Source organism: Myxocyprinus asiaticus, chromosome 11 (genome assembly GCF_019703515.2).
Source record: "Myxocyprinus asiaticus isolate MX2 ecotype Aquarium Trade chromosome 11, UBuf_Myxa_2, whole genome shotgun sequence".
Taxonomy (NCBI): domain Eukaryota; kingdom Metazoa; phylum Chordata; class Actinopteri; order Cypriniformes; family Catostomidae; genus Myxocyprinus; species Myxocyprinus asiaticus.
Window position 1 is genome coordinate 16,192,387 of NC_059354.1, and position 144,179 is coordinate 16,336,565.

The window sequence follows — 144,179 nt, forward strand, 5'->3', positions numbered from 1 at the left end:
CCTCACAGAATACATAGAAATACTCACATTTTCCCTTTCTGGAGTCATCATGTTATGCCTTGACACTGTTACATCTACATTAATGATAAAAAAAAAATCTGCACTAATTATGAAAATAACACCTCTGTGATGCAACATATTGACCAACACCAAACATTACCAGAGTTTAAACTCTGATATACACAAACCTATGTTTAGAACCTATGTTCTACCATATGAAGGTGAAAACTATCACTCTAGTCACTCTAAAACATATAGTTTTGCATATTTTAAAGATTTACGCATTTCAATTTCATTTTTAACCAAATTAATCAATAAAGGTGTTTGTTAAAGGTGCACTCAGTAACGTTTTTTTCGTGTCATCTTGGACTTACAGTGACACCTAGTGGTGTGGATGCAGCATCATTCAAAATCAATAGTTTTCAGTGACAGATGCCATTGCAGAAATTCACTATTCACAATCAGCCATGATTCATTTAATCCAAGAGTGAAAGTGTCCAATAACAAGATGGTTATTGAGATAAAGTGAGTAGTATTCAGCTGGTCATGTGATTCTAAAATGGCAGCCCCCATGAGGGCGCCCCTGCCCCATGTAGAATAAAACAGCATTTATAAGGTTACTGATATGACTAGAGTTCTCATCTCATGTGAGTGGTCAAAATTTTATACATAAGTTTCAAAATTAAATTAATTTCTTTAGGAGTAAAACTTTTATAATGGGGAAAACATTACTGAGTGCACCTTTAAAGATTACTCAATTCAATTTGATGGAATTTTATGAAATTTAAATGAATAAACCTTGCAGTTATTTTGGTGGCACTTTATTTTACAGTATGTGTACTTTCAGTATACTTACAGTGTACTTACCCAAGAACGTACTGAGTAGTATTAATTAACCTCATGCACTTAAAAGGGGTTAAGGTTAGGGTTGGGGTTAGGTTTAGGGTTAGTACCTAGTAATTACTGTAGTTATTGTAATTATATAGTACATAAATGTAGAACAGTACTGTAAAATTAAGTGCTACCATAATTTTTTGTGTGCGTGTGTGTGTGTATATTAAAGCAATGATATTATTACATTGAGCTGTGTTAATATCATTTATTTCTCAAGTGTCAGAACTGCTTCCATCACAATTCTTTGTTCTTATTTGTAATAAAGTAGTTTAATATCACTTATTTCTCAAGTGTTAAAATTCCTTCCATAACACTTCTTGTATTTAATGAAATATTCCCAACTTGTCTTTTTCATTCTAAGTCTATTTATAGTACAGTTATTGTTGGCACATGTGTATGTGTGTTATACCAAACCACAGCATGCAGCCTACATCTGAAGCTGTCTGTGAGTCATGGAGGAAAATGTAAATAATATTACATAGGCCCTACTTGCGCTAAGGCACTAAATTATTGCCATCTGCTACTGAGACATTTTACTATCACATGTCTGGGTGACACAGCCTTTTCCCAGGTTTTAGAGCATTTTTATGGATTTATTTGTAGCCTACATTGTAGCACATCATATGTAGGCCTATCTGTATTTCCTTGAGTCCACATATTACAAGAAAAAAAAACAAATGTAGCCCATTTGTCATTGGTAAGGATTTGACTTATAGAGAACACATCACCTGATATGTAACCTATTCTTTTCTCGGATATATGTGAGACATCATTTTCTTTTTCACCTCAATCGCTTCATGGGAGAAGAAACTGTAAAACCAGAAGCATTCTCTTATCTTCTACTCATTCTGAAATCCAGAATTACAACTACACTTGCCCAGGCTTTCATTTCACTGGTAAACCAGTAACTACAGTATGGTACCACTCCACTTCCTCCTCTTTCTCTATTTACGGCTCTTCATAAATGTCTTGGTCTCGCTGTGACGTAATTGCGGGTCTCCGCCACAGGACGAGCGTTATTCCCGCTCCAGATCCGCACCAGAAATTCCGTACATTCGTAAGTGTCTCCGTATGTTTATGATTGCCTAAAACGAAAGCCCACAGTTAATTTACCTTACCTGCCGCGTCCATCACTTGTGCTACAACCGTTTAGCACAAGCCTGCGAAAACGACAGACAAAATGTGGGTTTAAATTCTTGACGTGCGACGATAAAATAACGCGTGCTGAATTCAGTCCCGTGGATAGTTAGAATGATGCATCCACCGCTATGGAGAGCCCTGTTTCTGATGACCGTATTCTACCAGCTTGGGATGGCAGGCAAATATGGTGGGTAACTATTAGTATTACTAACATAGAAAGTCATCGAGGAATAAAACGACAGATGCAAGAATCTATTCATAAAATTTCTGTTTCATTGCACAGCCTATTCAGGCAGACATTGTACACTGGTGCGGTTTTTAAGGCCTATGCATATTAGTTATGGTTGGGTGTTCCTAATTCTGTAATTGTTTTTTTTTTTTTTTTTTTTTTTTTTTTTTTTTTTTTGTCACTGTTACTTGAGCAAATACAGCAAATGCTTCCGCTCCTTGACATTTTAACTGCGTTGAGTGGTAAGATGCTTCATATCATGCCATTCTTATAAATCAGTTTGTGAGAAATCCGCATGCATTGTTCAGGTGTTTGTTCTCAACCTGAGATCTGATTTGCTAAAGAGTTGTGACCTCTTCTTTCCTTAACATGCATTAAAACTGTTATGATAAAGCGCATTGTTTTCAGCTCTATCATCGCGCAACTGGTGGGAATGCACATCCTCAACGGGTCGTTCGGTGAAGAGCAACATTTCAGCACCACGGAGAGGGACAATGTTGCTATTCGTTTATTTTCAAAGCATTTATCCACTTCAGCTGGAATTCCCGAATGTCTCATCCCCTTCAATCCAAGCCTTTTCTCGTTAACAATAAAATGAACCCTGTGCTCGTTCACACAGAACGTGTTTTTGCGTGCGTCTGCGCTGTTTTTCACTGTAAAGCGCCGCATATTTTAGACGCCGTGTCAACTTCAAAAAGAACTTGAACTTTTTTTAAAACGCATCTCGAGACACCTGCTTACTGTTTCATTCGTTGCGCTGCGTCTAGTCTTTCTCTCTTTCTCTCCAATACGCGTTCGGTGTGAACTGCCCCTTATTCTCCATCCCTGGTCTGACCATCATACACGTCTCAGTGTCCTTGGCGACACGCCGGCGAAACGGCAACAGTGATCCCTTTAATTTCTGAAACATCTATTAGGCTATGTTATCCACTAAGTCATATAGTAAGGTTGCAGGTAGCTTTTTTAAATTTATTCATGCGTTATTCATGCCTTTGCGTTTAGCTACTACTGACATTTGTGAAATGTTGCAGCTCGAGTTTCGACTTTTTCCGTCCATTGCCTCTGGTTGCCTTTATTTTTCCGAGGGCTGCTTCTGATGTAGTTAATGACAAATGACAAATATGGTCATTGCCATCCACCCTGCCTTTATTCACAGGTGCCTCATCCTGTCTCTCATGTTTTTGTGCTTTCCTGTTTGGCCTGCTTTTGTGGGCAATTACGACTCACTGTGTCAGACCACATGCAAGCCTACCACTGCAGGAAAGAGAAAGTGTCATACGAACATGCATACAGCTAATCGTGTAAATGGTTCAGGGTTAGAATATTGTGAATCGTTTAAGACTTGAAAGGTGTGTGTGTGTGTGTGTGTGTGTGTGTGTGTGTACCTGAGTTTAAAGGGGTAGTTCACCAAAATGAAAGTTCTCTCATCATTTACTCACCCTCATGCCATCTAAGATGTGTATGACTTTCTTTCTTCTGCTGAACACAAAGAAAGGTTTTAAGAAGAATATCGCAGCTCTGTTGGTCCTCACAATGCCAATGAATGGGTGCCAGAACTTTGAAGCTCCAGAAAGCACATAAATGCAGCATAAAAGTAATCCATACGACTCCACTGGTTTAATCTATATCTTCAGAAGTGATATGATGATAGGTGAGAAACAGATCAAAACTTAAGTCCTTTTTTACTATAAATTGTCCTTCCTGCCCAGTCAGTTGCGATATGCACGAAGAATCGCCGAAAACAAAAGAAGAAGAATGTGAAAGTGAAATAACAACAAACAGGTTTTTGTTGTTGTTGTACTTGTTGTTATTGTTGTTGTTGTTAAAGGAATATTCTAGGTTCAGTGAGGCACTAACAATGGAAGTGAATGGGGCCAATCCGTAAACATTAAAATACTCACTGTTTCAAAAGTATATACAGTAAGACATAAACAATATGCATGTTAACATGATTTTAGTTTTGTTTTTCACTTACTAACCTTTTCTGTGTAAAGTTATAGCCAACTTTACAACTTCATTGCCATGACGATGTAATGTCAACAAACCTTAAAACGACTGTAAGATGATGATTTAAACCACATTACAGCTCAAATAATACATGAGTTATAACAGAATAATTAATGTAAATGCTTTTATAAAATTATAAGCTTCACATTTCTGCCTTTAAACCTTCCAAAAATTGGTCACATTCACTTCCATTGTAAGTGCTTCACTGTAACCTTGATTTTTGCTTTTTTAAAGAAAAGGAGGGATGAGTATTAACTAACTAATGAGTATATAACTAGTATTGCTACTTGTTTTGATTTGATCATTCCATTTAGAGTGATTTCAACAAAACAGAACATTTACAATGCATCATACCCTTTAAACTGTCCACATCTGTTTTTATGCCAGTTCTGGCTTTATTCACATCTGGCTGTATCAGCCTGACTTTTTATTTGTGTTTGTCCCACTCTGTTCCTTTGACAGCAGTGCTGTTGGACAGCCTGGTGATTCCCACACACATACATCCAAGCACACAAACATAAATACACACCCATATGCACACTCAAGCATAGTCAGGTCATGATCACTGGCAGTTACAGCTTTTTTTTTTATTTTATTTGATCAGCTGCGTTCAGCACATGCCCAGAGCTTTTCTCCTCATTCTATCTGCCCACACAACAGCTCTGGATCTTAGGGGAAACAGAGTTATCTACTGCAACTATAGACCATCATGGATGAATGATCCGTGTCATTGATTCATCTTGTTTTAGTATTGTTTGGGGTTATAAGCTGTAACTCTTAAAACAGACAGAGTGTAAGGAGAGACAATTTTGACAAGTTTGTTTATATTCCCATGCTGAGATGAGTGTTGGTGGAGGAAAGGTCATTTAGACATCATGAGTCTGGTTCAGATTAAATGCTCAGTCTTTCCCTCAATACAAAAATACAGTTTCACATATCCCTCAATTAGCAAAGTATGATATCATTGTGTGATTTAATTTCAATTACTGTATTCGAACTTTAGTCAAAACCTGTTTAATTGTAACTGTTATGGTTCTCTTGCCTTTCCTCTCGCTTTCTTGCAGGCTGTTTATTTGAGAAGAGGCTGTGCCCCAGGGAGCAGTTCTGCTCTGATGGTGAGTATCAAACTATGGGTACAGTACTGCATGCCCCTCACAGATACAGTAAATCTCTGTGGTTCAGAAACAAGGATGAGGCTGGCTGATGTTAGCAGAGCACATGGTGCTAACTCTGGTGTCCTGCCTCTTTAAGTTCTGCTCATGATGATTTAATCGCAAGTTATTGATCATCGCTTGACATCACAGCTCTGCAACATCCTACTGCTCAGACAACAGGAGATGCATACATGCGGCTAAACAATTTACATTCCAGGAACTTTTACTTCACTCATTTCATACTAGTCAACAGTAACAAAGAAAATACAGCGGGGTCCAAAAGTCTGAGACCACTAGTGAAAATGCATCTATTTTGCATTATTTTCATTACAAATTATATTATCAGCCTAACAAATTGAGTGAACAGGACAAATTTACAGGAATTTTCCTAGTAGGGCTTGCATAGAAAACCCCTTTTACTTTAACAACAGCATGCACTCAAGCTGGCATGGACTCCACAAGTTTGTCCAAAACCTGGAGATCCATATTATACCAGCATGGTTTGACAGTGTTCGAAAAAGCATCTTTTGCTTCAATGGATGCAAGAAAATATGACCTTTTGTACAAAAATTAGTTAATAAGATCAATTTTAAAGGAAAAGTTCACCCAAAATGTACAATTCTCTAATTATTTACTCACCCTCATGCCATCACAGATTTGTATGACTTTCTTTCTTCTCCTGAACACAATCAAAGATTGTTAGAAGAATATCTCAGCTCTGTAGGTCCATACAATAGAAGTGAATGGTGACCAGAACTTTGAAGGCCCAAAAGACAGTATAAAAGTAATCCATATGACTCCAGTGGTTAAATCCATATCTTCTGAAGCAATACGATAGGTGTGGGTAACAAACAGATAAATATAAATAAAATGTAAGTCCTTTTTTACTATCATTCTCCACCTTTGACCATCCCCAACCAGTAGGTGGCTAAATGTGAAAGTAAAAGTCACTTCCACACAAGAATGTGGAGTGAAAGTGAAAGTGGAGATTTACATTTAAAAAAAAAAGGATTTAAATATATCATATCGCTTCTGAATATATGGATTTAAACACTGGAGTCTTATGGATTATTTTTATATACTTCAAAGTTCTGGTCTCCATTCACTTGCATTGTGAGGACCAAGAGAGCTGAGATATTCTTCTAAAAATCTTCATTTTTGTTCTGCAGAAGAAATAGAGTCATACACATCTGGGATGACATGAGGGTGAGTAAAAGATGAGAGAATTTTCATTTTTGGGTGAACTATCCCTTTAAGGTTAATAAGGCGACCTAATGCACAGTTCTAAATTCATATAATAACTTTTTTTCAAAAATCCTAAAACTTCCTGTTTATTTCCAGGTATAAATAAAAACAAATCCCACATTTTCAATATGGTCCCAGACTTGTGTACCCCACTTTAAAAAGACATTCTCATATTAGTTGTAATACTGTATGTCAACAACCCTACACTATCAGAACTGACTTCATATTGATATGTATTTTTTTTATGGTTTTGGTATGAACCCACATGACTGAATGTGTGTTAATGTAGTAATAAAAAAAAATCACTTCACATATCCAATTGATTTTTACTCCACTCAGGGATTAACCTGTGCATGTATTTCCACAACCCAGAGCCACTAGTACTCTATCACCTGCTCTTTTCTCTCTCCATCAAGTCCCTCCCACCTCTGCTCTATGTCCCCTTGGTAACGGTGACATCATCAAGCCGATGGAAGCTGGGTGTACGCCCCCACAATCAGTGATGACTCACTACTCGGTGCTTACGCACAGAAACACGTCTCTGCCGTGCATCCATACACATTAATACGCACATACGCTCACATTTATACCCACATGGATACCTGCACATTCAAATCTTAAATATGCAATGACGATGATATGGATCCTGGCTAGCTGTGCATGGTCAAGGTCTCTTTGTTCCCAGGCTCATAAAATGATGGAACAGATGCGTATACAGTAAATATCCTGTGTGCTCTCAGTCCTTTCTCTCTCACTTTGACACCTACATAGACATATTGAAAGGAGTTTTATGGCATATATGTCATATGGAGCATTTTAGTGGACCTTGTCTTCTCTGTTTTATGTCCAAAAGGGGATTAGAGACCACGATTAGACATCTTCGTCAAATAATAAGATTCCTAAAGCCTTTACTTCATCTTTCATTATGTCATTCCTTTCTTTTGTTTGGAATTAATTTATTCAGTTATTTGATTTTACTGGTTTTATGGCTCTCAAGTCAGCTATTTATAAAAATAAAAAAAAAAGAAATTTTATATATATATATATATATATATATATATATATATATATATATATATATATATATATACTGTGTGTGTGTGTGTGTGTGTGTGTGTGTGTGTGTGTGTATGTATTACTGTAATGTATGTGTAGGTCAGGGTCAGAAATTAACCAGAGCATGAGGCAAAATGACCCAGGTACTTAAACTGTGGGATTAAAAAATTTTTTTTTTATCTGTTTCTTGCATTTGATATATTTCATAATATTTTATCTAGATGAATCTGCAGTCCTGTGGTTGAGCTCCTGCATTATGGACATCACGCCAAATCTGTTTACCTTAATGCGCTCCAGGAATATATGAACTAATTCTGGGTTTAGTGCAGAAACCATGTAGGGACCTGAAGCTGTCATATATCTGTATTAGAAAATAATATATGTCCTCATAAGGTAAAATATGCCTCTGAAAATCAATTACAGGGGTCAGATATTTCCCTTTAATAATAATAATAATAATAATAAAAAGATTTGTTTGTGTGTCTGTTTGTGTTTATGGGTGAATGGTACACACACACACACACACACGCACAATGTTAGCAACCTGTGATTCTTCATGTTGTCTACTTTCTGAATAATAATAATAAAAAAAGTAGTTTTAGTGTGTATTTGTTACTCCTTCACTTTCTGTCATTCTTTTACTAAAGTGGTGGTGTGACATCAGTTCTCCTGGGTCACTTCTATTACGATGAAATACTCTACTATGTATTTCCATGCCCCAGAGCAACTGATCTATTTCCCCCATAGTGCTCTCACATCTCCATCTGTGCTATAAATAGCCGTGAGTCATATTCATGGACAGGCCATCTCTGAGATGTAGAAAATGGCTGGGTTCATGTTTGGAACTCATTTGCGATTGAGGATCAACTGAGCCCTTCAAGTCTTTTTTTAAATGACACAACTGGAGGTTTAGTCAGGGATGAGTCAATGGTATATGTGTGGGAAGTGAGTGCATGAGAGTGCGTGGGGTGGACTGAATATGCTATGCGTGTTTGTCAGTCAAGAAACTGGCTAATTATTTGTTAATGGCTTATTTTGGTTGCACCACCATATTTTCACACAGGTGTTTTAGATGATGTTTTATTGTTTTTTACATTTTTGACATTCATCAGTACCTTTTTGACACCATTTAGTTCATAGGCTCTTCACAGAATGTTTGTACAATATATATATACACTACCGTTCAAAAGTTTGGGGTCACTTGCCTGAAATGTTTCTCATGATCTTAAAAATCTTTTGATCTGAATGCGTATGCTTAAATGTTTGAAATTAGTTTTGTAGACAAAAATATAATTGTGCCAACATATTAATTTATTTAATTACAAAACTAAAATTTTATAAAAAATTAAAAAAAAGTTTTTGAAATGGATGACTTGGACCGAATAATTAAGAAAAGCAGCCAATAAGTGCCCAACATAGATGTAAACTCCTTCAATACTGTTTAAAAAGCATCCCAGGGTGATACCTCAAGAAGTTGGTTGAGAAAATGTCAAGAGTACATGTCTGCAAATTCTAGGCAAAGGGTGACTACTTTGAAGATGCTAAAATATAAAATAGTTTTGATTTATTTTGGATATTTTTAGTCACAACATAATTCCCATAGTTCCATTTATGTTATTCCATAGTTGTGATGACTTTATTATTATTCTAAAATGTGAAAAAATATAACAAATAAAGAATGAGTAAGTGACCCTAAACCTTTGAACGGTAGTGCATATACAATATATAAAACATTTTTTATAAAGAGATATATTTTCCAGCTGTTCTTTATTGTTTGATACTTGCCAAATCTAAACGGTGTGTGTATGCATTTATTACAGACCGCCTCTTCGGACAGTGTCGGAGCTCTAGGCAAGAACAGGTTCAGTACCAGGTCTCTGTTCCTGTTCTTCAAAGACTACAGGAAGTGCTCAAACAGTTGATGATTCAGGGTAACATACAGTACATGCACACACTCACACTCACATGTTTGTTCGGCTATCTGAATGGGGACATACCATAGACTTCTATTGTTTTCACATAAAGCTAACTATTATTAATATTAAATAATCTTTACCCCTAAACCTAACCCTAACATAAAACTTTTTGCATTATTAGAATTAAAAGGAAAAAATATATATATTTATGTATGGATCTTTTTTTCCAAATGAGGGTGTAAATATTTCCCCAAAGGGAGTGTTTTCTTACTAGTAACTAGCTCTAAATGAAATTTAGCCTACTCTCACAGTTGACATTCTGTGTAAACCTTGATTAAAGAGAGTAAATAGCTGGTGGCTGATTAAGAGTGTTTGTTACCAGTCTTCTTTTTACTCATTGATTCATGTTCATGAGATACAGTAAACATTCACTACTGCCAAATATTTTAAAACTCTTTACTAACAACATTCTCATTAAACTTGACACATTGTTTAAATTGAGATAAATAAGATACAGTAATCATGTAAAGTAGACAGCATGACAATGCTGTCATCATTGTATCCGAGAGATCAGGATCTTTGTTTAGTTGATGGCGGAGCATGGTACTGACAACAAAATATTACAGAGACTGCCACAAATATATGACACTTCACTGATGTTCTGAATCCTGACTTTTACAAAAGGGTCTATTCACGCAGTGTTTGTGCTTGTGTATGCATGTGAACAGGATTCTCCTGGCAGGATGACATCACCCAGCACATCATTGCTAAGGAACTGAGCCGTATTCCTCACACACGCACCCAGAAGACCCAGAATGCACTGTGAGTACCTGAGGTGTCGCAGGAGCATTGGAATCAAAATGTTCAAAATTATGAAACTGCACCCATATGATTTTCAATGAATGCTTTAAATTTAAGTGTATGCTATTGAGGCTGGGGAACTTGATTTCAGGGCTCTTGTCAGACCACAGACATTTGATTCCAATAAAATGAGCAGCTAGATCTTGTAGACGATTTAGTATTGATTGCATTTTTTTAGGCCTTCACAGCCTGCGGCTAAGAAAGTCTATTCCAGCTCTAACTCTGAGCCTGGACCAGCACAGAGCTATATGGATTATATGATCTTAGACCCCCGCCAGTCCTCCTCACTCCGGATGCAGGCCCTACCTATGGAATCATACTCATACCTACAGGTAAAAAGGCTGTAGATTAAAGAATGTACATGTGCATGTGTTTTTTAATCATTACCATGAAACACAAACATACATTTACTGAGAAAGAGAGGTCCCACTTTATATTAGGTGTCTTTAACTTCTACGTACAGTACTAACATTAAAATACATGCAATCAAATATATTTATTTAACAAAATTCTCACAAGATTCACATTTGCTGCTACTGAGGTTGAGGAACGGGTAGGGTTAGGGGTTAGGGTAAGGATTGGGTTAGGTTTAGATTTAGAGGAAACGTAATGAAATGCAGGTACTTTAAATATAAATGAGTCCCTCTTTTTCACTCATTGTCATCATCGTTCTCTAACAGGAAGACATGACCCATTCTCTCCATCCTCACACCAGTGTGGGATACCAGCAACCCTCCTCTCGAACTGGATCCCAGCAGAGAGGCAGAGACCGTCAGCTCCTGGAAGATGCTGTGTCTCTCTACCTCTCCTCTGCACAGCCCTCTTTTCGCCACAGGGGGGCAGCAGCCCTCCCTGCTGCCCCATACTATGAGGATCTCGACTTCCCATTGGACTACGGAGAGGACTACACTCTAAAGGGGCAACCAGGCACACCCCAGCGCACCAACAAGAAAGTCCCTCAGGACTACAGCTCTCTTGCTGAACTTGATGGTGAATGTCAATGTGGTGGCATCTGGCTTTTTTTGGAAGTTTCATTTGTAGTGCCTCTTCAGAACTATTGAAGCCTGTATGTGCATTATTTTTTTTTTTTTGCTATAGTTTTGTACTGGGATAAAATCAAATTGCAGGGCTATTTGTTGTCTCTTGCACAAATAAGGAACACATTCCAACAAGACATTTACTTTTATAAGACCCTTTAATCCAAAGAAACCTACAGCACATTCAAGCTATGCATTAATTGATATTTAGTACTTACTGGGAATTGAATCAATGATTTTGGCATTGCTAGCACCATGCTCAACCAGTTAAGCTATAGGAACAGTTGCATCTACCTAGAACTTGAGGGTAGAATTTCATTCAATATCTGTAAATCAGCATTTTTTTCCTATGTTGTCTGATTTTCAGTTGTTAGTGAGGATGTTTGCTGATGTTTTTATTGTGCAGTAGTAAGTTGAATGTGTGTGTTACAGGGGACACACTGGCACATCTGGCCACTCTGTTAGAAGGTTTTGGTATAAACCCACGAGACCTGAGCCCTCAGCAGATAAAAAGACTCACTCTACTGTTAAAGCTGTTACAAAACATGGAGAACACAGGTAAAGGATGACCCTGAAACACACACAGACATACAGGCATAAGCATTGAGACATACTGTATGCATTGCCACCTTGCATGAATGAAGTAGTCACTGCACCTAGTCTTAAAGTTATAGTTCACCCAAAAATGAAAATTCTCTCATTTACTCACCCTCATGCCATCCCATATGTGTATGGCTTCTTTTCTTCTGCTGAACATATACAATGATTTTTAGAAGAAAATTTCAGCTGGTCCTTACAATGCAAGTGAATGGTGACCAAAAATGTGAAGCTCCAAAAAGCACATAAAGGAAGCACAAAAGTAAGCCATACGACTCCAGTGGTTTAATCCACGTAATCAGAAGTGATATGATAGGTGTGGGTGAGAAATAGATCAATATTTAAGTCCTTTTATAGTATCAGTCTACAGTTTCACATTCTTCTTTTGCTTTTTGGGATTCACTTTATTTGTGCATCTAGACACCTACTGGACAGGAAGGAGAATTTATAGTAAAAAAAAAAAAGAATTAAATATTGATCTGTTTCTCACCTGCACCTATCATATCACTTCTTAAGATAAACATTTAACCACTGGAGTCATATGGATTACTTTATATGCTTTTTGGGGCTTCAAAGGTTTTTTTTTAAATTTTTTTTTTTTTTTTTACCATTCATTTGCATTATGAGGACCTACAGAACTGACATATTCTTCTAAAAATCTTTGTTTGTGTTCAGCAGAAGTGAGAAAGTCATACACATCTGGGATGGCATGAGAGTGAGTAAATGGGATGGCATGAGAGAATTTTCATTTTTGGGTGAACTATCCCTTTAGGCATGCAGACCTTATTTTTTATTTATTTATAGTTTCTTATCGAAAATAATACGTTTAGGTACAAAAAGCACTATGTGATGCTTTTGCTTCTTTTTTTTTTTTTTTTTGTCTTCCTCAGATCAATCCCCAGGGACAGTCACAGCAAAAGAGGTAGGCTCTGTTTGCCATGTTATTATTCATCTAATTGCAAAAAAACAATTAACTTACTTTTTGTACTTTTGTACTATTGCCCATATTAGTTTGTGTTTCCTTGACAGACAATTGTAGAAGGCAGTGATAAAGCGACACAAAAAGGAGCCAAACCCCTCTCACCTGTCGCAGCTTTGCCCTCTACCCCAACAAACCAGCTCTCACCTACTGAGCCCCCATCCACACCAGCCCCTGCAACTGTGCCTAAGAAAGACAGCGAGAGCACTATGAGCCCCACCCTGTCAGCAAAAGACTTGGATTTGAAAGAGAAAACAGCCAATATCCTAACAGTCTCTAAGGATGGGACAAATACCAGAGAAGAGTATGGCTACATTGTCACTAATCAGAGGTAGGAGTCAGTTGTGATTTGATTCAGTGGCACCAGCCTTTCATAAGTCAACCTCTGAAAACTTAGTTTTAATGCTGTACAGTTAACTTTGGGGTGGCACTCATGAAATCCACCCTGATCATTTTCAGAAACATTAATCCATGCTCAAACTCAATGAAAAAAAGGTGTGTATCTGTTGCCATGCACCCTTTGCCCTGCATCATTTTTCAGTATCAGCCTTTACAGATACTTTTTGTCTCAGAGTACAGTAGAACAGCATTCTGATCAAACATTGTTTTTCTTTCCTGCTAAAAAAGTAACAATTGTATTGAATCAGAATAATGAGCATTTGAATAGCATAGTAATTATTCACTCACCGAGCACTTTATTAGGAACACTCTGCTGTTGTAGCCCATCAGCCTCAAGGTTCGACATGTTGTGCATTCTGAGATGCTATTCTGCATGCTATAATTGTACAGAGGAGTTATCTGAGTTACTGTAGCATTTTTGTCAGCTCGAACCATTCTGGCCATTCTCCATTGACCTCTCTCATCAACAAGACGTTTTCGTCCACAGAACTAACGCTTACTAGATGTTTTTTCTTTATTGCACCATTCTGAGTAAATTCTAGAGACTACTGTGCGTGAAAATTCCAGGAGATCAGCAGTTACAGAAATACTCAAACCAGCCCGTCTGGCACCAACAATCATGCCACAGTCGAAATCACTGAGATTAAATTTTTTCCCCATTCTGATGGTTGATGTGAACAATAACTGAAGCTCCTGACCCGTATCTGAATGATTTTTTTGCATTGCACTGCTGCTGCACAATTGGCTCATTAGATAATTGCATGAATAAGTAGGTGTACAGGTGTTCCTTGTAAAGTGCTTGGTAAGTGTATAACGTGACTATAAAGTGTTATTACAGTAATAGTGTTATCATAGTCACAGAAACCCTGGAAATGTCAGGGAATTTAAAAATTGAGATTTCCAGGCCTGAAAAGTCATGGAAATATATATATATATTTTCTAGTTATTCTTAGCTTTAAAATATTGAATCAGCTACACATTGCTTTTTGTGAGTGCAGTCTGGAATGGACGACTGGAAAAGTCATGGAAATTCATTGCTGAAGAGATGTGGGAACCCTGTATTAAATATGTGTTTTAAAAAGGTTTATAGGGGATTCATTTAATTGATCACATCACGTATAATCAATATAATACTTTAATCTTTTTAATTAAAAATAGAATTGAAAGAATAGTTGCTCCAATTCATTATACTTCCTAAAAATCCCCCTTTTTTATATTATAGGTTTTCAGAGGATTTGAAAATCAAAAATGATTCTAGGTCAGCTTTTCCTCTTTGAGACATTTGAAAAATGTAGTCTAATGTGTGTGATGATTCTTTGAGGTGTGTTTCTGTTAATATGGCTGAATGTTTCCTGAATTATTTTTAATTTATTTGTGTATCTAAATACTCTGAATAAAATGAGTGTGATGTCTTCTTGTATTTTCCCGCCAGTCCTTTAAGTCTCTATGATGGGGTGAAACTCTTAGAGACCCTGGCAGAGAGAATTCATCTCTCCACAAGCAGTTTCATCAACATTAGGTACAGTGTGTGTGTGTGTGTGTGTGTGTGTGTGTGTGTGTGTGTGTGTTTGCTTTGAATAAAGAGTGAGAAAAAAGAAACAAGATCTATCGGCCATTTGTCTCTGCACATGTCTGCAGCGTGGTGGGTCCTGCCCTGACATTCAAGATCAGACAGAACTCTCTGAATCTCAGTGCAGAGGATGTGGCCAATAAAGCTGGTAAGTGACAAGCCCTCTCGTTTGGACCGTTAATTTTACATCCAGCAAAATGAGGAGAGGGAGAAGGGGAATTTGACAAGAAAAAAAGGTGTTTTTTGAGTCATATTTCTACCAAAGTAATTAAGCAGGTATTCATAGTAATTAATGTATTCATAGAACAGCACATATGCAAACATCGTTGCCTTTACATTGCAGTAGCTGAGAAGAATTTCCTCGAGGGCGAGACAGGTTTGAAAATCATCCAGACTGGAGTGGGAGAGGTAAGCATCTCTCTCTCTCTCTCATTTTTTTATGTGTCATCCCACCACAAACCGCAAAAGCCACACATTCACCCTGATCAGTAGGTTTATAGATGAGTGATTATGTTAATTGGTTGATAAAATGAGCCACTCTCTCCTTGTCAGTCAGCAACTGAATTGGCCACACAGGTCATTATTCTCTACCTAACAGCCCTTTCCAAGCAAACGGGGAACATTGTCATTGAAATTCATAGATTCTACAGTTTGTCCATCTATTATGTACAGATCACGTACCGAGATGTACTAATTCCCCATTCTCATGAATCACTTTGCCATTTAATACCGAACTGAACAAGGAGGGCATTTCAAATGAAATGTTTTTTTAAATCTTCACCATTCATCTCTAACTGTCCCCGCTGTACCGTTCCCCCATCTCAAATCCTCCTGCGTTTTTTCCTGCTGTGTCTCATTTCTCTCCCTGACTCATTCTTTCTCTTCTTGTCCCATGCCATTCTCCCCTCTGCCATTCTTTTGCCCCTTCTCTTTTTGTTACCTCTGTCTTTGACCCCTCCCCATCCCTTTCTCCCCTTGCTCCCCCACTTTCTTGGGTGGCTTTTGTGCTCAGTGCACATTGAGGCATTTTCCTCTCTCCCTCGCTTGCTCTCCTTTCACTTTGTACAGCTGTTGCAGGCCCTTGAATGCAGAATAATGTCTTTTGTTGCATCCGGCTGCTAATATTTTTATTTATTCTTTCTTGTTCTATTGTAGGCCGTGACACTTTCTTTGCTCTGAAGTGCAAGGTGTATGAGCGAGTGAGTGCATGTGTGTGTAAGAGTGTGTGTGTGTACACTCTCTCTCCTTTATCTTATAATTTCTCTCTCTGCCTCAGTAATGAGACCTGCTTGCACCTGACGGTTTTTGTCCGCCTTTTATTCGGGATAAATGCTTTTCTGCATAGGCTGTTCTTTCTCATGTTTTTTTCTCTCTGTCAGTCTCTTTCTTTACTTCTCTTCGTTAATGAATTACTGTTAAGAGATAGTTCACACAAAAATTAAAATGTTCTCATCATTTACTGCACTCACCCTCATGCCATGTCAGATGTGTATGACTTTCTTTCTTCTGCGGAACACAAACGAAGGTTTTTAGAAGAATATTTCAGCTCTGTTGCCCCATTCAATGCAAGTGAATGGTGATCAGACCTTTGAAGCTCCAAAAAACATATAAAGGCAGCATAAAAGTTATCCATACAACTACAGTGGTTAAATCCATATCTTCAGAAGCAATATGATATGTGTGGGTGAGAAACAGATAAATATTTAAGTCCTTTATTACTATAAATCTCCACTTTCAATTTCACTTTCTTCTTCTTCTGTTTTTGACACATTGTTCATGCATTTCGCCAACTACTGGGCAGGGAGGATAATTTATAATAAAAAAGGACTTAAATATTGATCTGTTTCTCACTCACATCTATCATATCACTTCTGAAGACATGGATTTAACCACTGGAGTCGTATGGATTACTTTTATGCTGCCTTATGTGCTTTTAAGAGCTTCAAAGTTCTGGCCACAATTCACTTGCATTGTATGGACCTACAGAGCTGAAATATTCTTCTAAAAATCTTCATTTGTGTTCAGCAGAAGAAATAAAGTCATACACATTTGGGATGGCATGAGGGTGAGTAAATGATGAGATCATTTTCATTCCTTTAACCCTCTGGGGTCTGAAGGTTTTTGGGCCCTGGAGAAGTTTTGACATGCCTTGACATTTGTGCTTTTTTCAGTTGCTTAAAAACATATTTATGGCTAAAGTCTGATAAAACTGTATTCAGCACAAACTGGGCTACAATAATATGTGAACTACATGTATGTACATGTTTGTATTTTTGAGAAAATAACGTTTATGCATGGTTTTTGAAAAAACAAAAAAGTCACTGAAATAAGGCCATATATCACATACTAAACATTTGTTCACAATACTTTTGAGAACTGGATCTTGTAGCCTAGAGTTTTTGCTACAAAAATAATGTGAAAACTATCCTGATCACTCATTCATACAAAACAATATAGTCATTTAACTTTTGTAAGGCACTTTTAGTGTTAGAAAGGCCATATACGAGGAGGCGTGGATGATCATGAATATTGATGTGATTCACACCTGAGGGGACAAAGACCCCTCCCCTGAGAGAGAATGAATGTGAGGAGACTTAATGATTGAATGTATTGTTTGTAACTTATTCACAAAATCAAGTTTAAGTTAAAAGAAGTAATCTGACTATACATTTTCTTTACATAAAGACTTTACTCAAAAACTTTAGACCTACACTACCATTTAAAAGTTTTTAGATCTGTAAGATATTTTAATGCTTTTAAAAGAAGTCTCTTCTGCTCAGCAAGGCTGCATTTATTTGATCCAAAACAGCAAAAACTGTGATATTGTGAAATATTTTTACAATTTAAAATAACTTTTCTATTTGAATATATTGTAAAATGCAATTTATTCCTGTGATCAAAGCTGAATTTTCAGCATCATTATCTTAATCTGCAGTCTTCAGTGTCACATGATCCTTCAGAAATCATTCTAATATGCTGATTTTCTAATATGGGCATATTTACAGCACATTTTACACATTTACACCCGAACAGATATTTGCAAGCACAAGCTTCGTTGATGATAATGAGGTAGCATAAACACTACTTAAAATATAATCTAAACATTCATATTATTTTTATATCATATTACATATCATATTTATATCATACAGCATACAGTTTAAATACCTACTTTAGCAGAAACAACATTTAAATGTAACAAAAACTTGCCTATTAGGACATATTTCAAATTTCAATACTCTGAATCCTGGCTGGCAAGTCTGGAAATAGTCCAACTAGTAAAATATGTACATGTTTATATAAAAAAGCATGTCAACTAATGTACGTAAAGACTTACTCATCCGAAATTGTATCCTTGGCTGGATTAAGTCGCTCTTCAATCCTTGTCGGATTCCCGCCCTTATTCTGAGGAAAATGTGAACTCTTCGTCACTATCCAGGAGCTTCCTCACCTGTGTAGAGTGCCATCTTCCAAACGCGCAGGAAAGTGAATGAATCTGATGATGAACTTGATATTTTTTAAGGCATTGTTGGGGGCGTTTACCATTTGCATTGATCGTCTCAGTACATTACCGTATGAATAGCGCGCTCTGCTGGTGGGTGTGATCTCATTAGGGATAATTAGCTGAGCCAGGAGAAACTGTACATTGCAGGAGAATATTTGTTTTAAATTTGAATTGTTTTATTTAAAAGTAGACATTTTAAGCTTTCTTTAGACATATATTTCATGTTTCTGTGATAAGTATTCGTGGAGTTTCAGTTCATTTTTGTGACGTGTTTCAGAAAAATGCTCGCGGAGACAGAGACGGTTGAAAGCGCACCCTGTTTATTTTCTTTATTTTACAAAAGCACAAAGTTTTGTTGTTATTGTGAGTGTACACAAATAAAAGTTCACTCTTTATAGTCTCTAATGATGTCTTAAACTTATCTGTATGCCCAAAAAAGAATATTATAAGTTGTTTCCACTGTTATGAGGAAAAAATCCAGCAGGACGCACCGGCGCGTCCGTCGACCCCAGAGGTTTAAAGGTGCAATATGTAACATTTTTCCTTTTTTGTAAGCCTTTTTTTTTTTTTTTTTTGCCAATGTGTGAATGGCTTTTAACGCAACTTAAAAAATGAGCCCTTCCCAGACTTCCTAGGTTGCCTATTAAAGCCTGTAGACTGATTTTCATGCGAAAGGAGCGGGTCGGTTTTGCCAGGAAAATCCAAAGGATGTGACGTTTATGCACGCTCCCGAGAGCCTTGCCTCAGACAGTAGCTTCTCATCCACTATTCAACAGTGACGACAAACTGCAACACTTGGTAACGTTATCTTAGAGATGGAATCCAGCAAATGTCCGGCTCCCAGCACAACACCTACACAAACTCCGAGGAAGCCAAAAAAACATTTATCTACTGAATCCCATCTGGCTAAGCGGGAATGTGATCGTGGTCGAGCGAAAACTAGAGTGAACATCGGCAGGGCATTTGATTCCTGGAGGGACCTTCGTTCGGTTTTGGGGATCAAAACCGACCCTGAATTGCCGTTCTTCTTATTGGACAAGTAAGCTTACATAACAGCAAAGCATGTGAAATACAGTGCCATAAGGATTGATCTGTGTAATTTTAGCTAACTTGATCTTGCCTGCTAACGCTGATGAATTGCAAGCTACCTTACTTCGTAACTTCCAAATAATTTCAACGATCTTCTCTTTATACTAAATGTCAGGTTAATGTCAATGTTAATCTGTAATTATTCAGCAAGGTAAACTACAATAACACATGAAATGAATGCTAGACAATGTTCAAGATAATGCAAAAAACTCCATTCATTAGTGTAACGTAACTTGGTTACACAGAAAATATATACAATCTATTATTATAAAACAATAGTGCATCGATGTATCAAAATGACAGTTGTGATGGAATCACATCAATACTGAATTGTGTCAACATATTTATAATGTACAGACTATTTTATAAACAGCTACTGACATCATTCACCAAATTTAGCTAACAGCTATTGCTAAAGCTGGCTAGCTAGCTAATGCCGACATAGGCTATCATATAAATGCAGTCAATGTATCATGCAAAGAAAAGTGATTACTTCAAACTACAGTCTCGCATAGTCAAACCTATATCCACACTTTGTTTTAGCACTGTTCCAGCACTGGAGGGTCAAATATAATATACAGTCTCAAAGTTTGTAGTAAAACAATCATAACTGTGTAAGTTTAATTGTGCTGCCTCATCTGTCAGCATGATGCCGGTGAATCACGTTCAGTCTCTTTGTACGTTACATCATTGTTTTGGCCGATGCTCGCGTCCCTATGGAGTGTGTGCACGAGTGCGAGCATGAGCGCCAGGTAGCTGGCTGCAGTTCACTTAACGGCCACAGGTGTCATTCATAACAAGGGTTTCTGAATCTTACATACTGCACCTTTAAGGTTTTTATCTCCCACAGTCACAAGCAAAGAAGTGCACTTTTTTTCTTTCATATTGATGACATTTATGCTTATTGGACAACATATCCAGAAAATGTTGATCATTTGTCTTTTTAGCATAAATGATCAATTTATTACCCAACACATTCAACTTAAATCACATGCCTATGTATTTCTCATATCAAACTAAACACTTGTTATTCTATAAATCATAGGGTGCATTTCCCATATTTTGCCCAACCTCTGAATTCTTGTATATCTTCTGTGGTATGATTATTCCAGATGTGAAGGCTGAATGTTTGTGTCCTTGCCAAACCATATTACTTACTCACCCTTTTTTGGGCCCATGGCGCTTTAGTTACACCCCGGTCGTTGTGCCCCCTGTAGCACTCTTTTTTTTTTTGTTTTTTTGTTGCCTTTGGCCTGTTTTTTCCCTGCCCTCTTTCTCTTTCTCTCACGGACGTCCTATCCAGAGCATCAATGCCACCCCCCTCCCTGCACCGTTTCACCATCAGCAACATGTGGAGCTGTCGCTACGGCAACGCCGTTTGATGTGACAAGTGGCGGCGATGGTTGAATGGGGCTGAGAGGCAGCGAGGACTTTGTACGATTCGGACACAGCTCTCGGGGAGGCACTTTCTCTCTCCCCCCTCCCTTTTCTAGTCCTCGCCGTTTATTTTCAGTCATTTACCTTTGCGCTCCGGCTACACTCGTATGGCACTCTTTCCCTCCGTTGTGGATTCTCACCGCCGGCTACTTTGAGGCGTTTGTTTGATGCAATAGCTTAAGCAAGTTGTCCGACCGGGACGCGTTAACTTCGCGGAGGCTTGGAAATGTGAGACGGTCCTGCTCGCGTTGTCCGCTGCGCGTCTGATGTAGTGAGGCATGCGTTCGGAGCGCGCGGGAAACACGCGAGATGTGTGCGGGTGAGTTCTGCTGTAAACGCTCTTCATCACTGATGCTGTAGGCCTTAATGGACTACATAAATGCTGAGATGACGAGTTAAAACCGATGTGTTCTTAAGTTATTGTTTTTAGCTGACGTCTGTTTGACACTTTTATGTGACCAGTCATTCCTGTCTAAAAGGCATGTTCCACGCCATTCAAATGCAATCTTCACATTGAGACAGGCCTGTAAAAATGCGCTATTGGCTATTATTACTCCATCGATATACTGATGCCACTCATCGTGCATCTTGGTTTGTCAATTTAGTCAACTCTTTTATAAACACAAACGGTTTTGCTTTGTTATAAGCACAATTAAAAAATAAAATAAAAATAAAAGCCATCTGATCAAAATCATTGGTGACAAGAAAACCTACGTTTTCACACTCATTGAATTGTTATATGTGTTAAATGCTGGGGCACTTAGTCATGAAAATCCTGTGTATTTTTCAGTGTAAGATTTTATGGATTTAATGTATTTAGTAGAATGTGTAGCGGGCTTTATCAGGTCTATATTTATTATTTTTATTTTCAAAAATCCTAGTAACTTCTAAAACGTAAAGTTCTCCAATTCCTCAACAAAATATTTACTAACTTATAAAATAAATATTAAAATAATTATTTCTCTCTCTCTCTTGAGTTTATAGGGGTCATAGTGAATTGTGATGAGTATAAATGTAATAGTTTACATTTATAAGCATTTTGATACACATTTGAAATATTTATGTGTGAAACTCAAAACGATACATGTCTGTTTTATCACATAACCGGATACCAAAACAACAAATCTTAAATATAAGTTATAACTACAGTAAAAGTGTTTCTTTTGCCAGCAATATTTGGAGAAGCAAAATGAGCAGATATTATAATGAGAGCTAAAATAACTATTAACCACATACATCTGACCACAGTTCACTTCTACAGTATTAAGCAGCTTGGCAGACACACAGTACTGTTTTATGTGTATGTGTGTGTGTATACAATGTTTGATGAAACATTTTTTTAAGAGTTGTGTGCTGTCTTGACTAGTGATGTCAGGTGGACTGGTTGCTGTGGTAACAAGGCAGAGCAGACTGGATGAGTGAGATGATGTAATTCGTTTGTAGCCGTTGCAGGTGCACTTAAGTTCACACTATTTATATTGGTTACATGTACAAAAAGGGATTATTGTAAGTTTTATCTCCTACTGCCAGTGCTGCTGAAATCACCCACTCAGTGACTAGAATCGACTGGACGTTATTTTTTACATTAGTGTAGAACATTTGAATTATAGTTTCAATATATTCTAGTTTCCATATAGGTAGTTTAAAATAATTTTAGCATTGTTTATGCCATTTTCTCTGTTAAATAACTCTATTGGTTATTTATTAAATAAAAACAACAGTTCCGCCTATGTACCTCATTTTATAAGTCACTATGGATAAAAGCATCTGCTAAATGTAAATGGTGTTAATGGTAGTTCACTGAAAAGTACAACAGGGAGAGAGAGAGAGAGAGAGAGAGAGAGAGAGAGAAATCCTTTATAAACAACTCTCCAAAGGTTAAAATTTACTGCACACCCTCTGCTGTGTAATATAAAGGCAGAGACACTACAGCGGCTGACAAGTCATAGTCTGAACGGTTCTATCAGATAACAGCTGAGTCTTGCTGAATTGTGAAATCAATTCACAGTGAGTGAATGGACCAGAAGACACATAATGTGAAAGACAGGCTGATGAAATCTTAGATCATGAGAGCCTCAGAGATGGTCGGCGCTCCATTTTTGACCCTGACATCTCGGCCTTGCCTGAATTGCTATTGTGATTCAGAGTGCGAAACTCTTGGTGATCTTTGCCCCTGAGATCGTCCAAAACAAACAAGCACACACACAGCCATGCGTGTGTGTTTGTGCGTGTGTGTATCTTCTCTTTCTGTGGTTGAGGTCAAAGGGCTCAGTAAAGGTCAGAGGGGTCATGGGGAATGACGGAGGGGTCCTGGGATCCTGAATCCTATTTTCCCGCTTCTTGAGGAGCAGATGTTTGAATTATGCTTCCACATCCAACAGCTTATTGTGATTCTAAAGCACATTTGTATTTGTTGGTATATGTTTAATAAAGAGTATTGCACTGTGTAATGCTTTTTATTTTGCAGAAATAGACCATGTAATTACATGACCTCTATTCTGAGGTTTTTCTCATATATATATCCACCTTCATCACCCTCTCTGGACCCCTTTTACCCCTCCTATGCAGAGTTTTACTCTCTCGTTCCCTGTTACCATGCTTTCTTTCCTTCCAACCCTCTGATCGGTTGCCTCCTCTCGCGCTTTCACTCCTCTCTCAACCTCCTCATTTCTCTGCCTGCCCCTCTCAGACCTTGGGGGGCCTTTGTCCTCTTGTCCTAAACCAGCTCATTTTTCCTGCCTGCTCCTGTGCTCCATTCTAAAAGCCTGTCACTCTTCCTTTCGGGGCCTCTCCAGAGTAGCAGGTGAGGCGCCCCACACCCCTTATCTCCTCCCCCATTGTCCTTCCGTCCAGCCGCTCACCCTTGCCTCAACACCGCCCCCTCCCTCCTTCCAATCTTCTCTCCGGAACATTCTTCCAGCTTTTTAGAAGAAAAGGCTGAATTTGAGTGGGAACAAGAGGGACAGAATGAAACATGTGAGGAATGAAGGGAGAGTGGGTGTGAGGAGAGCAGAAAGAGATGGGGAACGAATTTTGAGAAAGGATAGAAAAGTAGAGAAAGCGTCTTGACCTCTTTGTGGTCAACTCTTAAGTGCTCATTCACTCACTCTTCCCAGCTCTAACGGCTAGCTGTGTGCTGCAGAGCCTGTTTAGATGGTGGTGAGGTGTCAACCTGAAGATCTATTCCACTAACTGCACACAGTTCACAAAAACCAGGGGGTGCTTGAGTGAAAATTACATCCATTGTAAGAATAGGTTGTTAAAAGTTCATCCTGCTTTTTCTTTTTTTTTTTTTCTTTTTTTTTTTTATCGATTTGATCCACATACAGATAGTAGCCTTTGTTAAATTTATGTGGAAACAAAATAGTCAGTTATATGGAGCTCCATCGTACATAAAATCTCTCACAAAAGATTATAGTCAGTATAAGTCAATTTGTAGTTTATTACACTGTAAAAAATGTTTTGTCAGGTAACCTAAAAAATGTTCTTCATGTGGTAACATCTAAATTAACTGGTTTTATTGAGGTCAAAAATGTTATTTAATCTGAACAAATCTTTTTTCTTTATTTCTTTATTTTTTATTTATGGGTTATATCAAGTAGAAAGAGATTCCTACATGAATAGTTCAGGTTCAATACAAGTTAATAATAATCGACAGAATTTGTGGTATAATGTTGATTACCACAAAAATTAATTTTGACCTGCCCCTCCTTTTCTTTAAAAAAGCAAAAAACGAGGTTACAGAGAGGCACTTACAATGGAAGTGAATGGGGCCAATTTTTGGAGGGTTTAAAGTCAGAAATGTGAATCTCATAATTTTAGAAAAGCACTTACATTAATTCTTCTATTAAAACTCATGTATTATTTGAGCTGTAAAGTTGTTTAAATTGTCATTTTTATAGTCGTTTTAGGGTTTGTTGACATTACATCGTCATGGCAATGAAGTTGTAAAATTGGCTATAACTTTACACAGAAAAGGTTAGTAAGTGATTTCACACTAAAATTGTTTACGTCTTGTGGCTATACTTTTGAAAAAGTGAAAACTTTAACATAAAAAAATTGGCCCTCATTCGCTTCCATTGTAAGTGCCTCAATGTAACCTCGATTTTTTGCTTTAATTAAAGGAGGGATGACTCAAAATAAATTTTTGTGGTAATCAATATTATGCCACAAATGCTGTCGATTGACCTTAACCTGTATTGCATCCGGTATATTCCTTTACAGTAACAACTGCAGGTTATCACTTTTAACAACATTTTTCTAAACTTTAAGAATCTTCTATAAAATGTTAAATGTTCATGCTTGGGTTTTCTCCTTTTATATTGAGAATTATATGCTTTATTCAAAAAATGCTTTGATTGGCTTTGGTTGATGTGAGAGACAGTATATCATCCAGTTGAAATTAATATAATGTGAAGACATGGAAAAGTGTTTGTCATTTTAAGGATGACAATTAAGGATGATATTTCAGTGTTTAATTATTAATGACATAAAATAAGCATATTTTTACTTGAAGTGGTAGTTTATTTTGGTACAGCGATCCTTTCATTGCAATAAATTTGATCAAATTCATAGTATTTCCATGTAGTTTTCCATACATAAAATACAACAAAATAGTAAAACACTCAAATATGAATATAGAATATAGAATGAATATGGAATATAAAGGTGTGTCAGTAAGTAGGTTCTAAATACTAGGGAACTTTCTTCATATTACACCACATATTATTCAATTTAGGATTTAAGCATACTAACAATGGCATCTCTCCTCTCCTCTTCTGTCCTGTCCTCTCCTGTCCTGCCCTCTCCTCTTCTGTCTTGTCCTCTTCTCTCCACACCTCTCCTGTCCTGTCCTCTCATCTCCTCTTCTCCTCTCCTCTCCTGTCCTGTCCTCTCCTCTCCTCTGCTTTCCTCTCCTGTCCTGTCCTCTCATATCCTCATCTCCTCCTCTCCTCTCCTGTCCTCTCCTCTGCTCTTCTGCCCTCTCCTGTCCTGTCCTGGCCTCTCTTCTCTTCTCTTCTCTTCTCTTCTCTGTGATGGCCATGGATTACATTGAGCATTCTGTTGTTGCCATGGTAGCGCTATGGCCTGTTCTCCCCTGCTAAGGCTCCCAGACACCATGGCAACGCCAACAGGCAGGGGTTGGAGACACAGGGGCAGAGGATTGAAAAAGCATTTGCATGACATCAGCAATCATTGCCAATCACTGCTTTCATTCTCTTTTGTTGTTCTCTTGATGTCATATTCTAAAGTATAGATTATAAAAGAAAGAGTGAGAAATTCATTGATTGACTAAAGATAAATGAGAATGAGCAAGAGATCCCCTTGCCCATTGAGCATTTCCTTAGTTGTTTACTTGCTAGTAATTATTCAGAGGGGTGGGTGGGCCAGTGACTTCCTCTAATTATTTCAGGGAGTTGAGAAGGGCTGGCACGTGGCTGTGCGTGAGTGTATGAGATTGTGTACGGGTTGCCAGGGTAATTAGTAGCTGATGATGGCGGTGACATCCAACTTGTTTACACAAACAGAGTCGAGACAAAAGAGAGGACGAGAGAGAAAGAAAGACACTTGTGCCAAAGAGACCACACAAACACTGCACCTTCCACACTCTCTCCTTTTACGAACGTTGAACTCTTTCGACTGTGCAATAATATTATATTGACATGTACAGATTTATTGAAATAATATATAAGGAAATGTTATTTTTTTATCATTTTCTAGCGTTTTGATTTTTTCTAGCATTGCTTAATTAGTCTTTCGTTTGCATTGTGCTGTCTGACATTTACACTTTTTCTTTCTTTCTCTTTTTCTCCCTTCACCATAGAGGAGCGAAGGGCGTGGGTTGCCCCAGGCCACACGGGTAGGGGAGGGTTCACGTGGAGTCGTCCTGACAATGGTCGCCATGGCATGTGTGGGCACGGTGTTGTTGGTTGCCCTGGGAATTGCCTGTCTTCGCCACCACACCCGTCAGTTAGCCACAGGCAAATTGGGTCTGGGACCAGAAGCTGGCGTGGAAACCCACTTTGACTACCAGGTATACATAGACATACAGATACAGGGAGAAAAAGACAAATACAGAATCACAAAGATACTTGCTCTGTGATCTAGAAAGGAATGTTTTGTAGCCAAAAATGATGACAAATGTACAAAAAACATAAAAAAACACATCACAGTACTGACAACACAATAGCACATCTAATATTTTCATATAGTTTGACTAAGAAATCAGTTTGACTCTTACCACGTTTCCTGTATGAAGGACTTGGAATCCTTTGTAGCCCTGCAGTCTGAAATACCTTAATTAGAATCTAATGAATTATATAAAAGAAATAAAACATAATTCATTTTAATAAACATCTTTATCCCATGTATCAAGAAGTTTAAGTTCTGAGCTTGAGAGTAGCAATTGACATTTTCAGATGAACACAACAAACACTTAAAGGGATAGTTCACCCAAAAATGAAAATTCTCTCATTATTTACTCACCCTCATGATATTCCAGGTGTGTAAGACTTTCTTTCTTCAGCAGAACACATTTGAAGAAAAATAGAAAATATCTCTATAGCTCAGTAGGTCCTTAAAATGCAAGTGAATGGAGATTTCTCTTTTGAAGCTCCAAAAATCACAGACAATCAGCATAAATGTAATCCATACGACACCAGTCTTCTAAAGTGACACGATCACCTTTGGTGCAAAAAAGATAAACATTTAAGTACTTTTTAACTATAATCCAACACTTCCGAGAGGGTGGAGTTCAAGCAGTCTCTCTTGTGACATATTCGCGTTGCCATGATACGGATGTAATCTCAAATTCTCCACTCGGTTGAGACATCCAGGATTAGCACACAATCAAACCATTGTGAGTAAAGAAACATAAATACAGATATAAACCAAAATCAACTAAGCTACTGTACAGTGTTCCTCCTCCTCACTTGTAAACAGCGCTGCTCTTCCGGCTGTGACGCACATGCGTCAGTTCTCACGGGTTTCAAATGCAATTACGTCACACGTGCATACCACTCCTGACTGGAAGCATGACTTAGAGTTTAAAAAAAGTACTCTAAGTCACATATAAATCACATGATCGCTCATGCCACTTTAGAAGACATTCATTTAACAGCTGTCATATGGATGACGTTTATAATGACTGTGATTTCTTCAAAAGAGAAATCTCCATTCACTTGCATTTTAAGGACCTACTGAGCTAAGATATTTTTCTATTTTAGTTCAAATGTGTTCTGGTGAAGAAAGAAAGTCATACACACCTGGGATATCATGAGGGTGAGTAAATAATGAGAGAAATTTCATTTTTGGTGAACTATCACTTTAAATATGGTGTTAATATTCATGTGTAACTGGCATATAATTTGCTTTGACTTTGACAGCTGGTATTAGTGATATTGGTAATTGTATAGTACATGAGACAGTGATGATTATCAATCTGAAAATGTCATTTGAAATATTATTGAATGCTCTGTCAGTAATGATAAGTTACTCTGCGTCTCTCAGGAGCTGTGTCGCCAGCACATGGCAGCCAAGTCCTCATTCACCCGTCCGGAGGCAGGCGGTCGGCGGGGTACCAACACGTCTCGAGTCAGCAGCGTGTCGTCTCAGTTCAGCGACGGACCGCAGCACAGCCCCAGCTCTCACAGCAGCACACCGTCCTGGAGTGAAGAGCCCGCACAGTCCAACATGGACATCTCCACTGGACACATGATACTGGTACACACTAGCTCACTCCCACACCCACAAAAGCAGGCACAACAAATGTAATTCAGCCAACTTTACTGAGTCTGTGTCTTATAAAAGTGTCATTATCCATACTCTAATTATCACTTTAAACATCAGGTTTTCAGTACCAGTTTGTACAAAACAATTTCATATATTCAAGCATGCACAGCAGTAAATTAAACAACAGAAGTATTACAGACTAAGCATCAGCTCAGATCCTCAAATTGGTTCCTATACTCTAGTCTAGTATGCAGTCATTTTTTCCATGTCCAGTCCGTTTTTAATTATATAAAAAAAAGGATTAGACCAGTCATGGGTGACCAGCGGAATGTTTAAAGTTCACTTCTGTCATTTAGGCATATATGGAGGACCATCTGAAGAATAAGGACCGTTTGCAGAAAGAGTGGGAGGCACTGTGCTCGTACCAGGCTGAGCCGAGCTCTGTCTCTATTGCCCAGAATGAAAGCAACATGGAGAAGAACCGCTATGCTGACTTTGTGCCCTGTAAGAGCAATGTGCCTCTTTTTTTTAAAAGGAATATTTATTACTGTGATCTAATCCACATACTGTACACTGCTTTTGCAAAGGACTATTTTGACAGTGATAAATGCCCCAGATCATGCAACTGAAAAATAAACAAATAATAATGATAATAATAGCAAACCATAATCAGTAAAATATTTCAGTTTTCTTAATTATTCAAACTCAATTCCTGAACAACTGTTGGGGGCTTACCTCACAATCTATGTTTTAGATGACCATTCACGAGTGAAACTAAAGGCAGAGACCAACTCCTCCAAAGAAGACTACATAAATGCAAGCACTATAGTAAGAAACTGCCACAGTAATATATACAGAACACAGACATTTATATAAGTAATATTATGTATTGTAAATTTACTATTAAGAATTGCTTCTAGCAAAACATTTAACAAAAGTGATTGTGTCAGGAAAGGCTCTTTAATTATTCTGTTCTCTTTACCCATAGATTGATCATGATCCGCGCTTGCCTGCTTATATTGCCACTCAAGGACCATTGGCACACACTATTGCTGATTTCTGGCAGGTAAGGTGCACATGTTGAGTGATGATGAAATGGGCAGATTTTAAGAACTAGATTTAAACTAATAAGATGTTTGTATCTAGTTTTATTCTGATTAACTTCAAAAACTGCCCTAACACCTAAATATTTATGTACATGTCTACAACTGAATCAAAGCTTAATAAATAGAAAAATCGTATACTCTATGTATCTCAGTGATAAATTATTCTATAACGCTTTACAATAAGGTTCTAAACACATTTATTAATCTTGGTTTTAATGTCAATTTATAATTAGTCTATTGTTAGTTCATGTTAACTATTGCATTAACTAATGTTAACATATGCAACCTTATTGTGAAGTATTACCAATAATTATTTTTGTACTGCCACCGTGTTTCGATGTGTGTTAGATGGTATGGGAGAATGGGTGTACTGTTATAGTGATGATGACAGCTCTAGTGGAGGACGGAGAGAAACAGTGTGAACGCTACTGGCCCGATGAAGGATCGTCTCTGTACAACATCTATGAGGTGAAAAACATCATTCAGTCATTGCCCTAATGTCCCTTGTGGCTTTTAGTTTTTTGTCTTTACCACCTTACCTTCTTCACCTACATTTCTCAGGTGAATCTTGTGTCAGAACACATCTGGTGCAAAGACTTTTTGGTTCGTAGTTTCTACCTGAAGAACGTTCAGACTCAAGAGACCCGCACTCTGACCCAATTTCACTTGCTGAGCTGGCCCGCACAAGGCATTCCCTCCTCCACGCGCCCCCTGTTGGACTTCCGCAGGTACTGAACACCACTTCATTCCCTCACAGCCTTGTTTTCAATAGAAATAAAAAATATTGACTATGGTCAATGTTGCTGATCAATTAACATATTCACATTCTGATATGATTAGACACACATCACAGCTGTTTCCTCCAAGGAGGCAAGGGAGGCAGTGCCTCTGAAACATTCAGAGAAAGTATTTGACAGTACAGAAAAAAAAGCAAAACAAATATTACAAAATATTACCATTACTGACAGCTACACCAGTGGATACAAGCTAAAGTATACAGTGAATGTGAGGGGGTAACAGTGAAAAACAGGCGAAAAGTCACAGGAGAGGAGACATAAGAGTCCCCAGTGTATTTCAGGCTTGTTTATAGATAAAAGTCCCGTGTTATACACCAAATATGCATTTTGCACAATAAACTGCTTTTGGAATTTTAGTCATTTTGGAGCCTCAATGTCTGTGGCTTTCATTGTAAGGAAATACTAAGAATTCGTTTTCTTTTCTTTATTTTTTTTGCAGTCTATAAATAGATTTGAAAAAACTATCGGCCCTTTCCATCACCTTAGTTGATTGGTATTGGCAAAATCCACTATTGGTCGACCTCTACTTGAAATGATGATCTGTGAGTTCGCTGAATTTTAAGCACTCTGCTCAGTCAAAGTTCCTTTCAAGGCAAGTCAGTCCAATTGGCTGCCATCTTTGGAATACACCCGGGCAGCTATTTTCTATGGATATAAGCAGCATAAAAGTACAGCTCCTATCTACTTGAATGGGGAAAGACCAAAATCTCCAAAACTGTTGGTCAAGATTACCATCAAATTACAATCAGCAGTAATATCTGACAACAGTTGTATCATAAATAGTGCTTCTTTAGCTCAGATTACACCAGAAAATGCTATTTTCCTGGCTGGTCCAGTTAATGTTCTGGTGTGTTCTTGAGCTGACTGACAGGCTGTATCTAAAAGGTGATGGGCTCTTTTATCTGTAAGGTGGTATTTCCGTTTCTACATCCGCCATATTGGGTGTTCCAATTTTTCCCATTCATTTCAATACAAGTGGTCCATCTCAGGCTAAACAGTCTCTGGCTCAGTGAAATTAAAGGTACTTCTACACATTATTATACCTGTGATGTTTACACACGATTTGTTGACTGATGGTCTGATAAGGTGACTTTTAAAGGTGCACTCAGTAACTTTTTTTCGTGTCATCTTGGACTTACAGTGACACCTAGTGGTGTGGATGCAGCATCATTCAAAATCAATAGTTTTCAGTTACAGATGCCATTGCAGAAATTCACTATTTACAATCAGCCATGATTCATTTAATACAAGAGTGAAAGTGTATTTTGTGTTTATTTATTTATTTAATCAGGGACAATACACATTAAGAAGCATAATATCAATGTAAAATGTGCCAGATTTAACCAAGATAGCCAATTTTCATCTGTAGTCCCTGGGCAGGTTGATGTAATAAAGAAAGAAAAAAGAAAGAGAGAGATCAAAGGTCACATAAAAACAAATTTAAATTAATAAAAACCAAAAATATTACACTAAATACCTATAAATGTTGACAGTTTTGATTTGACCAACCAATTTTTTGTTTTGTTTTGAGAAACCACCATGACTTGTTTGTTCTTTTAATTCTATTGGAAGTCTATTCCAGTCATGGGTTGCTCTAAAAGCAAAGGATAATTGACTAAACATACTTTTTTTCAATGGTATGTTACAATCACCCCTTGTATTAGCTCTTGTGTACCTTCCTGTTATTTTATAAATATACTCCTATAATATGGGTGGAGCAAAACCATTCAAAATCTTAAAAACCAACACTAAATCAGCAAGTGTCCAATAACAAAATGGTTATTGAGATAAAGTGAGTAGTATTCAGCTGGTCATGTGATTCTAAAATGGCAGCCCCCATGAGGGCGCCCCTGCCCCATGTAGAATAAAACAGCATTTATAAGGTTACTGATATGACTAGAGTCCTCATCTCATGTGAGTGGTCAAGATTTTATACATATGTTTCAAAATTCAATTTATTTCTTTAGGAGTAAAACTTTTTTAATGGGGAAAAAATTACTTAGTGCACCTTTAATAATAGCCTAACAGCAGCTAGTAATAACAAATAAAAGATACAGGTAACATTGTTATTACTGTATTATTGTCGTCAATATTTTTGAAGCAATGTAAAAAAAAACAAATGTTAGAAAATGTATAAACTTGGTGTTTAATAAACATCACTCCCCACTGACACATACACAAATGGTTCATCCATATCTGACTATAACAAACCCTAACCCTGATACTGTATGAAGGTCTGCTTCATGCTATGGTTTCCTTAAATCTGTGGATGTTTTCACAACCTTGAAGATTCCTCACCCCTGAATGCCTCTGCACTTTGGACTTTCCCTGATTGTGCTCTACATGCTCCACTGGCCCTGCTTTGCCCTCACCCTCTCTCTCCTCATTCCAATAATCTCTCTGCCTGTGATGGAGATCGGTAGGTCCCTGGACGTAGCACACCTCCCAGTGTCATTTTTGTGATTTGCAGCTAGTAGTCTGGGTCCAGTTGCATAGTCACAAAAATGATCATTGGTAGGTGTGAGTGCAGCAGGAGTGAGGCTTAACGGATGCTCCATCGCCTCTCTCCCCTTCCTCCTTCCCCTGCCCTTGAAAACAGACTGATGTATCGTTCCTTTATCTCCTCTGTTGACAGAATAGTGAATCGTAGGGCATGACAAATTGAAAATTGTGCTCATTATGACATGCCCAGTTTCTTTAAATTTTTATTTCTCTCTGTCTTTCCTCCGTTTTTCAATGCTTATGCATCTTTTTTTTCTTCAGGAAAGTTAACAAGTGCTACAGAGGACGCTCCTGCCCAATCATTGTGCACTGCAGGTAAACAGCAGCAATATGTGTCTCAGACTCAGTCTGTTAGTGTGTTTTGTCATTACTGTTTTCATAGCAATTGAATCATTTACAGTAAATGAAAATTGCGTTTCCTGTTTCAAACAGTGATGGTACTGGCAGAACTGGCACCTACATTCTTATTGACATGGTACTTAACCGAATGGCGAAAGGTAAGCACCTCATTACTTGTTGCAAATGTAAACTCTAAACAGTCACTAGCTACTTTATTTCAGTACACCATGCATGCACTGTATGCTCACAGGCTGTTTGTATGTTTTCAGGCGTGAAGGAGATTGATATTGCTGCGACACTGGAGCATATTCGTGATCAGAGACCAAGTATGGTACGCACTAAGGTATGTGCAAAGTGTTATTTTAGATGATTTCAGCATGTGGGTAGCCTTATCATCATTAGTGAAAACTAAAATGAAAAATAAAAATAGAAAACATAATTGGAAAAACTATTGAAAAACCATCTTTGTGCCAACAATGGACAAAAATTCATTTTAGCTTTAGATACACAGTATATTATAAAATTGAAAGTACAGTAGAAATTAAAACTTAATTAAAAATTCAAAACTGTAATAACCTGGTGGTCGTGCATGTTTGTGTTTGTTTACAAGAGCCTCTTAAAGAGTGCGTGTTTGCTTGTTTCTCTCCTCAGGACCAGTTTGAGTTTGCCCTGACAGCTGTGGCAGAAGAGGTGAATGCCATTCTGAAAGCCCTTCCTCAGTGAGCCACATCCCACTGTGTCCCTATTACACTGCTTACATATTTCTGTTTTTGTGCACTTCACGTCAGAAATTTAAATTTAAAGAAATTTCTGTATACTGGAAATATTTTACAGGGGCCAAATTCTTCAGTCCTTACTGTGTTTCAGGGAGAACAGTTGCTTTATGTGACATTATCATTCTACACACTGCAGTAATTTAAAGTGACCTAATTCTTGATGATTGACAGTATAGTGTTGTCTTTTTTACAAGTAATGTTTGATGTTGCAAATGCAGTCTCTCTACATTTACTTTTATGTTCTCCAAATGCTTTCTCTACCTTGGAATGGCCAAAAATGCAATTCATATATCAAATGTGTAAAATAAAAAACACGTCTCATGCTGTCTTACATGAGCACATAGTATATGCACAGTCACGTCATCATGTTCCTGTAAAAACGTTCAGTGCTTTCACATTCTTAATGTCTAGTGCAGCTTTTATGTTGTGTGATCACTGTAAATAATTCACTAAGAGCTGTTTTTGTCTGTTCCTGTTGCAAATGTTTAGAAAATGATACAAAAAAAGAGAGAGAAATATATGACTATCGTTTATAAATGGTTCTGAATTAAACGTCAATCTGTGTAGCAGCACTGGTTGATGTGTGTGACTTTTCATACCATCCTCTCTCTGTCATAATGACAATGCAGACTGCTCCTATTCATTAACAATATGAAAAATGTTAAAGGTGAAGTGTGTAATTTTTTTAATGTTAAAATACTTTCTCCTGTCTAGGTCTTAATATGCAAAGATACTGTAGATCAGCCAGGCTCAACCAATGGTGTGAGTTAGGGAAAGGACTATTTGTTTGTGTTTGCCCGACTAACGGAAGATGGGGAGAGCGTTTTAAAACACTCATTATTTCTGCAATTCTGTTTTGTGCCTCTAGTGGCTTAAAAATGACATACTTCACCTTTAAATCACAAATGAAATACCCACCAAAGTATGCTTTGGTGGATTTATGTTATTAGAAGACTTGCAGAATAATGATCAAATTCAGATATTTTAAATAATACACAGGAAACCTTTCTGAAAATATAATAAACCTTTATCATGAAATGTTATGAAGATTTTAAATTCTCAAATATAGTGCTGCCAGACATTCATATTGTGATTGTTTCATTCATTATTATTAAAAATGTAACTAAAGAATTTTGTCCATAAGACACTGGAATTCTTTCATTAGCCACTTTTTCTGATCAGTGCAGGACAGCAATATAATCATGTAAGAAAAGAAAAAAAATCCAGTCTTCCCCAAGGCTGAACACACATTCATACACAAATACACATGCATACTCAGCACGTACATTATTGACCTTTATGTAGTGTTGCCTGGGGTTTTTCCAAATAACACTTTGAAAAGGGTCAGAGCAGCAGGAGTGCCAGGCAAAGAGAGAGACAGAGAGGCAAAAAGAAAGAGCAGAGCACCAGGGAACGCTTTACCTGTTGAGGGCAGATGGATGAATCAAGTATTATTATGAGGATTGTTCATAAGTTTGAGTCTAGAGTAGTGCCTGCTAATTTTTTATTTATTGCTTTTTTGCACAAATTAAAATAGATATGTAATCATGCAATGATATATGATTTCAGTGCATACAGCGAGACAAGCAGAAAACTGGATTGCAGCAATAAGTAAATCTCTTGCAGAGTTAAGAAAGGGATTCAATCTTTTGCATCTTGCAAATTACAACTCCCATGACAAAACTTCATTAGGTTTAGCCTTGCAAATAATAAATAAAAGCAATGTTATGATCTCGTGAAGGAGACAGGAGCAAAGCCTGTCAGCTTGTAAATTACATTTTACATGTTTTTTTTTTTTTGTTTTTTTTTTGTCAAATCACAATTAAAGACATAGTTTATTTAGAGCTACTACCCCTCATTACAAGTGGACAAAGATACAGTTGAGCTGAAGGAAGCAAATGGACAAACATAACAAAATCGTTATCAAAAATACTTTCTATGTTCTAAAAAATAAATGCTTATGGCCAAAACTGATTTATTAGAGTTTATTGTTTCTTACAGTAGTATCAACAGCTTCAGGTTGACAATGATTAAAACAGCATTTATTAACAATTTAGTCATTTAAATATCACTTTCTGAGCACCAAATTAGGATACTCCTGAATTGAGACAACCATGCCGTCTCGCATAACATTTTCAAACATAGAAGAGCAAAGATTTTTGTAAATAAACTGTTTTTGCTTTACAGTTTATATAATTACACAAAATAACTTGTTTCATTAACATTGGCATGGCAGAACATTCTAACGTTTTGTCCTTTGTCTAGTGTTTAAGCACAACAAATGTTCATTTATTAAAGTTTTGATAGTTCATTTCACATCACACACCTGCTGGCTTTTATGAAGGAAACTACACAGGCAAGCAACAATAATTAAAATGTGCTTTTTTGGCTAACCTGTACATGAGCTGACACATGAAATATGGCACTGGCAACCACAGTCATGCAATTGAACAATTTGATGCATATAAAACTAGAAATTAGGGTCGTTGTCAATCAGTTATTTGGCACATTCTAATGAACTGAAAAAAATTGGGATCTACAATCTTTTAAATGCCTAAGTTCGAAGAGTTTGAAATCTTTATGTACTGAATTAGCCCTCAGAGATTGTGACAATCTTGAAATATTTTTTGTGCAAAAGTTTATAACTCTTTTCAAATTAATCGGGGGGAAATTTCATATTGGTACGATTGCTTTTATAAAAAAAAAAAAAAAAAAAAAAACTTAATCTCAAAAAATACAACAGGAATGAGGCACTTGAAACAATTGAAGCAACTGAAAAACTCTCAACTTGCTCAGCTGCAATTTTATATATTTTATTTGAATGGAACTTTAAGGGCAGAGCATTCATCTTCATTTGGCAGCAAAATTTCATATTTAATACTGCATTTAAAGGTGCTTTAAGCAATTTCAGCTGTTCTGCTACCTTCAACTATTTTGCTAACTTCAAAGGTGCATTCAGTCTATTTTTTTTTTTTTTTTTTTTTTTTACGTCATCTTGGACATGCACATCTAGGGGCAAGGATGCAACATAATTCAAAACACAATAGTTTTTAGTCAATTCACAGTCAGCCATTATTAACTTAAACCATGAGTGAAAGTGTTCAATAACAGGACGGTTACTGAGATTAAGCGAGAAGTATTCAGCTGGTCAGGTGATCCTTACATGGCAGCCCCCATGAGAGGACCCACTCCAAGTAGAATAAAACAGCATTTATAAGGTTACAAATATGACTTAAGTCTTAATCTCATGTGAGTGCTCATGATATAAGGAGTGCACCTTTAATAACATGCCTGTTGCCTGACTGAGAAAAACGATTCATAGGCAGAGAGCATTTCTGACTGACTACCGTATGGCTGGCGTTTTTTTTTTATTTGCTAATACTGATACGAGCTAATATTGCTTTTTTTAGCTGTTTAAAGAGCCCATATTTGTCACAGAGATGTGTGTTTTTTAGAAAACCTATTTCAATGCAATGTGTCAGGTAGTAGGGTCATTTTATGCATGGTTCTAAAAAAAAAAAAAAAAACTCAAGTAGGTATAGCTGCAGCCTGGAGATCTCCAAATGGGGGTGGAATTAATCACCAAAAGAGGGCGGGGTAACTCCAGAAGGGGGTTGGTCCAACTCCAAAAGGGGGCGAGACATGGATAGAGTTAGGGAAAAGGACAGGTTGGAAGCTCTGTATGTCTTCGCTGTTGGTTTGGAGCTCCCGCCCCTATTTGGAGCATGGCTTGCAGCTGTATCCTTCTAAAAAAAACTGCTTACAACACCTTTAATTATTCAACATTTAGTATGTATTAAGCCGGTGCCATACTAGCCGATTTTTCCAGTGATTTTCAGCCGGCCAAGCGGAGGGAGACTAAATGTGCATTAGTGTCTCTCAACGGGAGGTCATTAATCACTCGACTGACGGGACTCCCTCCGAGTTAATGGCTTCAAAAACTGAAAAGGCACATCAAGCTTGCTTGAAAATATCAATGCTCTTGCATTCTCGTCAAGAGACCAATATGTTTCTTTTACTGAAGAACTGACAAGATGTGAAGCTGAGTTTTATCACACTCAGAAGCATATTATCACAAACGCAAGAGTAATCCATAGTGATTCTTTCAGAAAGCGTTTTTCCTGCCTTTTGTTTTTTTTCCCATTCAGAAAGCAGAGCCACAACACTCCTGTTGTTATTTCAGTGAGCTCCATGTGAAAGGGAATCAGAGAGAGAGTTGCAGTGAGTTGGCATGTTTGTCACCACTCTATTTTATATCAGCAAGTGTGTCATATCTCTGACTGAAGAAAGCTAGATATCAGCAAAACAGTCAGCAAGTGTAAAATCGAGTCTGCTAGTGTGGCACCGGCTTTACCTGTAGTCTGTGTATTAAGCAGATTTCTTTGTGGCGAGTAAACACATTTTGGCATCTGTTATTTATACCTCAAGGCAAGAATATACAAAATCAGCACAGTCATCCTTGCGCAATGCCATAAGCCCTGCCACAAGAAACAGAGATATATAAGTCAAGGCACAGTCCAACGCTTCAGGAAGTATCAAAAACACACCAGATGAACATAGGGCTAACACACTGCTAACATCACACAAGTTCAACAAGCAAGATTATTCCACACACGCTTACTAACAGACCACACAATGACACTTTCTCCTCTTTTTGATCATATTAGTCCCATTGGCCACTGTTTTTTCACTCTCCTTCACAACAACACTCTCTGGATGCAAATGTTTGGAACCCCTAGCCTGTCCCTTATCTGCTACTCTATCCTCTGGAGAACAGGGGGTGCTGGGTGCTGAATCATCTGTCCCGGCCCTCTCAGATTTGATTTTCTGAGTGACATTCCCACATTCACCGCTACCATCACCCCTTGTTTGCTTCACCATCCCTCCCCCAGCACCTGAGATCATGTCCTCTGCCCGCTCCTGGGCCTCCATCTCCGACAAGCTGTAGGCCAGTGCCATTTGCAGGTCTTCGTCATCCTCATCTTCGCTGGCATCAGGACATTTATAGAAAGGGGCAGCACTGAAGGAGCGCAGGGCAGGGTTTGGAGAGCTGTTGTTGGGGGGCCGGAGCAGTGGCTGTCTGGAAGGCTGACCCGGCTGCTCTCTACGTCTCAGTTCTAAAGCTAAGGCCATCTCATCCTCCACACCTGCACATACAAACACAGCTGAATGTCAGATCACTTCTACATGAACACATGACACGTGTGTTGTAGATATTAGGAAAATCAAGAGGCTAGTGTAAAATGTAATAAAGGGGAGGCTGGCGGCAATTGTAACATTTTTAGAAAACATATTTATGTGCCAACGGTTATACTGCCATTAAAATATTCACACTGGGAGACATCCATAATATTGATATAACACAAGACGCTGGTGTGTTGCAACTTGATGAAAAATAAATGAAAATTGCCCCCAGTCTCGCTTTCCTATATCTAGTTGCATATTATTATTATTAAAAGGTAAAATAAAATTACCATTGATTAGGATAGATTTCAGAACCCCGTCCTCCTCAACCTCTGTTCTCTCCTGTCCATTTTCTGTGACCCTGTTTAACACAGTGAATTTAAAATATATAAAAGAACTTGAATTACTGTGACTTTCTGTAGGTCTGGCTCTTGCTGTATGGCAAAGTATATAAAGTATCTAGTACTATTCTATATCAACTGCATTGAATTTCCCATTATTATCAAAATTAATAACAAAACAATATTATCTATAATTAAAAATGACAATGTAAAGTGCAGATTTTTTAAGTGGGTTGAGATTATTTCAAATAAAAGACAGCGTTTTACATTATTGGATTACATTGCATACGGAAAAAGGGTAACGGTAAACATAATCAGCATAAAAAGAAGCAAACTGACTTTTTTGTGGTGATCCGTTTTCCGTTGACAATACGAGTGGAAGTAGAAACAGACTTGAAGTTTGCCCCTCCCATGCTGCCCATCCCTCCCATTGAAGAAGAGAAGGAGGTGAAGTCAACTGTTGGTGTCAGAGATAAAACAAATGCAGCTCATAATGAATTTAAAATAATTGTCACAAAGTACTTCAGGCAACATTATCATATCAATATGTTCTAATCTAGCTGAGAATGATGTTCTTAGCAAATGTCTTTTTCATCTCCCTTTTGATTTCTTGGTGTTAACAAGATATAATACATTTAAAGCAAAGTTAACCTGAATTAAGTCTTAATTAAGATCCAGATATACATAATGCAGACCAGTGTGAAGACCAGTTTAAAAACAAACCATTTGCTGAGGGAAATGAGAAGAGGCGACTGGTCCCAAGCCTGGAGGAGCTGTGAAACCCACTGTGCATTCCACCAAATGGTAAATCATCTAATAGGAAAGTAGGAGGAGGTAGAGAATGAGAGAGAGTTAAAGTGGATAAGGCAAGTGAGACATTGAAGCAGAGATCAAGGGAGAATGTGATGAGCTTGTTGTGATAACAATGCTGCCATGCAAAGGTGAAACGTAGTAACTACACATTTAATCAAAATTGTGTTATGACCAACATCGGGTCTCTTAGTAGTCTAGATTGTGATCCATCATGTGACAGACAGCTCAGCTATTTTCAGATTCATGCTCTTATCTACTAATCAGTACAATACTAGGTGTGCATGTACAACACATTTGGCTGGACAATTAAAAATCTTTGTGGCTATTTTCTCCATTTTAGTGGTGTAGTTAATCAAGATAGATCAATATATAGTTTTTAGTGATTAATCAGTGCCAATAGTTGCTATGGAACAACCGGTTACTGGCAAAAACTATGCCGATAGTTGTCGATAGTTTTTTTTATTTTATTATTCCTCCGTGGCACTGGGGGATTCTACAGAGGTGAAATAAAAATGTAATTAAAAAAAATAATAATTTAAAAACAAAAAGACACCTCGTGGGGACTTTTTCCTATCTAAATATTCCATCATTGCCAATATTCATCTATATTTTTTATCCTCACTTCAATGCATATTTTGTTATGTTGATTAGATAATCAAGTGTTCTAATATAAGGTGAAGGCATACAAAGAAAAATGCAAGTGTAAGGAAACGTGCTCTTTCAGTACAAACATTGTGACTCCAACTTCATTATCTTTTGAAAAATATTCCTCATTAAACCTCATCTGGTAAAATATCTACATTGCATTAAGAAAGTATTCAGACCCCTTCATTTTTTTCATATTTCTTTTACGTTGCAGCTTTATGCTAAAATGCTTTAAATTATTTTTTAAAAAAAATTCACATCAATCTACACTCTATACCCCATAATGACAAAGCAAAAATACATATTTTTGATAACTGCAAATATATTAAAAAGAAAAAAACTGAAATATCACATTGACATAAGTATTCAGACCCTTTGCCATGACACTTGAAATTTAGCTCAGGTGCATCCCATTTCTCTGGATCATCTATGAGATGTTTCTACACTTTGATTGGAGTCCATCTGTGGCAAATTCCATTGATTGGACATTATTTGGAAAGGCACACACCTGTCTATATAAGGTCTCACAGCTGAAAATGCATATCAGAGCAAAAACTAAGCCATGAGGTCAAAGGAACTGCCTGCAGAGCACAGAGACAGGATTGTGTCGAAGGCACAGATCTGGGGAAGGCTACAATATATATATATATATGGCTGCATTGTAGGTTCCTAAGAGCACAGTGGCCTCCATAATTCTTAAATGGAAGAAGTTTGGAACAACCAGGACTCTTCCTAGAGCTGGCCGCCCAGCCAAACTGAGCAATCGGGGGAGGAGGGCCTTGGTAAGAGAGGTGACCAAAACTCGATGGTCACTCTGGTCGAGCTCCAGAGATCATGTGTGGAGATGAGAAACTTGCAGAAAGACAACCATCACTGCAACACTCCACAGATCTGGGTTTTATGGCAAACTCTGTGAATGTCCATGAGTGGCCCAGCCAGAGCCCAGACATGAACCCAATCGAACATCTCTGGAGAGACTGGCTGTCCACCAAGCCAATTTTCTTTCTTTTTTTTTATAGAAAGGTATGCAAAAAATCATACATTCAAAAGTCCCTGAAAGATATTAATGAAATAAGTGAAATATCTCACCGATCTCTGTAACAGCTCTAGACTCTTTAAACAACAAACAAAAATGTGTCCATGGGCCGCGGTCACTGACGCTTTCCGCCTGTCAATTATTTTGCACGTTCTTATAGTGTTGTAGTTACAGCGAATTATTGTGGCTTTTTGCCACTTTTATGCTATGTTGTTCATCACGGTTGTCAGTTAAGGGCACTATTTTTCTGCTGATGTTTTTAACAACTGTTATCTTTGGAGTGCAGGGTTTTGGAAAGAAAGGCATGGCTAATTCAAAACTCAGTCTTGGAAGTAGAACGGCTAAAATCGCTTAGCCAAATCTCTGACACTTTAAAATACAATTTTTCTCGATCGATTTGACACATTTCTCTAAACTATAGTCCATGCTCTCAAAACAATTCACACAGATGACGAAACAGACACTTAATTGTGCAAAACAATTCAATTTCACTGCATAATGACATTGACTTCTACCTCTTTTTTTTTTTTTTTTTTGTTGAGATTGAAGTCACTGTAGATTTGCTCACATTAGGCCGAACACTCAGAGAGACCGTGATTCATTACATGATCAATCAGAGGGACTCTCAGATCATTTGAGCCTCTTCTGTGTCTTCTTTACTTTACTCTTCCACCCTGCTGTCCTCTTTCTATCTGCTCACCATCATTATACCATCATATATATCTCCATTTGGTCTATCAAATCTTTCAAGGCTCACTCCTGAAAAAAAGTTGAGAAAACCTTCCCCTTTTCTCATCACTACTTCCTCCATTTTCCTCTTCCTTTATCCACTCTACCTCTTCTCAGTTTGCACCTTTTCTTCATCTTGTTCTTCCTCTTCTTCTTCTTCAATGTTTGTTTGCTCTGAATTTTCATATTTGACCCCTTTTATAGATAGCAAAGTCATGATAGTTGTGTGAAAAATTTTGTCAATTGCATTTTCTTTGCTGTATGTATTACTGACACAGCAGATATCAATATAAAAGGATTTGACAACTTGACGTGCATTTGAGAATATGACTAATTTAGTTGTCTCTGTTAACTGGGTTGAAAGCATTAATCTTGTGTGTAGTATTTGGAGAAAATGATTAAAATCAAGAAAACGGTACAATTTGTTTAGAACAATATTCTATTATTATTGGGATTTTGGTTGAATAAACTGCATCTGTAATTTTATTCATTTTAGACTCTTGTACTGTGTCTGTGCCATCATAGTTAGGAAAGACTTAGAAATTTTTAAAACATTCTATAAATAAATGTTGTTAAACTATCGGCCGATTAATCGGTTATCTGCCCTTTCCACCACCTTAATTATCGGTTTCTACGTGTGGAAGGGAAATTCTTACACCAAGAGAACACCCCAACCAGTCTATCTGAGGGGTTTAAGATCAGGCAAGCAAGAAGCACATTTACAGATTAAGTCAATGAGAACCCACCAAAGAAGTCAGCGAATGGGTCCTGCCCTCCGAAGAACTCTCGAAATACCTCATCTGGGCTGCGGAATGTGAAGGTGAATCCTGGAAAGTCGTCATGAAATGAAGAGCTCCCAAAGCCTTGGAGACAGATGTAAAAATAAAAATAGCTTTGAGACCTGACATAAACACATGTTGCAATAAGACAGTATCAACCACTGTGAAGTTTTGCTCACCTGAGCTTGGCATGTCCGATCTACCGTATCTGTCATAAGCTTCCCGTTTGCTTTCTTTTAAATGATAAAACACAACAGCAATTTAATCCACTTTCTAACAAGCCATGTAAATTCATTTCTGAGCTAAAATATGATATCTTACTGTCTGAAAGAACTTCATAGGCCTCTGCTATCTCCTTGAATTTTCTCTCCGCCTCCTCCTTGTTGTCTGGGTTTTTGTCAGGGTGCCACAGCAGAGCCAGTTTCCTGTAACTGTATACACGCACATAAATAAACTGGTAAGTAAACTTAGCTTGACTGGCATCTCAAGATTGTCTCATATGTTGTGTTAAGAACTGATATTCAGGAATAGGTAGCCTGATCAGTGTACATCATTTCAAAGCAAAACAAGTCATGGACCAGTCATTGGAAAATTGCTAATAAATGTTAAATAGGAAGGTAATTCTGGAAGTGTGGCTTTATTGAAGATCTTAGCATTCAAAAAGTCAGACAGATATTTGTAGATACAGTTTGCAGCATAATGAAATCTTATGACATTCAATTATTAATTAGCCTTTTTTAATTGGGATAATATGCTTCACAGTCTGTTGAGCCACTAATGGTTAAACAATACAGTCTTCATTTGCATCCATTAGAGACAAATGTAGTAACATTTAAAAGTAACTCCAATACTGCAAACCAATGTTAAAGCAAAAGTTCACCTAAAAATGAAAATTCTCTCATTATTTACTAACCCTCATGCCATCCCAGATGTGACTTTCTTCTGCTGAACACAAAGATTTTTAGAAGAATATTTCAGCTCTGTTTGTCCATTCAATGCAAGTGAATGGTGACCAGACTTCAGAAGGTCCAAAAAGCACATAAAGGCAGCATAAAAGTACTCAATAAGACAATAAGTGGTTTAATCAATGTCTTCTGAAGTGATCCAACTGGTTTTGGTTGAGAACAGACCAAAATTTAACTCCTTTTGCACTATAAATCTTGACATTGGCAATCATGATTTCAAACTCTATTACAATTCCTAGCACCATCTAGCACTCTGCGCATGTGTCAAGCACCAGGAAGTGTAATCGATCTAGAAATCATGTGCCAAGAGACAGAAACGGCAATATATTTATAAGCTATATAAGGGGCTATTCTCACCCAAAACCAATTAGATCACTTCTGAAGACATGGATTACACCACTGGAGTCATATGGATCTCTTTTATGCTGCCTTTATGTGCTTTGTGGAGCTTCAAAGTTTTGGCCACCATTCACTTGCATTGTATGAACCTACAGAGCTGAAATATTCTTCTAAAACTGTCCATTTGTGTTCTGCAGAAGAAGGAAAGTCACACATCTGGGACGGCATGAGGGAGTTTAAGGGAGTTCTAACTTACGCTTTCTTGATGTCGTCTGGAGAAGCATTTCGTGACACTCCCAGAACATCATAATAATCCACCATTGCGCCCTTTAGCTCAGTGCACCTGTTTCTTACATTTGTGAAAGTGAAATAAAAATCATCCAAATGTGTCACAAACTATTTGTAGATTGTTTCATAAACATTTATGATTTGCAAAGCAGTCAGTCATGTTCACACGACCAGCATTCAAATCAACTGCCATGACATCAAACATAACAACAACTTGGGCAGTGCCACGAAGGCCATGCAATGTGTTTTTCATGAATCTAAGACATGGCTGGCATTGGTTTTTACAATTATTTTAATGTTAGGAAATCAATGTTAAATTCAAAGTTCTAGGGTCTTCAGCGGCAGAATGTATAACTTGGAGTACTCTACTGGACTATGTTGTGTTTATTCATTTACAAATACACTCCTAATTCAATGAACTGTTGCTGATGGTGACCCAGTTTATCACAAACTGCTGGACTTGGACTGACTGACTGAATAAAGCCTGTTATTTCCCTGGAGTCTGGCCTGCCCATGTCTGGAACTCTCTGGAATCTGGACACAATGTGAAGTTATTTCAAGCCCAAACTTGAAAAGCGATTTGTGTGGGCCATATGGCCACTGACAGCTGCGGTGCAGATTTAACATGCCTGATAGCCCCACAGAAACACACAACTCCATATAAAATACAGTATTTTAGAGATCCAGCAAAGCCAATGGCCGCGTCTCAGCGTTCCACTCCTATTACAACAAATACCTTTTTAAGAAGTTTATCCACCCAGGAGGAGCCGTGCCTCTGTAAACAGATATTGGCTGCGCTATTTCGGTGAAGCCACTGGAACAACACAGTCCGTCCAAAGACGCGGATCACAGGAACTGACGCTCTTTTTTAACGTACGCGTGGGTACGGAATTCCGTTAGACTCCCACGCTTACCGTAATTGAGACCCAACTTCTATAACTGTATGTCCTTCGGCTGTGAATACGGTGCGTCATGATCAGCTGAGCGACAGTTGAATAAACAGAACGTGTTTGTTTACGTCACGGGCCCCGCCCACTACTGCCCAGAAGAAGCCAAGTGCAACGTTTGAAATGTGCTTTCTTTTGAGAATGAGCTACCTTTAACGTTGAATCATGGATAGCACATATTGTTAGCATGAAATATCTAATATCTACTATAATTGGATTTGATTTGGGAATTGATTGGATCGTAAAAAGCGGCCTCTAGGCCTATATGACAGGTGAATGGAGAAAGGTTAAAAATGAAAATAAACAATAAAATACATTATTAACTACTATAACTGCTGTTTCTGCCATACATAACATTTATATAAACTGGGATTTCTATACAAGTGTAGTTTAGTTGTGCACACATGCAATATCTACAATGCCCTCTGGTGGTACATCAAAGTAACACCATGTATAATAACAAATATCCTCACTAACTGCAGCTGCCTATATTCATCCTAGTTGTCTTGCTCTTTTTCTGCCTGATGAATAAGCCTACTTGCTGTTCTCTTTTTAGGAACACACTCCTGTTCTTTTATTTTTCTCTTTCTGATGTACGCTGTCTACTTTCCTGAAAATGTCATCTCCCTCGCTGACCATGTCAAGTGCACAGTAGCCTACCCATTTGGTTCAAGATCCTGTCCCACCTAGTCCACCTTTGTCTCGACTTATTGACCCTTCATTAATTCTTCATGATCATAAACGTGTAGACTCTTCAGCATCTTCCTCTTTGTTGCCTTCTTTGTATGGTTTGATGATTTATTTTATAACTTGTTTTTAAAATTAGTCCATCCTGATTCTTGTGTGACAAAGGTTTCCCTGACATATCACTAATGGTTTTAGGCCCAGAGAGGTCTGCCTGCAGCCTACCACCCTTTTCTTGCATCATAGAGCATGACTATGTCTCCAATATGAAAGGTTACACGTGCTTGTTTGTTTTTGTTTTTTGGCATGGGCCTCTTATTGCATTTTTGTGATTTGTTTTTTTTGAATTTCTGTCTGTTTTAATATGTCCTCAACAAAATTCTTGTGCTCTTAATTAGGCGCTACTAATCAAGAAAAAAAATTAAAGCATATTAAAGCAATATTAAGACAGTTTAAAGGTGCAGTATGTTACAACTTTCATGTAATATTCGCCTTTTTTTTTTTTTTTTGCCAATGTGTGAATGGCTTGTAACGCAACTTAAAAAATCCCTTTCATGTGAAGGGAGCAGGTCAGTTTTGCCTGGAAAATCCAAAGGATGTGACGTTTATACGCGCTCCTGAGAGCCTTGCCTCAGACAGTAGCTTCTCATCCACTATTCAACAGCGACGACAAACTGCAACACTAGGTAACGTTATCTTAGAGATGGAATCCAGCAAATGTCCGGCTCCCAGCACAACACCGACTCCTACACAAACTCCGAGGAAGCCAAAAAAACATTTATCTACTGAATCCCATCTGGCTAAGCGGGAATGTGATCGTGGTCAAGCGAAAACTAGAGTGAACATCGGCAGGTTCCTGGTGGTTCCAGGTTCATTTGATTCCTGGAGGGACCTTCGTTCGGTTTTGGGGATCAAAACCGACCCTGAATTGCCGTTTTTTTTTATTGGACAAGTAAGCTTACATAACTGCAAAGCATGTGAAATATAGTGCCATAAGGATTGATCTGTGTAATTTTAGCTAACTTGATCTTGCCTGCTAACGCTGACGAATTGCAAGCTACCTTGCTTCGTAACTTCCAAATAATTTCAACGATCTTCTCTTTATACTAAAAGTCAGGTTTACAGGATAAATTTAAGCAAATACGCTGGTTTCTTGATTGTAGTACAACATATGACATACAAAACATACAATAGTGCAACGTAACAGTGCAGTGCAACAGTAAACTGTCTGATATAGTTCGGTAGTATGTAGCTGTATGTGTGTATCAGTATGCTATGTTAGCTGATAAGTAGTTTTAGTTTAGTCTCAAAGTTTGTAGTAAAACAATCATAACTGTGTAAGTTTAATTGTGCTGCCTCATCTGTCAGCATGATGCCGGTGGATCACATTCAGTCTCTTTGTACGTTACGTCATTGTTTTGGCCGATGCTCGCGTCCCTATGGAGTGTGTGCACGAGTGCGAGCATGAGCGCAAGCACGAGCAACAGGCAGCTGGCTGCAGTTCACTTAACGGCCACAGGTGTCATTCATAACAAGGGTTTCTGAATCTTACATACTGCACCTTTAAATTAGACTGAGCTTTGTGCTCTTCATATTGTGAACAGCTGGAATTTGTTCAGAATTGAAGGCTTAAAAAAACAATACTTACTGGCAATTCCTCTGGTACTTCGGAAGGAAATCTCACCTCACAAGGGACTGAATTTTGTGGTGGTGTGTATTTTGGATCTCAGGGAGGTTATAGTGGCCTCTATGGAAATATTCCAGTCATTTTGATGTTTGCTTAAAAGTTTTTGGGGACCTTGAAATTCATTGGGAATAATGAGTAAAGCATTGTTTAAGAGGTGGCATTTAGGTATGGACAACTTAAAGATGCACTCAGTATTTTTTTCCCCATTAAAAAAGTTTTACTCCTAAAGAAATTAATTGAATTTTGAAACATATGTATAAAATAATGACCACTGACAGGAGATGAGGACTGTAGTCATATCAGTAACCTTAAGCTGTTTTATTCTACATGAGACAGGGGCGCCCTCATGGGGGCTGCCATTTTAGAATCACATGACCAGCTGAATACTACTCACTTTATCTCAATAACCATCTTGTTATTGGACACTTTCACTCTTGGATTAAATGAATCATGGTTGATTGTGAACAGTGAATTTCTGCAATGGCATCTGTAACTGAAAACTGTTGATTTTGAATGATGCTGCATCCACACCACTAGGTGTCACTGTAAGTCCAAGATGACACAAACAAAAAGTTACTGAGTGCACCTTTAAAGCTTCACAAATGAATACATTGTATAATTACATAAAGTTTTTCAGCATCATTAAGCATACAGTATTTGCAAGGCTGTCTTTTACCTTAGTGTTTTAATTGTTTTTCATCCAAACTGTTTGGTTGAGGGTGGTAAGCATACATAACGTTCACTTTAATGCAGAGAGGTTACAAAGAGAGCTGTTTATTTGAAATAATAAATACATAAATTATGGTATTTATACAATGTAATCTTAAAGTCTCTGCTCTGCACAATCAAATTTTCAAGAGGTAATATGACTGAGAATGGTGAGAAAAATACACATACACAAAATAATTCATTATTTCTTTTATTATTCAAATATGAAAACCAATTGAAATGCAGATGGAATTTCAAGTTACTTTTTTTTCTAAAGCCATAATGGTCAGATGAGACTTTAATTTTGCAGGGCAGTTACACTTGGGTGATTTTGCCTCTTTAACATTCTTCTCCTTCTTCATCCTCATCTCCCATGCTGTCAGTGCCCACTTCTTCATAATCCTTTTCCAGAGCTGCCATATCTTCTCTGGCCTCTGAGAACTCTCCTTCCTCCATTCCCTCACCCACGTACCAGTGCACAAAGGCTCTCTTGGCATACATCAGGTCAAACTTGTGGTCTAGACGAGCCCAGGCCTCAGCAATGGCTGTGGTGTTACTCAGCATGCAGACGGCTCTCTGTACTTTAGCCAGGTCTCCACCAGGAACCACAGTTGGGGGCTGGTAGTTGATGCCTACTTTGAATCCAGTTGGGCACCAATCAACAAACTGGATGGACCGTTTGGTCTTAATGGCAGCAATGGCAGAATTGACATCTTTGGGCACCACATCTCCACGATAAAGAAGACAGCAGGCCATGTATTTACCATGACGGGGATCACATTTCACCATTTGATTAGAAGGCTCAAAGCAGGCATTGGTTATGTCAGCCACAGATAGCTGCTCATGGTAAGCCTTTTCAGCAGAGATCACTGGAGCATATGTAGCCAGAGGGAAATGAATACGTGGGTAGGGCACAAGGTTGGTTTGGAACTCAGTGAGATCCACGTTCAGAGCTCCATCAAATCTTAGCGAGGCCGTGATGGAGGACACAATCTGGCCAATGAGCCTGTTAAGGTTGGTGTAAGTTGGACGCTCGATGTCCAGGTTTTTGCGGCAGATGTCATAGATGGCTTCATTGTCCACCATGAAGGCACAATCAGAGTGTTCCAGGGTGGTGTGGGTGGTTAGAATGGAGTTGTAGGGCTCCACGACTGCTGTGGACACTTGAGGAGCGGGATAGATGGCAAACTCAAGCTTGGATTTCTTGCCATAGTCAACAGAGAGACGCTCCATCAGCAGGGAGGTGAAGCCAGAGCCAGTACCTCCACCAAAGCTGTGGAAGATGAGGAATCCTTGAAGGCCAGTGCACTGATCAGCCTGTTGGATTTAAAGGAAATTAGCTGATCATATTTCATTATCATTAATGCCTATAAGTCACACTCAATTTGCACTCATAATATTTCTGGGTTGAAATTTTTAGAAACCACACCAGTTTGCGGGTCCTGTCCAGCACTAGGTCAATGATCTCTTTACCAATGGTGTAATGACCACGGGCATAGTTATTGGCAGCATCTTCCTTGCCAGTAATTAGTTGCTCAGGATGGAAGAGTTGGCGATATGTGCCTGTGCGCACCTCATCTGAAGAAAAAAAAAAATTAGCCAGTTATTGTTCCAGCATATGTCAGTAGATCAAAACTCCAATTCTTTTTGATGCTCAGTGACACATAAGTAAGGCAGATGCTATTTGCACCATGGTGCAAATGATGGCAGATACTTTTTGCACCCCTATTTAAATACTAACAAACAGTATGGGACATCACTGTAGCATGTTTATGGTGTTTATTCCCACAGACACACTACATCAATCCCTACCCCTAAACCTAACCTTCCTTTACAATTTTTACTGCAGTGACCATTGTATCACCATGGTAATTGTAGTGAAATCAGAATAACCACAAATTTAAATGTAAATTACTGTAGTAACACCATGCTGATTACATGAAAACTATGGTTAATGGCAAAAAATAAAAAATAAAAATAAAAATGGTTACTACAACATTGCTATAGTAAAACTACCTTTCTACAGTATTTGTTTTTATTTATTATTATAAGTAGTATTCAAGAAAATGCTAAAAGAGGAGACAGGAAACAGAATGGGAAAAAGAGTGGAACAAAGGCAGATTTGAAGCCAGGTCGCCCGCACAAAAAGGTACATTAGTACCAGCGTCACGCCCAACACCACTGCAGCAATGTCTTTAAAACAGTTTGTTTCCACAAGACTATTGGGGTGCAAATAGCCGCGTAAGTGGAGACGGGAAACAGAATGGGAAAAAGAGTTGGACAAAAGTGGGTTCAAACCCAGGTCCCCCGCATGAAAAGGTAGTTTAAACCAGCATTATGCCCAAAGCCAGTGCAGCAACATTTATAAGTTAGATTGTTGTAAATTACTATCTTTCCAATAGACTATTGGCCACATTATGTGGCAGGTGCTATTTAAACCTGGGTGCAAATAGTCACTCCAAATAAGGGATAACTAAAATTAAATCAAAATGGTCCAACAATACATAAATATATTTGGTTATGTGTTGATTTTAAAATTTTCTGATCTGTTGGCGAGGTTTAACTTACCAATCACAGTGGGTTCCAAATCAACAAAAATGGCACGTGGAACATGTTTCCCTGCTCCTGTTTCACTGAAGAAGGTGTTGAAGGAATCATCTCCTCCTCCTATTGTCTTATCACTAGGCATCTGCCCATCCGGCTGAATACCATGCTCCAGACAGTAAAGCTCCCAGCATGCATTTCCTATTTGGGCCCCAGCTTGGCCAACATGCATGGAGATACACTCACGCTGTTTGTGGACAGAGGAGGAAGATGAAACTGTAACTGTTCACTGAATAAATTAATCAAATGCAGTATATTGATTTATTTATGAAATATGTGTTTCCATTTGAGTATTACAATGAGAAGTCTTTATTGTGTCCTTTTATCCAGGACATCATTTTGCCTATGGCATGCATCAGCCCAAAATATTTTTGCTAACTACTCTAACATCTTATGGGAATATCAGACTGTCTCAAGATTTAAAGATACAGGATCCAGCTAGCTTTTAGTATTAAACTATCTACTTTTTCTTTCATTGTTTTTAATGAGGAATTTAGCTGGGCCAGTTATTTTACTTGATTGCACCTCGGTTGAGTCATCCATAATTGAAATACCCTTATGCATTTTCCTAAGCTTTTGGATCTATTTTTCGATAAAGAATTCAGCTTAATTTACATTATATTTATGCATTTTACCCTATTATCTAGCCAGGGTTATAAGATCTCTAGAATACAGATGAAGAGGCTGAGTGACTTCCTTAGAGGCAATCCACCCCCTCCCTGTCCCATTCAGCTGCACCCTTTTCTTTGTGTAACAGGCAGAGATATCTCACTCAGGACTTTTCACTAGAACAGATATATCTATTATTCTGCTATGCTCCAGTTTTTGTCACTCATGAGCTCATCTATTACCAATGCTCCTCTGTATGTCATAAAGGCATGAATGTATTCATTCTTTAAGTAACAATCTAATTTCTCATGCTGTAGTTCCCCTTTTGTCCTCTTTAGCTGAAAGAGAGTAAGTGTGCTATTTTGGCTCTGCAGAACCACCAAATCAGAATAGAAGAATGTTATATTCAGAAAAGGTAAAGTAAGCAACTGGGTTTCCTGCTGAAATCTGTGTCATAGTCTGGGATTGGGCTGTGAAGGCCGTAGCCACATCCTCTTTACAATGAAAAGCTAACTCGGTGACTGAAACTCAACCAAGCGTAAAGTCACACAATTTATTATTTTCATAAAACTTGTTTCACCAAACTACAGGGATTCTAATTTTGTCTTCTACACGCACAAAAAAAAAAAAAAAAAAAATATGAAAATTATTGAAACATTGCATAGTTCACCAAAATCTCGTAACTTTGCCTTTACTCCACACAGTATTAAAGAATATACACAATGTACATACAGATGCAGTTGTTTATAATCAAGCAGCTCTTACCATCTTGTCAGTTTTATCCTTCAGGCCGACTTGAGGATTCGGAAAGAGAAGGCAGATGTGGAGAAGAAAGGAGAGGTGGGGTTTTTATAGAGAGGCAAGAGGAGGAGGAAGAGAGGGGGGTTAGCAGGAAGCAGGATAGCCTGCTGGCGTGAGGATAGTAATGCAGAAGGGCCGTCCTTTCTCCACAAGCATAGTCTCTCTCCCTTGGGAGTTTAGGTCTGTGAAATCCTTCCGGCCCCTTTACTTGCTTTTGGGTATGCAATAATACTGAACAATGCCAAGGAAATTTACAGGCTATATGTAAATTTTCTACATGCTAATACCAACTGGAGGAGACCTGATATCATGACTAGTTGTATGTAATATTATGCTTGCAGCCAGATTCCTTATTCTTTGGGATTCCTGTATGAAGAAAAACTAGTTTAAAGACTAAAGGGTGAAAGTATTATTTCATACTGGCAATTACTTTACAAGTATTTTTTATGAAAAAGGGAACAGTTGTGTCAAAGTGTAGCCCTATATTTGAAAACAGATATGTCTTGTCTATGTGTTTACAAAAGCAAGAAGCGATCTATTGATGATGAACATTTTCTATGACAGTACTTGTTGTACAAAAAGAGACAATCACACAGGCCCAATTGTCATAGGACTTTAATTTCTGTGCTACAGTGATAGTGAATGACACAGACCATATCCAGCCTCTCATAGTAATGTCTATAGACATGTACAAACAGCTGAATCAAGCATAAAAGCTACAGCAGGTGGTCATTTTTGTGCTGCATGGACACTGGTGGGGGGGAAGAGTGTCATGGTGGAAAATGCTGTCTTGCCTAAAAGTCTTAATCACTTTTGCATTTTTAAAAATATAACAACTATATATCATGAATAGGGTGCAGATTTTTAACACAAATATTTGTTCGGAAAGAGCTTGTCACCACAGGCTTTTAGCTACTTTGTGTAATCTATGATCAGTTTTATTCTATTCTCTCCAGTTAATTTGACTATATATTAAGTTGAGCTTTTGCATAAGACACAAAAAGTAGAAAAATAGTTTGTAGTAACTTTGTAGTACTAAAAAAATCTAAGATAAATTTGTAGCAGATACAAATCTTAGCAGATTACCCTGAGATTTCAAAAGTTTAAAAAGCATTTAAAATTCCACTCCATCCTCTTCTTCTTCTCCAATGCTGTCAGTGCCCACTTCTTCATAATCCTTTTCGAGAGCTGCCAAATCTTCTCTGGCCTCTGAGAACTCTCCTTCCTCCATTCCCTCACCCACATACCAGTGCACAAAGGCTCTCTTGGCGTACATCAGGTCAAACTTGTGGTCTAGACGAGCCCAGGCCTCAGCAATGGCTGTGGTGTTACTCAGCATGCAGACTGCTCTCTGTACTTTAGCCAGGTCTCCACCAGGAACCACAGTTGGGGGCTGGTAGTTGATGCCTACTTTGAATCCAGTTGGACACCAATCGACAAACTGGATGGACCGTTTGGTCTTAATGGCAGCAATGGCAGAATTGACATCTTTGGGCACCACATCTCCACGATACAGAAGACAGCAGGCCATGTATTTACCATGACGGGGATCACATTTCACCATCTGATTAGAAGGCTCAAAGCAGGCATTGGTTATGTCAGCCACAGATAGCTGCTCATGGTAAACCTTTTCAGCAGAGATCACTGGAGCATATGTAGCCAGAGGGAAATGAATACGTGGGTAGGGCACAAGGTTGGTTTGGAACTCAGTGAGATCCACATTCAGAGCTCCATCAAATCTCAGCGAGGCCGTGATGGAGGACACAATTTGGCCAATGAGCCTGTTGAGGTTGGTGTAAGTTGGACGCTCGATGTCCAGGTTTTTGCGGCAGATGTCATAGATGGCTTCATTGTCCACCATGAAGGCACAATCAGAGTGTTCCAGGGTGGTGTGGGTGGTTAGAATGGAGTTGTAGGGCTCCACGACTGCTGTGGACACTTGAGGAGCGGGATAGATGGCAAACTCAAGCTTGGATTTCTTGCCATAGTCAACAGAGAGACGCTCCATCAGCAGGGAGGTGAAGCCAGAGCCAGTACCTCCACCAAAGCTGTGGAATACCAGGAAACCTTGGAGACCAGTGCACTGATCAGTCTATTGTGAGAAAGTGGTAAAGAGAGCTTATCAACAAATAAAATAAAAGACTCTTCTTTGTATCCTACGCACTAGTCTGACTGACAAAAAGTAACTGTAACATTTTCATAACTGATTCATTGTAAACCAGACCAAATGAAATAATACCAGTTTGCGGATTCGATCGAGGACTGAATCAATGATCTCCTTGCCAATAGTATAGTGTCCTCTGGCATAGTTATTGGCAGCATCCTCTTTTCCAGTGATGAGCTGTTCTGGGTGAAAAAGCTGGCGGTAGGTGCCTGTCCGTACCTCGTCTATGCAAGGAAAACAGACAGTATTACATTTTAACATTTCTTAATTTCATTGGTAAAACTTTACTATAAGATTATATAATGTTAGTTTATGCAATAATTAACGATGAACAATACTTTTAGAGCATTTCACAGCATTAATCTTGGTTAATGTTAATTTCTGCATATACTAATACATTTTTAACATTTAAAGGAATATTTAAGGTTAAGCTCAATTGACAGCATTTGTGGTATAATGCGCCTCAGTGTAATGTTACAGTACCTCACTGTAACCCAGATTTTTGCTTTTTTTTAAAGAAAAGGAGGGACAAGTCAAAATAAAATTTTGTGGTAATTAATATAATGCCACAAATGCGGTCAATTGAGCTAAACTTTTATTGAAAATGGAATATGGAATATTCCTTTAAAGTAGGCTTTAGGTTAACATTAGTGAATGCATTATAAATTAACATGAACTAACAATGCACAGTAGTATTTCTATAAATTAACACTACCCAAGATTAATCAATGCTGTAAAATAAATAAATAAATATATTGTTCTATGTTACTTCATAATACCTAATGCATTAACTTGTTAATGAATACAACCTTACTGTAAAGTGTTATGATTTTATTTGTATTCACTAAAAGGTCATCTAGGTTTACAATTTTATCATTGTGATACTCACGTTACATGCCATTTTAAACAATTGTCAAAGTTATTCCCGTACCAATCACAGTGGGTTCCAGATCTACAAAGATGGCACGTGGAACATGTTTCCCTGACGCTGTCTCACTGAAGAAGGTGTTGAAGGAATCATCTCCTCCTCCTATTGTCTTATCACTGGGCATCTGCCCATCTGGCTGGATACCATGCTCCAGACAGTAAAGCTCCCAGCATGCATTACCAATCTGTGCTCCAGCTTGGCCAACATGGACGGAAATGCACTCACGCTGAAAATTGACAGAATTCAGATTTCACGTTAATCTCTAAATTCATAAAGACTACAATATGATGTTCTTAAAAGAAATATCTTAAATTAATATGTTATCAAAAAGAAAAGTTATCATACATTACCATATTGTATTATGTCTTCAAGCCGATGCTCAGGGTTCGGAATGAAGCTCTAAATGTGTCAAACTCAGACACCCAACATATTTATACCTGAAGCATCACAAGGTAACAGTGTTTTGTGAAATAGGAGAAGTCGCCAATGCTGATATCATCTTCAGGCCGAAAAAGAAAGGAGGACAAAAAGAAAGATGAGGTTAGAACCTCCTACACTCTGAGGAGTACATTATTGTTATGGCATGCTATAAAATTCAATAGGCTGGTGAACAGTGTTACAAAAAGCTCCTTTGATCATCTGGGGAACATTTTGACAAAAGCACAGCTGAACAAACTGTATGCCTTTACATGTGCAAAACCGTTTTTCATGCATACTCAAAACAAAGCAGCATATATATAAGAAAGCATTAGTAGGTTACTTATTTGGAGGACCCACTTTCATGAATTAATAATGCCTCCTCCTATTTCAGAGTAGAGTAATGCGATACCTTCTGTGTGTGTTCTGAATGAGGTTTGTTGAATGTGATTGAAAAATTGTAATGCAATAGATGCTCGGATTGACTTATACAGATACTGATGCATGAGAACAATATATCTTAAATTTTCCTTTCATGTGGCTTCCTGGGCATTGCAAAGGAGCATTTCACATCCTTTTCTTGTAATCTGACCCTGAGTATCTGCTAAAATGGCAGAGCCTGTACTGTTCTGAATTCTGACAGTTTATATGTGGACAGAATTAAGAGATGTTATACTTATTAAATGTCAGCAATTTTGTGTCTCTGTGATTACATGTAGCTCTGTTTACAAATGTGTCTGCCCAAAAGCAGTGCATTGTTACACATGTCTGTAAAGGGATCATTCACTTCAAAAGTAAGACCTTTCCTCTTAATGTGTTTGTAGAAGATCAAATTTCTAAAAACACATTCATGATCTGTGCCCAGCCTCCAGTAGTGTAGTCTAGGGCATAACCTGTCTTTCTTAGGATTTTGCATATGCCCACCTGAAATAAGTGATGATACGTATGGCCGCCAGAACAACGAGTAGTTTGACCCGTAACTTTTTCAGAGTGAATTTGGGGATTTGTTTTCTTAAGTGTACAGAGATTCTCTCTATATGCGCACGGAGCTGAGGGAGTGCAACAGATGGCACTGGCAATACAGAGAGTCCGACTAAGCTGATCCACCAATCAGAACGTTCATTTCAGATGCAATTGGATATTTGCTAACCAATCATATTTTCAGTTTAAGTAAGGGGCGAGACATTTCCAGCTTCTGATGCGCAACCATCCCTGGAGTAACCATAATTTGCACTGTAAATTTATTTCACTGCTAAACTTAAAATATATGTATATACATTTAAATGTAACTTATGCAATTAAACTTTGTGAAGATACTGCATGTTACTGCACCCCTGCTAGTTTTTGATGCTCTTTTTCTCGTGATATCAAATCATTTCAATTTATATTTCTAAGTAAAACAATTTCACTATACACAGAAAAGCACATAATAGTACAGAAATAAAACAAATAACCATTCATTTTTATTTAGGCTATATATGGTAATACAAGATAACGTGTTAACGTGAACATTACTACACTCATACTAGCTACAATGCTTAATGGTTTATTGCATATTATGAATTAGTTTTATTAGCTAAAGTAATAATAAAGTATTAACAATTTTCATAGTAATTGTTACGGAAACCCAGACTCGATGATGGTGTTTGAACCCGAAGGCAGGTATTTATTGAACAAACACAAACAGGGAAACATGTAGAATTGAGCTGGTGTGATGAACAGAAACCTGATGATAGTCCGTGTTGATGCAGGGAGTGATTATCCTTGAGGTGACACACACACACAATTTGAAGTAGACGTTGGAGAGGAAACTTATAGAGATCGCTGGAATGACGTTGGAGTGGAACCTGGAGAATAACGGGAGAACAGGTAAGTGAGTCTGTATTCCAGGGGAGACCAGGCATCGAGTGAGGAGTGAGTGGGGCTCATGTAGTGGAGCTGATTGACCTGGTGATGGAAGGAAGGTGCAGGTGATTAGTATTCGGGAGAGAGGGAAGGATGTGTGTGTGTGGTAAGAGTCTGTGACTTTACCCCCCCCACTCCACGGACTGCTCCAGAGGCGTACCTCCCGACGCCGTGGCCGACCCCGTCCGCAAGGAGCTGGACGGTTTGGGTGGGTGTCGTGGAAGTTGGTGAGTAGGGTCGGGTCCAGGATGTCGTCTCGAGGTATCCATGATATTTCTTCGGGACTGTAGCCTTCCCAATCCACAAGGTACTCGAGATGACCCCTGCGGTACCGGGAGTCCAGGATGTCTCTGACTGCTTAGACAGATCAATCTTCCAGAATTAGCAGCTGGGGGGTTTGTCAGCCGGACCAGGTTCTGAGGAGTGAGGGGAGAGAGACGGGTGGTGAGGTTTCAAAAGGGAGACATGGAATGTAGGATGAATGCGGTAGTGAGGTGGAAGTTGGAGTTGGTATGTGACTGGGTTTATTTGTCTAGTAATGGTGAAGGGACCAATGTAATGGGGACTTAGCTTTTTGCAAAGGAGGTGCAGCCTGATGTCCCTCATGGAGAGCCACACCTTCTGCCCATGCTGGTAAACTGGAGTTGAAGATCTCTGGGCATTGCCGTGGCTCTTCTGGTGGTGCACAGCCCGTTGCAGGTGGTGGTGAGCCAAGTCCCAGACCCTCTCGCTCTCTCTAAACCAATGGTTGACAGATGGGACGTCGGACAATTCTCCGGACCACGGAAAGAGAGAAGGTTGGTAGCCGAATACGCATTGAAATGGAGTGAGATTGGTGGAAGGCTGATGCAGGGAGTTCTACGCGTACTCGGCCCAGGACAGGAAGCAACTCCAACAATTCTGGCGGTGATGACAGAAGGTTCTGAGAAATCTCCTGGATTTTCCTTTCCGTCTGCCTGTTACTCTGTGGATGGTATCCAGAGGAGAGGCTGATGGTCACACCCATGATAGAGAAGAAGGCTTTCCAGGCTCTCAAAATGAACTGGGGACCTCTGTCAGAGACAATGTCCTCGGGGATCCCATAATTACGGAATGCATGGTTAAATAGGGTTTCAGCAGTTTCTAAGGTGGTAGGAAGACCCTTGAGGGGAACCAGTTTACAGGCTTTGGAGAATCGGTCCACTGTCACTAAAATGCAGGTGAATCCTTCAGAAGACAGCAAATCAGTGATAAAATCAACTCCTAGGTGTGACAAGGTTGACGTGGTATGGGTAGCGGAAGGAGTTTGCCAACTGTTAGTTGATGAGGGGTTCTAGACATGATGCAATCCGGATAATCCCTGGATAATCCCTGACATCTCTGTCCATACGTGGCCACCAGAACCAGTCCTGGGTGAGCGAGAGGGTCCTATTGGTCCCAGGGTGGCCATTGCCCAAAGAGGAGTGTACAGAGTCAATGAGTGGCAGACGTTGGGAAGTGGGTACATAAGTCCTGTTGGCGGGGCAGCCCAGCAGAGCAGGTTCAGTGGCGGCAGCTTCCGTGATGCTATCGTCCAGGGACTACTGGATGGGGCTTACTATGACATATGGAGGAAGTATGGGGTCAGGTTCCCCAGTGTTTCCCTTCGGAGAGAAGAGATGGAAAGAGCATGCGCTTTGAGGTTCTTGACTCCTGGATGATAAGAGATAGTGAAGTTTAAGCATGTAAAGAAGAGGGCCCATTGTGCCTGGCGAGGATTGAGTCGACGAGCTTCCTGAATAAACTCCAGGTTCTGTGGTCCATCAGCACCAGGAAAGGATGTTGGGCCCCCTCCATCCAATGCTGCCACTCCTCTAGGGCTAGTTTGATAGCCAAAAGCTCCCGGTTTCCGATGTCATAATTCTGCTCCGCCGGGAGAGTTTTCTGGAGAAGAAGGCACATGGATGGGGTTTAGATGGTTTTGCCTGCTGCTGAGACAGGACGGATCCTATGCTGTTAGTGGAGGCATCTACCTCCACCACAAAAGGTTTGCTGGGGTCCGGATGGGTGAGGAGTGGAGCTGTGGTGAAGGCTGTCTTGGGGTGTTGAAAGGCATAGGAGGCCTCAGGGGTCCAGGATAGAGACTTGGGCTTGGATTAGAGGAAGGAAGTTAATGGAGCATTGATGGAGCTGTAATGATGAACCGACGGTAGAAGTTGGCGAATCCTAAAAAGCGCTGGAGTTCTTTGATGGTGGAAGGAGTGGGCCAGGATCGCACAGCCTCTACCTTCCCCTCGTCCATCTGAATGCCTTCAGGGCTGATGTTGTAGCCAAGAAACTGGAGGGATGTCTGATGGAACTAACATTTTTCAGTCTTGAGGTATAGGTGGCATTCCCTCAGCCTTTCCATCACAAACGCAACATGTCGACGGTGGTCAGTCTCGTTCCGGGAGTACACCAGAATGTCATCTATGTAGACGAGGACAAACCGATGGAGGTACTCTCGGAACACCTCATTCATGAACCCCTGGAACATGGAAGGGGCATTGACCAGGCCATACGGCATCACGTGGTACTCGTAGTGGCCTGTAGGAGTCAAAAAGGTGGTCTTTCTTTCGTCTCCCTTCTGGATCCGAATGAGGTTGTACTCGCTGAGAAGGTCCAGCTTGGTGAAAATTGTAGCCCTTCTCAACAGTTCCAAGTTAGTCGGGATGAGGGGAAGCGGATAACGGAACTTGACTGTTATTCTGTTGAGGGAGCGGTAATCTATGCAGTGCCGCAGGCCTCTATCCTTCTTCGCCATGAAGAAAAAGCTCGAAGCAGCAGGGGATGTGGATGGCCAGATGTAGCCCTGGTTAAGGGCCTCCTCAATATACTCCTCCATGGCCTTTTGCTCTGGGATGGAGTGGGTATATCTTACCATGGGGCACTGGCTCACCGGGGAGAAGGTCTATTACAAAGTCCCATGGTCGATGAGGAGGTAGTTGTGAGGCATGTAGGGGGCAGAAGACATCCTGAAAGTGGGAGTAGCAGGATGGGATCTTCACCGAGGTTAAACTAGTTGGGCTCTTGATGGAGGTGGTGTTGAGACGGAGAGGAGGAGATTTTTTGATAGAAGCCGAAGGTCTTGGAGTAGGACGATTGGGGAAGCAGGAAGGAAAACACTGGGGTCCCCACCTCAGGATGTTTCCGGTGGACCAGGAGATGATGGGAGAATGTTGAATGAGCCAAGAATGTCAGCTGTGGAGCTCTCCAGAACCAGTAGGATGATCTCCTCGTAGTGCAAACATCCAATTTGAAGCTTAACAGGGCCCACACAGTGACGTATAACTCCTTTGCCCTGAGGTTTGCCAATTATAGAGTGTATCTTGAAGTTGGGATCACAGGGTCAACTTTGGAGCTGAAGCTGGCGGCAGAGTGCGTCGGAGATGAAGTTGACGGCTGACCCAGAGTCGAGGAGAGCAGATACTGTGAGTGACAGACCAGAAGCAGTAAGCATCACACTGGTTAACAATGGTGAATAACTGACATTAGGAGTGTTAACATGACTCACCAGTGGGTGTGGAGGAGGAATGGGACACGGCGAGATGACGTGTCCCTTACCACCACAGTACAAGCAAAGCCCCTGGGACAGCAGTCGTTGACACTCTGCCGGGGACAGCCGAAAAGCATCCCAGGGCTCGACAATAAGGATTGCCCAATGGCCCGGGGCCAGTAAGAGAGAGATTCGGGCCAGTTGCTAGAACTGTCACTTGCCAATCGGGCCAGTGCTGCATTTATAACATTAGTGCAAGAAAACAACAAGTGAGATAGCACAAAAATTGCACTGAGCGAATGAAGTATTCTAACCGATGAGCGAGCGCGATTCTATTTAGCTCACAAAGATGAGCAAGCGCATAATATACTGGACGCGTCAAGGCACAGTCACGTGCAGACACCGAGTGCACTCCTAGTACTCTCCTCGCTCTTTTCCAAGTGTCTTAGCAGCAGCTATTACCAATATGTAGAAAATAGAAGGGAAAAAACCCACTTAATGAATTTCGTAGCAGGATTGCACGTCTTGCACAACATTTTAAGTATCCCCGCACATTCCGTGTTCACAGTGCGAGAAATCCCCACATTTTTCATTTTTACATGTTGGTGAAAAGCAGTAATCCACACATTGGAACACAAGAAATCAACAGTTTCTTTCAATAGGACTGAAAATTCATGTCTGTCTGTGTATATGTCTCATCACCATCTCTCTCCATGCAGCGTAGACTGTTTAACACGCATGCGCTCTCGTAAAGGGACAGAGCGCTAGTTTTATTCCCACCGTAAAAAAACAAACACATTTTCTCTCATTAATTCACCTTTAGAGATGAAGCGCCATATGAGACGTAATAAACTTTGTTAAACCCCAGTTATACACGTGTCTGGAAATCACAAGCTGCTCAATATCCAAAATGTAAGTATAGATTTAATTAGGTTTGTTTCAAAACGTAAAAATTAATTCGACATAATAGTAGAGTTTGATATGAAAAGAAGCAAAATCACTATGGCTATTAGGCTATTATTATCACAGCTGTTCAGCTGCAGGGTGAAGATGAATATTCAAAACAGTCTACTTCATATCATCCTCATGAAACTCCAGTTACATTTCTCATTTCAGGACCGTACAGGTATTTTTGTTTTTGTGCTTCAGTCTGTGTTGGTCTTTAGGTTGTCTGATTTCATGCTATATACACATTCTTAATTCACATATTAGGCCTAATATCTCCATGATATATATTACACATCACAACTGATTTGGTAGCAAGTCTCTTCTCAGGGATTCATATGTTTATTTCATTCAGACAATAATCACATCTTTAACTTAGTGAATAAATATTTGATCCTGTGTGTGAATACACTACACATGGCCAAAAGTTGCATGACAGCATGACTAAACGGGTGACCGAAAACACATCATCTCCTCCACAGAACTCTTCACTTAAAAACACATGTGTAAATGGCAGGACGGCTGAGGTTAATATGATGTATTTATGAATTTATATCTGTAAAGTGCTTATATGGGATTACATAAGGCATAAATCATATTTTGCAAATTATAAATGTGATTCAATTTTGTGGGTCATTAACTTAAAAACATAATATATGAAGAAAATATTTATCTTCGGACACATTTTTAAAGCCATGCTGGTAAAAACAGCTATTTATCATTTTTGTGTTGGGGCCAGTGAAAATTTTGGCAGGGCCAGTAAATATCTGAAGCACTGGCCTGACTGGGCCAGAAGAAAATATCCTTAGCGTCGAGCCCTGCAACCATTTGCATAGGTTCGCAGTCTGGTTCTGGAGAGTGGACAGAAGGTTGTTGGTGAGGAGACTGCCAAGCGGGTAACTCGTCTAGGCAGGCTTTCATTTGGTTGGCAACATGAATGGAGAGTTGAATGAAGACCTATGGTGTCATCGTAGGAGGAGAGATGCAGCCGCAGCCTCGGTTCGAGCCCCAGACGGTAGCTGATGAGGAGAGCAGGCTCATTCCATCTGCTGGAGGCAGCTGGAGTGCGAAACTTGAGAGCATAATCGTTAATGGAACTTTTACCTTGGCGGAGATTATAGAGTTGCTCACTAATGAATGAATCTCCCGCTGGGCATCCGAAGACTTCCTTGAATTGTTGGATGAAGCTCTCAAGTGACTGAGTAACTGGGCTGTTTTGTTCCCAGAGCGATTTAGCCCATTGCAACGCTCTTCCAGCAAGCAGAGAGATGATGAAGGAAATTTTCGCCCGCTCGGTGGGAAATCGATGCGGCTGCATCTCTAGGGTGAGCAAACATTGGAGTAGGAAGCCGCCGCAGTTCTCCACAGATCCAGAGTATTGCTCTGGATTGACCACGGGACTGGCAGAATAGATCAGTGAAGAAGAGGTGGAAGGAGTGCTGGTCAGGATCGGAGGTGCTGAGGGGTTAACCGGTGGAGTTAGTGCACAGCAGAGAGTGTCAACCAGCTCCTGAAATGGGTCCGGACCTGCTGGGTTCATGCTTTTGGTTGGTCTGGTCTTCTGTTATGGAAACCTTGACTCGATGATGGTGTTTGAACCCGAAGGCAGGTATTTATTGAACAAACACAAACAGAGAAACAGGTGAGTAACAAACATGCAGAACTGAGCTGGTGTGATGAACAGAAACCTGATGATAGTCCGTGTTGATGCAGGGAGTGATTATCCTTGAGGTGACACACACACAATTTGAAGTAGACATTGGAGAGAAAACTTGGAGAGATCCCTGGAATGACGTTGGAGTGGAACTTGGAGAATAACGGGAGAACAGGTAAGTCGCAGGTAAGTGAGTCTGTATTCCAAGGGAGATCAGACATCGAGTGAGGAGTGAATGGGGCTTATGTAGTGGAGCTGACTGACGTGGTGATGGAAGGCAGGTACAGGTGATTAGTATTCGGGAAAGAGGGAAGGTTGTGTGTGTGTGGCGGGAGAGTCAGGTTAATCCGTGACAGTAATCTAATAAATCAAATCAAATCAAATCAAATCACTTTATTGTCACACAGCCATATACACAAGTGCAATGGTGTGTGAAATTCTTGGGTGCAGTTCTGATCAACATAGCAGTCGTGACAGTGATGAGACATATACCAATTTACAATACATCAAATTAACACAATTTAAACATCTGATATACACATAATTACACTCAACAATATACAAATAATAACATACACTGTACAGTATACAATACGCACTATATAGATACACATTATTCAATAAAAATAAAAAATAAAAATATATAAAAAGTATATATAGTATATATAGAATGTACAGTATTGTACTGTTTTGACATTCAGGCTGTCGGTTGATAGTCAGTTGTTAAGAGAGAATATAATATAATAATAATATAATTTATGACAGTCCGGTGTGAGATATAAGAGTAAGGGTAATAAAGTGCAGTGCTGATGTATTTTGATCGTGGGAGATCAAGAGTTCAGAAGTCTGATTGCTTGGGGGAAGAAGCTATCATGAAGTCGGCTGGTGCGGGTCCTGATGCTGCGATACCGCCTGCCCGATGGTAGCAGTGAGAACAGCCCATGGCTCGGGTGGCTGGAGTCTCTGATGATCCTCCGAGCTTTTTTCACACACCGCCTTGTATATATTTCCTGGAGGGAGGGAAGCTCACCTCCGATGATGTGTCTGGCAGTTCGCACCACCCTTTGCAGGGCTTTGCGGTTGTGGGCGGTGCTATTGCCATACTAATAAAAGGAACATTAATGACACCTATTCATTTGAATACATATTTAACTTCAAGTTACCATACCATGATTCTTAGTAGAGTACTCTACACAATGCCAGCAAGAAACTTACCCTGATATATATTTTGTAAGTTTATGTGGGACTATAATTACAACAGAATTTCTAAAATTCTTTAATAGAAAAAAAATAATTTCTTACACTTTTTACATACGTACTCTATATAATTGTAAATTAATTTTAGAGATCGGGTGCATGTTTATTTATTTATTTATTTTCATGGGGTTCTTTCATAAATTTACAGTATGTCCTCCTCTTCAGACACTACTACACCATTGCCATCCTCCCACTAGTATGTTTTGCCCTGTAAGTCACACCTGCCACTTTTGATGTCCCATTACTTTTTTAAAGCATTAGTGGCACAAATCTCATGTTTTTATGGTGAACTATTAGGTATGTATGTTAAACTAATATTTAACATAAAATGATATCTCAAAATATTTCAAATACCTGTTTCCCTCGACTCAAACTACTTGTAATTATCAACCAATATGAATTATCACAAATATGATATGTAACTGTGTCCTGCATTTTGCATGTAACATTTCTTAAAATATATTATATATTAAATTATACATACAATAAATACTTTTTAATTAATATGTGTTGGTGTTTATACTGTATAATGTTTGTTGCTGGAAAATAACAAAATCATCCAAATAAGTGTTTCAAACTGCATTTAGACATGTCCCAAATTTTGGTAACAGGGTTGACAACAGGAAACCTTTTTCATCTGGACTTGTAATGCTAATTTTAGAACTACCAAGATGGGTTAAGTTGGATTTTTATACTGTCTCCAAGTGGTTGCAAAAAGTAAATCACAAACTTGTAATATATTTCTCTCATTAACTAAAATACACAGTGCATTTAGCAATTTGACCAGCAGGATGGCAAAAAACCCTTTCTGGAAGACAATATAAGTATAATTATTTAATGTCCGATATACAATAATTTTTAATGACAAAAGTGCAGGTTTAACATTGATTTTGATATAAACATTCAAAAAAGAAGAAAGTTATTAAATCCTCAATTGCCAAAGAGGGAAATGAGCCTAAAGAGGCCAAAAAAGATGCAAGTTCAATCGACTATTAGTTCCCTTTCAAGTCGGTCATTTCAAGGCTGCGTCACATTAGCTGATGCTAAGGGGTTATTTTCGCAGGTGTAACCAATTTCTGAAACTCTTTAAAATCTCGGCAATTTTAATTTGCAGATAGTGCTTTGTGTTCCGCCTCCCTCACGCCCATCATCAGGTTGTATATATGGCGGCACAAAGCACAATCTCATCAGAATTTCCTCCTTCAGGGTAGTGATATATCTCTCTTGTACTCGCACGTCAACTGGATATTCTCTACTAGAAAAATGTCATCAAAATTTGCATTCTTCACAGTGGGAGGATCAGAGTTTTCTGCTCCAGTGATGGCCGATTTCTACTCTTTGCCACTGACCGACAGGGCTTTGAATTTTCCTCTTGTGTGACAGATGACAGATGAGCATCTTCGCCATTTTCACTGCTTCACAGCGATTGGATTATTCTATGGCCTGTGGGCCTCAACGGAAAGTATCCTTTGAATTATTGGAATTTTCTGTACCGTGTAACAAGTACTACAGCCTTATTGTGTTTATGTGTATTTGTATACTGTGCACAATCGTAAAAGAGCCGTTTGCTTGACAACGTATTTGGCATTTTGCAAATGTTTCCACAAGCACATGAAAACAAGTATATTACCTCTGTCTGGTGGGCACGAGCACTGTTTTACGTAAAGTGGCACTCGATGAGGCTGATTGTGTTCACTGTGAATACATGAATCTCAAGATGCAGAAGAAATAGAAATAAACCTTGTGTAAATTGTCAGCTTTATACTAAGCTAAAATGCTATTTCTAGCTATTTTACATGCAAGTTACCAGCCATGATCATATTTTTTTTATCAAGAAAATTCATGTTGGATCATAATTTCTTTTTTCTAGTAAGATCTTTGATATTAGGGCAAAATCGTATTCTTGAGAATAATATTTGTATTGTTTTCCTGTAAAAATATCTAAAAATCCTTTTTTTAGATCAATTAGATTGATCTTGTTTTAGAAACAACACTGCATAAGATATTTAGGTTTTTCAGAGAATGTATTTTTAACGTGTATTTTGTCTTACTGTACTGTACGAGTTTTTATAGTCAAAACAAGTGAAAACATCTATCATTGCTGTAGAAGTAATCCAAAGTATTTAGAAAACGTTACTGACTTTGAGTAATCTAACGAAATACATTACAAATTACATTTTCCCTTTTCAATATAACTAATATAACATTAACCCTGTCCCTGACAACCATGTCACTCATGTTTATTACATCTGTTTGCTATGTTAACCAGCTATAGTTTGTCAGTGCAGTAAGTAATGTAGCAGATTGAAAGGTAAACATCAGAGCATCTTTTTGCAGCTCAGCAGACAACGGTGCAGTGGTGCATTGTGTCTGTTGAGTGTTGATTTCATACTATGTTGTTGCCTAGTTGGTGAGATGCAATGCTGGAAGGTAAAATAAACAACGTCTGTCTTTTACTCTCCGTGACAATGAGCTTATAGCTAACTAGCTAATTACGTAGCTACTTTCATACCTTGTCAGCTAAGTGGAAGCTAATGTGTAAACATGTATTCACCAAACTGTTTTGTTCAGGATTCACAGTTTGGTACTCCCTTCAACCGAACAATTACAGTCGTTGCATTTACAAAATGTAACATTTAAAAATTTCCCCTGAACTTGTATTGCAGAATACGGTATAACACCACTGCCGCTGTTTATCTCTTGACTCAGCAGGTGTAAATGCTTCTTGTTTTACAACCTGCCCCTAATTGACGGGCAGAATTAAAATAGTCAGCATTTGACTGATACTAAACATACAGTACTAATGTTTATTTAACTATTTGTTTTATTTGTATTTATTCTTTATTTTAATGGTCAGCATTTGACTGATACTAAACAGTACTGATGTTTATTTAACTATTTGTTTTATTTTTATTGATTCTTTATTTTAATGGTCAGCATTTGACTGATACTAAACAGTAATACTGATGTTTATTTAGCTATTTATTGTATTTTTATTTATTCTTTATTTAAATGGTCAGCATTTGACTGATACTACACAGTACTGATGTTTATTTAGTTATTTATTTTATTTTTATTTATTCTTTATTTTAATGGTCAGCATTTGACTGATACTACACAGTACTGATGTTTATTTATATATTTATTGTATTTTTATTTATTCTTTATTTTAATGGTCAGCATTTGACTGATACTAAACAGTACTGATGTTTATTTAGCTATTTATTTTATTTTTATTTATTCTTTATTTTAATGGTCAGCATTTGACTGATACTAAACATACAGTACTGATGTTTATTTAGCTATTTATTTTATTTTTATTTATTCTTTATTTTAATGGTCAGCATTTGACTGATACTAAACAGTAATACTGATGTTTATTTTGCTATTTATTTTATTTTTATTTATTCTTTATTTAAATGGTCAGCATTTGACTGATACTGAACATAGAGTACTGATGTTTATTAAGATATTTATTGTAATTTGATTTATTCTTTATTTTCTCAGTGTTCATTTCTAGAATTTGTTGACAATGTATAATAATAATGTCAAATATTCTTTGATAAAAATATTTAAGAAAGCAGCCTTCTGAGTACATTTGCATAGTCAAAATCGGTGAACAATCCACATAGAAAAGGTCAGTTTTCATTCCAGCTCAAAAATTCAATATATCGGCCACTATATCGGTATCGGTCTCAAAAATCAGTCGGGCTCTAATATACATAATATATATATATATATATATATATATATATATATATATATATATATATATATACAAATCATTTTAGAAGCAGAAGGAAGTCATACACATCTGGTAAGAGGGTGAGTAAATGAGATTTTTTTTTTGTTTTTGTTTTTTTGGGTGAACTATCCTTTTAATAATACAATGGGTGTTTAATATTTTTAAGGCCTAGTATATTTAACATTAATTATAAATGTTACTTTATTGTTTTAAATGCTGTTTATTCAAATGTTTGTAAAATTAGTTTAAATGTACTTCTTACATGTATTTATATTAATCCAAAATAAAGGAGCTACCATGTTTACACATTTGTTTATGGTGTGGTTTATTTTACAAAATTTTTTAAGGATAAAACAATCTGAAAATATTAACCCACTTATGAGATCAAATTAACTCAGCACTCCTGTAAGAATGCACCATTATTTGGGTTGAATAAATAACGCTGGGTTAAAATGAACAACCCAACTTGCTGGGTTAGTTTAGCCCAACATGTGTTCTGTCCCATATTTAAACAGCAGCTAGATTAAAAACAACCCATTTTGAATGACAAGAATGACAAACAATGTCTATAATATTCTAAATTTATTTACATTTCTGTTGAAAAGCGCAGTTGCGCTCCCTCTGTCTTTCGCTCCTGTCTCACCCACACTCACACACTCTGCTGTGCATCATGGCCGCATTACCACCTTGGTGTGTGCAGTATTTTTCAATAATTCAAAGGTCTGTCATCAATTATTCCTTACATAATACATAATACTGTAATAATAAAAGTACTATCATTTGTAACAAGTGATAGCAAGACAAACAGACCCAAATGCCTCTGTGGCCATTGTCAGTGGCAGGGAAACAGCACTCATGGCCGTGGATATTCGCAGTGGCAGGGAAATGGCCTCCGTGGCCATGGGCATTGTCAGCAGCAGGGGAATGGCCCTCGTGGCCATGAGTGCTGACAGCGGCAGGGGATCGGCCTCAGTGACCGTGGGCACAGACAGCAGCAGGGGAACGGCCTTCATGGCCATGGGCACTGGCAGAGGCAGGTAAACGGCCTCCATGGACATTGTCAGTGGCAGGAAAACAGCCCTTGTGGGTGTGAACGCTGTCAGTGACTGAGGAGCAGAAACTGGACATCACCAGAGAGCGCATGGCGGTAAATCACGCCCCTTTGGTAACCAACAACTGGACCTGTGCACTCACACAAAAAATTTACACTAAACACAGGGACGATAATGCCACGGTCCTCGTCAGACAAAACCCAATCTGACAAGGTGACAGGATCGTGACATCACCGGAGAGCACACAGTGGTAATTCATGCACGGCGCTCACTAACAACCGAACCTGTGCGTTCACACAAAAAATGTACATGAAACACGGGGACGATAATGCCACGGTCCCATCAGACATAAACCCAACCTGACAAGGTGACAGGATCTTGACAATAATAATTATTATTATGCCCATTACACATAACGGTTCAAGCCAAACCAATGGTACAATTGGTTCCTGTCATTTGTTTGATTAAAAATGTTTAACATTTATACCCCATTACTTGTATGATATCAACTTTATTACCATGTGTAGGTATACAAACCTGTGCTTCGGTGCACACTATCGTTGCTACATCAAAATAAAAATTAAAAATGCTACTCGTTAGATCATTTAAGGCTTTATTTTTTCTTAACCACTACATAGCTGGTTAGCTGCCATATACAATACCTAACTACATAATAAATAACTAATACACCAAAGTCTATGGCTTGCTTTCTGTGTGATTAAACAGCATTAAACTATCTCTCAGACTCAGATAGTGGAAATGTATTTGAGGCACAAAAGGGGTAAAGATTCAGCTGTCTTACTTAATTAAAACATTACCTTACCTCGGTTTCGATCATGTTCTAATGAGATAACATACTGTAAATGCGTGGTTCTAGCTGCTTTCAGATTGGTTCTCACCGGTCCTCTTTCCACCAATAGCAGAAACCGTTGGACATGCCCATACATTTCACTCCACCAATCCACAGTTCCCTTTCGATTCAGTTCACTTCGACATTGCTATGGGTATTCCTTCCCAATGACCTAGTTGAAGCCCTTGTACAATAACGCCAATAATCCTGAGATTGGCAATGGTATTTGAGCCCCACTCCTTTAGGCGTGCATTTGGCCTATATGACCGGCCGCAAAATCACCATTTCTTCAGAATTTTCTTCTTTCGACATCATCTCTCATCCTGAAAGCCCTTTCTGCTTCGTCGTCGAAATACACTTGGGAGCTTCTCTGCAGATGCGGACAGGATGACACCTCACCTGTACTACTCAGCGCCTGCAGCGAGAAGACTCATCCCTCCCCTGCAGTGTTCCGGTAAAAATCCTCTCCACCTCACCGTCGAAGACGCCCCTCGGTGAACGGGTTCTTCGCTTCAGACGCTTGCTATTGAACAATGCAGCGCTTCAGCAGGACACCACCCGTTTCCTGCAGCATTCCTTCAGAAGATATTGTATCCTTCTTATATATACAGTATATGCATTAATATGCTGTATATCACAAAAAGAGCCTTTTGCGTGCAACGCAACTTTTTCAAAATGTCGTTCCGCAAGTGTTCCATATGTGAGCGGCACATCCTGCTGTCAGATGAACATGAGAGCTGCGTTCACTGCCTGGGCCACGCCCACGCCGAAGCGGCTCTCATAGAGACAGACTGCCCTCACTGCTTGGGTATGAGTCTCTGAACGCTCCGCTCAAGGATTACCCTCGTTCTGAGGGACGATCCCACCTCCCGCGCCTTCCCACCCACTTCCTCCGTGTTAGATCCCGAGGGTTCACACAGGGAGGCGCAGCGGGTCCATGAGGTTGAGTTGGATGAAATCGATGACCCCGTGCCGGCGGAAGTCCCGTGAGCCCCTCGATCTTCCAATGTAGAGTCCGCACCAGTACGGTATATGTGTGATAAGCTCTCGGAGAGTACGGCCTTATTATGTTGACGGTTCTGATGACGGGGATGACGTCATGTCCCTCGCAGCATCAATATGAGCGAGTGGTCCACGGAGGATGTTGCCGTCCCTTCCCCCAGTGAGGGTGAGGAGCATAAGCATGCCACTGATAAGAGTTGATTCACGTCTCATCGCGGGCAGTTGAGGAGCTCGGTTTTCAGTGATCGCCTCTAGTCATGCCAGAAAGATCTCGCCTGGATGAGTGGTCCTACAGTACAGCCGCCATCAGAAGACTGAATCTCAAAAGGCAGCAGCATTCTTTCCGGAGATCCGGCTTGCGTGTTAACTCGCCTCATTAAATGTTGGCCTTAGAGTCAGAGGACCACGTTTCAAAACCAGCCATTGACTCAAACTGATACGTGCCATGACAGTCATGGATGTGACACAAAATTACGTGGTTGCCTCAAGATGGCGCTACAGCTCACAAAAAGTCACTGGTGACTATTTCGGGTCAGCACCCCATGAAGAACCCCGCCCCGGCTCCGCCAAAGACAGCCGAGCCATGTAATAGTTTCTGTGTGTTCAAATAAAGCATGTTCTCAGAAGAAACAGAAATGTGCTTGCTGTGAGACGCCACATTCATACACTCCTCATTCTTGCAGGGTATACCGGAATGATAGACAAATGTGCTTTTTTGTGTTTTGTTCTCACAAGAAACAGAAATGCGCTCGCTGTCGAGACGTACACATTAATACATTACTCATCCCCGCAGGGTGAGCCGGGATGGTAGACAAATGTATTCCTTTGTGTTTGTTTATGTGAACATATGTTGTCACACAATAGAGAAAGCGCTGGTTGCGTCTGCCTGCACTACACATGCTCGACATGCACGCACATTTACACGCTGTTCACTTCCCCTCCTCGCCATAGTTTGCTGGGAGAGTGCATGTAATATTTCTGTGTGATGATTTTCTTATAAACAATCTTCTCACAAAATGCTTGTTGTGTCTGCTCACCTATGTTGCACGCAGGAACTCACAATCTCTTCGCAAGGAATGCGATAAAGATTGTTCCGAACTACGGCACCCACAAGGGTTCTACAGCTAATGTCTTCCGTTCCAGAGTGAGACGGCAGGCTTCAGCCCATTTCAGATCTGAGAAGCTTGAATCACGTGCTCGCAAAGCACCAATTCAAAACAGTATCTCAGAAACAGATCTTATCACGCATCCGCCCTCAGGCTGATTTGCATCAATAGATCTAAAGGACGCACGCGTACTTTTATGTACGAGTTGCACCTCGTCTCAGGGTGTATTGAGATTTGCATTCGAGGGAACTGCTTTTAATTCAGAGTCCTTTCATTGGCTCAACACACTCTTGAAATGTATCGATGTAGCGCTTGCTCCGTTGAAGCTAAGCGGTGTGCGCATTTTGAACACCTCTATGATTGGCTATTATTAGCCCGATCAGAGGCTCTGTTGTGCGAGCTCTGGAATTTACTACTCACAAATGGCAATGTCAGTCTGGCCGAAAAGCATCCACCATCACACTGTTAGATCTTTTACACAAGACCTGTCCAACACTGGCGGCACACCTGGCGCCAGGGGAACATGTGCATTGGCATAACTCGCTACTGTCTAGCTGCTCTAGTACCTTGGACAGCTCCAACCTTTTAACAGCATCATGCTGGGTCAGGTCTTCTGGCAAAAGGTGGTAATCATGGATGCGTTCAGCGCAGGCTGAGGTGCACTGTGCAGCAGGCATCCAGCCTTTGGCACCTAGCACTTCAGTCGTCTGGAAATACTAGCTGTCTCTTAGCCTTGAAGGCTTTGCATTCCAAGATAGCGAATCACCATGTTCTGATTTGATTGGACAACATGACTGTGGTAGCTTACATAAATTGCATGCCCTGCTGGGGTGAATGCCATTCTGCAAGCTACAGCACTGTCTGTGAGACGCCTCTATGCACTAAGTGGCATGTGTTTACAAATTGGTGCTCTTCACATGGTGAAGACTCAGTGAATAGCTCCATAGCTGAGATCCTTGCGTTCTTCCAAGAACGGCTGGGCCTGGATCTCACACCATCGATGCTTAAGGCTTATGTAGCAACTATGTCAGCATACCACGCCCCGGAGGGTGGCTTCTCCATGGACAGACATGTTCTGTTTTTCAGTTCAAGCCAAGGCAAATTTATTTGTTTCGTGCTTTTTACAACAGGCGTTGTTTCAAAGCAGCTGTACATGACATTATGCATAACAGAAAATGAATGAATATAATGCCAATATTAGTTATTTATGTTTAGAACTATTAGTGGTTAAAACTAATCTCAGCTCTGTAAACTTAGTAAGTGTTGTGCGTCAATGAAAAAACAAAATGATTTTGTATTAACTATAAGTTTTAGTGTAAAAATCCTTGAATTCATCCTGAATTAACTGAGGAAATACACGTAGATGCATTGTCCTTTGATTTTGGCTGATGAAGGCATTTGTTAGCGGTAAATTCATTTTCTATGTAGTTTAAGAGAGTGTTGTCCCTCCTTTGACCAAGTTGATATAGGTATTACTCAGTGAGGGGCATTGCAGTCTGGCTGGAAGCTTATGGCAGGTAATTTTGTTGAACTCCATCCTCAGCCCATGCTTCAGACAGTGGCTCATGAAGAATCCCATGTTTTTTAGTTTGCATCAATTCATCCTCTGTGAAGTCCATCTTAGTAGACTGAAGTGAAGTCTGGCTGGCACATGCTGCAGTTGGTCATCATCACTCAGCAACACAGTGGGAATCATCCCTCATGTCCCCCGTTCGAACCATTGGAATTTGTTGAGTTGCATGTGCTTTCTCGAGGACCGCACTGCTATTGGTTCTAGCCTCAGATAAATGGGTGAGTGATATGCATGCGCTGTCAGTCGACAGCTCATGCTTGGTAATAGGGCTGGGTCTTTCAAAAGCCACTGTTGACCCAGAAAGGCTATGTGCCTAAGGTTCTATCCACGCCCTTCGGGGCTCAGGTGATCCACCTACAAGCCTTCTTTCCCCTAGCATTTAATTTGGATGAGGAGCAGTGCAGGCATAACACTTATGTGGAGCGCACCCGCCAGTTTAGGCTGTCTGATCAGCTCTTTGCTTGTTATGGAGGACACACAAAAAGCATGTCTATCGCCAAGCAAAGGTTCTCTCACTGGATCGTTGGTGCGATCGCCCTCACTTATGAATCACAGGGCGTGAGGTGCCCTATTGGTGTGAAAGCGCATTCAGTTAGAGGCATTGCCTCTTCATGGGCATGGACAAATGGTGTGCCCTTGGAGGACATATGCTTTGCAGTAGGTTGGTCGTCATAAACACTACATATGTTTCATATAGATTAATGTGGGGTAATTCATTAATTTATACAATTGAAGACATGTCTTTAATAAATCAATGTCTTCCCTGTGACTTCCTATTCTTTTTCAAGTGTTTATACCTCTGGGGGTATGACGTCACGTAGTGTGACATGACGGGACTCGGTTCCCCATAGCAATTTCGAAGCTGTCACAGTGTGACTCCCTTTTGTCATCTTTCTGTGTCCAAAGACTCTTATATTTAAATGTTCCGGGACTCTTAGTTTGAAATGTATTTTTGTCCTAATCAAGCCTGTGTTCCTGATTTCATCCCTCATTGTTTCCAGCTGTCTCTTGCTAAGTCATTAGTCTTCATGTGTGTTTAGATAGCCCTCATGTTTCCCTTAGTCTTCGTCGGTTCTTGTTTGTATGTAGTATTATTAGCCTGCATACTGCTGTGGAGTTTGAGTTACCTTCTACATATGTTTACCGCCTTCATTGTATCCTCTTCTTTTGTTTATTATTAAAGTTCTGCAATTGGGTCCTCACTCTCTCGCCTCTTTCCTGCACAAACTCTGACAGAAGTGAACTGAATCAAAAGGGAACGTCTCCAGTAACACATGTAACCTCGGTTTCCTGAGATGAAGGCGAAAGCTTGCCACATTACTATTTCAGAGTTTCAAGCGATGCGCTCTTGTCCCTCAGTCAGAAAATTCTGAAGAAATGGTGATTTCGCGCCTGCTTATATAGGCTAACTGCGTGCCTAAAGGGGCGGGGCTCAAACACCATTGCCAATCTCAGGATTGGTGTTATTGTACAAGGGCTTCAACTAGGTCGTTGGGAAGGAATCCCCATAGCAATGACCCGTTCCCTTCATCTCAGGGAGCCGAGGTTACCAGAGACATTTTCCTGAACAAAACGAGCAATCCAGACAGAGAACAACAACCATATAAGTTTTTTTTTGGAGTTAAAATGAATTTCAGGCTGAAAGGGATTGTTCACCCAAAAATGAAAATTCTCTTATCATTTACTCACCCTCATGCAATCCCAGATGTGTATGACTTTCTTTCTTCTGCACAACACAAATTATGATTTTTAGAAGAATATTTTAGCTCTGTAGGTCCATACAATGCAAGTGAATCGGTGTCAAAAAGCTCCAAAAAGCACATAAAGGCATCATAAAAGTAATCCATATGACACCAGTGTTTTAATCCACATCTTTAGAAGTGATATGGTAAGTGTGGGTGAGAAACAGATCAATATTTAAGTCCTTTTTTGCTAGAAATAACTCTTCCTGCCCAGTAGGGGATGCATGAAGAATGTAAATCACCAAAAATGCAAGAAGAAGAATGTGAAAGTTAAAACAGAGATTGACTGAGCAGGGAAGAGAATTTATAGTAAAAAAGGACATAAATATTAACCTGTTTCACACTCACACCTATCATATCGCTTCTGAAGACACTGATTTAACCACTGTATTACTTTTATGATGCCTTTATGTGCTTTTTGGAGCATTTTGACACCGATTCACTTGCATTGTATGGACCAAAACAACTGAGAAATTCTTCTAAAAATCCTCATTTGAGTTCAGCAGATGAAAGAAGGTCATACACATCTGGGATGGCATGAGGGTGAGTAAATGATGAGAGAATTTTAATTTTGGGGTGAACTTTTCCTTTAACTTGTGCAGTTGTTGGCTGTCATAACTCAAATTAATTCATGATATGTACATCATCTACACACTCAGGTGAGGCACTGTCCATAAAAAACTGTCATCTCTACTCTATACTGGCACTATACAGCCAGATGTTTTTTTTGACAATTTTAACAAATGTTATACCTTAAACATTACATTACCCGCTTCGATTATACACGATGCCGTGTGAAAACACTGAAAACCGTAAATTGAAAATAATCGAATAGTGGAATGCTTCCACGTTCAGGAAAAAGGTGGATAACTGAGACCTCTGAACACACCCTCTACCTGTCGACACGCCCCCACCTTTCGATCTGCCCATTTTTCCGATCTGCAGAGACCCATGCTAGCCAGAATGGAGAAAGACCGAAATCTCCAAAACGGTTGGTCAAGATTGCGATTAAATAACATATTTAAAATCAGTAATACATTCAGACAATGATGGTATCAGAAATTGTGCTTCTTTAGCTCAGATCACGCCAAAAAAAAAAATAAATAAAAATAAAAAAAATAACAAAACAACAAAAAACAAAAAACCAAAAATATATATATATAATTTTCAGGCTGGTCCAGCTAATGCACGTTCTTGAGTAAACTGATGGCAATGTCAACCTACTATAATGTATCTTTAAAAAAATAAATAAATAAATAAATAATTTACACCACATTACTTAAGAAAAATAAACATGTTTGGAAAGTGTTTTGTTCTTTTTGCGTGTATTTGTTGTTCCTTAATTTACAATGTATCCTAGCTCCCTTACATCTGACCAATAATATTAGTTAATTATAGAATGCAAAACAAACACAGTAAACTGTCAAATAAATGTATTTTCAAAAACACATATCTTTAATATTTAAATATATCCGCAGAAATATTAAAATATTGTTTTGTGTACAACTGGGCTACTGACTAGCTTCATACAGTCAGCAAATTGCTTGGTCAACAATGAACAGAGAAAACATACTAAGCTAATTGTTTCTGGAGATAAACTGATCCACATTGCATGGTGGTAAATACACCACTAGGTGACAGTATTACACCAGGTTTTCTGGGATTTTTTCTGTGCATGGAAGAGTCACAAACATGGTGAGAAGATTTTCATAAAACATACTTTTAGTCAGGCAGCATTTGAAATAAATGAAATTTTTAGATTCTCCTGGGGTATGGTGGTGTGCAGACCCATAAACCATGTTAAAGTTAAAACTGCATGTGTAGCTGTTGTCAATTTTATGAGCTGCTGTACAACATGATAATTAACAAGATGAACACTACATGAATGTTGGGCTGATAATGAATAAATAAAGTATTATGCATTGTATATGGCAAATTCACTTTGGTAGTGATTGTTTGATGCTTAACGGTTTGTGATGTAATTGCCTATCTTTCAAATATTTCCCTCATATATTGAGATCTAAGTTAATATACACTATATTTCTTCTTAAATGTATTTGCAAACAGATAATAATCATGTTTCCTGTTTCAGATTCTCATAGGATGGCCATATGAACATGAAGGGGGTGGAACATGAAGCTGATGAAATTATGCAACAGGTCTCACACCATCACAAAAAAATATGTTGGCCAGCAGATTTACAACCATCAAGGTCAGCAAGCACAAAGTGATGTCGTACCTCTTTCCATGTCCTAATTAATCACTGTAGTGACCTTAACCCTGTAGCTCATACACACACAGAGAAATGAATTACACTTTGATTAAAGTCTGCCACAGTTACGTCCTCACGAGCAAACCTGTTTCATGCATTCCACAGTGGAGACTAGAGTGTATTTGATACTCTTTTATGCATGACTATTGTACTGTTTATTTCAGAAGGCTATACTTTTCAGATATAAAATTCTTATAAAATATAAAAATTGTTTTTGAAAAGATGCACTATACATTCTGCACACCTATAAACATTGATTCTTTCTTCTGTGTTTTCGCTGCACGATTATGTGTTATGTGTCATAGATGATGTATTATAGGAGGACATTTTAGAGAGTGAGAAAAATGTCACTATTTTGCAATAAGATGAAAAATGCTGGGTGAATTATATTTCTTATTTAATCTAATTAAGAATATGTTCAATGCTGGATTTGGATGGAGCCCCTGGGAGCAACTAAAACACAAATGGTGTGAAACTGGCAATGGCATTCAGCTGTTAGCTGATTACATTGATTCCATTTATTTGTGACAGTTTTCCAGTAACTTCACTCCTGAAGGTGAGTATTTCATCTATGTATATGTAAACGCTTTGGGCTCAGAGCCCATCTATAAGATCTGTATGTGTCTCACTGTGAAGGCAGATTGGAAAACGTAAAGCATTTTGGGTTAATCAATACCAACATGGATCAATGTAGATAATACTGGTTTTATTCATTAGCACACTCCACTTTCACAGAGTTGTGCCATTAGAATATGAAGTGGTCAACACAGAAAATTCAATAGAATATTTTTTTTATCTACCTGAGGATTTGAATTGAGTATGTAGTGTAGTATGTATGGGTATGAAGGCAGTGCTCCTAATCTAAATTCAGAAGCACAAAAGACATTCTTGGTATGGATTTCAGACAGAGACAGTTTTGCAGAGATGGACCACTTGTATTAAAATGAATGGCAGAAAATGGAATGGCCAACAATCAACAGATGTAGAAAAGGAAGTCGTGCCTTGCACGTAAATGAGCCAATTACCTTTTAGATACACTTTTCAATCAACTTGAGAACGTGCAGGCACATTAGCTGAACCAACCTGAAAAATAGTGTTTTTAACGTGATCTGTGCTAAAAAATAATAATAAAAACAATTTATGATACCATTGTAGTCAGAGGTTACTGCTGATTTGAAATATGTTCCTTGATCATAATCTTGACCAGCCATTTTATTTTTTTATATTTTGGTCTTTCCCCATTCAAGTTGATAGGAGCTGCACTATTATGCTGCTTGTTTACATTAAAAACAGCTGCCCAGCCTGCCAGGGGGCATTCCAAAGGTGGCCGCCAAATGGATTGACTTGCCTTGAAAGGGACTTGTATGGTGGTATGGGGTTAAAGCCTGATTCCATAAGAGAACATTTTTAAGTTCCACAAAGAACTTCTCGGTTACTCCCGTAACTTTTGTTCCCTGAAAGGAGTGAAAGAGACGCTGCATCAGTGGCTGGCACTAAGGAGCACCTCCCAGGGGTGGAGACCTTAAAACCTTTTACTATCACACAAATTTTATGGGCTTTAAGGATTTTGTGATTGAAGGAAAGAACAGTGTATCTCTCGTCCCTTAATAGTGAAAAATCAGTAGTTGCGGCAAAGCTACGCAGCGTCTCGTTACCTCCTTTCATGGAACCAAGGTTACAAGAGTTAACGAGACGTTCCCTTTCAAGAAGTTAGTATGCTTCAACACTGCGTCAGTAGCTTACGCAATGGGAGCCTTATACAATAACGCCGCAGTACTGATGGGGTAATGCTCATGTGGGGGGTGAGGGCATGACCGAGCGTTCATCTGGGGAGAGAGGAAGCGGTAAGGGTTTTCACCTGAGATGAATTGCTGCTAATTGTGACTTCTGTGTTCACAGTGAGAGGCGGGGAGATAAAAGGCTGCCCAAAACCCCAGAGTGAGAGATAGAGAGAACCCAGCTGACAAGCTGTGTGTGTTGGCCGCTGTCGGCTGTTATGAAGCTTTACCATCACATTTGAGGTGGACGTGTTTGAGTTATAAATAAAAGTGACGTACCTGAGTTGGAATCGCTGTTCCCCACTTCCTCATTTCATTAAACCTTTACACTGGTGCCGAAACCCGGGAGAAAAGAGGAAAAAGGATATGCTGTCATGGTGTCATTGCCGCTGGATAGTGTCTTCAGGTCCCTTGCCAGCATCCACCAGGCCAAACACTAGGCCATCGTGGACATGCGCGTGGAGCAGCAGCAGTGTTTTGAGGCGCTCCTTCAGGCCCAGGAAGAGGACTGGCGGGTGCTGCGGAGCTTAGTAACCCAGGGGGCGGCAGCTGCCGCCCGTTCCCAGGCAGCAGCGAACCCTCACGTGCTGCTCACGAAGATGGGGCCTCAAGATGAACCGGACGCCAACCTCAAGCTCTTTGAGCACATGGCCAAAGCCCTGAGATGGCCGCAGCAACAATGACCAGTACATTTTCTGCCGCTGCTGACCGGGGAAGCCCAGATCGTGGTGCAACAAGTTCTGGTTGCCTACTTACTGGACTATGCAAGGCTGAAGAAGTCCATCCTGCAATGGGTCGGCACCAGCCCAGAAGAGCACCACCAGCGTTTCCACTCCTTGATGCTGAGCGAAGTCTGCCGCCCATTTGCCTTTGCTCAGCAGCTCCGTGACGCCTTCCGTTGGTGGGTGCTGGTCAAGGAGGACAGCGACGTCAATGATGTCATCAGCTTGATGGTGCTGGAGCAGCTCATCTCCCGGCTGCCGAAGGGGATGGCCGAGTGGGTCCAGTGCCACCAGCCGGCATAGCTGGACAAAGCGGTTCAGCTGACAGAAGACCATCTGATGACGTATCCGGGGGCCAGTGCACCCCATGCCCTTTCCCCCCTTGTTTTCTCCTCCCCTGTTCTGTCGGGGGAACATTCCCCCAAGACCGGCTCGCCGGTCATGGGGGTTCCCTGCTCTAACAAACCCCGTCTCTCCCCTCTCTTCCTCTCAGATGGAGTCTGCCACTACGAGTGGGAGGCCTGGGCCAGTCTGCTGGAGTTGTGGGGAGCCGGGTCATGTCCGAGAGCAGTACCCTGTATTGGAGGTGGGGGCCTTGATTCGGATCCCCGACACCCCACAGACCACCCCCGGTCGAGTAGGGACGTACCAAGTACCCGTGAGTATTAAGAGGGGTACATACCAAGCCTTGGTGGATTCAGGTAGCAGTCAAACCTCCATTCATCAATGCTTGGTTCAAAACGGGGCATTGGAAACAAATAATCGGGTGAAGGTGAGGTGTGTGCACGGGGATATTCATGAAGTGACTGTCATGATAATGTTCCGGGGACAAAAGCATAATGTTGAGGCAGGGGTTACTCCGTGCCTCACCCATCCACTAATTTTGGGAACTAATTGGCCAGCTTTTCATTTATTATTGAAGGGGCTGTGTGTGGATGGGTCCTGTGAGGAGGATGGGTCCTGTGAGGAAGTGAATCGGTGTGGGATGTGCAATGCTCTGGCTGGGGAGGCGTGGCCTGGGCCATCTACGTCTGCTCCGCGTCAGGCTGATGCTGGGGAAGGGGAGGTGTCATCCTCCCCTGCCCTTAGGGAATTCCCAATAGAGGATTTCCCTCTAGAGCAGTCGCGAGACGAAACCCTGAAACATGCATTTGACCAAGTGATAGTGATTGAAGCTCAGCATCTTAAGCCAGACACCGCACTCAAATATCCATATTTTTCAATTATAAAAGATCGCTTGTAAAGAGTGACACAGGACACTCGCACAGAGGAAAATACAACCCAGTTGCTATTACCAAACAGCTGTCAGGAAATATTATTCCAGGCGGCTCATTATAATCCAATGGCAGGTCACTTGGGACAGGGGAAAACACTAAGCCATCTCATGGCCCATTTCTATTGGCCGGGCATTCACGGGGATGTTCACAGGTGGTGTGTGGCATGCCGTGAATATCAGCTGGTGAATCCACCGGCCACTCCAAAAGCACCATTGCGCCCTCTTCCGTTGATCGAGGTTCCTTTTGAGTGAATTGGCATGGACCTCGTTGGACCATTAGAACGGACAGCACGCGGACATTGCTTTGTGTTAGTCCTGGTGGATTATGCAACACGATATCCAGAAGCAGTGCCTCTGCGCAACATCTCAGCACATAGTGTCGTGGAGGCACTCTTCAGAATAATCTCCCGAGTGGGGATTCCGAAAGAAATTCTCACTGATCAGGACACTACATTCACGTCACATACACGATGCGAGCTGTATGAATTATTGGGTATTAAATCAATTTGGACAAGCGTGTACCATCCACAAATGGACGGCTTGGTTGAACAATTTAATAAGACCTTAAAAAACATGATTCGTAAGTTTGTGCATGAAAATGCCCGGAATTGGGATAAGTGGCTTGAACCTCTATTTATATTGAAGTACGAGAGGTCCTGCAAACTCCACTCACTTGGGCGACTATCACAGGAGAATTTGCTACAGGCTCAAGAACGTCAGTTCCGGCTGTATAACAGGGGAGCTCGTCCACGGAATTTGCACCGGGAGATAAAGTACTTGTATTACTGCCCACATCAAGCTCGAAATTACTCGCGAAGTGGCAAGGGCCCTTTGAGGTCACACAGCAAGTTGGGGAAGTCGACTGTGAGGTAGTGCATATGGATAGGGGTGGGGCTCATCAAATTTACCACCTCAACCTACTAAAACCATGGAGAGAGGCGGTCCCCGTATCCTTGGCGATGGTAGTTCTGGAGAGGGAGGAGCTAAAGCCACCTAATTGAGGGGGCCCTGGCCCATAGAATGGTGCCTAGGACCAGTTGCAACAACCCTACTGTGTCAGACGAGTCCTGTTCAGAGGCCAGACATGCAGTCTCAACAGCTCTGGCTGAGGATGCCAGATCTTGCCTTGAGCTTGAGAGAGCACATCTTTCCTCAAAGGAATTTCCCATGGGGGAGCATCTAGCAGCTCTACCATCTCTGGGAACCAGTAGCTGTTCAGCCATTTTGATGCAACTGGAAACACTGTCTCCTTGTCTTCCTGTATCTTACACAAAAGTTGATGTAGCAATCAGGGGGAAATGTATGTCTGCATTTTGCTGCTAATCTGTGAGCTAAGGCATTCAGGCCTAGTGAAGCTTGTGTCATGGAGTACCATAGACGACAATGCTTGGTTTGCGGCAGGTCCACCTCAGCTTCCCCGAATACCTCCCAAATCCTCTGAACTGACTGAGAGTGGAGTCTCCATTCCCCCAGCCAAGGACCCTAATGCGAGAGTAAATATGCTCCGCTGTTCAGGTGGCCGGCGTTGCTCCAGAGGACAATTTAGCTCACCAGGTTCAGCATTGAGAATGACTGCACTTCTCCTTGGCGATTTAAATATGCCACAACTGTAGTGTTGTCCATAGAAATCAGAATGTGTTTTCCTTGTATGTCTGATTGCAACAGCCAATTGTTAAGGTTGTAAAATTGTGAATTTTCGAGGAGCCAGGGAAAACCCGAAGGGTAGGACCTTGAACTGAAATGCAGACCCTTTGAAGGTGAATCTCAAGAATGGCCTGTGATAATGGGAAATCTGCACATGAAAGGTCAGTTGATACTAAATAATCCAGAGGGTGGACATGAAGCAGTATCTGTCTCTGATTCACCGTTTTGAACAGAGACTGTCTGAGTGTCCAATTCAAGGGTTTTAAGTCCAGTATGGGCCACAATGCACTGCTCTTTTTGATCAGAAAATAATGGCTGCAAAAAGCCTTTCTGCTCTTCACCTGTCAGTACGCTCTCTATCACATCTTTGGCGAGAAGAATCTGTACCTCTGAGTATAGAACTGGCAGCTCCCACACCGGTACAGTGGAGGAACAAATGCAGTTGAAGTATGGTGGTTTTGTTATGAACTGAAGCAATATCCTGTCAGGATCATGTTCAGTACCCAACTGGAGATCCCTTGAAGAACCCGCCATGTACGGAGTCAGGGCACACAGCGGTTGACCTGCATTCACTGGGGTTTGAGTGATCGCTCAGAATAACCGGGTTGATTAAAGCTAGAAATTTGCCTGTTTTTGTGAACTTGTTTGGGCCTTGAGCAACTGCAGAGAGGTTTGCAAACTTTGTGACAATCATCTGGCACTGAGCTAACAAAAACAGACAATTGGTCTCGATCCCAGCATGTTACCGTGGGGAGAGCGAGAGGAATGCTGGGGGGACAAGGAGAAGTGTGCTGGGCCTTCTTCGGAGCCAGCATAGACTGGTCTGTGTGTATGACCCTGCTTCATAGGTGCCAAGCCATCAGAAATGCTTTGCCCGTCCCAGAATGAACTTTTCCGAGTTCCAGGAACAAGTTCCAGGAAGCGCCACCTTGTTTTTGGGTTCAGGCCGCTGGGTTTGCTTCCTCACTGGAAGCAAAGTGGAAACAGATTCCTCCACTCTACGGGGAGGCACAGGGTTAGTCAATGTAACACTGTTTAGCTGTTTAGATAGATGCTGACCCAAGGTAGAGTGTGAGCAAACTGTCTGGATTAAAAAAACTACTCCACCTCAGCAGGATGTGTCTATAAGCCTGTAATTGCTTCTTTGCCAATTGGAAAAACTCAATAAAAGCATTAATAGCCCCCAAAGAGGTCCTGCTGACACACTGGGGAATCAAGAAGGACTTCTTTGTCTCTGTTGCTCAAATCTGAAAAATGTAGCCAGATGTGGCGCTCAGTGGACACCAGGCCACCAATAGATCTGCCGATGGCCTGAGCAGTGATCTTGGTAGCCCGGAGCGCCAGATCTGTAGTTTGACGCAGCTCTTAGAGAGACTCAGGGTCTGGACCATTCTCATCTATATCCCTCAGGACATTTGCCTGGTAGGCCTGTTGCACTGCCATGGCGTGCAGTGCCTGACCCGCTGCGGTGTAGTCCTTCCTTACCCATCAGCGTGGAAGTGAGTCTACATGGTTTAGATCAGGGTTGGGGAACCTTTTTCCCTTTAAGGGCCATTCGAGTATTTACTAAATTATTCGTGGGTGTCACGGATCCACCAGGCTCTTGCTCTCTCTCTCCCTCACTGCTGACACACTCTGCTCACTCTCCCGAGTGTTGATTACACGCACCTGCACATCATTAGTGACTAATCAAGGACCGCATATATACCCTGCTTTCACACACACTCTTTGTCTGTTCTCATCTTCAGTATCTCAGAGACTCCAGACCTCTCATCTATGTTCTACCTATGACTACAGACTCCCTAGTTTGCTCATACTTACCTGTTTATACTTACAGTGTTTAGTGTTCTCCTCGTCAGAGTTTGGTATTGTTTTTTCCCATGTTATCTCCCCTGTGTTGTTTACGTTCGCTATGAAGATCTAAGGACTGTTGTGAGTTACCTATCATCTGTACATTGCCACAGAACCCTGTCTGGATCTTACTCACCATCTGTTATCATTGTTACTGTTTCTGGATTGTCTCACCTGTTGTTTACATAGCTGCTTCAACTCATCTGTTCAATAAAACCCTGCAATTGAGTTCATATATCTGCCTCTGTGAGTCTCTCCATGACAGTGGGCCATACAATTGCTTGCAATTTCTGATTTGTTGAAATTAACGTACATGTTCCGTTAAGTGCCCACGCACCAAGAAAAACACTAAAAGGTCTGTGTATTATACAGTATTTTGCGTTGATATCATTTAAAAATATTTTTAATCACTATTTAAATATATATATATATATATATATATATATTTTTTTTTTTTACAGTTAATTGAATCAAGGCCATTTTTTGCTTATCAAATTATTTCTCAAATGGCTTCGTGGGCCGGGTAAAATGGTCTTTCGGGGGCCTGACACTCCGCACCCCTGGTTTAGATGGATGCATCGGCTTAATTTCCATGCCATTGTGGAAGAGGAGGGGCATAAATGGGCCGCCACTGTCTCTTCGACTGAGGAAGCTGTGTATATCCGAAAGTTCTCGCCGAGTACGGCAAGCGCCATGTCTTGACCAGCTGGTCATGCATCTTGGGAAAAAAGGTCCTGGATGGCGCAATACCAGATTATGCCAGCTCAGCAAAAACCGTTCATCCAGCTGAGAGCGCTTGGGCACATCAGGCATGGGCAATTCAAGCTGAAGTCTCTTGACTGCTTGACCGAGAACCTCCATCAGCTTAGTCTCTGAGGCAGATATAGCACTGTTTTCCACTGCACGAGGGGAAATACAAACACTTTGCTCATCCAATGAGCATGACCAGGTCTCAGCATCAGAGGGCTCCTGCGACATAGCATCACCCTCTTTGTTCTCACCGGCAATCATGATCAGACCTTGTGCATCAATCATAGTGCATAGGTTGTCATGGGTGATGTTTCTTGATAAGAAAACCTTTTTTTGTTGGAGCAAAGATCCAATAAAGAATCTTTATTTTTTCAGAGTGTTGGTTTAGATCTATTTAAAATATTCAATTAATCTGGTAAGAATCATTAATGGTAATTACTTAACAAAAAAGACCAGTCATGCATAATGGAACCTGTTAGGGTGTTTCTTGACAGACAACTGATCTTACTTTGGGGTTTATGGTTTAGTTTTGGCTACAAATCAAATCAAATCACTTTTATTGTCACACAGCCATATACACAAGTGCAATGGTGTGTGAAATTCTTGGGTGCAGTTCCGATCAACATAGTAGTCGTGACAGTGATGAGACATATACCAATTTACAATAAACATCAAATTTACACAACACAATTTAAAGTCTAATATACACATAATTACACAGAACACAATATACAAATAATAACATACACTGTACAGTATGCAATACACACAATATAGATACACATTATTCAATACAAAAAAGTATATATAGTATATATAGAATGTACAGTAGATTGTATTTTACTGTATTGACATTCAGGCTGTCGGTTGATAGTAAGTTGTTAAGAGAGAATATAATATGATAATAATATAATTTATGACAGTCCGGTGTGAGATATAAGAGTAAGAGTAATAAAGTGCAGTGCTGATGTATTTTGATCGTTGGAGATCAAGAGTTCAAAAGTCTGATTGTTTGGGGGAAGAAGCTATCATGAAGTCGGCTGGTGCGGGTCCTGATGCTGCGATACCGCCTGCCTGATGGTAGCAGTGAGAACAGACAATGGCTCGAGTGGCTGGAGTCTCTGATGATCCTCCGAGCTTTTTTCACACACCGCCTGGTATATATGTCCTGGAGGGAGGGAAGCTCACCTCCGATGATGTGTCTGGCAGTTCGCACCACCCTTTGCAGTGCTTTGCGGTTGTGGGCTGTGCTATTGCCATACCAGGCAGAGATGCAGCCAGTCAGGATGCTCTCTACAGTGCAGGTGTAGAACTGTGTGAGGATGTGGCGGTTCATTCCAAACTTCCACAGCCGTCTCAGGAAGAAGAGGCGCTGATGAGCCTTCTTCACAACGACTTCAGTGTGGATGGACCATGTGAGTTCCTCAGTGATGTGGACACCCAGGAACTTGAAGCTGCTGACTCTCTCCACTGGTGCTCCATTGATGGTGATGGGACTGTGTTCTCTGTCTTTTCTTCTGAAGTCCACCACAAGCTCCTTTGTCTTTCTGATGTTGAGGGAGAGGTTGTGCTCCTGACACCAGTGTGTCAGAGTGTGCACCTCCTCTCTGTAGGCTGTTTCATCATTGTCAGTGATCAGACCTACCACCGTCGTGTCATCAGCAAACTTAATGATGGCATTGGAGCTATATGTTGCCACACAGTCATGTGTGTACAAGGAATACAAGAGTGGGCTGAGAACACAGCCCTGCGGGGCTCCACTGTTGAGGGTCAGTGATGAGGAGATGTTGCTGCCTATTCTAACCACCTGGGGTCTGCTTGACAGGAAGTCCAGGATCCAGCTGCACAGCGAGCTGTTTAAGCCCAGAGCCCGGAGTTTCTCATCAAGCTTGGAGGGCACTATGGTGTTAAATGCTGAGCTGTAGTCTACAAACAGCATTCTCACATAAGTGTTCCTTTTTTCCAGGTGGGAGAGAGCAGTGTGTAGTGTAGATGCAATGGCATCATCAGTGGAGCGGTTGTTGCGGTAAGCAAACTGCAATGGGTCTAGAGAGAGAGGCAGCACAGAGCAGATGTAAGCTCTGATTAGTCTCTCAAAGCATTTGCTGATGAGGGGGGTCAGAGCAACAAGACGCTAGTCATTTAAGCAAGTGATTTTTGATTGCTTTGGAACAGGCACAATGGTGGACGTTTTAAAGCATGTGGGGACTACAGACAAAGAGAGAGAAAGGTTGAAAATGTCCATAAAAACATCAGCCAGCTGGTTCATGCACGCTCTGATGACGTGGCCTGGAATGCCGTCTGGACCCGCGGCTTTGAGAATATTCAACCGTCGGAAGTATTGGGTTACATCCGCTACAGAGATGGAGAGTGAACTAACCTCTGTAGCTTCGGCCGCGAGAGCTCTCTCCGCAAGGGCGGTGTTATTTCCCTCAAAACGAGCATACAAATTATTTAGCTCATCCGGGAGAGAGGCAGCGGTGTTCATGGCGGAGTTTTTATTCCCTTTAAAGTCCATGATGATGTTAATTCCCTGCCACATGCTTCTAGAGTTGGTGGTGTTAAACTGTCCTTCAATCTTGTTCCTGTACTGGCGTTTTGCTGTTCTGATAGTATTTCGGAGGGCATAACTGGCTTGTTTAAGCTCCTCCGCATTACCGGAATTAAAAGCAGAGGTCCGCACATTAAGTGCTGCGTGAACATCGCTATTAATCCATGGCTTCTGGTTCGGATAGATCCATATTGTTCTGGTCGGAACGACGTCCTCTACGCACTTTCTGATGAAACAAATTACGCTATCAGCGTAAAGCTTGATGTCGTCATCAGAGGCGGACCGGAACGTCTCCCAGTCCGTGTGATCAAAACAGTCTTGTAGCGTAGAGTCTGATTGGTCCGACCAGCACTGGATCGTTCTGAGGGTGGGTGCTTCCTGTTTCAGTTTCTGCCTTTAAGCGGGCAGAAGCAGAATGGAAGAGTGGTCCGATTTGCCAAATGGTGGGCAGGGGAGGGATTTGTAGCCATCCTGGAAGGGAGAGTAGCAATGGTCCAAAACCCGGTCCCCTCGTGTGTTGAAACTAATGTGTTCGTGGTATTTTGGTGCGACTGATTTGAAACTGGCTTTATTAAAGTCCCTGGTCACAATGAACGCGGCCTCAGGGTGCGCGGTTTCCTGCTTGCTTATAATCCCATACAGTTCCTTGAGTGCCCGTCTGTGTCGGCTTGTTGCAGGATGTACACAGCAGTGATAACGACCGCTGTGAATTCCCTCGGTAGCCAGAATGGTCGACACAGAAGCATGAGAAATTCCAGATCAGGAGAGCAGAAAGACTTCATAGAATGTACGTTCCTCTGATCACACCAGGATTTGTTGATCATAAAACATACAACACCACTTCTGCTTTTACCTGAGAGGTCTTTCACTCTGTCCGCTCGGTGCACGGAGAACCCTGCGGGTTCAATGGCTGAGTCTGGAATCTCCACAGACATCCAAGTTTCCGTAAGGCAGATAATCTCTTGTTGGAAAGAGATCTGCGCTTTCAGCTCGCAGAGCTTGTTATCCAGAGACTGAATATTTGCCAGTAGAATACTGGGTAGCGGGGGTCGATTTGCGCGATGTCTTACTCTGATGAGAACGCCGGCTCTGTTTTCCCTTTTCCTCCTGTGTTTCCGCGTCCGGGCTGCCCAGACAAAGGGCTCCGCTTGCGTGTTTGTAAACAGCGGGTCGGCATTGAGGAATTTGAAGTCCGGTTTACGGTGTGTAATTGCTGAACCAATGTCCAAAATTGTTTGTCTGTCATAAACAATAAGGCAGACAACATCCAAGACAAAAAACATAAGAATTGTAAACAAAACAACCAAACACTACCATGTTGTGTCGAAGCTCGCAATGCAGCAGCCATACTCGGCGCCATCTTGAGTCTTGCGATGAGGTGCAGTCTCCATCTGGGACTGGGGCTGAAAACATATTGTCTTGGTTTTTACGTTTTTGTGTGATTTCAGAGCTACGGTCTTGAACATGTCTGTGGTCTCCTAAAGCTCTCATCGTAGGATATTTTGTATGGATTTACATAATTTATAACATGATTTAATCCAATGACATTTAAAGCACACTGGTTATTTATCTTATGCGGTTTAACGAGAGGTTTGATAGGGTCTAATTGGTGGATTAGGACCTTGTTAAAACAGATTAAGTCTGATTGGATTATGTGGCTCAGAGCGAGATGGGACAAAGGAGGAGAAGAGAGACACCACACAAGTTAGGGGTGTCAGTGGCAGGGGGAATTAGTTGATTAAAGCAGCCACTACACTGGCAAGCACAGGAGGAGGTGCAGGATAGTGATTTATTCATGCTGGGTGGTGGAGCATTTGTGTATTCTGCCACACTGTTGTCAGAATGAGAGTGAAATGTCTTCATTAATTTGTAACCATTATCATGTCAAAAGACTAAGAGGGTTGGATATAAATGCACGCACACACACACACACACACACACACACACACACACACACACACATATTCATTTTCTTTCCCTTGCCAACACTGTACCTTTCTCTCTCTCTCTCTCTCTCTCTCTGACTATCACACACACACCCTCCAATGTCCTTTTACCGTAAACCTTATTCATTTCCCTGAAACAGTGACACTGACAAGCCCTCATTCTGATTAAATGGCTGGACATTATTGGAACACTAGGATATCACTCCTCTGTTGCTTGTTTGATCAGTTTACATAAAGGAAAATTCTAGTGTTATGTTTAAGTGATCATGTATCTAAATACACCAAATGCTTTGCAAAAGTTGTTACAACTAATCTAAAGTCAGTTCTCACAATAGGTAAAACTTGAACTCATACTTGGTGACTGCGAGTTAGGCCTAGCTGGATTCACTGAGAGTTCAAGATAGCACCAGTACTCATTACTTGCTCATTTTAAGGATTTCAATGCATTTTCAGAATAGTCTTTCCCTGTGATAAGGTTTAATCAAATAAACAGAAATATACATTTTCATAGATATTATTTCAACAATTAGGAAAAAGACACTTGAATCATGAATCAATGTGCATTTTAGACAATTCTGAACTCACAGAAATCTTCAAGTAATCCATGGACTCTGTTACTGGCTCTGTCGACGTTTATGGTTTATATAATAAATGACAAAATATTCCATGATAGCCATGCTAAGAGCCTTCAATACCTACTGTATGTACTTAAAGTTCTCTGTGATTTGTTTTAATTGACCTGTAAACAATACCAGGTGTTGAAATGTCAACCATTTCAAAAGAATAATTGACAATCAGCCCTTTGATACTTATTCACTGAGGACTTCAGCATCAGCACAGGGCCCATTGAAGTCACACTGCAATATGGCTCTGTAATGCAAACAGCATAAACAAATAAACTCAGAGACACAAGTACTCTAGATTACTGTATATTTGTGGGTGAGGCCGTATGATTTCATAGAGCTTCATTGTTGGTTTATTCTTTATTCAAAAGACCATTTAAGATGGTGTGACTGCTGCTAAATAAACCTGAGAGATTGAATAGCAATTAATCCCCCATTCAAGTGTGTTAAACACTCTGTCTTTGTGTGTTAGGAAAAAAGAAAAATTAAGTTGATACTGTGCTTTTATATTATTGAAACAAAGGACTATTGTGAATTTACTACAGTTATTACCCTCATTCTAACATCATCACCACTATTATATTATATTATATTATATTATATTATATTATATTATATTATATTATATTATATTATATATACCTTCAATGCACGCCATTGGTAAGTTGCTTTGGATAAAAGCACCTACCAAATGCATAGATGTAATTCCTTGTCTGTTTCAGTTTGATGCAAATTCTAAGCATACAGTTTTACATGCTTTATGTAAACTGCTTTTGAAAAGAACTAGTAAAAGGCATGAAACTATGTTATACTGTAGCAATCAATGTTCGCAAAGGACACATTCATCACTAAATATTACCTTATGTGCCTTACAGGAACAGCAGGCCATTTAACTAATGCATGACCAGATGTACAATTTAGCTGTTCTGCAGTGTTTTAATTAGTCCAATTGCAGCAAGTGTCGAACCCTCTATCCACACAACAGCATTTAGGGCTTAAGCAGCCTGATAAATGGCTTCTTCCACTGAATACAGGGCTCATTTTGTCTTAGCTCCCCCCTATCTCCTCCCTCATGTCTCTCTAGGGTCAGGCAGTGAGACGATAATTGAGAGATTCCCAAACAGTAATCTCTTATCTGCCTGATTGACCTCAAGTCCTGTTCAGTAAAAAGTGACATCTGTTGACTGCTTGAAAAGGACATCACAGGCTACATTTGTTTAAGCGGCTGTACACCCTTTGTTATTGCTGTGTCCCCGTCTTCTATTAAAATGATAAGCTGTTAAACACTCACTCTTGTTTTCAGAGGTGGCATTGGCTTCTCTTGTTATCAGTTGGGCAATCCACAGGAAATCTATTTGAGTCATAGTTACACATCATCATACAATGAAAATCTTTGCATTTATCAGGCACTTCAGTACAACTCTAAGATACATTAGTTGTTCTAAATGATTGTGCATGTCTTGCTGCTGTCTTATATGGACAAAGCAGGTGGTGTTCTAAACTGTTTTGTGTTGGATAAAAGTTTGTTCCAAACTGTTTTATCTCAGTGAGGCTGCAATGCTATTTGAAGGTTTTTGTTTTCATCCTGTCAAGTCTGAAACAAGTTATTTTGTAATATGGTTTGGACAGTTATTTTACAATATACAGTACTTGCAATATATAGGGTTCAACGGGGCTAAAGGCTCCGCGGGGTAAAAGGCTTCATAGATTTTATTTTCTACCAAAACACTAAATAGCATCCTAAACTACCACAGCACTTTCCTAAACACCTGTTTGACACTATCCACTGCAAAATTTCCCTGTTCCATGAGATCATTGCATGTAATGTCTAAACGTTGATTTTGAGGCAATTTGATCAAATTTTAAATATTTTTTTACAATTTTGCAAATTTATGTAGCTTATGAAAAGCCCTGAAATTAACACATTTGAGACAAAATACTAATTTATCATTTTCAGTTTTTTTTAAGGTAATGAAATAAAAAAAATAAAAAAATGTAAGAACTGTCCAGTAAGTGAAAGGATAGTATTTGGGGTAAAAAAGCCCCCCGTTGCAAGGGCTAAAGACCCCTATTAAACACATTGTTTTTTGGTTTTTTTTAAAGTGGGGTGAATAGATTTATTAAGAAAAATGTTCAAAGTGAGCTCACATTGACTCAAATCAATAGTTTATTTATAGAATACTTGCGATGTAATAAAATGCCAAATGTGTTTGAAATTAACAGGAAATTATTGACTTTTATTATTTTTCATTTTGAGTAAGCATCTTCTTAATTTTTTACTCAAAAAGCATCTTGGTGTCTCACAATTATTTGCATTAGTTGACAATTTTGCACAATAACTACTGCCCCTATATCTGCACAATATCACTTTAATCCCCCTATGGGCCTTTTACCCCACGTGAGGGAGCCTTTTACCCCAAATGTGGTGTAAAAGGCTCCCACACCACCTTTTTTTTTTTTTTTTACTGAATTTTAATCGAAACAACCTTTTGTTATTTTTTCTTTTCCCACAAATGATGTTGCTCCATCAATATTCAATACAAATAAATAAAAAAATTTTTTGACCTTGATACATTTTGTGACCATGAAAAAAGCTACATTTCTTTAAGGGGTGCCTTTAGCCCCATTGTACCCTACACTAAATTAGCTTGTACAATGAAACAGCTTAAATATTTTAGCAAAAACTGCAGTACAGTGGTGATTCTGCATGATTTTGTTTCTAATAAAACCAAAGGTTGATCTAAGAGTGTGTCAAAAGTGTGTTCTGTTCTTGCAAGTATGTGCATCAGGATACTGGCAGCATTTTTGACAGCATGTGCCTACATATGTGGGAAACACCCAATGTATGACCTTCTCAGATTTGATTCCTGCAGGCTCCAAACGTGTTGAGACCGTTCCTCAATAAATCATCCGTCTTAATCAAAGTAGAACCCGCCTCATCACTAAAGCAATGCACCGAGCCCGACTCCGCTACACAATGCAGCATAATGGAACTATTTATTTCCATAATGCCGCATTGTCACTGTGATGTTGCACCCTCGGGATGGTGACGGAGAGGCGGAGGGATCGAGGAGAGGTGACGAAGTACTGGAACAGAAAGGGCGGGGGGTTTCTAATTAGCGAATGAAATTTCATGTTGGGCTCCATAGGAGATAAATTAGCTTTTGACAGGTCCTCCCTTTCAGCTTGTCAGAACCCCTGACAGAACGGCTAGTTAACGGATTGCTAATTCCTCTTTGAGCCCTTGCGGTCCGGATGGCTGTTCACAACCAAGACCATTTCTTAAATAGGCTGCTGCTGTTGTTTTAGCGATGGCAAGATGCCACTTTATGCAGATGCCGTTATACCTAAAGCAAATGAGGACTAGGCTACATATGTTCAGAACTTAGTGTAAACCTACTTTTTTGTTGTCTACAGTTCATCTTACTGTCACAATTATTTTCGGTATAGAACTATTTTAAAAGAGATACACTGATATTGATTATTTATGTAACTTAAGCCGTTTACATTGTTATTGACAACTTACATTTGAAGATTAATATAAGGCGAATACATTTCAGTAGTGGGCAAGATAATAAATACACAAGAGAGAGAATATGCTTTCTTGGACACTTTTTTCTGCCTCTGACTTAAACCCCCATAGATCATCACCCATTTACAGTAAATACACCTAACAGCCTATGCAGTCACTCTGCAAATTGGCATAGATTTGCAAAGCAAATATTAAATTTTAACGACAACCTTCCAGACACAGAGATTTAATGTGTGCATGTCATTATCTTACAGAATATTTTAATGAATTCCTGATGGAAATCAGATGTTGTAATTTATGAATGACAGGTTTATGATATAAAAGCATAGACATAATCAGCACGTAAAGGGATCACAGGCAGATGGTATTTAGTTCAGAATGTAGTTCACTGAATTTAGGGTTATTCCATATACAACAAAAAATACTCATGTCTGCATAGGCTACAGCAATTTAATTAGGATTAAAATGTCTGCGTTCTACTTTTGATTCTGTCCTCAAAAGTTGAATTTAGGCTAATTTAAAATACCATTCTAGTAGTTTTAAGAAAACGTGCATATCATGTGAGGGAAGGGGTGGGTGCACAATTCAGAAAAAGTATGGTGGGCTTAAATCATGGTTTTCAATTATGGCTGTATGGTCCCTTCATTTTGACCACACTGAGAACTGTCTGATTAAAAAACATATAGTCTATAGGTGGGTGGGGCTGCTTATCCTACAACAGGATTAGATGCAACCAGTTGGACAAGCAGGGCTAATTGAGCTGTCATGTTTAATTTGTTCACCTCTGACAGCCGCACACACACATAAAAACCTGGATGGATCTGTGAGCTGACTAGGATGGTCCTAGAAGATAAACACAGACCCTGATTAGATGTAGTAGTTATCTATCATACCTGTCCTGTTATATATCCTGGCCATACACACATACTCATACAAAGGATGAGGCAATTCAGCCCTGCCTTCTGTGCATGTTGTTGGATTTTTGCTTTGCTAATTAAATTTCACCTTGACAAAATGAAAATACGGCTATATTTTGGAAGTGGACGTTATTACATTGGGTTTCAGACACCTGGAATGATATCACATAAATTATTGTAAAATGTGGCTCAGGAGCAACAATTGCCCCATGGTTAAACTTTTTCACTATTTTTCAACATACTCTCACAACCACTGATTGTTTAAGTTTAGATAAGGGGTTTGGGTAAGGGCATACTATTAATAAACATGTCCTTAACGCCTTGTGCGTGTAACTCGCGCTTACTTCCGCATTAGACATCCAGGCATTTGCACGTGATGAAATTGTTAGAATTTATATGAACGAAAACGTACAAAATCATACAAAATAGCCAACTCGTAAATATGTACGAATTTTCATGAGATCGGGTTGTTTCCTAAGGCACACGACCTTATATCTTTGTAACCAGTTGCATTCTGCACTATAATGTTTTTTCGTTTTGTTTTTTTATGGAATGGATATTCTCATGGTTTATAATGGAGAAGTCTTTCTATCTGCATATGCAGTCTCTGGGCAAGAGAACCACCCACGATGCACTACCAGCTCCTGATGTTGTCACAATTTTTTCCGGAACAACAGATGTTTGTAACAGCTCTGCAGGACTAATTATCCATCTTAACTGTGCTCTTTGTGTGGTACGTGCACGTGTGTGTTGAACTCTCTGTTTCGCTTTAACTCAACAACGGTAGGATTTGCCAGTAATTATCCAGTAACACACCCCTCTTGCCTCTGCCATTGTCGAGATGTCCAAGCAACATCGGCGTCATTAATCAAACAATTCAAAGCAGGGCTGAACTGGTTAACCTGCACCGCCCAACCCTGGTTACTGAGGAAGTTTTCAATTCCCTCTGGTCAATCACAAGGACACACGGGTGTAACAATGGGATGGTTATGAATGGAAAATAAAATGAGATACAATCTATTCAATGGATTCCAGGAATGTAACTTTTAGTTTTAGTAGGTCTGGGCAAAGTGTACATTTTTAGGATAGGAAGGCTGGAATTGGATTTTAGACTGCACATAGGCCATTTCCTTGTTTTTTTAATGCTGAAACCATCAAGAGCACATTCTGACCTAGAGCAAGAGAGGTCAGACAGTTAAGAAAGGGGCAGCCCATGTCACCGTGTTGCATTTGTGTATGAATAGCTGTCCATTCAATGGCTCTTTTACAGTCTCTTGAATACAAGTGTTGGCTCCCTTCTGGACAGTCAGAATGCAGAGTGCATGCACTTTTGGCAGGCTTGGTAGGCATCTGTGGTCTTTTTTTTTTTTTTTTTAGCAAAGGTTAATTTATTTGTTGCTTTTATCTTTTCTGCAAAAATCATTTTTAAAAAAATGTATGCATACAACATTTTATTGTTTAGAATTTTTTTTAATTATTTGCATTTAAATAATTTATCTCATTAACTATTTTACTAATTATAACAGATTAAATATATTATATAATTAAATTACTAATTTCACAATTAATCAGATATACTGTAGTGCTTAAATTTCATTTTGCTTTGGGCTTTCAGTTTATGTTGTTGATGGAGAGTGCACAGGTAACATAAATTGGAAGCCAGTTGCACCATCCATATGAGCACCATTTTGAGCACATGCACCAACTGCTTTGCCATGGCTTCTGCATGGTGACTAAATTTTAATCTAGAATTTTGTATCAATATAAAAGAATTAGTTAAGGGCAGTACTTCTAAAAGTTATCCAATATGCCATAGAGAAAAGTACATATCTTCCTCAATTTCATGAAAATGTAAAATTTTTCCCCATTAATTTAAATTGTTTTATTACAAATTTTTGGAATTGATTTATGATTTGTGTTTATAAATGGAGTATGCATTAAGTGCGCATCATATGCAAAATTTTAGTCTGGAATGTTCAGTACACGTATTTTTAATTTAATTTCTAGTACTAGTTAGGTGTGGAAAAAAGGAAAAATAATTATGCCACTGAGATTAGAAAATATTGAAGTTGTTGATGGTGGAAATTCACACAGTTGCACCTTTTTCCTGTGTGAATTGTTACCTGTAAGTGATCATATAACTGTAATACACTTGCAGATTAGATTTTTTTTAATGCTAACTTACTGCCTAAGAAAAAGTCTACAGACAGTTAGTGAAATTACCTTAAATACAGCACACACACACACACACATAACTGTCTGAATTAATCAAAATTCAATTTCTTGTGTTAGTGTTTATGCATTTTACTTACATTTCATAAAAAATAAAATAAATAAAAAATTTATATTGCCCTTTTGTGTTTCAGTATTCAAATTTTGATGTTTAATTTTGATTATCAAATCACACGTTGTACATTGAACTGTTTGGAGGCTAATATTTGTACCAGCTGGTCCCTTATTCCAAAAATAAATAAAATAAATAAAGCTAATTACCCCTAAATACATGCAACTTTTTTCTTCTTTTTTTTCCAAGAAGGAAAAGGGAAATTCTTTTTATTATCTGTTCTGCTGTCTGTAAACTCTACCACCGGTTAATGATTGACAGGTATAGAAGCCTAACAATTGACCTTTATCTTCCTAATGAACTGAGATTAATTATCACTTCAAGGTCTGGTGGTCTGTGAACACACTGACATACAAATATCTATTCGCTGACTGCTGAGTGCATTAACAGACTTCCCATGAGAAAAAGTATTGTATTTATATATACTGTACACACAAAAAAATAATGGTTTTATATAACTGAACAACCAAATAGTTTAGCTGATCATTTGTCTAATTGAAAAAATTGGCATGTTTCTCTCTTTTGAATCATGGCTCAACCTCTGACACAGGAACTATTTTCAGTTTAATGAATTAAAAGTCGATTCTGCATTTTCTCCCACGTTTGCACATGTTATCCCCGGACAGCAGCCAGTATTAACGGTGCACAGAAAACAAGCCGTGGCGAGCAGGACATTTAAACCAATAGATAATGGTGGAATATTAGTACAACACACACCTGAGAGCACAAATTCTTTCATGGTTGTTAATTTATTTGTGCATTATGTATGTTTGCACTTGATAAGGAATTGGGGTGAGCGGGTGGTCATGCATAATCCTTATTGCTTGGTGTGAGAAAAGCAAGGCGTCATCGCACCTGCGAGCGCGCAGAGTGGAAAAGGTCACCTGTCAGTCATTCTCCCTTAGTCAAGGTTAGTGTGAGTCAACATTAGGACCTTAGTATCTATTCCAATCATCAGAAGAAACCTAAAAACTCATTTTGAGAAGAGAGGAACAGACATTTAATAGTCTCCCTTCTGCCATAGGTTGTAGCTAAGGCTTTTGACTATTTAGTCGAAAGGTGTGATAGAAATTTGTTTTGCAATTTGAATAACCTATAACAAAGACATGGATTTTTTTATTTGTATTATTTCTTTCTTTCTTTTTGGGAATCTGGACCACTAGTGTCCTTAATATTGTTGAAGTTCAATCAAATGGCCATTCAGAATTGACTGTTTTAGAACAAGATTTCTAAGATGATCATGATTAGTAATCTTATATTTTGCAATACTCACAGAATTTCACTTCTGTTTTATTCTACTCTATTCTATTCTATTCTGTTCTAGATTACAGCACCAAAATTGTCTGTTGAGTTATTTCTACACACTTATTTAGGTATTATGATCCAGCTAGCTCATTTGAAACACACACACACACACACACACACACACACACACACACACACATATATGGCTTGCATGAAACATTAAACCTTTTTTTTTTTTTTTTTGTCTAATGAATTAAAAGATTTTAAATATGAAATTAAAAATGTTAAATTTATTAGCACATATACTGTAGAATATTTTACTTGCAATTATAATTCGGCTATGAATTTGTGAACTATGCTACTTTAAAAGACATCGATTGAATACATGTAGCCTTTGTGGATTTTGCCTAAATACTTTATACTTTTATTTAAAGTGACATTTTATTAAGTATTAATAATAATAATAATTTAAATATTTTTTTTTTCACTTTTATTAGTATATTAAGACTATAACATTAGCCTAATCGTTCTTTGTTGTTAATAATGTTGTTGTTTTATTTTATTACTATTGTCAAAAACGTTTTAAAACACCAAAATTAATTTTCAGAAGATTTATAAATTGCATTTTTATATTTACAGTAGTCCTATATACCTTACATGCCGATTAGTCGTGAGAAATGTGAATGGTAAGGTTCTCTCCGAGCTCCTAAAGTGCTGAAATAAATTGAAATGCATTGACAGTTTCTCAAATCTAAGAGCGTCCAAATGAACCAATCAGAGTGTGTTTAGGAGGAGCGTGCTGGAGCGGGAGACGGTCAAAAACTGATGTCTGCACGCTTACATGGCATTGCGTTGCATAACCAGCACAGAGAGTCATGATGAAAACACAAAATGCATAGACTGCAGTTATAGAGCAACAAAATATACAATAGAATCCATCTTAAAGAATTGTCAGACAATATTACAGACGGGCAGGTCAGTGACATTATTAAGTGTGAAGAATAAAAAAAGAAAGATAAAAAATATCTACATTTGAAAACTTGTTTAAGTTTGTGTCCATGGATAAGTCTAAGAACTTTCGAATTGATGCTCTGTTGTCAGAGAGCACTCAGCGGATTGTACGGGAGGATTCACCGGGAATGTGTAATGACGGCACTGATATCGAGCCCATGACATGCCAACGGACAGACAACTCTCCTCCTCGAGCTTATCAACTTCATACAGGGGTCATACCTAAACCAGGCTTGCTAAATAATCCTCACTCAGGATTAACTTCACTTTCTCAAGGGTCTATGCCAGGAATGTATTTCTCACCTATGTACTCCATCACAGCACTTGCTGCGCAGCATCCCACGTTCGCGTATTCTGGTTTCGCGCAACCCTACCCGGAGCACCTGAAAGCTGCAGCGATGGCCGGCTCATTCCCGTTAGAACACTGGCTCCGGGCAGGGCTCATAATGCCCCGCCTCGCAGACTACAGCGGTACGTATGGCAGCATGCGTTGTCCCTTCTGTATAATATCACTGATTTTTTTTTAATTTTTTTATTTTCATTTTTTTTATAGTAAATAATTGTACAAATAGGAAGATTGATATACACTTATTGCGGAACCAAATATTTTGTTTCCTAAAATGTAGGGCTAAATTAGGACCAAAATAAAAAAATATAAATTATACTTCAGTTGCCTAACTTTAATTTGTTCATTATTTAATTTGTTTTGATGCATGCATACTATTGTATCTCTCAGCAAAAGCACAATAAAGTGAGTTCATGGGCCATAAATATGCTCTAGCATAACTGAATCAGTATTTACTGCTAACGGAAATATAATGTAAGCTTTTTTATTTTCAGTCTTTTCATTGCATCATAAACGACAACTCCATTAAAACTGCCTTCATTTGAAGGAAAACTATAAAGAAACACTTAAACCGGTCTGAGCTTCATCAATAAAGTTTTCTGGTAGCATTTATTGAATTTTCATTAAGTTAATGGTGCTCTCAGGTGTTTTATTGTCCTGCTAAAGTAATATCTCCAGGCCCTGTCATCAACAATAAACTGAAGTAAAGCTGTTATCATTGGAGGGGGGGAGTAACGAGGGGTGAACATGTTCTACCTTGCTGCATCTGCCTTGTATCTCATCTGCATTTCTTTTTGTGCCTGCATTTCTGGCACAAGTCTCACACATCCTTTCTCAACAAACTTTCTCCACAGGGGCACCTCAGTCCGGTCTGATCGGAAAGTGCCGGAGGCCACGCACAGCTTTCACCAGTCAGCAACTACTAGAGCTGGAAAATCAGTTTAAACTCAACAAATACCTATCACGGCCCAAACGCTTTGAAGTGGCCACATCTCTGATGCTAACTGAGACACAGGTGAGGAGAAGAGGAGAAAAGGGAAACAAAAGATTGAAAGTTGGTCAGAAGATCTGATCAATATAATCTTCTTCATGAATTTACATTGAAAAGCTCATAAAAACTCATGATACTAATGGAATAACCGTCTTTTGAATGATTGAGATACTTTATGCATTTACCAGGTGAAGATTTGGTTCCAGAACCGACGCATGAAGTGGAAGCGCAGCCACAAAGCTAAAGAGCAAGCTGCACAGCTGGAGACGGGCAAGAGAGGAAACAAGCCAAAAGACCTTAGTCGCTGCATTGCACAAGATGATGATGAGGATCTGGATGCAGAGGATGAAGATGATGAAGAAGAGGAAGAGTTTAGAAAATCTATTACCGTAGGTGTGAGTCTAGCTCACCCCTCGGACTTCCTGCAGCACAGCTCAGAGTTGAGTTACAGCTCTCATGGCTCTTACTCGGATGACGACCTCGAAGAGATCGAAGGAGACAGAAAGATCAGACTAGGGTTATGAGGAACTGATGGCAGCTATATGTTCATTATTAATTGGGAAGCTAACTACATCTAGGTTTTACAACCCTCGAACATCCATAACCTCAAGACTGAAGCTGTTGATGTCAAAACTATCCAAATGAGTTCACCGTAACATTCTATAATGAATATTTACAGGACATTTACAGTCATAAATCCAGTTGTGGTATGGTAACACTTTACAATAAGGTTAAATTCTTTAACATTAGTTAATACATTAGGTATCATACAGTGAACAATATATTTTTACAGCATTTATTAATAATTGTTAATGTTAGTTAATAAAAATACAGCTGTTCATTGTAAGTTAATGTTAGTTCATAGTGCATTAACTAATGTTAACATATACAACTTTTCATTTAAAATATATTAGTATACAGTATGTTGAAATTAACTTTAACCAAGATTAATAAATGCTGTATATGAATTGTTCATTGTTAGTTTCATGTTCACTAATGTTGTTAACTAATGTTAACAAATGGAACCTTGTTGAAATGTGTTACCGAAGTCATTAATGAAAATGGTCTTCCAGTTTATTTGCACTTAAAAAAAAATTCTTGACAGCTGCTTGTAAACTGTTCCAGACTATATAGTTTTTTCCTTATGTGATCAAAATCTTTACTCTAAATGTTAACATTCTGGTTGACAAAAACGGTTGTAGAGCTAAGAACTAAATGAGGAAGCCTTTGCACTGAAAGTCACAGGCTGACACATGTGCTTTACAGCTGTTCATAAATGCAACTCTGTGATTTCTTGAAGATATTTTGTTCAACATAGGCAAGAGTGGATGCCAATGAACAGAAGATTGTCCAAAAGGTCACTGGTGTCAGTTTTCGTCCAGTTGCGTTGACTGAGGAACACGGAGGAACGGCTAAATCCTCAGCAAATATTGAACAAGGGCAAACTGTGAACAGTGCATTACTTAGTCCATTAGTTTATGTCATGTTGTTGCTGTTGGTGTCTTTAATGTTATTTAACTCTTATAGATTATATCTAATTTATTCAGCTGAAAGAGATCAGCACTGTGTTTGAAGGATTGTGTGACCGTCAAACATTGCTTTGAAAATATGTACTTGGAGAAAAAGGGAAATAAACACAACCTTGAACATGAGTACACAGAAATCAGTCTGTTGGCGTCACTGAACCCTCATGTTCTTCGAGAAAAACACTGTGCATCTGTGGCACAGATTTAGAGCACATGAGCAAAAGATTTCAAACTCAATTAATATCCCTTCTCTCAGGCACCCCTACCCCACATATTCATTGTCCCACTCTCCTCTCCTTTTTAACTTCTAGCTGACATAGATGGTGATTACTGCACAGATGAATCTACAGTGCATTATAAACAAGGTAGGCCTTGGTATTTATAACCACAGCCTTTCAAATATGAATTAATCAGGGGGGTTTACTGATAGGCAAATAATTAAGTTAATGAAGGAGAGGTAAAATAATCTACTCCTTATGCTGATGTCACTGGGCCATTTAATTTGCGAAAAGATGAATTACCTCAGTGACCAAAAGAGCATTTTAACGGGGGCGTGGTGTAAGGCCAACAATTAAATATGCAATCTCAGCCAAGCTAGAATAGGATATATATGTTGATTAAATGCACTGCAGTGAAGGGAATAAATACCTTGCCAAACCAAAGGGAAATCGGGCACTTAAGGAGGAAAATTGTAAACATTTATCATGCATTTGGGAAATTACACTTGCGTCTTGCAGAAAAATGTCTCGCTGTCTCAAAATGTCCCTCGGCAGTTTCCGTCGTTTCCATGGAGGTCGAATACACAACTGAACTGTCCGTGAAACTTTCAACATAGGGAAACAAATACTAATATAATTCGCCACGATTTCCATTTAGTTTTCTGGTTTTTAAATAGAACTGCAAACCACTGTGGTAAGATATCATTTTAAAATACAATAAAAATTGCTTTACGATTTCTGTGGTTAAAGAAGAAAGAGGCACTAGAATTATAACTTGATAAAATCTGTTTTAATGCTTAGAAAAATGATGTATGGTTAATTTCAAGAGATGGTGTAGTTATTAATTTCTGCTTGTACTGTAATAAATGTGCCATATTAATCAAAAAAATACAGCATCCACAAATGCTAATGTTTTCAGAGAACAAAACCCGTAGTGTGAACCAGAACAGCCACTGCATCACTTTATCAATAACATTTAGTTTTATTATCCTCTGAAGCAATCACCTTTGCTGTCAGTGATTTCCTTTAGGCAAATCACTTATGTTAATAGAGAGCTAAAGAAATGAGTGGCAGGGTCATAAATTTGCACCTGCTTCAGTTAACCTCAGACATCAGGCAAATAACAGACCCTGCTTTTGCGATAAATAAAGAGGAGGACTGTTGAGAGTAAACTAAATGGCTATATCATTTTTGCAGTTTAAAGAAATGCATGCAGATGTAATGCAACATGTAGGCTACTTTAAATAGGTAGCCTATGTTCATTTTATTGGTCAGATGGAATTTAAGTTCACCTAATTTAGGCCTGTTAACTTAAAGTAGGCTACTAGAATCACATCTAGTTATATTAAAGAAGCCCGCGAATGCTGCAGTATTGGACCTCACGTGGTTTGACCATTTGTTTTAGTTGTAATGTTGACCGATTGTCCAGTGAATCCTCTGAACTCTGGCATTCCCTTTGGAGTTACACACAATTCCCATAGAAAGGTAAGAAGTGTTGGCTGATTATTATTATTATTTTTATTTATATTTTTTGCAAAAGGTGGGACAACATAGCTATCATTTAGCTTTGATTATGTAAACATGTCGGGGAGAACAGAAATAGTCACACTTTTATATATATAGGGAGGTTTGGTTGTTAAAAGGATAGTTCACCCAAAAATGAAAATTCTCTCATTATTTACTCACCCTCCTGGCATCTCAGATGTGTATGACTTTCTTTCTTCTGCAGAACACAAATTAAGATTTCTAGAAAAATGTTTCAGCTCTGCAGGTCCTCACAATACAAGTGAATGGGTGCCAAAAAGGACATAAAGGGAGCATAAAAGTAGTCCATATGGCTCCAGTGGTTAAATCCATGTGTTCAGGCATGATATTATAGGTGTGGGTGAGAAACAGATCAATATTTAAGTCATTTTTAAAAAAAAAATTTTTTTATCATATATTCTCCTCCCTGCCCAGTATGGGGAGATATGCACTAAGAATGTGAATCACTAAAAACAGAAGAAGAAGAATGAGAAAGTGAAAGTAAAATGGAGATTGACAGAGCTGGGAGATGAATTTATAGTAAAAAAGGATTTAAATATTGATCTGTTTTTACCCACACCTATCATATCACTTCTGAATATATGGATTTAACCAATTTACTTTTATGATGCCCTTATGTGGATTTTGGAGCTTCAAAATGTTGGCACCCATTCACTTGCATTGTGTGGACCTACAGAGCTGAGACATTCTGCTAAAAATCTTCATTTGAGTTCAGCAGATGAAAGAAAGTCAAACACATCTGGGATGGCATGAGCTTAAGTAAATGATGAGAGAATTAACATTTTTTGGGTGAACTAACCCTTTAAAAGTTAATTTGCGGCATACAAAAATCTATTGCACATTTCCACCATCATTGCACAGGAAAATGGATAAGCCTACAGTCTGTTCATTGTACACATGCTGACCTTTTGTGACAACATACAATGGGCTTTTCAGCCAAATGTAAACATAAAACAAACGGAACAGCAATAAATAAATAAATAAATGAAAAGATGGGATACAAAAAAATATCAAATTAAAAAGATATATAAAACATTTTCTTGTTTTTGCAAGGAATAAATTGTAAATTATAAATTCTATCCAATACCCTTGTCCTAAGAACACAATTCAACCTTTCAGAGTTAAAATCTATCATCATAATTCACTTGACCCTTGCCTGAATTTACCCTAGAGTGGTTTTAATGTGTTCACTTGTTTACTCAACATCTATCGCAAAAATATGATATTGAAATTTTAGTTTAGAGTATAAAAGCAATGTCATAAGACATTTGCAGTAGGTGTATGAAACTGACATACAAAACCACTGACTGAGAAAATAAGCATTTGTTTGTTTAAACTTATAGTTACTGAGATAGCCCTAGTGACAACAACCCCATGTTAAAAGAGCCCCTGTCTCTCCTTATCAATTGTTCTTTATTCTTCTACTACTTAATCATGTTTCATGCCTTCTGTTATGGTTCGTAGAAAGTTTTTGAAAAAGGTTCACTGGTTTGCCTTGGCTCTTTGTAATCAGCCTGCTAAAATGCTTCACTGATGTATACTGCTCTCTAGGGGTGTAAAAACTAAATTCACAGCTGTTAAGCTCATTTGAGTTGTCAGTAATGATTTTGACAAGATACAATACAAGGACAGGCCTGCAATCCATCCGACCTTAAGTTCACTGAAATTACAATGAAATAATTAGAAACATTTGTTATCTATTTTAGATCATGAATTGCTTATTTTGTTTTAAGCAGGTCTTAAGCCTCCGGTCAGGGGGCCCTAAGAGGAGAACCCAAAGCTGCTTCTTTGGGGTGGAGACTTGGGCTGAGCTGGTCTGGGAAGGCTGGGAGCCAGGGTTAGAGTACACCAAACCTCTGTTTCTTAAAAGCATACGTGAAAAACTGCTGAAACTCAGCTTCAGGTCAGTCCCAGGAACTTAAAACAATTATGTTGATGTAAATGATTTCATTTTTCAGGGCTAAATGTACTGACAAGCAAATATTGAGTGTTTTGCTAATTATTTTGTGAATTTCAGACCACCTGTGTCCAAGTTCTTCAGCACACCATTTCCTCAGACAATTCTTCTGAGCCCAGGAACATCTTTTTCTCTCCCGGTCACTTTTCAGCCCCTTGAGAAAGTAAGGTTTAATTCACCCATATTTTTAAAGCTGGAATAAGTTAACCTGTAATTAGAGATAGACCGATAATCGGTTTGATTGATACTTTTAACCAATATTTACACTTTTCCACTTTACCTTCAGAGGTTAGTGATCAATGATTAGTTGTTATTGTGCCTAAAAGCAAAAATAAAACAAAAATTAAAAATCAGTTATGCATTTCGTTTATCGGACACTTAAACACAAAAATAACCAGTATTGTATCCATCATTAAAAGCCAATATCGGTTGATCTCTAAATGTCATTATAGTCATCTATTATCCTATAATAAAATAATTTAATATCAACAGTGTCACAAGTAGGGATATATTTTGCATGGAATTTGCTCATGTCTAGAAGACCTGTAATGTATTGTTTTTTTGGTAAACATCAACTGCTAACTTCATCTAGTCCCTAAAATGTTTATTTAATCAACTAGCATTAAGTCAGACAGTTTGCAAGAGCTTCTGTTTTCCTGATCAGAGGTATAACTCAGGCTGCTGCAAAAATAACATTCTGGATCTGCTTATGTAACTTTTTGCCCTGCTCTTTCCATTTCTAGTGTGAGCATGTGGACACTATAGAGTTTCAGAGTAAGGAAGGCACATTCCAGGTGTCTCTGCGTGCGGTGATTCCACACCATGCCCTGGATGTACCAGACACTGTGATGCTGCCACCCTGTGCTGTCCAACACAGCTCCCAAACCAGCTTCATCTTTCGTAACACCAGGTAAAGAAGAAGGAAGGCTGTGTGACAAATATACAACTGTCACCTAATGTAAGAAGTCTTGACTACTAATTACTTTGTACCTCACAATACAGATAGTGTTTTTGGATTATTGTTTTTATATGCAATGCTAACTGAATAATGATCCAATACTTTGTACCAATAGTGTTATAAAACCTCTCTGAATGTACAGTACATTTTTCCCCCTAGTAAGCTGCAGACAGGATTTAGATGGTCTGTGGATCCTCCGTTCCAGCTGTCCCCAGAGACTGGACAGTTAAAGGCTGAAGAAGAGTGCAAGATAACAGTGGAGTTTAAACCATTGGAGGCTCTGGTGTACCAGGCTGAGGCCTGCTGTGCTTTCGGTGATGATGGCGAGAGCAGCTGTACTCTACTTCTGCGTGGACTGTGTGAGTGTACTAAGCTTATTAGGCTCTGAGGTCACAAAAAATTATTATGCTTAATATTTAGTTTGGTGACATTTCGAGAATTTTAAAAAGCAGGTAAAAAAGTTGTAGGGTATATTCTTGTCTTTTCTCTCACACGACTTAAGTGTGAAATTTCTGAGCCACTGTAGCGTCACCAAACGGAATTGCAAAAATAATGACAAGTTTCAAACAAGTTGAACGAATACTTTATCCATCTACCTTGGTCTTATAAAAGATTGTTATAGGGCTTGTCAGGAACAAACAAATAGAGCAGAGCAGTTCTGATAGCACTACAGAGCCATAGTGTTAACACTTTTCAGGGGAATCAACCTACGAACGACATATTGAGTTATTTCTACATATTATAATGGTTAGGAGAAAGTGTTGTGTTGTTAACATTGAAAAAATTTCACACATCACCTTTAATTTCCTTTCCACAGCCAAGTACCCCCACATTCAGATCATCTGCACTGAGCAGGAGGAAGGCTGTAAGCTGCTTAATTTCGGTAGTGTAGAAGTAGGAGACTCTTTTGAAAAGCACTTTGAGATCTACAACCCCTCCACTGTACGTTTCCTTCACACTGATTTCATTGCTCATTGAATATATAGACATTACACAGATAGCCTATGTCTTTTCTCTCACAGTCACAGTCACTCTCTCTGTCTCTGTTAGGTTACAACAACTTTCATTCTATCTTGGTTGAGACGACCTGCTCTTATGGAGTCAGTGTTTCGCTGTGAGGTGCATGAGGGGCAGATCGCTCCACATTCAGTGTTAAAAGTCCCTGTCTGCTTTTCCCCACTTACGGTGGACAGCATAAGTATGGACTACCTCTGTCTTACCTGTCCTGGGGCTGTAAGCAAAGACCTGCTCAAAGTGTCGGGTTCCTGCATAGGTATGTAGCCCCCAATAACACCTTTTCTATAGCTGGACAGTATATTTGATGTACCATTATAGACCTAATTAGATTGTAAATATTACTGTATATACCCAGTTTTTTAGCAGGTATGGACTGATAAAGATTGTTATGAATAATCAGATCAGGTTAAATATTGGTTCATTTTGGTTTTATAGTCTTCTTCTGTCCACTGTAGGACCAATAGTATCTTTCAGTACCTCTGTGCTGGACTTTGGCTGTGTTGAAGAGGGCACAGAGGTCACACAGGGGGTACAGATCATCAATTCCTCTGCAGTATTGGCTTATTACCAGTTTGACGTGGATACTGGCAGCCATAGTGTGTTCAGTGTTGACAAGCCCTGTGGCACTGTGCCAGGCAGTAGCAAACTCACCTTGCGTGTGAAGTTCCGACCACACTACCCTATTGCTCATCACAAGACAATGACATGTTTGCTGCTGCATAGGGTGGGTAGATCTATCTATCCATCCATCCATCCATCCATCCATCCATCCATCCATCCATCATGATTTCTTAATTTGCAGTAGTTTGATTGATAGTGCTGTTCTTTTTAAAGGAGCCACTGTTTCTGGATTTGATTGGCAGCTGTCACTCAGAGCAGTTGAAGCCAGCCATTTTAAATGCCAGACATCTGGATGTGTACAGATTAAATCTGTTACGAGGACTCACCTATTACCCTCCTGACTTACTGAGTGCCATGTTGGAAGAACACAAATTGAAACTGGATGATAGCGGAGCATTGCTAATGCAGGAGGTGGGTGTGTACTTGTCTTCCTGTACTGGGGTTTCCTTATAAAAATGTTTTTAAAGTGCATTCACTTAAACTGTATTTACATTTTTCTTAAATAGCAAGGAAACCTTTAGAACATTATACCCGTCAGTTTAGTTTTGTACAGTTCTTATTCACAAAAAATGTAGGGTGCACCACCGAACCAAAAAGTTAAAATCTTCCAGGAAAATGCATTGGTGAGGCATAAAAATACATAAAATTTTATCTCAATGGATCTCACCAGGACTCCACAACCATCTTCAGCCTACGGGGTCCTCTGGAGGAGTATTTTCACACTAATTCAGCACCTGAAGCAGAAACAGATCTTGACAACACCTTAAACCCCTCCAGGTTCCCTGCTCCACATGTTACAGTTCAGCCTTCTGAGCTCCTTTTTTATGATGGCCCAGCATCTAAGTCAGTTTCCATCACCAACCAAACCAAGGGCAAGCTCTGCCTGAAGTGGTCTCCTGGAGCCAACTCTCCTTTCTCCGTCTCTCCTCTGTCCTTTGATCTTAGCCCTCTAAAGACCACAGCCTTCAGAGTGACATACAGTCCCAAGCAAAAAAACAGCTTCCATGCAGCACAACTTGAGTGCTTTGCTTTTTACAAGGTAATGTAAGACTGAAGTGAAGTTGAGTTTACATGGATGTCATGTGGTAGAGTTATGAGCATTTCAATTTTAGTGAGACAATAGGCTTGGCTTGAATTGGTTTTTGTCATCCACAGATTCTCAGGGACCATAGACACATGGATGGTCGGACTTTGTGCCCTCCCTGGTGCCTTACGGTCAGGGTAAGCGGTCACTCCTTTCAGCCTGGAAAAGAGCACTTCATCCCCAACTTCTCTCTTCAACACCCTCAAGTAGTGAGTCAAAGCTGTCATCTTTAAACATAAAAATATGTAGCAAGAGAGTATAGATGGAAAAAGTATGTAAATACACTGTAATTGTGAGTCTGAACATCTCCCTGTGCCCCTTGTGTAGGTATTCCCTGCATTAAAACAGGTATCCTACCGCAGTATTCTCCTGCAGAACACAGGGGATCTGCCCTTGATCTTCAGCCTGGACCCAGAGGAGTGTCCCTCCTCATGTGTGCTGCCACCCAGTGGCCTGGTGCCTCCTGGCAGCCACCAAATCCTCACATTCAGATCCACTCCATCTGAGGATCACCCTTCCAGTATGCCTTTGACATTACAGATGAATGCCAGCCCCAAACACACACAGGTTAACACGATATCCTTAATGGCAGTATGGTAACTACATAATGCAGATAATGTAGTGAGTCGCACTCATTCTTTGCTGTGTTGTATGCTTGAAATGTCTTGAGTTATAGAGAAACATGTTCAATTGACTAGAATAAACTACTAGAACATTCTATTGATCTTGATGACTAAGAATCTTCACAGATAGATTCTGTAGTATTTCAGTACCTCATTTTCCAAAGAGAAGTTGGTCATTTCTGAATACGTAGTACGTTGTAGTTTGGTACAAGCCTTAAAGTAACATATCAGGAAATCTCATTATAAAGACAGCTGAAACTGAAATTGAATCTATGGAGTATTTTGCAAGATCATTTAAGCCTAAACATTTAAATGAAACTTTTTGTAGGTGCTGAATGTGGTCGCTGTAGCAGAGAAGCTTTCCATATGTTTGGAGGGGGGTGGAAGTCTCTTCTTTAAGCCCACAGCAGTGGGCTCTTGCTCTGAGCGAACCATGTGGGTGAAGAACCTGAGCAGGGTACCAGTGGAGTTCCAGTGGAGGCTGTGCGGATCTGACCGAAGGGTTCTCACTGTACTGCCAGACACAGACATACTCCAGCCCAATGAATCCAAGGTGAGACTGCAGTGTGTGTGTGTGTGTGTGTGTGTGTGTGTGTGTGCTTGTGGTGTTTTGGGGCATAAAAGTATTGTCCTGTTGATGAAAACCAAGCAAACATTTTCAGGTACAGAAGTGGTCTTTCGCCCCAGTTGAGGAGATGATGTACAACATGAAGCCCAGTCTCACTTTCTGGCCTGTCCAAACACCACAATGCAAGAAGTCTCGCCTTACCATTAAAGCTGTCGGACTGGCATCCAAAGGCTATCTCCAAGTGTGTTATTTAAATATTTTATGAGGACAAAGCTGACCACTTGATTTGGAACTCAGTGTTCAGATTATTAGTAGGGAAATAATTGGCTGTTGAAAATTTGTGATTTAGAAAAAAGCAACATTTATGACATTTCAACCTCTGAGGTCTTCATTTTAAGTCATAATCTTACTTTTTTAATTTTTAAAATCTTAAAAATATCTGTTTATTTCCAGGCTTAAAATGAAAACAATTAATAAAATATAAAAATGTCAATGTGGTCTGAGATAGGGTCATTTATGAGTATTTCATGTATGGTTTTTTCTGAATAAATACCAAAGAGGTCGAAACGTTGCAGTTGTTGAATAGAATTTGAATCAATAACATAAGCATTGTATCCTACACCTCTACCCAACTTGGGTTGGATGTGTACACCTTTCTATTATTTCTCCAAAGGTTTATGATATATCTGTGTATCTTAATGTTCTAAAAATATTTATCCCAGGCAGATCAGCCTATTATAGATCTGGGTGAGGTGCTCGTTGGAAGCTGTAAATCATTTGGTGTTTCTCTACTGAATGACAGCTCCTGTGCTGTCAGCTACTCTCTGACTGCACAGCAGAGTGTTACTGTTACAGGCCTCCCTGATGTCCTGACTCAAGATCCTTTGGGTAGGGCACACTACATTTCATGAATTGTATGCATTGTTAAATCCCTTTTCATAGAATTTGTGTTTTTTTGTCTGCCATTGCTGGGAGACTTCAGAGTTTATATTCAATTGAAAAAATTGTGTAGAAGGATGAATGAAATGGCTTTCATCTTAGGCCCTGGTGAAAAACAATTGTGTTTTTTTTTTTTTTTTTCAGTTCTGGAGATGGAGAATGTAAAGGGAACCATACCTGCTCACTGCAGACTGCTGATCCACTGCACAGTAAAACTGACTCGCAGAGCCCATTACTGCTGGACCATCAGTTACCACATCCTTAGTGCTACTGGTAGTATACAAAAATGAGTGTTATTTATGGTTGAAATTGCAATTCTGAATATTTTGTGGTGTTTGGCAATATTTCAAAACCTTCTCTGCTGAAAAAAACAGCATTCCTGGTCACCACCATACTGTATGCTGTGTTTTTGATGCTGGTCTCCAAACCAGCAGGTGTGTTGGTATCCCAACCAGCCTTTTATATAGCTGAACAAACAAGACTTCACTGGTTGACCTGCTAAGTTAGCAACTGGTAAGCAGCATGGCTATGCTGGCCCACCAGCTAAATCAGCATCAAACCAGCACTAACCACCATCAACCAGCCTGAACCTGTCCTATGCTGGTCTTTTCAGCAGGATTATTGACAAAGTCAGATCACAAAGTCAGACTTGTCTGAAATCTGCCATTATGCCTGTTTGAGAGATATGCAGAGAATACATATACTGTATTTCATTAAGATCACAATTCAAAGTCTTCACTTTCTCTCTGTGAGTGACTGTAATATAGAATACTTTTTACTCCTCTTCTGTATTTTTCTATTCTTTTTTCTCCATTGGTCAGTGGGGTGGCCAGGCTCTGTGGGAGGAGAGCCCCAGTTGGTGTGCCAGGTGCAGGCAGAGGGAGTGTACCCCACCCTGGAGGTGATAGATGTCCGTAGCTGTGGCAGTGTGGAGGGGCTGAGTAAACTGCAGCTCTGGCACCTCTTCAGTTTGGATGCACTCAATGCTCACCTACGCAGAGATCCCAGTCCATCTGAGCTCACCTTCAGGGTGCCCACTAAACACAGGTAACACATGCAACAAGTTTCAAAATCAGAACACAGGTCACCCTCAGTTCTGCATGATTTTCCATTCTGGTCCAGGCTGGTTTGGTGCTGGTCTGTCTAGTAGACCAGCATACTCCTGGTGTTTAAAATACCAGCAAAACTTGGTGGACCAGCATGGCTTTTCTGATGAAGTTGGTTGACCAAGGAAGTGTTGCTGGTTAACCTAGTTTAAAAACCTGGTGGGCAAAAAGCACCAGCACACTACATACACTGGCGGCCAAAAGTTTGGAATAATGTACAGATTTTGCTCTTATGGAAAGAAATTGGTACTTTTATTAACCAAAGTGGCATTCAACTGATCACAATGTATTGTCAGGACATTAATAACATGAAAAATTACTATTACAATTGGAATATTTTTTTCAGAACTTCTTAAACTACTTCAAAGAGTTCTCATCCAAAAAATCAATGAGAGTTTTGCAGATCCTTGGCATTCTAGCTGTCAGTTTGTCTAGATACTCAGGTGACATTTCACCCTACGCTTCCTGTAGCACTTGCCATAGATGTGGCTGTCTTGTCTTGTTCTCACTCACCTTACAATCTAGTTGATCCCATAAAAGCTCAATGGGGTTAAGATCCATAACACTCTTTTCCAATTATCTGTTGTCCAATGTCTGTGTTCCTTTGCCCACTCTAACCTTTTCTTCTTGATTTTCTGTTTCAAAAGTAGCTTTTTCTTTGAAATTCTTCCCATAAGGCCTGCACCCCTGAGTCTTCTCTTTACTGTTGTACATGAAACTGGTGTTGAGTGGGTAGAATTCAATGAAGCTGTCAGCTGAGGACATGTGAGGCGTCTATTTCTCAAACTAGAGACTCTGATGAACTTATCCTCTTGTTTAGTTGTACATCTGGCCTTCCGCATCTCTTTCTATCCTTGTTAGAGCCAGTTGTCCTTTATCTTTGAAGACTGTAGTGTACACCTTTGTATAAAATCTTCAGTTTTTTGGCAATTTCAAGAATTGTATAGCCTTCATTCCTCAAAACAATGATTGACTGACGAGTTCCTAGAGAAAGCTGTTTTGTTTTTTTGTTGCCATTTTTGAGCTAATATTGACCTTAAGACATGCCAGTCTATTGCATACTGTGGCAACTCAAAAACAAACACAAAGACAATGTTAAGAATCATTCACCAAAATGAACCAAATAGCTTTCAACTGTGTTTGATATAATGGCAAGTGATTTTCTAGTACCAAATTAGCAATTTAGCATGATTACTCAAGGATAATGTGTTGTAGTGATGGCTGCTAGAAATGGGGCCTGTCTAGATTTGATCAAAAATGACTTTTTTCAAATAGTGATGGTGCTGTATTTTACATCAGTAATGTCCTGACTATACTTTATGATCAGTTAAATGCCACTTTGGTGGATTAAAATATAAATTTCCTTCCAAAATAGCAAAATATGAACATTATTCCAAACTTTTGGCCGCCAGTGTATGTTGGTCACCATTTATGCTGGTCTTTTCAGCAGGGAAACTGTTATGGACAACAATGCAATTGTAGCTTTATTGTTATGGTATAATTAAAACAGCTATGAACTCAAGGATTTCTCTCTTTACCCCTCTGTCTTTTGATATTTTTAAAAACCTCCTTTAGTCTTCGACATTGCCCATCCATCTTCACCTCAACCGTGTTGGATTTTAACTTCAATGCTGCTCCTATAGACTCAAACCCCTCCAGTATTCTGCTCATGTTTAAGAACACAGGAAGTATTCCTGTAGAGTGGTGAGTATCCATAGCTGTGTCTGAGTTTAGTTTCTTTTGTAGTCATACATAAGTAAATGATAAAATGGCCAAAATGGTCTCCATCTGGCTCTCAGGTCATTCTTGTTCCCAGAGGACCAGCAGATTGAGCTGGAGTACTGGGCTGAGAATGGAGATTTCAGCCCCTCTGAGCTCCAGCTGATGAAGATTCAAGACCACAGGCTTTTCTCTGTCTCCCCACGCTCTGGAAAACTCCGGCCAGGTCAACAGAGGACAGTGCATTTCTCATACAGGTCTGGTCCAAGCACAATACTGCTTCAACTCAGTATTCAGTTTGTTTTATAATGCAAAATAATTCAAAAGGAATATGCTTCTCTCACAGACATGGCTTTGTAGGGACAAATCGTCTTCCTGTCCTGTTGAAACTTTCACATGGAAGAGAGATATTGGTGAGGCAGAGTATTTTTTTTTTTCAGTTTTTATTGCATCACATGCATCATAATTTTAAATATAAAGTCAAGCTCAGTGGTAGAGCTGGCATTTCCAGTGCAAATGGAAAAGCCTGGGTTAGATGCAAGCTCCAGTAATTAGATAAAGTCCATATTAAATAGCTGTAGAGGAAATCAATGACTTGAAATTGTTTGTGACATATTTATTTATTTAGCAAAGGCGTTTCCCCCCCCAACTAATATATCACTATTTGTTTAAAAGCCTTGTCTGCTTAGTTTTAATAAGTTTTCTTAACTCTGCTCATCTTTCCAGCTCAATTTTTCTGGAGTAACTGTGGAAAGAGATAGACACTACATTCACCTTTCCTCCAACAGGCACATCTTTGCCCCTGTGGAAATCGGAGGGTTCAGTCCCCCGAAACAGGTCAGTACAACTTCCCTGAATTGAGGTTTTGCTGAAAGCTGTCTGTTCACACAGATCTCACCAAAAAATAGTCGACACCAGGTTAAAAGTTTTGACTGCTAAAATCATTGTTTGCTTTCTGAATGTTCGAACTGCCCATTTGCAACTACAGTTGCGATGCACTGCATAAGCTCAAGTTCTTTAAATGAATGTGCCGTGTCATGTGACTGTATGCCCAATTTTTGGAAACATTTGAGTAGTAATGGCATTTATAAACTCCTAACCCTAACCCTTACCATTACAGTACTGAGACTAAAAAACATTATTGCACAGCTTTTGTCCCATTTTTGACAGATGTTTACAGTCATCTAGATGTCGATATCATCTGTTTATTTTGAAATGGTTACAGAAATGCATATTTCATCTGCATAGGTCTATGAGCTGTATAACGCAGGTTCTCTTTCACTGAGGTACCACATCGACACCAATCCACTGGAGCAGCTGATGGAGGAGAATTTCAGTCACCCAGTCTTACAGTGTCTGAACCCTGATGGAGAGGTCGAGCCAGGCCACACAGCCTTGACTGAATGGATCTTCTCCCCACTTGAAGCTAAATCATACAGTGTTAGTTACTCCTCATCTGCAACCTTTTAAAATAAGTTCGATCATTCAGTTCTGGCTACCATGTAGTTTTAACAGTTGTTTTTGTTTTAAAAGAGATGTATTCGTGGGCCATTTTGATATGCATAATGACGCATTTGGCCAGAGCCACTCAGTTTTGTCTTTTAATTGTCATACTGACCACCACCCCTGGAGTCGTGAGATCGAATCCAGGGCATGCTGAGTGACTCCAGTCAGGGAGGGTAGAGTCAAATGGGGTAACCTCCTCATGGTCACTATAATGTGGTTCTTACTCTCGGTGGGGCGTGTGGTGAGTTGTTTGTGGATGCCGTGGAGAATAGCATGAATCCTCCACACGTGCTATGTCTCTGCAGTAACGCGCTCAACAAGCCACATGATAACATGCGTGGATTGACGGTCTCAGACGTGGAGACAGCTGAGATTCATCCTTCGCCATCCGGATTGAGGCAAATCACTATGCCACCACAAGGACTTAGAGCACATTGGGAATTGGAAATTCCAATTTGGGGAGAAAAAGAGGAGAAAAATCAACAACAAAAAACAACAACAAAACAAGCAGCATAAGAAAGGAGACAGACCACTCTAGTAAAATGAATGGGAGAAATTTGGTGGCTGTAGGAAAGGAAGTTAAAAGAGCCAATCAACTTTTTGATAGAGGCTTTTGCTGGACCAGCCTGAAAAGTGTAGCCTTTGGCGTGATTTGAGCTAAAAAAAGCAAATTTTATGATCCTGCTGTTTATTTTATTGATTATGACCGTCGATTGAACTGACTTGCCTTAAAGTGATTTTTCTTGTACTTATTTTGGTGCAAAATGCCTTATTTCATAGGTAGATATTCCTATTCATGTGGTGGAGGGGGACAGCATGTTTGTTACATTCGAGGGCCATGGCATTGATGAAAGAGAGTCAGAAGCCATTCAGGTACATGCTGGACGTATTACTGTGCCTTGCACTCAAAGAATCCCAGTACCTGGACAGGTAAGAAAGGAGACACAAGGCATACAAGTAGTTTTCCACACAAATGAGAAACCCTGCTAAATTTAGTTTCTTTTTGTGTGTAGGTGGTGTTCCTGTCAGAAGAGAGAGTGTGTTTTGGTGATATCCCAGTTTGCTCTCGTAGTACACGGATCCTTTTTTTGACCAATGTCTCCCATACGGACCACGTCTTGTATAAATGGAATGTAACAAGCACAGACTGCCAGCAGGTTTGTAGATTTCATTATTGTGCTTGTATCAGAAAGGTACCCTGTATTTTTGATCAGACAACATGGCCAGCCTGTTCAATATATGTCATTAACTATTGACTGCATGTGTTCATTTGTTTGTAACATTGACCGTAGGCGGTAAAGATTTGTCCTGAGAGTGGTCATCTAGCACCAGGGGAAAGTGTTCTCTGCATTCTAACAGTACAAGCTTCAGGCAGCCCCATTTTCTACCAACAAGACCTCATCTGTGAGGTGAAAAGAAAGACACATATGCATGCTTGCACTTTCAACATCAAGTCAAAGCCAAGTCATGTGACACATATACTTTATGGAACTCTTCATCTAAATGTTTGGTCCTCTCTTTAACAGATAACTCTTGAGGAAATGCTATCACAGTATCGAAAAGACCTTCAACAGTGGGAGGGCGAGACAGAGAGACAGAAACATGAATTTACTATCACTGAGAAAGACCTGATGCAGACAAACCAAATTGATAAATGCAATCAGGTCAGAAATCAAACATTTACATTCACTGGCAAGGCACTGGCAAATACCCTGTTACATACCACTCCATGTATAAAAACAGCATGTTAATAAAAATATTTGACCTCTCTTGAATCAGGAAGGTGCAGTGTTTGAAAAGAAAACTGGCACAAGAAAATATAAGGTAAACAACATTGGTCTTAGTTTTAAAGGAATAGTTCACCAAACTGAAAATTCTCTCATCATTTACTCACCCTCATGCCATCCCAGATGTGTATGACTTTCTTTCTTTTGCAGTACACAAATGAAGATTTTTAGAAGAATATTTCAGCTCTGTAGGTCCATACAATGCAAGTGAAAGGTGGTCAGAACTTTGAAGCTCCAAAAATCAAATAAAGCCAGCATAAAATTAATCCAACCGACTCCAGTGGTTATGTCCATATCTTCTGAAGTGATATGATAGGTGTGGGTTAGAAACAGATAAATGTTTATGTCCTTTTTTACTATCAATATCCTCCTTTGACCAGACCCAACCAGATGGTGGCTGAAAGTAAAAGTCACTTAGACAACAAAATTTGAAAGTGAAAGTGAAAGTGGAGATTTACAGTTAAAAAAAGGATTTAAATATTGATCTGTTTCTCACCCACACCTATCATGTCACTTCAGAAGATATGGAGTTAACCACTGGAGTATTATAGAATGCTTTTATACTGCCTTTTGGAGCTTCAAAGTTCTGGTCACCATTCACTTGCATTGTGAGGACTAACAGAGCTGAAACATAGTGCTCAGCTGATGCAATGTTTATTTATTTAAGTTGTCTATCAGCAAATGAGAAACCAATATTTTCCCGTGTGGCAGACTCTTCCGCCCATCCGGAGCAGTGATCAAGCGGTTTCTAGTTACTACGTGAGACCCAGTCGGGCAGAGAGGCGAGCCCAGCAGCAAACAGGCCAGGAAAAGAGAAGACGTCCTGAGCCTCCCCATCCTGCATTACTCCACTTGGGTGTCACTGCACGCTCTCACACCCTAATGGAGTACCAGACACATTTCCCCACTCAGTTCAACACCCATTATGTCTACAGGTATAGTGGGGTCTAAACATCTGAGACCAAATTGGAAATCTGCGATTTTTTTTAATTGTTTCAATTAAACCTGAAAAGCTTTAGTGCAGTACAAAGATGTGTCTGTCTCCAGTACAGTTACGTTTGCACAGCACAGGTTTGCTGAAGATGCAGTTATGAGTCCAGAAAATTTGCGGGTGTCAGTTCGATTACAGAATGCAGTTTTCAATCTTGTAAATAACCGAACTGTGTGTGAACAAAACCATATTAAGCAATCAAATACAGAACTGACAAACATGTACCACTGGTGTGTGAATGTGGCCAATATGTTGGCTTTGTCAAACTAACATAATTAGAAAAGAATGCAGACTAGAGGCATTTTCACTAGTAGTCTTTACCTTTTGCCTAATCAATAGATATGGCTACTTTATTTTATGCAGATGACCTAATGTTTCTTTTTATTATAATATTTCTATTTCTGAATGCTTGTTTAGATCTAGGCAGCCCAAGCTTTCCCAGACTGGCATAGGTGAAATATCCCATTGCCCTGGAGACCTGCCCCCTCTCACCCTTGGTCCTGAGAGAGACATAATTACACATGTGCTCACAGATATACTATGGTATATGCATTGTCTAATGCATTCTGCAACTCTTCTATCTCATCAAATGGAAAATGGTCATTCCCAAAAAATACATGCAAGTTTTACTAATAGGAGGTCACTGATCATTCTGCCTTCTCCTACAGGAGTCTTTTAGATGAGCCTCAGTTCAAGCAGTGTCTAATAGAGGGCGACACTGAGCAGGTGCCATACTTCTCACAGCTGCGGCCTGCCCACGCTCCCCCCACACAAACAGTACCCCCCTCTGCTGTGGGGAACCAGAACCCTGGAGAAATGTCCAGTGTTTCCACTGCTGTTCAAGCAGAGCCTTACACAGAAAGCGCCAGCACTTCAGACACACAGAAGAAGAGTGAATGTGATTCTCATTCAAATTCTCTGCAGGAGCTTCAACGGGAGCTCAAGATGAAGGTGCAGGAGTCCATTCGCAGGTGCTCCTTTTTTCAAGCAGGCAGAATTTTAGTTCACTTGTTAATCTGATATACAGCATAAGGTTTTCATTGATAAGAAAGCAAAGAGGTCTATAATACCTGGAGAAAACTGTTAGCTTTCTGTAACTGTTAGTCTCGTTCATCTCAGTGGTACCTGCAGGGCCGTCTCTAGCTTTAAGCGGTATAAGCAGCCAATTAGGGCCCCCGAGCCACCAGAGGGCTCCGCAAAGCAAGGTCATTAAAAAAAAAAAAAAAATTTAAAGAATATTTTTTTAATATACTTAAAGCTGCGAGTAAGACCCAGGCAGCTGTTATGGCTCAATTAGACAGTTATAGGGGGCCCCTTTGTGGCCAGAGAGGGAAGGGAGAATGTAACTGCAAGGAGAGAGTTGTAGCTAGATGTGACAGGCACATGCATGCTCAAAGGGTTTTGTAGGATTTCGCTTAGGGCCCCCATATGCTCGGAAATGGCCCTGACAGTATGCAATGGTTGCAACCACATAGGCATAGAGTCAATCTCCTGAGGCTTAAATGCCATGCGACTAATTATTCTGAAAATGCAGGAAAGTTAGTTTATTACCATGCTGTTTGGCTGGTGCCACCAAATGGTCATCATTTGAGATAGATGTTCTTTGGCACCAGAATGGTGTACTGTAGTAACTACATCTTATAGCAGGGGCTAACCTGTTTAGGATCATTTATGTACTGTGGGTATTTATTGAAGGGGGAAGAATCACCTAAATGCCAATATTGTGACACCACTCTGACTGTAAAACATATGCTTTTGGTCTGCCCTGTGTTTAATGTCATGAGACAATGGTTTTTATCAGGAAAAACTTTGAAAGACTTGTTTTGTAAGATGTGCCCAGAAAAACTTTTAGAATTTTTATCACAAGTACAGTTAAACAATCTTTTATAGAGTAGACATATTGATTAACCTTTCCTTTTTGTGTGTGCATTATCTTTTACAAAATGTGTTGCATTTATCAGTTGTTTAATTACTTCCTGTATTTGCTATGAAATAGCCTTTGAAGCTGGTATGGCAATAAAATCCAGTACAAACAAACAAAAAATATGTACTCTTATAAAACACTTTGGAACAACTAATCGCTATTTCAGCAACTTATCCTTGTTCACTCTGTTTCAAACTCTCTCTTTTCTGCAAGGTTGCCTGAGTTTTGTGATCTGGTGGAGGATATTTTGCTCAACACCTTGCAGAACCTAATGATGGAGGCTTTCTTGGGTGAGCTGGTGCTGACGGCACGGCCACGAATCATTGCTCTTCCACCTTCCTCTTCCAGGTAACATTTGCATTTTACATTAATCAAACTTTAACTTTAAGTTTTGAAAAATGATAAGTGTTTTAACCAACAAATCCATCCAAGTGGCAGTGATCCTCAGGATTGCAGATTTTTACAGATTCTCTCTTGTTGTTTAATTAGCTGAAGAGGTATTAGCCAAGGCTTCTCTTTCTTACTCTATATATGTGTAGGAGAAACAGCCTTGGCTCCAACAGACAGTCCAGTGCCGAATCTAAAAGAAGAAGAGGCGTCCCCAATTGACCAGTCCAAGCCAATACATGCCTTCCTATACTGTCAAACCAGGAGCCACAGCAGCAATGAACCACTCTATTACAGTAATTTAACCTTCAGTATCAATTTATGACATATATGACAATGATTTGAAATAAACTGGATTCAAAATGACAAACTTCTGTATCATTTCTCTCCCATCCACAATAATTACATCTTCCAGACTAATAAACGATTCAAATGTGTTATATGATGTTCAATATTATACTAACTCTGCAAACCACATATAACTAATTCTACATACGAGGCAGCAACAGATGTTTGCAGTGTTTTTTTGTTTTTGTTTTTTTGTATTTGTGATGGACCTGACTGCCCGCCTGTGGTCAGTCCCATGGCATTTAAACAGAGTAGTCACATGGCCATAGTTACCCATTATCAATTTAAGGCCACAAAATAACTTCAGTAGCACAAAATTCGGTCTTAGTTCAGGGAAGAAGATGACTCTAGAAGGCAAGGCTCTATAACGATGCACTACATTTTTAGCTTATTTTTTAAATAAATAAATAAATCTTTGATGTTCTAAATGGGTGCATTTTATTCTGGCTGCTGTCCTACTCATGAGACTGAGGAGAAAGATTGTATATTAAGGTAAGTCACTTTGCTAATAAAAATAATTTGTGTTCTGTTGAAAGACTAATAATAATAATAATAATAATAATAATAATAATAATAATAATAATAATTAAAATGGAAGATTGTGTGCATTTCCCAAAATTTCACAATATGTAAAACTGCTCCACCAGGACCAATGTGTCCAGTAGCAGTGAGACAGCAGTAGGTCCTGAGCAGCAAGACAGTAGATTTGGACCTGAGAAGGAGAAGAAAGTGTGGAGCAGTTCTCAAACCTCCATCTCCACTACTGAGGGGGAATCATACACTGAATTGCATGCATTCATCATGATGAGGAACCAAGTAGATAAAGATACAGAGGTGAGGAACAAATATACACACACTTTGAGACATAGTCCCAGAACTAAGTGAAGATATTTTCAAGATATATTGCTATGACACTGTGCATCTATTCCAGCCAGGACTGTGCTTATGTTTACCATTTCTATTAGCTAGATTGCTAACTATTGGTTTAATATTTATTAACTTGCCTCTCTCACATAATGTACTGTAACTGATTTCTTTTAAACAAGCTTTTTACTTCTAAAATGATTCATAAATTCTCTGTGAATCACAATTTTTCTGGACTCGGTTATTTTGAATTATGTTCTTCTGAATAACAGCCACTCTGTACACAAATGACCGTCATATGAATTCTGGACAAATTCCTTGAAGCTTGGTGCTGTAATGTAGGTTAGTGGCATACAGTATTTATATTGAGCACACAGCAGGCTCTTGTGTTAGGACAGGATCCCCTCTAACGATGTTATACAGCCATTGCATTAACCTCCTACTTGCTCCTCCCAATGCAATCATTCAGTGAGCACTGCTGTCCTGAATCAACTCCAATCAGACTATATAAGGGAATATTTTACTCCTGTATGCTTCTGAAATGCTTCGTTCAGCAAGCTCATAATTTCTGAACCAGCACGAAATCCAGACGTCCTTGTATTTTTAATGCTTTGTGCTTCAGAACTTTGAAATAGACGTAACTTTGACTAGTTTAGAAAATCAGATTGACTTTTTCTGCTTCTCATGCAGAGTTTGGTCATTATTAAATAAATTACAAGTTGGAATCTAGGCTGATGCGATTTGCCAATTTTCCAAAATTTTATTCACTTCACTTCACTCAACTGTACCCGAAAGACAAGTGGTGATGTTTCCTGAGTTTACTTCAGCGATGACCTTTGATGTTAGGACGCTGATTTGGCCCTCAACTTTGATCAAGAATGGAAGAGAAGTATCATATGCTGGAAAACTTTCTTTTTATTAACAGAAATGTAATCACTTTTAACTGTAAATCACTATCATAGGATCAGAGCTGAAATTCTTGCACATTCTTTGCTATAGTCTTTCACTTTGACTGTTCTTCCTGTTTTCCTCAGTTCCTATCACTGGCACAGATAATTTATTGATTAGTGAGGTAGATGTTCAGGGTATGTAGAAAAATAATCTTTACAAAATGTGTGTATGTGTCAGGAATGGGAGAAGCTGAACTATGATATCCACACTCTGAGATGTGCTCGTAGGGAAGTTTGTACACGCTGGAAGAAGATCTTGCTTCAGCTAGGTGAGGACTGTTTATTCAGTTAACTTTTTATTGTACGTATTTCTATTTTAATTTTGTGTTTATATGTCTTAATGTATTTAAAATACTACTTAACATATTATCATGGTTAGGATAGCAAAATGAATAGGCTTATCATCTTTTAAAAGGGAGGAGAAAACGCTTCCCATATCTTTCGTTGTTGGTGTCACAGGCCGCGCATCCAATCAAACTCTATGATATTTTGGTGCAAAAAAACCTGTCACTTGGTAGAAGCTAACCAAATTAGGTAGATACCATAATGGACAAGTTGTGTAACATGCCCTCATCCTCGACTATATTAAATACGGGTTATGATTGGTAGTGTGTAGGGTCTTCCCTAAATGTCCAATGTACAATACGGTTCATAAAGCAAAACCAGTTGAGAACCACAACAAACGAACAATGTTCGTTTTTGTGTTTAAAAATGTTACTTATTTATGTTTACATGTTTTTGCACAATGCCAGCCTTACAGACTATAATAGCATACCAAGTGAAATGTGACACTTATTTGCTTATGGCTGTGGTGTGTCTGAAGAAGTGCATTCATGTAATAGTAAGTGCATGTTGCTGATCCAGGTTACCACAGGGAAGTTGACTCCTTGCTGACAGTGAACAGACAGACTATTCTGAGTGACTGCGAGAATTTAGAGAAGGCCAAAGAACTTCTGTGCATAGTGTCAGAGGAGACGAACGTCTTCCCTCGTGGGCTGGGCACTAATGAAAGATACCTCTTTGTCATGGTAAACCAATTTCTGTATTAAAGGAATGTTCCGGGTTCAATACAAGTTAAGCTCAATTGACAGCATTTGTGGCATAATACTGATTACCAAAATCATGGCCGGTCAACCCATTAGGCGACATATGCGACCGCCTAGAGCGGCATCGCATCGGGGGCGCCGATCTACTGAGCCAGTTTTAACGTGTCCAATCTGTGTTGAACAAAATGCTCACTGTGCGTTCCAATAACGTGTTGTGGCGCCCTCCACGGAACATGTAGACCTTGTACTAAATGCCTTACTGCCATACTACTCTTACTGATTCTGTTATATCTGTGTTTGGCAAAAACAGTAAGAGAAGTATGGGTAGTATGCCATTGTGAACACGGCCATAGACTCACGAGCGTGGGGCTCGTGAATCGGAGCAATGCCTTATGTGTGAAATAATCTCTATTTTGAGTCGGTTCTTCTCAGTGAATTTGTCTAACGTGCGGACTGAATCATTTGAAGTTCTTTGTCACGCAGTAAAACAGTAACGGGATGCTTTAGAAGACAGAGAACAAAAACAACGCTGAATGAAGTGGATGTTTACTTACAAGTAAACATCCACTGCAGCTGCACTGAATCGTTTACCAGTGATGAAGGTCATGTGTGAGTGCGAGTGCAGTCTTTGAACAATTGTCTACTGCATAAATAAAAGTGGATCAAAATACAAACAGTACATGAAAGCACTTAAAAGTACCAAAAATTACCAAGCCAATACCATGTTTATTGGAAAGGTTCCTTGGAGTAGCCTACCATATAAATACCATAATATAGCAAGGTTTTACCATATTGTACCATCACTGTACCATAACACTGCCACAGCAGGCTTTTGAGAAAGATAACTTTGATAAACTTCATCTTGTCCTGTGTAACGTGAAAAGGTCTCAATATGTTTTTATTCCATAGTTTTATTAATGCTACACAATATATGTATTTTACTAAAGAAAATGTTCAAATGATGCTCATAAAATCACCAGAAATTAATTTGGTCTTAGACCAATTGGTTTGGTTTACATGCATTTTACATTGTTTATTTCTATATATGGTGATACCCATATGTGATGCCTACTTTAGAAGCCATAACATGTTTCTTCCCAACATTGTTTTTATTAATGTTTAGCTAGATTCAGTATATACCCATTTGTGATGTATTTATGTTTTCATGTGTCCTTTTTTGTGTAAAAATTAATAAATAACTCTAATCATTTTTATCAGGCGGGTGGGGGGTGGGGGGGAGGAGGGGGATGGATGACTTGAGGGTCTTGCCTAGGGTGCCAAATGGGGTAGGACCGGCACTGACCACAAAAATTTATTTCAACTTCTCCCACTTTTTCTTTAAAAAAAAAGCAAAATACTGGGTAACAGTGAAGTACTTACAATGGAAGTAAATGGGGGCCAGTCCGTAAACATTAAAATACTCACTGTTTAAAAAGTTTAGCCACAAGACGTAAACAATATGCGTGTTAATGTGATTTTATTATGATAAAATCGCTTACTAACCTTTTCTGTGTAAAGTTATAGCCGATTTTACAACTTTATTGCAGTGATGATGTAATGTCAACAAAACCTAAAACGACTGTAAAAATTATGATTCAGACAACTTTACAGCTCAAATAATACATGAGTTTTAACAGAAGAATTGATGTAAGTGCTTTTCTAAAATTATAAGCTTTCTCTGCCTTTAAGCCCTCCAAAAATTGGTCCCATTTCACTTCCTTTGTAAGTGCCTCACAGTAACCTAGATTTTAGATTTTTGTTTTGTTTTTTAAAGAAAAGGATGGATGAGTTTAAATAGATTTTTGTAGTAATAAGTATTAGGCCACAAATGCTGTTAATTGAGCTTAACTTGTATTAAACCCGGAATATTCCTTTAAGCAATAACAGTGACCCTTAGTCATATACCTTTGTATACTGTATTTGTTTATGACATGGACTCATAATGATCGTCAACATGACAAGTCATTTGATTAATTTAGGCTATTTTCTGATGAGCCATCGCCATTAAAAAAAACGCTGTATGAGAGAAATTGTTGTTGGACGGTAAGGAAACAAAATGGGCCCCTTTGTCCCTATTGTCTTTTTCTGTGTCGTTCTGGGAGAATGCACATGAATAAGGCAATGGAGGAGTGGCCTCAGCCTCTCTCTCTTTCTCTCTCCCCTCCCTGTTCGAAGCACTGCTCATGGCAGAGGTGCTCATGCATGGACCGGTGAGCCCGGCCGCAGAACAAGGGTGCTGAAATAAGAGAATATTCCCAACTGAGTGATGGCGAACCAACGCACGTTGTGCTTCATCGGTGCCATTATTCTCTTGGGATTCTATCAGGAATCCCAAGAGAATTCTGTTTTTTCTTTTGCCCATTTCGTGATCATATGGGCGTTCTGGCAAAAGAAGAGATGCGCACTGCTATCTCTGCTAAATTTTTTGACACAGCTGTTGGATATACACATGATGGGATGCGTTAAGGAATGCCTTTGAGTTCATCGGCTCCATTTGGACTTTCCCTCGATTTCCTCCTCACGGCTCGTGCTGGTGAAAGAGTTAGCCAAGGCGATGCTTTTGTTTGAGAGGGTAAGAAACAACGGACTTTGTACCTCCTATGAATCGATGTTATCAAACTGTCCCCCCCACATGTATCACATGGCACCACGAACTTTCACAAAATGCATGGATGCAGCTCTGACGCCCTTGAGGCTTCAAGGCATCCACGTTTCTAATTATCTCGATGACTGTTTGGTGTTAGCTCACTCAGAGACTTTGGCAGCACAACATTGAGATGTCGCTCTCAGCCATTTGAGAAATCTAGGGCCACCTGTAAACAGGCAAGAGTGTCCTGTTGCCAGGGCAACAGACTCCATTTCTAGGTGTGGAGCTGGATTCACAATCGATGCAGGCATGCCTGTCATTACGCCAGTGTGTAGCGATGTTCAGAGTGGGACATGTTCTCCCTGCGTGAGAATTTCACAGGCTTATGGGGCTCATGATCGTGGTGTCCGCTGTCATTACCCTGGGCATGTTGCATGCAAAACCTTTTCAGTGCTGGATGAACTCCACAAAGGGACTTCAACCACTGATGCATTCGCTTCGTCCCTTCAGAGTGACGTGTGAGTGCTACTGAACTCTGCTACCATGGAAACGGACCCATCTTCTGATGTTGGGCATTCCGTTGGGACAGGTGTGTTGCCGCTAGGTGATAACGATTGACACCTCCTCCACGGATTGGGGCACTGTACACGAAGGTCATCCAGCCTATGGAGTCTGGACAGGCCAGCAGCAATATTGGCACATAAACTGGCTGGAGATGCTCACGGTGCTGTTGGCGTTAAGGTTTTTCATTCTGGAGATTCAAGACAGTCATATCCTCATCCGGTCAGACAACAGGACGGTGGTGTCTTACATCAATCGCCAGGGAGGGGTGCTTTCTCATGCCATGATAAGGCTGGCATGTCACATTCTTCTGTGGGTACAGGACAATGTATGATCTCTATGAGCCGTACATGTTCCGAGCTGGTTGAACTTGGGGGCAGATATCCTGTCCAGACAGGGTCTGATGCCCGGAGAATGGACATTACTTCCTCATTATGGAATAAATCTTGAGGAGGTTCGGCAGAGTGGAAGTGGACCTGTTCGTTTCGAGCAAGATGTCACACTGTCCCCTCTGGTTTTCTTTCTCTCCCCCGGCAACACTGGGCATCGATGTGCTGGCGCATCAGTGGCCGAGATCGTGTCTTTACATATTTCCACCGATCAGTCTGCTGCACGTGTACTGTAGAGGGTTCGGGAGGATCGAGTTTGGCTTCTGTTAGTGGTGGCCATCTCAAGTATGGTTTTCAACTCTGGTCTCTCTCCTGGAAAAGATGCCTTGGGAGATTCCAGTTAGAGCGAACATGTTGTCTCAGACACGGGGCAGCATTTGGCACCCCCGGCGGACTTGTGGAAGTTATGGGTGTGGCCCCTCAACGGGGCGCACTTTTGAATGATGGGTTATCCCCCGCTGTGGTTGATACCATTCTAAATGCTAGAGCTCCATCACCGAGGAGGCCATATCTGTTTAAGTGGCGTATTTTTGTTTCTTGGTGTACAGTGTGATGTGAAAATCCAGTTCACTGCCCTGTCAGTACAGTGCTGGAATTTTTGCAAGAGCGTTTGGGGCCGGGGTTGCCCCGGCAACGCTTAAAGTCTATGTTGTCGCTATAGCAGCTGAACATGTGGTTATCAGTGGAGTCTCTATTGGTAGACATTCTCTTGTCTCTCACTTTATGTGCGGGTTTCGCAGGCTTAGACCTTTTTGTCCCATCCGCGTTCCATTGGGATTTATCTGTTGCTTTAGAGGCACTCTTGGGTGCTCCATTCGAGCCCTTGGCAACAGTTACTGATAAGTTTTGACTCAAAACGGTACTAGTGGCATTGGCATCGTTTAAGAGAGGCTGTGATTTGCATGCCCTTTCGGTCAATCCCTTTTATATGTATTTTACACCAAGTGTTCAAAGGTTGTGTTAAGACCTCCTTTGGTCTATTTGCCCAAGGTTATTTCTACGTCATTTCGCCTGCAGACCATTATTTTTCAGGCTTCTCTCCTCCCCCTTTTGAGTTGGAGTAGCATGAAAGGTTACAAATGCTTTGCCCAGTTCGGGCTCTGTGAGTTTATGTTGACCATACTAGCCAATGGCATAAGTCAGAGCAGTTGTTTGTGTGCTTTTGTGGCTGCAGCAGAGGTGTTTTGGTGTCCAAGCAATGACAGTCTCATTGGCTTATTGATGCAATTTCGAGTGCATATGAAGCACGCAGTTTACCTTCGCCTTCGGGTATTCGAGCCCATTCTAAAAGGAGCATGGTATCCTCATGGGCTTTGGCTAGATGTGCATCCTTGGAGGACATTTGTGTGGCGGCAGGGTGGTCCTCTCCACATACATTTGTTAGATTTTATAATCTAGATGAGGTATAACCTGCTTCCCAGGTTCTCTCTGTTGGAACAGGAGTAAATTCATAATTCCTTTTATTTAGACGCTTTTAGCTTGCTTGTGTGTGCTTTATGCTTGCCACACAGGCTTAGACAGTTTACAGCTACTCTTCGCATGGCGTGAATGTATTTCATTCCCATAGCGATCATATGCAGCTCGAGTTCCACGAAAGGGTACGTCTCTGTTATGTACGTAACCTTGGTTCCTTGAGGAGAATGAGATGCTGCATAGCTGGCCTTACTCTCTAGCAGCTGCATAGGCTCGTGCTTTTTGCAGAAAATCTAACTCGATGGCGCGAAAGCAAGCGCCTTTATGGAGCCCGTGACGTAGCTTTCAAGAGGGCGTCGCTTAAGTGCCATCAGCTAATAAATTGCCGTGATTGTATAAGGGCTTCAGACCACATGACACTCGTACGGTGTCCCATAGCGATCATACACAGCGTCTCGTTCCCCTCAGGGAACCAAGGGTACATACTTAACCGAGACATTTTCACACTTTTACAAGCAGCGCGGGCATTATAAGTTAAACATCCTCTTTGTTATAATCATTTTCTAGGATCGCCTGGTGTCTTTGGACAGTGCTGAGGACTTTGTACATTTGGCCAAAGAGAAATATCCAAGAACGGAGCCTTGAGATGGAGAGGATCTATCAGTTTGGGCTTCTGTATGCATGGAAGGTATTTTTATGATACAGAAAGACACATGGGGGGATGATGACATGGGGAAAAACTTGTCTGTTCTCTAGTGTTGTAGGTTGGTTGAAACCAATCATAATTCTTCAACATCATAGGTAGGTACTTCTTAATTTATTTATTTATTTATTTATTTATTTATTAGCATTAACCTGATGTAAACTTATAATAATTAGTGGTGTTCACTTCTGAAATATGAAATACCATTTCTGGTGAAAGCCACTATTATAAATATTTTATGTGCCTTTCAATCCTCCACTTTTTAACAATCATTTGAAATGTACTTGATGTTAGATACAAAATACATATACACTGCATTGCAACTGCATTAATTTATTAATAGTCACATTCAGTCAGATCATTATGGTTTCAAATGAAGGTGGTTTTATGACTAAAATTTAATTAAAATAAAGTCCATACACTTTGCAATATATTTATTTATTTAGTCTTTCTTATACATCACTATGCAATCTTAAACATTCATACATGTAGATAATTAGCTAAATTAGATGTTACTTTAGCGTAGAAATTTGTTGCTAATATAACCTCTTTGTAAAACGACAGGTTTTACTTTGATACATTTGTGGCTGTCTGGTAAATGTTATCTATAGTCTCATTAGGATAAATCTAATAACCCTAGATATTCTGCAAAAGGATAGAATTATCCCATGTACTTCATCAAATTCACCAGCAGAGGTCAGCCTAATCTATTTATTAAACATACTGTTTTTCCCCCCTCAGCAGCAGTCCACTGTGATCTCACTAAACATCTGAGATGGTATATCTCATGATGATGATTGACAAAAGTGTTTTTCGTAACTCTTTGTTTGATGGTGAACATGATGCCATGTGTTTCTGTGTAATGTATCTCTATCAGATAATAAGTGTGTGCGGTCATAGTTTCAGCTGTTCACACTGACCTATATATTGTTCTCTCTTGGGTCTGCTCTGAGGGGCCAGAAACAGATGGGGAGGGGGCTTTATTATAAATCACCTCAGTCTCCAAGCTTGGCCCTTTTGCATTGTTGCAGGCCAGCAGAAACATCTTGTTCTGATTATGTGTATGCATCTGTTTGTGTGTGAGTGTGTATGTGTATGTGTGGGACAGCGCTGGATTTGTTGTCACGTCCCTCTAGCGATTACTGGAAAAGTTAGTCCATTTCCAATGTAAGAACAATGTCCAACTCTCTAAAGCTGACATCATCTCAGGGTCTGTCAATGAAAGATGGCCAGTCCCCTTACAACTCCTCACAGCATTTTATACAAGAGTATGTGATTGTATTTCGTAATGACTATAATTACTGCATGGAGTCCGACTTCACGGCAGCTCTACAACTGGGTCAGGGTTGAGTACTATAGGAAAACAGGGCACCTGTTCTTTATTTATCAGATCCACTCTATTGTAATTCTTTTAAAGTATTTTGAAGCCACATGATAGCTTTGGATGAGAAACAGACCAAAGTTGTTATTCACTGATAATCTTACCCTCAAGTGAGCTGTTAACTAAGTTAATTGATCTTGAGTACTAGATCAGCCCGAATCATGAATGAATCATTTAGACCGGTTTTGTGAAACTAAAAAACGAATTCATTGAACAGATCTGACTTGAACATTGATACTTCTATCATTTCTTCTTTCGTGTTTCATAGAACAAAGAAAGAATTATGTGCTTGGAATGACATGAGGGTGTGTAAATGATGACAGAATTTTCAATTTTGTTCCTTTAACTCTATTTCTTAAAGTGATAGGTCATCGAAAAAATTTAATTTCTTATCATTTACTCACCATTATGCCATCCCAGATGTGTATGACTTTCTTTCTTCAGCAGAACACAAATTATATATTTCAGCTCTGTAGGCCCATATAATGCAAGTGAATGGTGATCAGACCTTTTGTAGCTCCAAAAATCACATTAAGGTAACATAAAAGTAATCCATACGACTCCAGTGGTTAAATCCATATCTTCAGAAGTGATCTAATAGGTGTGTGTGAGAATCAATATTCAAGTCCTTTTTTTACTCTAAATCTCCACTTTCACTTTTACATCTGAGAGTCACATGTGGTGCCTATTTAGTTTCACTTTCACATTGGAAACTTAAAGTTAAAATGGAGATTTAGAGTAAAAAAAAAAAAAGAAAATAAATCTTTCTTTCTTTCAGCAAGGTGGTACATTCAGAGTAAGAGCACACAGCTTTCAGGATAATATATTTAGCATAGCTTTTAGGATACCACAGTATCTAGATTTGTGGCATACAATGTTGTGTCTTTATTTCTTTGGTGCTAGCTTGATGACAGCAGCAGACCAGCCTGATTGGAATTATGCTGAATTACTAAATTATTACAGAATTAAATAGCTTCCACAGTTTTAATTTCAGAGCATTTAAAGGTCCACACTGTACGTTTTTTGTTTCGCTGGCTCTTGTTCATCCTGAAGTCATTCAAGCCAAATTGGACCAATGCAACGTACTATATGGCTGATGATTTTAACATTACCCTGCTTGTCACACACCACACTACAGGGCATGATTATTGGTGTAATTTGCTCAAGCATTTAGTATATACTCACATTCAAACCATGTGTAGCCTCACTGACTAACTGTGGGAAACTTTATTTATTTACAGGAAATCAAAATGCTCTATTGCGAACACAGTTTGTCACTGTGTCATAACTTCACGATGATGGCCAACACTAAAACTAGTGACATATTGGTCAAATATTCATGCTAAAACCTAAACTCTGGACAAAATCAGCACTAATATGGAATACCTATATGCTCCTATTTAAGTACGTATTTAATACGATGGTGGGGATGCAAGAACGTTTTTCTCATCATGAGGACTTTTGGCAGAGTGTGCAGTCCGTTTTGTCTCTCTGTCTCCCTGCTCTGTTCCACTATGAGGTAAAACAGACCTGGAGCCAGAGATCTCTCCTATTGTCCCTGTAATTTGTATGTGAGAGATCAGCTAGTGTAGCATAATTTTGTAGTGTAAAGAAAATTAGTAGAAACTCACAGAATTGCTTTTCAATTTAGCAGCCAGACTGACCAGGAACCAGACAACAATTGAAACTCTGAATCAGTATGTTACGGTAAAGATGTCATGAAATTCTATAAAAATAATTGTTTCCGTCTAGTAAAGGAAAACCTTTGGTACATTTTCTTAACTCTTTCTTTTTGGAAATGCAACAAAAACTATTAGGGCCCTATTTTAAGGTGTTACGTCTCGCGCAATAGTCATAATGCGCATAGTCAGTGGGCATGGTCATGATGTTTTGATATTTTCGTGCAAGCATGCGCCAAGTCTAGGAGCAAGTAGGTTGGCGAAACCGCGTGTGCAAAGAGCTCATGGGCTGGGCCAAGTGCAATTTAATTCTGAGGTTCTTCTCTGGTTATTGCACCGTCTGTGTCCTATTATATATCCATTCCCTCTCAAGCAATGTCAATATAAATGAAGACAATCTATTTATAAGAATTTAGCAGTGTAACTGGTCTGCATTAGAATAATAGAAATATGGACCATTTGTGTCTTACGTTCTTTAGCAGAATAACTACATCCTTGCTGTGAGATCTCCCCTGTTTTGTTGACTTTGTTCTAGTGCTATGGTGTTTAGCAGTGAAATACTATAGAGGATGTTTGTGTTTCATTCTGCCTCCGGACCGCATTTAATATGTTGTCTATTGGTCTGTCTTACCTGCGGTCTTAGCTGTGTTACGGGATGCTTAAAACATGCTTTGCTGGGGGGCCTGGGTAGCTCAGCGAGTAAAGACACTGACTACCACCCCTGGAGTCATGAGTTCAAATCCAGGGCGTGCTGAGTGACTCCAGCCAGGTCTCCAAAGCAACCAAATTGGCCCAGTTGCTAGGGAGGGTTGAGTCACATGGGGTAGCCTCCTCGTGGTTGCTATAATGTGGTTCTCACTCTTGATGAGGCGTGTGGTGAGTTGTGCATGGATGCCCCAGAGAATAGCATGAAGCCTCCATACGTGCTATGTCTCTGCAGTAACGCGCTCAACAAGCCACGCGATAAGATGTGCGGATTGACTGTCTCAGACATGGAGGCAACTGAGATTTGTCCTCCACCACCCGGATTGAGGCGAGTCACTACGCCACCATGAGGACTTAGAGCGCATTGGGAACTGGGCATTCCAAATTGGGGAGAAAAAGAGGTGAAAAATCAACAAAAAAGCAACAAAACAAGCAACATAAGAAAGGAGACAGACCACTCTAGTAAAATGAATGGGAGAAATTTGGTGGCTGTAGGAATGGAAGTTAAAAGAGCCAATCAACTTTTTGATAGAGGCTTTTGCTGGACCAGCCTGAAAAGTGTAGCCTTTGGCGTGATTTGAAAAAAAAAACATGCTTTGCTGCTCTCCCATTGTTCATTGTTTTGTAATGTATATTTTTTTTATATTTTTCCCTGTTTAATGTGTTATGTTTAATTTCTGTAACGCGTCCTTGAGCTTTGGAAAGGTGCTATTGTTGTTGTTGTCATTATTAATATTATTGATCTACTAACACATATAATGGTTTTAAAAGTGATTGATAGCTCTTTAATATCATCTGCTGGTGGAATTCCCAAACTGCAAATGCACTAATTGTAGACTTTACGCTGACGATAGACGTGCTTCACAGATGTCTTAGTGCAATTACATATTTCTCAGGAAAATAGCAAATTACACTTAACATGCAATAAACCCACGGTTTGCGTGCATACACCCACAGATAGCGCAAACACACCCACCTGCGCTTTGTGGTGACACAAAAATTGAGCTTAGATTTAGTGCTCTCACGAAAATTGGATAAGACATAGCACACGGTCATTGCACGTTGCACTGTGCCTAGCACGGTCACAAAAATAGAGCCCTTAAAATTTTTGTTATTGAAGCTAAAATGTGTAATTTCTGTGCAACTAGCATCATCAAGTGGAATTGCAAATTTAATGATTGTTTTCAAACAGGTTTCCCAAACACTTTCCTCGTCAGATAAACCAACAGTCCCTCCTCAAACTTACAATATTGGTCGAGCCAATGTTACTGTATGTCGGGCTGGTTTGGATGCGCAAACAAACTAAGTGATGTTTCGATTGTGCCGAAATGAACAGATGAATCTTTTGCTTATGTACAAGATACATGAGTTGTTCCAGGGTTTAGACCTAATCAGTGTACTTAGTCAGCATTAGCTGATGTAATAAATGACTTGCTGTTGTCTTCTGATTATATGCTTCTGGATCTCTGTCCAGCATTTCACATCCTTGACACTGACAACAAACATTCCCTCTGCACAGACTTCCTAATTTAAATCTAACTTATTGCTATCATTTTGTGTTAATGTAAACATTAGACTCTCAGAAAACACAATTGTAAATCATGCAGTCCCTCAAGGCTCTGTTTTAGGACCACTGCCGTTTTTTCTGTACATGTAACCAAGTAAAATGTAACAATTACAACAAACAACAATTACAGAAAATTGTGAATACCTTATAAAAGATTAAGTATTATCTTAGTATTTTATAGTCTTGAACTTCTCTGTTTTTAATGGCGTGAACTTACACTACAAAGAGCTTCCCTTAGGCTTCCTTTTACAGTGGACCCAAAAAGATATTTGGACACTTAGGCTACACTTAAATGGACAAATGTCATTGCATTAGATAACAAAATATCAAACCAAGCAGCATCTCAAACAAATTATTTTGCTTTATCATTTAAAACCTAACAAACATCTTCATGTAAAATGTTTTGCTTAAAGTGTGCCTGTGACATATTTCTAATAAATAACACTTGGTTTGATATTTTGTTTCCCTATTGAGGGAATTGATTCTGCTGCTTACAGCCAAAAGTGATTGGATACTTGCCTCATACGTAATGCAGTGATATAAATTGATGTTTGTCTTTCTATAAGAGAAGCAAGCACAGTTCTGATCACTGTTCTCCTGATGAGGCTCCAGCAATGTTGAGTTGATTTCTCTATTCTCATAAAATAAGAGCAGAAAGAGGAGTGTTTTTATGTCGCAGTGAAAAAGAGGAGCATGTAGCCCCAGGCATGTTAAATCACATACATACATTTATGACTTCAGAGGGCAAAAGGTGAGAGGTTACTTAGTAATGCTTCTTATCACATGTGTAAATCATACCAACTCCTGCTTATTTTACCCCAGACTGCTGTTTTTAATGAACTCATAAGGTCATCATACTGAGATTCTTAGAGCAAGGATTTCTTTATTAGTATTATTATTATTATTATTATTATTATTATTATTATTTGGAAGCATAAAAAGAAAACAGAATTTAGCCTTAACACAGTTCTTCTATGACTGAGTTTATCCTGAGATACTGATTACAGAAATCTTAAAATTATTGATATATTTTCTCGAAACAAAAAAACAAATCAAGACAACACAATTAATGCCTGAGGCCACGTACACACTAATATGTTTTTAGTTGAAAATGCATAGATTTTGCTGTGTTTACACCTGTCATCCACACTGGAATGTAATTTTCCTCCATCAAAATTGAGACTTTCAAAAATGTTCTCTAGTACTACATTCTTTGGAAAAGGATGACTTCAGGAACAAAAAACAGAGTTGAATGAGATGAATTGCCATTACAGTCATTGCACTCTAACAGTCCAATTCAGTGCTGCTGCATACACATTTGATTGAAGGTACTTTTTGAAGGCCATAAATCATGTTAAATCTACTTTGCTGTTTCCTTCCTATAAGCAACACAAGGTCAGGTCACCAGACAGAGGTAGGATAACCAGCTTTAAATCAACTCAGTTGACTCATGGGACATGCCCTTATCTACAGCCTTCCTCTACTCTGCTTTATCTCACCACAAGACACTTCATAACCTAAACTGACCCCTTTGGCTAAGTCTGCAGGCTCGCTCAACCCCCTCAAGAAACATTAGACTTATTTGGGTCAGTTGACATGAAACCCATTATGCTTTGTTCTCGTGAGACTGGACCATATTGGATCCGAATTTGCACGTAAGCAAACTGGCATTGACTTGTCCAGTGTTTTAAGTTTCTGATGCTATTCATTGCTATTTATTTGGTTGAAACTGCTTTGAGGGGTGACACGTTCTCTTTGGAGCAGAGCAGAAATCCAGATGTGCTTGGAGGGTGAAATGCAAGTGAAAGTGCAGTTATGTCACAAAAGCGTGGGGGCAGAGAGGGGGGCCAAGACATTTGTTCAGGAGAGAGGCCCTCAGAATGGAGATAAACATACAGAAGAGAAAGCTTTACTGCCACTGGATTCAGCATAGTATGTGCTTGAGACAAATCAACTTGTGTTAGATTACACACATGCATGTCTTCCCTGCTTTATGCACTGAAAACCCTAATAAGCTGACTTTACTCAATTGATTGAGTAAACTCGTTCCCTCAGTTGGACTGAGTAATGGTATCTACAAAACTTATAGATGGTGTTTATATAGAATGAACTTAAATATTTAAGATAACTAGATGCAAGTAGACTTAACTCAGATTTGCTATTTAAATATTTCTTTCCACCTAATAGTTTTAGTTGAATTGACTCAAATTTAGACCAATATCACAGTTAAAAAAAAGAACATTATAACTGATTTTAGGTCAATCACAAATAAACTTAATTCATCACTGAAATGCATATATACCTATAATTCAGTTGCACATGCACAAGGTAAAATGAAATAGTTAACAGGGTCCAACTTGACCAAAGGGGACAGAGATCACCCTAATGCTTTCATCACACGAAGCAACTATTTGCAACAAAACAACATAAATAATAATACAAATTAAAAAAAGAGCTAAAACCTCTATGCATTCTTAATAACTATTTAAACTATTTAAAGTGCCATTTGATCAAGGAAACATGATTAAATAAATAAAGCACAAGGTATTGTGAGTATTCCGTATAGCCTCAATTTTGTACTCAATCATTTGAGTTTAACACTTAAAATCTTAAATCTAGATTTTTAAGAAAAATAAGTTCAAGGAACATAGATATTTGTTATGAGAGTTATGAGCCCAAAAATGTCAATTAATGTTTAATTAAGAACTTGATTTTTCTAATAATGACAACATTAGGGTTTACAGTGTACTGAAATAAATAATTGTAACGTGTTCATCTATGATATGTTAATCTGTGTCTGTAATCCTGCAAAACGCATGCACTATTGATTGTATGTGTTCCCATGGAGTAACTGGCTTGCACCAATAGTGACTCAGTGGCCTTGAAATACCGAAACCTCCTGTTTTACAATAAAATAATGCAGACAACAGTTCGAGAGAGTGCGCAGTAAGAAAGAGAGATGTTCAGGCTGCCACATAATGGGAAATAGAAGAACCCAAAACATCTTATACTGTAGGCACACACTTTCAGGCAACATTAACATCTTGATTAATGTTCATTTATGAATATACTTTTGTTCATGGTTAGTTTATGTTTGATCATAATGCTATAACTAAGGTATACAACTTTATACAATGCATACAACATTTCACTGAAATCTTTTTTTTTTTTGCATATGTAGAAATACACATAACTAACATTAATACTGTAAATGTTGTAAACAAATTGTTCTTAGTATGATACCTATTGTGCTAACTAATGTTTTATCTTAATTTTTAACCACTTACTGTACAAAATGAAGCGAAAAATTGCATTCAAGTTTTGTTTGAGAAGTAAACTTTCCTTTGAAATGAATATCCATTTGATAAACACACACACAGCTGATTTCACTTTGGGGGTGAACTCCCAGGCTGGCAGACTGGTAGAGGCTGATCTTAAAGCAGCCCAGTGTGGTGGATATGAGGCTGTAATCTCCCTTTTTATTGCATGATTTATTGACACATTATAGCCTCTGCAAAGTGCAGTCAGATAATTACTAAACTTAGCAAAGCCTCTTCAGTGCATCCTTTACAGTAACGCCCTACAGATTACTGCTGTTTGCACAGGAAAACACAATGTCTATTTAATTATAAAGTCAATCATGTGATGGGGTGACATTTATTTTCTTAATTCTTTTAGAGTGTTTTATAAAGGTTTACTTTGAGCTTTTGCTTTGTAAATATCAGGTATTTTGACTTTGGTTAACAACTAAGAAATTGAGTTTGAGATGGGGTAATTTTGGGTTCTGTATTTTACTGGAAAATGACAATGATTGCGTAGACTGGTTAGGTTTTATAACAAGGCATGACATGACTTTCAGCTACATGTAATCTGCATTCTGTGGCCTTTTTTTGTCTAGGGCTATATGTTGGGGCAGAAAGAAGCACAAGTTAAGAAAGTTGTTCCATGACTGTTGCCTTTTGATTTTTATCTTATAGACTGCTGTATATTATCTTGAGCTGTCAGACATTGACTCACACATTTACATCACCAGCCTGAGGCTCAGAAAACACACGGGTGAGCAAGAACACCAAAGAATCAACCCAGGGGCGGGGCCAGAAGGGTGGCACGGGGTGGTAGCTGCCACCCTAAAAATGTGCTTTTCCACCCCAACTCGGACCCCACTCACATCCTGGAGACGGTGCTAAACCTGTCCATGTTGCGCATGGTCCATAACAACTTTCCGCCCGAATGTGGGAGGACATAGCGTTCCACCTCAGTAGACAAATCGGGGGGGAAACACATACAGTAACCATGCCTGTCCATTCATTTAACCATGGTTATACAGTAGCTAGGTCCTTCATTGACAGTCTTGGTCCTATCAGAGAGACTGAAATGCTAGTCTGATGGGTATGGTGAGATAGAGAGCCTGCAGAGCTCAATGTTTAAAGCTCTACCACATTTTAGGAGTCTCTCAGGCTATGGACAAGAACTGAACCCACAGTTAAGCTAAGTTTGGTCAATAAATACCAATGAAAGTGAGACAAATATGTTGGGCCAAGATTCCCCATCAGGCAGCTGTGAGCGTGCATGTCTGTATGTGTTATATAGACACACACATGTTGCTAAGGTGGCAGAAGTTGATGAAAGGGCAGTGTGTTGTCAAAGAGGTAATTGAATTTAAATGGAAAAAGAGAAAGAAATATGAACATTTATAATATAAAGACCTAAGATATTCCAAAAAGCTCACTAACAGTCTATTTAATTCAAATCCTTTCTGATATCCCAACTTAATATACAGAGACAACTATAAGTAAGCCATTTGAAAAGTGTAAACTTTGTGGCTCTGTGCTATCAAAACATTGCTCTGTTTGTTTGAGCATCCTAACCAGTCAAACCTTGTAACATTGGCTCAACCAATGACATGAGTTTAAGGCGGGACTATCTGTTTCCCAACCAATGGAAGATGGGGGAGTGGTTGGGAAACCTGTTTGAAAGCAGTCATGTGTTAAGTGTGGAATAGCACACAACCATACAACTCTTATTGTTTCTGCAGTAAATAGATATGCCAGAAATATTAAGAGTAGTATGATAGGAAGGTATTCTGAACTTTCTGAATTCTGAACCATTATTTTGCTATTCATTTTGGTGATGCTAGTGGCACAGAAATGACGTAAGAGCCTTTGAGGCATGCTTTTTGTCTCTTAGTATAAAGTGAATTCATAAGAATCTTCTTGCATGTGATTTATTGATTTTTCTGGGATGGACATTAACAAATTCATTCTGTTATGGACATTACAATTCATAGCTTATATAAAAAACATATATCAATGACACTTCTGAGGCCAGGGGAGCAAATGAATTTACTCTAAATCTGACTCAACAGACAAGAGCCAAAGCTTTCCTCACACAGGAAATATTACCCAGGCCCAACTGTCTGTCTGTTGAGGGTTTTTTTTCTTTTTTTTTTTTTTTTTTTTTTGGTACGTTCTGCAAAGAATTTCCAAAAGTCTGCAAAATGTCCATGACTAAAGTCAGTAATCCCTTTACTGAAAGTTCTCCTTTTCTCTTTTCCCCCTAACACACACAGCTTCCATAGCCAGGATGAGGGCAAGTTCCTCTTTTTTTTTTCTCCACCTTTCTCTTCCACTGTCCAAACTCCCATCTTTCAACCCTTTATAGACCTCTCTTTTTTAACTCATTGCCTCTTTAATTTGTACTTTCTGTGTAGTTTTCTTGCCTCTTTTCATTTACCCCTCACACTCCTTCATCTTAGTTTATGTCTGTGTTTTTCTTTTCTTCTCCCCTCGGCCTCCTCTCTCTGCATAGACGTGCAGACAGGGCCCCTGCTTGTGTTTCAATCATCATGCAGCCTGTATCATGTAGCCAGCAATCAGGTCTTTGTGCTTATATTTCATTATTTATTGAGCAAACCAGCCCCGCTGCTTTTCTTTCTGGGTCTACAGACTACACTTATACACTCCAAAAATATTTATGTGTATGACATCAGCCTTGTCTTTTTGCTCTCCATTACACATCAGGGGCAGAATACGGAATGCTCCGTGCACACACTCAAACCTCAGCAAAGAAATAAAGCACGCACAGAGGTGTCTTTTGCAGTGATTTGGGAAATGACAGAGACTCCATAAACAATAATGCCAGGCAGTGACAGTCGTATCTGAATACATGTGTAAGTCATTTTGTGTGGCTTTGTATGTACAGGTGCATCTCAATAAATTAGAATGTCGTGGAAAAGTTCATTTATTTCAGTAATTCAACTCAAATTGTGAAACTCGTGTATTAAATAAATTCAATGCACACAGACTGAAGTAGTTTAAGTCTTTGGTTCTTTTAATTGTGATGATTTTGGCTCA

General features: G+C 39.4%; 7 protein-coding genes across 10 annotated transcripts; 4 read left to right on the top strand and 3 right to left on the bottom strand.

The window, feature by feature from the left end:
* The first annotated feature begins 1,956 nt into the window (after positions 1-1,956).
* Positions 1,957-35,497, top strand: LOC127448456 (receptor-type tyrosine-protein phosphatase-like N). Of its 2 annotated transcripts, XM_051710983.1 has the most exons (24): positions 1,957-2,221; positions 5,335-5,385; positions 9,546-9,656; positions 10,370-10,463; positions 10,681-10,834; positions 11,183-11,492; positions 11,972-12,097; positions 13,027-13,058; positions 13,166-13,446; positions 14,737-14,772; positions 14,947-15,033; positions 15,153-15,232; positions 15,428-15,492; positions 26,940-27,149; positions 28,625-28,837; positions 29,203-29,350; positions 29,601-29,674; positions 29,835-29,912; positions 30,301-30,420; positions 30,514-30,680; positions 33,513-33,566; positions 33,684-33,748; positions 33,860-33,933; positions 34,242-35,497. In XM_051710983.1, the coding sequence occupies exons 1-24, from the start codon at positions 2,146-2,148 to the stop codon at positions 34,311-34,313; spliced, it is 2,778 nt and encodes a 925-aa protein (XP_051566943.1). In that variant the 5' UTR covers positions 1,957-2,145; the 3' UTR covers positions 34,314-35,497. The 2 variants fall into 2 exon arrangements, with proteins under 2 accessions (XP_051566943.1, XP_051566944.1); XM_051710984.1 differs by lacking the exon at positions 14,737-14,772.
* An 839-nt stretch (positions 35,498-36,336) lies between these two features.
* Positions 36,337-46,461, bottom strand: LOC127448467 (dnaJ homolog subfamily B member 6-like). 3 transcript variants are annotated; one of them, XM_051711004.1, is made up of 9 exons: positions 46,222-46,461; positions 45,454-45,540; positions 44,215-44,324; positions 44,073-44,126; positions 43,861-43,977; positions 40,615-40,704; positions 40,231-40,348; positions 39,841-39,911; positions 36,337-39,513 (listed from the first exon to the last, which is right to left on the bottom strand). In XM_051711004.1, exons 2-9 carry the CDS (start codon positions 45,516-45,518, stop codon positions 38,987-38,989), a joined length of 1,152 nt encoding a protein of 383 aa, XP_051566964.1. In that variant the 5' UTR covers positions 45,519-45,540; positions 46,222-46,461; the 3' UTR covers positions 36,337-38,986. The 3 variants fall into 3 exon arrangements, with proteins under 3 accessions (XP_051566964.1, XP_051566963.1, XP_051566965.1); XM_051711003.1 differs by having other exon boundaries at positions 45,454-45,546; XM_051711005.1 differs by lacking the exon at positions 45,454-45,540.
* A 3,245-nt stretch (positions 46,462-49,706) lies between these two features.
* LOC127448463 (tubulin alpha chain-like) lies at positions 49,707-53,624 on the bottom strand. Its single transcript, XM_051710997.1, has 4 exons — positions 53,490-53,624; positions 52,080-52,302; positions 50,941-51,089; positions 49,707-50,828 (listed from the first exon to the last, which is right to left on the bottom strand). The coding sequence occupies exons 1-4, from the start codon at positions 53,490-53,492 to the stop codon at positions 49,851-49,853; spliced, it is 1,353 nt and encodes a 450-aa protein (XP_051566957.1). The 5' UTR covers positions 53,493-53,624; the 3' UTR covers positions 49,707-49,850.
* Positions 53,625-54,128: 504 nt separating this feature from the next.
* Positions 54,129-57,076, bottom strand: LOC127448464 (tubulin alpha chain-like). Its single transcript, XM_051710998.1, has 4 exons — positions 56,968-57,076; positions 56,621-56,843; positions 55,765-55,913; positions 54,129-55,617 (listed from the first exon to the last, which is right to left on the bottom strand). The coding sequence occupies exons 1-4, from the start codon at positions 56,968-56,970 to the stop codon at positions 54,640-54,642; spliced, it is 1,353 nt and encodes a 450-aa protein (XP_051566958.1). The 5' UTR covers positions 56,971-57,076; the 3' UTR covers positions 54,129-54,639.
* A 44,599-nt stretch (positions 57,077-101,675) lies between these two features.
* Positions 101,676-104,779, top strand: LOC127448169 (motor neuron and pancreas homeobox protein 1-like). The gene is made up of 3 exons (XM_051710507.1): positions 101,676-102,291; positions 103,021-103,181; positions 103,346-104,779. The coding sequence occupies exons 1-3, from the start codon at positions 101,868-101,870 to the stop codon at positions 103,679-103,681; spliced, it is 921 nt and encodes a 306-aa protein (XP_051566467.1). The 5' UTR covers positions 101,676-101,867; the 3' UTR covers positions 103,682-104,779.
* Positions 104,780-106,311: 1,532 nt separating this feature from the next.
* Positions 106,312-123,989, top strand: cfap65 (cilia and flagella associated protein 65). Its single transcript, XM_051710469.1, is given in 32 exon segments — positions 106,312-106,386; positions 108,180-108,349; positions 108,464-108,566; positions 109,147-109,313; positions 109,521-109,720; positions 110,179-110,303; positions 110,412-110,634; positions 110,834-111,102; positions 111,213-111,440; positions 111,670-112,038; positions 112,155-112,292; positions 112,411-112,650; positions 113,035-113,259; positions 113,369-113,515; positions 113,997-114,162; positions 114,358-114,503; positions 115,064-115,260; positions 116,895-117,023; positions 117,119-117,295; positions 117,385-117,451; positions 117,765-117,875; positions 118,287-118,478; positions 119,325-119,474; positions 119,558-119,701; positions 119,837-119,953; positions 120,071-120,208; positions 120,324-120,368; positions 121,043-121,266; positions 121,740-121,865; positions 121,991-122,293; positions 123,460-123,594; positions 123,786-123,989. Coding segments are annotated over 32 exon segments (5,316 nt in total). The 3' UTR covers positions 123,856-123,989.
* A 331-nt stretch (positions 123,990-124,320) lies between these two features.
* Positions 124,321-132,898, top strand: LOC127448134 (melanoregulin-like). Its single transcript, XM_051710449.1, has 5 exons — positions 124,321-124,473; positions 124,629-124,815; positions 125,974-126,064; positions 126,660-126,823; positions 132,359-132,898. The coding sequence occupies exons 1-5, from the start codon at positions 124,409-124,411 to the stop codon at positions 132,434-132,436; spliced, it is 585 nt and encodes a 194-aa protein (XP_051566409.1). The 5' UTR covers positions 124,321-124,408; the 3' UTR covers positions 132,437-132,898.
* Positions 132,899-144,179: the final 11,281 nt, after the last annotated feature.

What these genes read in the sequence shown, in the direction of transcription:
- LOC127448456 (XM_051710983.1), top strand. Translation starts at nt 2,146, where the DNA reads ATGATGCATCCACCGCTATGGAGAGCCCTGTTTCTGATGACCGTATTC. An exon ending in CTCTCTTGCTGAACTTGATG is followed by an intron (nt 11,493 to 11,971) that starts GTGAATGTCAAT and finishes TGTGTGTTACAG; the next exon opens with GGGACACACTGGCACATCTG. An exon ending in AAAATCAAAAATGATTCTAG is followed by an intron (nt 14,773 to 14,946) that starts GTCAGCTTTTCC and finishes TTTTCCCGCCAG; the next exon opens with TCCTTTAAGTCTCTATGATG.
- LOC127448467 (XM_051711004.1), bottom strand. Translation starts at nt 45,518, where the DNA reads ATGGTGGATTATTATGATGTTCTGGGAGTGTCACGAAATGCTTCTCCA. An exon ending in ATCGGACATGCCAAGCTCAG is followed by an intron (nt 43,978 to 44,072) that starts GTGAGCAAAACT and finishes TCTGTCTCCAAG; the next exon opens with GCTTTGGGAGCTCTTCATTT. An exon ending in CCCATTCGCTGACTTCTTTG is followed by an intron (nt 40,705 to 43,860) that starts GTGGGTTCTCAT and finishes CTTTCCTATTAG; the next exon opens with ATGATTTACCATTTGGTGGA.
- LOC127448463 (XM_051710997.1), bottom strand. An exon ending in TTTGGAACCCACTGTGATTG is followed by an intron (nt 51,090 to 52,079) that starts GTAAGTTAAACC and finishes TTTTTTCTTCAG; the next exon opens with ATGAGGTGCGCACAGGCACA. An exon ending in TGGACAGGACCCGCAAACTG is followed by an intron (nt 50,829 to 50,940) that starts GTGTGGTTTCTA and finishes TAAATCCAACAG; the next exon opens with GCTGATCAGTGCACTGGCCT.
- LOC127448464 (XM_051710998.1), bottom strand. An exon ending in TCTGGAACCCACTGTGATTG is followed by an intron (nt 55,914 to 56,620) that starts GTACGGGAATAA and finishes TTCCTTGCATAG; the next exon opens with ACGAGGTACGGACAGGCACC. An exon ending in TCGATCGAATCCGCAAACTG is followed by an intron (nt 55,618 to 55,764) that starts GTATTATTTCAT and finishes TTCTCACAATAG; the next exon opens with ACTGATCAGTGCACTGGTCT.
- LOC127448169 (XM_051710507.1), top strand. Translation starts at nt 101,868, where the DNA reads ATGGATAAGTCTAAGAACTTTCGAATTGATGCTCTGTTGTCAGAGAGC. An exon ending in CCGCCTCGCAGACTACAGCG is followed by an intron (nt 102,292 to 103,020) that starts GTACGTATGGCA and finishes CTTTCTCCACAG; the next exon opens with GGGCACCTCAGTCCGGTCTG. An exon ending in TGATGCTAACTGAGACACAG is followed by an intron (nt 103,182 to 103,345) that starts GTGAGGAGAAGA and finishes TGCATTTACCAG; the next exon opens with GTGAAGATTTGGTTCCAGAA.
- LOC127448134 (XM_051710449.1), top strand. Translation starts at nt 124,409, where the DNA reads ATGGGTGCATTTTATTCTGGCTGCTGTCCTACTCATGAGACTGAGGAG. An exon ending in GAGAAAGATTGTATATTAAG is followed by an intron (nt 124,474 to 124,628) that starts GTAAGTCACTTT and finishes CTGCTCCACCAG; the next exon opens with GACCAATGTGTCCAGTAGCA. An exon ending in AAGTAGATAAAGATACAGAG is followed by an intron (nt 124,816 to 125,973) that starts GTGAGGAACAAA and finishes TGTATGTGTCAG; the next exon opens with GAATGGGAGAAGCTGAACTA.